The 117,633-nt window shown below is 35.0% G+C and overlaps 8 protein-coding genes, 1 long non-coding RNA gene, 3 other non-coding genes and 3 pseudogenes across 19 annotated transcripts; 11 read left to right on the top strand and 4 right to left on the bottom strand.

The window, feature by feature from the left end:
* Nucleotides 1–16,038: 16,038 nt before the first annotated feature.
* LOC127899460 (small nucleolar RNA R71) lies at nucleotides 16,039–16,145 on the bottom strand. Its single transcript, XR_008051337.1, has one exon. It is a non-coding gene; the product is annotated as a small nucleolar RNA R71 (small nucleolar RNA).
* Nucleotides 16,146–26,238: 10,093 nt separating this feature from the next.
* Nucleotides 26,239–48,951, bottom strand: LOC127899260 (uncharacterized; annotated as a pseudogene).
* LOC127899047 (uncharacterized) lies at nucleotides 42,319–43,753 on the bottom strand (annotated as a pseudogene).
* Nucleotides 48,273–48,379, top strand: LOC127899492 (small nucleolar RNA R71). Its single transcript, XR_008051369.1, has one exon. It is a non-coding gene; the product is annotated as a small nucleolar RNA R71 (small nucleolar RNA).
* A 10,370-nt stretch (nucleotides 48,952–59,321) lies between the features above and the next one.
* On the bottom strand, nucleotides 59,322–59,611 carry LOC102613791 (auxin-induced protein X15). Its single transcript, XR_008051230.1, has one exon. It is a non-coding gene; the product is annotated as an auxin-induced protein X15 (transcript).
* Nucleotides 59,612–62,166: 2,555 nt separating this feature from the next.
* LOC102631192 (uncharacterized) lies at nucleotides 62,167–72,503 on the top strand. 7 transcript variants are annotated; one of them, XR_008051277.1, is made up of 4 exons: nucleotides 62,217–62,526; nucleotides 70,351–71,286; nucleotides 71,463–71,565; nucleotides 71,656–72,503. It is a non-coding gene; the product is annotated as an uncharacterized LOC102631192 (long non-coding RNA). The 7 variants fall into 7 exon arrangements; XR_008051273.1 differs by having other exon boundaries at nucleotides 71,463–72,503; XR_008051274.1 differs by having other exon boundaries at nucleotides 70,351–71,565.
* A 2,252-nt stretch (nucleotides 72,504–74,755) lies between these two features.
* Nucleotides 74,756–76,224, top strand: LOC127899231 (uncharacterized). Its single transcript, XM_052432562.1, has 3 exons — nucleotides 74,756–74,984; nucleotides 75,083–75,244; nucleotides 75,940–76,224. Exons 1-3 carry the CDS (start codon nucleotides 74,891–74,893, stop codon nucleotides 76,059–76,061), a joined length of 378 nt encoding a protein of 125 aa, XP_052288522.1. The 5' UTR covers nucleotides 74,756–74,890; the 3' UTR covers nucleotides 76,062–76,224.
* Nucleotides 76,225–84,766: 8,542 nt separating this feature from the next.
* Nucleotides 84,767–85,663, top strand: LOC102630584 (auxin-responsive protein SAUR21-like). The gene has a single exon (XM_052431799.1). The coding sequence runs from the start codon at nucleotides 85,100–85,102 to the stop codon at nucleotides 85,394–85,396; it is 297 nt and encodes a 98-aa protein (XP_052287759.1). The 5' UTR covers nucleotides 84,767–85,099; the 3' UTR covers nucleotides 85,397–85,663.
* A 1,010-nt stretch (nucleotides 85,664–86,673) lies between these two features.
* LOC102630281 (auxin-responsive protein SAUR24-like) lies at nucleotides 86,674–87,249 on the top strand. Its single transcript, XM_006487231.4, has one exon. It carries the CDS (start codon nucleotides 86,785–86,787, stop codon nucleotides 87,085–87,087), a length of 303 nt encoding a protein of 100 aa, XP_006487294.2. The 5' UTR covers nucleotides 86,674–86,784; the 3' UTR covers nucleotides 87,088–87,249.
* A 2,040-nt stretch (nucleotides 87,250–89,289) lies between these two features.
* On the top strand, nucleotides 89,290–90,049 carry LOC127899068 (auxin-responsive protein SAUR23-like; annotated as a pseudogene).
* Nucleotides 90,050–100,502: 10,453 nt separating this feature from the next.
* Nucleotides 100,503–101,251, top strand: LOC112499275 (auxin-induced protein X10A-like). The gene has a single exon (XM_025102094.2). The coding sequence runs from the start codon at nucleotides 100,630–100,632 to the stop codon at nucleotides 100,930–100,932; it is 303 nt and encodes a 100-aa protein (XP_024957862.2). The 5' UTR covers nucleotides 100,503–100,629; the 3' UTR covers nucleotides 100,933–101,251.
* A 1,995-nt stretch (nucleotides 101,252–103,246) lies between these two features.
* LOC112499276 (auxin-responsive protein SAUR21-like) lies at nucleotides 103,247–103,874 on the top strand. The gene has a single exon (XM_025102095.2). It carries the CDS (start codon nucleotides 103,362–103,364, stop codon nucleotides 103,662–103,664), a length of 303 nt encoding a protein of 100 aa, XP_024957863.2. The 5' UTR covers nucleotides 103,247–103,361; the 3' UTR covers nucleotides 103,665–103,874.
* Nucleotides 103,875–104,108: 234 nt separating this feature from the next.
* Nucleotides 104,109–106,512, top strand: LOC102629420 (pentatricopeptide repeat-containing protein At3g12770-like). Its single transcript, XM_025102093.2, has one exon. It carries the CDS (start codon nucleotides 104,460–104,462, stop codon nucleotides 105,732–105,734), a length of 1,275 nt encoding a protein of 424 aa, XP_024957861.2. The 5' UTR covers nucleotides 104,109–104,459; the 3' UTR covers nucleotides 105,735–106,512.
* A 467-nt stretch (nucleotides 106,513–106,979) lies between these two features.
* On the top strand, nucleotides 106,980–111,518 carry LOC102629041 (transcription initiation factor TFIID subunit 14b-like). Of its 2 annotated transcripts, XM_052431798.1 has the most exons (7): nucleotides 106,980–107,230; nucleotides 107,732–107,820; nucleotides 107,926–108,147; nucleotides 109,118–109,305; nucleotides 109,387–109,508; nucleotides 110,934–111,026; nucleotides 111,179–111,518. In XM_052431798.1, exons 1-6 carry the CDS (start codon nucleotides 107,117–107,119, stop codon nucleotides 110,976–110,978), a joined length of 780 nt encoding a protein of 259 aa, XP_052287758.1. In that variant the 5' UTR covers nucleotides 106,980–107,116; the 3' UTR covers nucleotides 110,979–111,026; nucleotides 111,179–111,518. The 2 variants fall into 2 exon arrangements, with proteins under 2 accessions (XP_052287758.1, XP_006487290.2); XM_006487227.4 differs by lacking the exon at nucleotides 110,934–111,026 and having other exon boundaries at nucleotides 106,981–107,230.
* Nucleotides 111,519–115,764: 4,246 nt separating this feature from the next.
* Nucleotides 115,765–116,386, top strand: LOC102628768 (protein SMALL AUXIN UP-REGULATED RNA 12). The gene has a single exon (XM_006487226.4). The coding sequence runs from the start codon at nucleotides 115,961–115,963 to the stop codon at nucleotides 116,279–116,281; it is 321 nt and encodes a 106-aa protein (XP_006487289.1). The 5' UTR covers nucleotides 115,765–115,960; the 3' UTR covers nucleotides 116,282–116,386.
* Nucleotides 116,387–117,633: the final 1,247 nt, after the last annotated feature.

Below are 117,633 nucleotides of genomic sequence, written 5' to 3'. Positions count from 1 at the left end.
GTTTTGCACTTAATAATAATGATTTACTTGTGTTTTATTTTTGTAGGTGCAATTCTATTGATTGGTGCTAAAATTGAGCTACAAGATGATGGTTGAGGATGATTATTTTCCTAGAGAAATTATGAGCTTCAGAAGAACTTTGTTGATAAGGCGTGGGCACGTGCTGTCAACTAAGGACCTACATTTTTTATTTTAACGTGTTTTGTCTTTTTGGTTATTTTGTAATTTTGAATTTAATATTTAGATAATATTTTAGATATTTGTATTTTATTTTTGGAAAAACTCTATAAGAGAAAGGAGACGTGAAAAACAAAGGGGTATGAGATTTTTGAAGAAGAAGAAAAACTTTAAATCTAAATTTTTCTCTTCTCTCTATGAAAAACTAAACATATTATTCTGGTTTAAGGTTAATAAAGCTTTGACTCATCATTACTGTGAGATCTTTCTTATGCTTTAATTATTTTATTGTTTTTTGGGTATTTATTTCTTCTCTAAATTATTGTCATGATTATGTTTGTTAATTAGATAATTGGCCACTATTTTAATTATCAACTTAATCTATTGTCAATTAAAAGATTCATCGTATGAAGATTTTAATGTTTGTGACAAATAGCATAGCAGTGCGTTGTGTTATAAGAATAAACAATCTAATTTAAATGAACCATCGTATGCGTTTGTTGATTAGGATTTGGGTCTCTCTGGTTTTTCAGGTTGTCAATTGATTAAATCCTATGATCGTATCTAAGGTTGTCTATATATTAGGGAAATAACCAATGGTCGTACCTTGGTTATCGATTAGTTAAGGAGCGATTGGCTATTAGAGGGTCTCAGTAGTTATAACCGGTCTATTCATAAGTAGTAATGATTTATATTTGAATCAATAATCAGTAGTCGAATCAAGCTAAGTTCAATCCTTCAACCAGAGCTTCCCCCAATTTGAATTACAATTTTAATTTGCATTCTTGTTATTTTAGTTTGATTTTTATTATTGTCAACAATCCCCTCATTTTACATTTTACATTTTAAAAGGATTTAAATAATTACCATTCTCTGTGGACACGACCCTGCTCAATCACTATACACAATTTATTTAGAGTAGTTATTTATTTTTACTGGCTTCGATAACCATCACTACCTCTACCTACCCATTGGCTTTCGGGTGAGCTAGTGAGCAGAATTTCAACTTTACACCTAGGTTCTAACAAAACACAAAACTTTCTAAAGATTCGAATTGCCTACCATTTTATTGCTATCGAGGCATGGAGAATTTCATATTTGCACACTAGGTACTTCTAAAAAGAATCAATTGTCCTCTTTCTCTGATCTTGTCGAGAGTCTCAACTTCAACCCATTTTGTGAAATAATCAATGGCTACAATAGCTTGAGCAGCTGCTCCTCGTCCTTTAGGTAATCGTTTGATTAGGTTGATACCCCATTGTGCAAATGGCCATCGCAAGGACATAGTGGTCAGCTTCTCTGGTGGTTGTGTTAGATAGCAGGCAAAATCCTGAAAGTTTCTACAACGTCTGGTCTTATTTTGCTCGTCCTTGTGCATCATTGGCAAAAAATATTCCTGCCATAAAGCCTAGAACACTAAAGACCTTGCCTTTGAATGATTACCACAGATCGCTTCATGAATCTCTATCAGCACATATTTTGCTTCATCTTTGTCCAAGCATTACAGGAAAGCAATGTATACCCTCGCCTTTACAGTACCCTGCCCAACCATTAGAGGAAGGCAACAAATCCTTGTTCTCTTTTTTCTTCTTTAAATAGCTCCACTGACTGTAGGTTTTTGTTCTATCTTAACAAACAGCCCCAAAATATTGATGCAGAAATCTGATCGAGTTGCGTAGTGACTATACAACCACGTCAACATTTAAATTTATAGTTTTTAAAGAGATGATTCTGTGCTGCTTTTTCACTATGGAATAAGTTCCTGCGACTCGAGTACTTCCTCTAAGAACACTTATGTTCACAAAAACCAGTCAAGGGACGCTAAAGGTTATTTTGACATAAATTTTCCAATGCTCAAGCCAGCAATCTGGGTCTATTTGAAAAACTTGTGCCATAATTTTCATAGCTTAATTACAATTATTCCAAGTGAAAAGACTTAATTTTAGGGGAAAAAAGAAAGATAGCCACGAGAAATTGTAAAATAGATAAAAAGAGAGAGAGTATATGATAATTAAGTGTCAAAATTTCTAGCCCCTTCACCTCCGTTCTTTGTAGCTTTTACATCCAGTCGGAATTTCAGCCTCCTCTCCACCGCAACTGCTACTGGGTTGGTTACATAACTGTGGGTGAGTCGTGAGTGGGTAGCATAGCTGCTGGTGAGTGAGCTTCGTGTCTGAATTCTTTGGAGGAATCCCACGGGTGGAACTTTGACTAAGCCTTCGATTTAACTTGATCCTGGTCTCTCCTTGCATGTCCTCGAACCGACTCTATTCACGATTCCAACCACATGCCTTGTTAGTATAATTCTCTTTGGGGAGTCATTTTAGGCGAAGGGGAGCACTTCTACTTATACATGCCTGGTCATGATGATTTTCACCCCAAAACATATAATATAAAATAGTTTTTATTTTTATATATTTTGTATCGACATATTTTGTATTGACAGAGACAGATTATTTCCATCACTATATAGACCACTTTTTTTGTTGTAGTTACACAAACGGAAAACTATTTTTGTTAAGATATATGTGATGAAATTGTAAAATGCAAAAATCATGACTGTTATATATTATGCATGCCATTTAATATGATAGAAGGGTGGTTTCTCTCACAAAAGATATATCCTTATATGTTTCAATTTGAACGCATAACTTCCAAATGGTTAGTGGACGTTATCAAACTTGTACCTGGTTTTTGATTGTTTATATAAAGACATGGCTACATCATAAATAATTAATTTTTCTAAGACACCATAAAAGATTTAAGTGTTTAACTTATATGTGTACTTGGGCATTTGCATGTGACCATCAGCCTAATAGTGGCGTATATCGATCAATGAAATCCTATAGTGGTTTTAGAGCCATGTTTTAATGCATAACAAAGATTCAAGTGTAAGAAAGTTTTATCAAGAAGTTCATCTTGATTTAATTCAAATAAATACATTTTCCATTCTAGAAATATTCTAGACGTCCTAACAAGTTCATATAGTTTAAAAACACTAAGTTTCGGTGTCTGGAAGAGTAAAAATCGCAAAAATCAGTGATTTGTTGCAGGCATGCCCATCATACACGCTCTAGAAAGACACATGTAGCAACAATCGCGGATGTGTGTTATCCACGCTCCCCTATCTGCACTTGTTTTAGTCGATCCGACCTGAGGCATGCCCAACCCAACTCTTGCTTGACTCAAGTCTAGATCCACATATTGATTTTTTCATTCGGCATTTTTTTACCCAATTCAACCTGACTTTGACCCGGTTGTTGACTATATGAACTAGACCATTTGTGAACCGCGGCTTCGCCCATTTCTAGTTCATTCGATTGTCAGATATAATTCAGGCATCAAATCAGCCCCAAACTGTACCAAATTTCGCATTTCAAGTTTTTCCACCAATCTAAAGGGATTCGTGCCTTAGAATTTAGTTTTAAAGATGCAAGATTTAGAAAGTTGGGGAAGCGCAGCTAATTTTGCAATTCTGCTTAAGCATAAGAAGGGTCTTTGCATGCGAACGCTTATGCTTGCTTGAATACTTCCAGAAGCTGCCAAATTTAAAGAAATCAACTTTGCCATTCCAGATTTGAATATGAGGGAAATCAGTTCTGGTTGGCAGATTCAAGCTCTAAGTCCACTACTTCTCACAAGGGTTCTAGACCAAACTAAATCAATTTACTTGCATCAACAATATGATGATAAGGAAATTATCGAATTGGCATATCCAATATCTGTAATAGTGAGAGAATCATCAAGGCCATATCTACATTTGCACTTGAATGAGTATAGTTCTAGGTTGATAAATTCTAATGATTAATGAGTTTATTCCACCCTACTATTATTAAATAAGTTATAAATGAGTGTAACACATAATACTACAGTTGTAATCTCTCCACTAGTTAAGTAATAATAAATATTAATACTAGTGTTATTTATTTGCTTAGTTCTTAAAAAGGAGGAGTAAAACAAATTCAGATGCAGTTAATGTAGAGAGATTCAATAATGTTAATTTTACCATTTGAAAAAGAAGAATTTTTTATTTGTTAACACATGAAAGAACTTTGCATAAAATTATTAAAGATAAGCCAACATATGACACAGAATTGACAAGATGGGAGGAGGATAATGCCTTGGCAGGGCTATAATACTAAAAAATATGCAAGATAATTTGATCCAATTATATAACGGGCTTGCTACTGCAAAAAAAAAAAATCATGGATTTGTTGGAAAATAAATATGGTCTAAAATCTAAAACTTATGTACAACTTCAGTTGCCAAAATTTAATGGTTGTGGTATGCCTAAAAATGATAGTGTGGTGGATTATATTATGAAATTTGAAGTTCATCAAAAGATCTTTACAATGCAGGCCTTTCTATTCCCAAAAAACAAAAAAAAAGGCAAGTATCAATCCTTCTTAATGGTTTCCCAAGAACTTGGAATCGTGTTGCGACATCTTTGACACATAGGCAAAAGGAATTGTGTACGTTACTATCATTTTTGGCATTAGAAGAAGGTAGATTGAATTTTAGGAAAAGGGAGAATTGTTCTAATAATCTTCTCTTGTCAAAAAGCTCTTATAATAAGATAACCAAATCCGTAAGTAACAGGCTCAAGAAGGAGAAACACACAGCCCCATGGAAGTTTGGACGATTTCATCTGGAGAGATATTGTTCATTTGAAGGTAAAATATCTAAAGCAAAAGAAAGACAACAAAAACCACAAGGAAGTTTTTTTTAACAGTTTCTAAAGCATTCATTGCTGAATTTAATGGTCGACGATAGCCAGATTCTAGTCAATAATGACAAAGGCCAGTTTAGAAAAAATTAAAGATAAAGCACTAGGAGAGTATTGCTTATACGTGGGAAATAATACCTATGTTAATGTGGAAGGCATAGGGGATTATAAAATTTCCTCTAACAATTCCACCATCATCATGAAAGAGTTTTTGTTTTATCTAACAATGGAAGAAATCTAATCTCTATGTCTATGTAAGAGAAAAAAAGTTTTGAAAATTAGATTTAGGTCTAAGTTCGTGACCATAGGAACAGATGGTCTTGTAATGTTGAGGTAAAAAAGAATTCATGATGTGTGTTCCACTGGCTTTACTATCAATAAAATTGCTTCTTCTGATTGTGTTGATGTGTTTGATTCTCATGACAATACTTTTCTTTGGCATTTACAATTAGGTTATATAAAAAAAATTAAAAATTAAAGTTGATGCTTTTTTACATATATGAATCATGTGTTAAAGGAAAATTATAAAGAAAATCTTTTTCAAAACATTAGAAATCATTAAATTTACTTGAGATAATTTATTTATATTTATGTGGACCTATGAGAACAAAAACATGTGGAGGTATGTGTTAGCCTAAAGGGCTACACATACTATAATTTTGATGATAACAAACATGTGTCTTAAGTAGTGTGATAAATATTATCTTGTATTTCACATTTTCATTAGTTCTTGAAAGATAATATTTATGGGAGTGAATCACGTGAAATCAAGCACAAGACACTTAACGGACAACGACTTGATCAAGAACAAAGTTTAGCTCAATGGAGTTATTATTGTGACAATTTTTTTGTAAATCTAGTCTAATTCATTATATACATGGTTTAGCATTTAAGAAGTTCAAGATTTTATTTAGTAAATCATTATTTTTCATAAACCAAAAAATTTTATATTTACACGACAAGTATTTTGTAGATTTGATTGTTTTACAGATTTTGGATTAAATTGAAAAAGTTTTGAAATAAACAAGTATTATGAAAAACCTCTTTGAAAAGTATTTTAAAGTTTTGGGCTGTATCATAATTTTAAAAAATTTTGGGCATAACAAGCATTATTTAGAAATTCTAAATTTGGACCTGTTTGTAAACATGTAAAATATTTTAGACTATAGTGTAATTTTAAAAAGTTTTAGATTACATTTTAATTTTTAAAAGTATTAGGGCCAAAAAGTAAATATCAAAACTATGGTGGGAAGACAGAGAGTTAGAGGCTAGCCGCCAATGGTTAGCGGCCAGCCACCTGAGGCAAATTTTTAAATTTTCGAAGCCAAAATTTGCAACGGTCACTTGCACTGTACTAAGCGGTGATCCGGCTAATTAAGAGGCTAGCCGGTTATTTGTTGATTTTGTCTATAACAGCTACTTTTTGTGTTAAAACTATATAAACTCAAATCCATCATATTTTGAGCTTCTATTTCGCAAATCATCATATATTAAACCTCCATTGTGCTATCATTTGTATATTCACTCTAAAAGAGAGTTATTTACTGTAATCTTCATTTCTTTATAAAATTCGTGAGAATTTAAGTGTGAGAATGACTTGGCTTAAGAGATTGAGAATAATCTCTTGTTGTAAAGGTCCATTGACACCTTGGAAGGCAATTGTAAAAACTTGAACCCTTGGGAGGCTTGGATAATGAAATCCTCAAGCTTGGTTTGCTTGGAGGTGTGGACATAGGCGGGGATTGCCGAATCACGTAAAAGATCTTTGTGTTTGCTCTCTCTTCCATTACATTGTTAAATTGTTTTTTATTTCATTAAGGCATTATATTAAATTTTTGTGTGGTTTGCTTAGCTTAAGTTTTAAAAACGCAATTCACCCCCCTTGCGTTGCATAATTAGTATTTCAGTATAAAATACTTCATCACATTTATAGATGACTATTCACGATTCGGCATATATACTCGTTAAAACACAAGTCTAAGGCTTCAGAAATATACAAGAAGGAAGTAAAGACTCAATTAGGTCGATCTATTAAAGCCTTTAATAGTGATGGTGGTGAATATGAAGCTATTGATGATTTCTACAAAGAAAGTAGGATAAAGCATATCTACACAATGCCTTACACTTCACAACAAAATGGAATTGCAAAAAGAAGAAATTGAACTCTATTAGATATGACGAGATCAATGATGTCTTCTTTGGAAATGTCTATACAATTTTTGGGAGAGGCATTATCTAAAGCAACATATATATTAAATAAAGTTTTTACAAAAGCTAACCTTTAACACCTTATGAAATTTGGATAGGTACCTAACCTACCTTGTCAAAATTAAAGGTAAAGGGATGTAGGGTTCACATAATTTTTCCTAAACCTTTACATGATAAGATAAGCGCCAAGACATGGGAAAAGTAAATTCATTGGTCACAGTGACAATAGAAGTAGTTACCATTTTTATAGTTCAAAAAAGGGATTAATAGAAAGTAAAGATGTTGTATTTTTTGGAAACTACTAATGTAATTATTCATTCTAAACAAATAAAACTAGTTGAAGATAATAAGTCTTTACCACTTTACAAATCAAAACCAATGGTATGATTACTGATACGAAAGATGTAACTAATCCCAACAATTTTACACAATCAAATCAAAATGGTCAGATGAGCGGGAACAAAAGCAAAAGAAAACCATCACAATGGTTAAAAGATCATTATATTTACATGCGAGGACATAAATCAACTAGGTGATGATCCCAAAAAATATAAAGATGTTATGAATCAAATGGATTTTAAAGAGTTAGAAAAAGCCATGAAAGATGAATTAAAATCCATTAAAATAAATAAAGTTTGGGAATTAGTTTACTTACCTAAAGGAAGAAAGCCCATAGGTCGTAAATGGGTCCTTAATAAAAAATGAAAAGAAGATGGAAGTCTACATAAATACAAGTGATAATTCGATGGAATGAGAGTTATCATGGCACTTTTAGGCTTAAATCAAGATTATTTAGAGAGTAAATAACATGTTTTTATTGCATTTTAGTTGTATTTTGCATTAACATCCATTTTAGTTTAATTTTAATAAATTCTATTTGATTTAGAATAATTTGTGTGCTTAAACCATATGCATAATTGTAGGTGATCGGAAACTCAAATTTCAAGGAAGGAATATTGTTGCAATAGGCTTGCAAAAGTAAGGAAAAAACATGGCTATAGAAAAATAGAGACAAGTCTAGAACAGTTCAAATAATGTAGCTTTTGTTGTAGCAACCATTGCTGTAGCTATTGTTGTAGCAACCATTACTGTAGCTATTGTTGTAGCAACCATTACTGTAGCAATCTTAAAGCATTGATAGAGAAGATTTTGCGCGGGATACTTAGCAGATTGCGATCTAGAGTTTCCAAATCTGGAAGATACGCGCCTTAGACTTGTGGTTGCCCTAATTTTCAACTATAAAAGAAGCACACATGCAAATGAAGAGGGGCCGTCAACCTAAGAAAAAAAACTGAAACGAAGCAAGAGTGAAATAGAATTCAAGAGCAAGACTCACGGCTACATCAGAGGAGAAATTTACAAAAATCAATCGGGAAACCAATCTTTGTTATTCTTTCCTTGTTTTCTTGTTTACTCTTTAATCATGGGGATGTTAATGATGGTTGAAACTCTTTTATTTATTTTTCTTTCACAAAACATGAACTAATTTTATTTGTGGTTGAGTGATAAACAATCTTGATGGTTCATTAACTGAATATATGTGTTACTGCATGTTTGCTATAGCACTTTGTTTTGAAAATACTTATTTCAATTCATTATTTTAGCTGACCACCCATTTAATGATACTAGCTAAGAAAGAGCCAGAAAAAGGCCTATCTTAGTGGAACATATCAAAACAATACTTGGTTTTAGATTGAGTTTCCTGAGTTGAGTTTAACTTGATTCCAAAATGGTCATGCTTAATCTAAAATTAGTGATGAACTAGATATATAGATTCATCTTGTATAGTAATTAGAACCTAAGCGTGTAATGTTGTATCCTATGTTGTCATGACAATTGGTCACTGTTAGGTTGCATAAAGATATATGATATTCAACATGCGACAGCTGAGGATACATTAGGATTATGTCCAGTGTTGTAGCAGATGTTGTAGCAACTAAACCTAAGATTGGAGGAAATAGTCAAAACTATTAAGAGAGTTTAATCACTAAACTACTCTAATCTCATTGGTTTTATTCTTGTGTTTAACGTGAGAATTTTTATTTATTGCATTATTATTTATTGCTTTTTTATTTTAATTAGTTATTTAGTTTCATTAATTATCTTGTCTTAATTTAGAATACAAACTACACTGTTCAAGATTGTTGTAGCAAATCTGACAACATCAATCTCTGTGGAGACGATCTAGAATACTTATCATTATATTACTTGTTGTGTACACTTGCACATTAATAACAATAGCATTTGAATTCATTGCAACACGAGGCCAGACTAGTTGCTAAGGGTTATACACAATAGCCTAGAGTAGACTATTGATTCTTATTTACCAGTTGCAAAATTCACATGAATCTGAATTCTTATGGTAATTGTTGCAAGAATAGATTTTGAATTAAATCAATTAAATGTAAAAACATCATCTTTAAATAGTGAATTAAAGAAAAATATTTATATGTCTTAGCCAAACGGTTTTTTTGGTTAAAGAGCATGAATACAAAATTTATAAATGAAAGAAGTCTTTATATGGACTCAAGCAATGGTCTAGACAATGGTTTTTGAAATTCCATCAAACAATCCTAGATTTAGGATATCAAGTGAATCCACTAGATGATTGTGTTTATAGTTAGAAAAATTACTTATACTATCACCATGTGTTGATGATATACTATTGGCTAGTAATTGTATAGATTTATTAACGAAACAAAATCATATCTAGATATAAAGTTTGAAATAGAAGACATGGGTAAAGCATCCTATGCTTTAGGAATTAAAATTTCTAGAGATAGAGGTTTAAGGATGCTATATCTAGATCAAGAAAATTATCTACATATAATACTCAAGCGTTTTGATATGACAACTTGTATGTAAGGCAACAATTCTACATAAGAAATTATGCATGATAAATAAACTGAAATAAAATAAATGAAAATATACTTTATGCATAGGTTGTTGGGAAGTCTCATGTATGAACATTACTAGATTAGCTATATCACATGAAGTAGGAGTTGTTAATAGGTATTAATTATATCCAATTAAAATTTCTAGAGATAGAGGTTCAAGGATGTTATATCTGACTCAAGAAAATTATCTAGATATGATATTCAAGCTATTCAATATGACAAACTGTAAGCCAGCTAGTACACCTATGTGTAAGGCAACAATTGTCTATAAGAAATTATGCCCGACAAATAAAATTGAAATAAAAGAATTGGAAAATGTACTTTTTGCATAGGCTATTAGAAGTCTTATATATGCAGAACCAATACTAGATCAGATATATTACGTGTAGTCGAGACTCATACCAGTCAAAAGGTCAAAATGCTAGCCTATATGGTTATAAAATATTGATTTTGATGATAACAAACCACATATTTTAGATAAACAAATAATTATACATAGTGTTTTTATAACAAGAGAATGTTTTTGTTAAATTGGTTATTTTTCAAGATGTGAACTAAAATGAAAGAGTTTTGCTATCTTTGATTTTAATAAGTCTTGTTTTGAATTCTTGATTTGGGCTTATTTACAAATATTTAAAACTTTTTAGGCCATACTATAATTTCTATATATTTGGGTCGTATCATAATTTCATAAAGTTTTGGAAATAACAAGCATTATTTAGAAATCCTGAAATTGGACATATTTGAAATTATTCATAACATTTTGGGCCATAATACAGTTATAGAAAATTTTAGGGTAAAATTATAATTTTAGAAAATAGTTTACAACAGATGTATTGTAGCAAAGCGGCTAATCAGATTTTACAAAGCGGCAAGCCAGATTATTGGCAGTAGCTCACTGGAATGAAAGCGGCTAATTGGATTCCAAAAACTGCATGTCGGATGTTCTAAAATTCAAATTTTTGCTGTAATGGTAACATAAAAGCGGCTAACTGAATTCACAAAGTAGCAAGCTGATTATCACCAGAAAGCTTATAACAACTAGTTTTTGGGCTCAAACTATATAAACTCAAATCCAATTCATTTTCAACCTCTCAAGCAAGCAAAAACAAAAAGCACACAACATATATTGAGATTCCATTTCACAAATAATCATACATTGAATCATCATTGAGCAATAATTTGTATATCCACTATTAAAGAGAATTTTTTGTTGTAATCTTCATTTCCTCATCAAATTTGTAAGTGTATAAGTGTGAGAAACACTTGTGTGAAGAGATTGGGAGATAATCTCTTGATTATAAAGGTCCATTGACATCTTGGAAGTCAATTGTAAGCATTTGAAGCCTTGAAAGGCATGGATAGTGAAATCCTCAAGCTTGGTGTGCTTGGAGGCGTGGACATAGGTGGGGATTGCTGAACCATGTAAAAATCCTTGTGTTTGTTTTCTCTTCCCTTACTCATTTATTATTGTGCTTTATTGAATTTATTAAATCATTAGATTGAAGTGTTGTGTGGTTTGCTTAGCTTAAGTTTTTAACATCCCAAATCACCCCCCTCTTGGGTTGCAGAACTCGTATTTCACAAAAGACTTCACTTAGAAAATTGTGGTGAGTACAATAATGATATGTTTCTAAAGTATGTTGAGATGAGGGCATTATACGACACTTTACTATTTGAGATACTTTACAGCAAAATGAGGTAGCAAAATGCATAAACCAGACAATACTGACGAAAGTTCAATGTTGGATTGGGTAAAGAATTTTAGGTCGAGTCAATTGTATATGAGTGCCATCTTAATTAACCACTTGCCATAGTTGCAATTGAGGGAAAGACACCCATAGAGATGTGGATTGGTAAACCTATTACTAATTATGATTCTTTACATATTTTGATTCTACTGCTTATCATCATGTAAAAGAATTTATGTTGGACCGAAAAGTAAAAAAAATAAATTATTCTTGGGTATAGCTGGTGGAGTAAAAGGATACCGTCCCTGGTGTCCTATTACAAAGAAGATTATTTTTAGCATAGATGTGATTTTTAATGAATTAGTCATAGTGAAGCAAAAAGATTCACAAAATGATGACAATACCAATTGTACTTAGTAGTAGGTGGAGTTTAAAAATGTTAAAGATGATCTAGTCAATGTTGGGAAGAAAAATAATGACTCTTTATCGACCGAAGATGAAGAAGAGGTTTTGACTAGGGACTTTCACAACAACAAGATTCAATTGTATATAGAAGGCCACAAGAGAGATTTATAGGCCTACTTGCTTTGCTAATTTGGTAGCTCTATGCACTTCCAGTTATAGACGATGATATTTCTTTTACTTACAGAGAAGCAATAAGTAAGCCTAAAAGTGTATAGTAGAAGCTAGTAGGATGAAGGAATGCAATCTCTTTATAAAAATGGAACTTCAGAGCTAGTTACATTGCTAAATAAATAGAAGGCAATTAGCTGCAAATGGATATATGCAAAGAAGAAAGGATCCCCACATGAAAATGAAATTTAATACAAAGTTAAATTGATAGTGAAAAGTTATGCTTAAAAAGAAGGAATATACTATACTGACGTACTTTCCTCAGTTGTAAAACACTCATCTATTCAAATTTTGCTACACAATTTAATTTTGAACTAGTTTAGCTTGATTCGAAAAATGCATTTTTACATGGTGATTTGGAAGAAAAGATCTACATGACTCATCCAGATAGATTCATGGTTGTTGGAAAAGAAAATTAGGTTTGCAAATTGATAAAGTCACTTTATAGTTTGAAACAATCTCCAAGGCAGTGATACAAGCGATTTGATTAGTTTATGAAAGGGCAAATGTGCACAAGAAATAAATTTGATCATTCTATGTATTTTTGCAAGCTGCAAAAGGGATCCTTCATATATTTTCAATTTTATGTCGATGATATGCTAATAACATCTAAGAGCAAAAATGAGATTTTAAAATAAAAGATCTGGGTGACACTAAGAAGATTCTTCGCATGAAAATATGCAGAGATAGTGCTCGTAGTAAAGTCAGCTTGTCTTAGAACTAATATTTAAATAAGGTACTACAATAGTTTGGCATGACTGAGCAGGTAAAAACTGTGAATACTCCGTTGGCTTCTTATTTTAGGCTTTTTGCACAACTATCTCTTTTGACAAATGTAGAGCAATAATATATGTTATAAGTTTAATGTGCTAGTAATTTATATGTTCTTTTTATATTTTCTTAATTTAATTTATGTTAAATTATATTTTGTTATGTTAATTTTTATCTTAATTTTTATATTTTGTTATTTTTGGCAAAATCTGGGATTAAAAAGGAACTAAATCGGAACATTCAGGAAAAAATCTATTTGAAAGAATAAAAAAAGAAAAGCAATATAGAGAATTAATTGGAACAAATCAAGAAAGATTTAATTTAATTAATCATCATGCATGCAATCATGTGGAGGCAAGCTTCAAAGATTTAGTTGACAAATATGGCATGCACGTGGAGAGTACTTTAACAATTTAAATACAAGTTCACGTATATTTTTATTAAAGGAAGCAAATATTTTGCATGGCTTTAAATGGCAAGCACGTTATGGCATGGGCTTTGGCTTCAATAATTCTTATTGGCTTAGAACTTAATGGAGACGGCCAACATGCTTTCTTTATAAAAGGCCATCAATTGAAAAAGCTAAAAGAGAGGGACGAGTGGAAGCCAAGAGAAACACAACACAGGAAGGAAAAAGAGAAGCCAAAGCAGCCATAAGAGATTCAGTGAAAGGCCGGAATTAATTCTTAAGTTTTTCTTTCTCTTTTCTCTATTGTTGTGCTTAAATGTTCCCTACAATATTTATGGATTCTCTTTATATTTCCATGAACTAATTTATTTTATTAGGGTTACGATGTCGCCTAACTATGAAAGTTTAATCCCATAAATATGTGTTATTTTTAATTTATTATTTCATGGTTGAGTATTCATTATTGTGTGAAAACTCTATGAAATGAGAGTTATCATGGCACTTTTAAACTTAAATTTGTGATACTTAGAGAGTAAATGACATGTTTTTAGTTCATTTTAATTATATTTTGCATGAACACCTATTTTAGTTTATTTTTAATAGATTTTATTTGATTTAGAATAATTTGTGTGCTTAAATCATATGCATAATTGTAGGTGACTGAAAGCTCAAATTTGAAGTGCAAATGTTGAAACTGTTATTGTAGCAATCCTGGAGCATTGAAAGAGAAGATTTCATGCGAGATACTTAGAAAATTACGATCTAGAATTTCTAAAAATAGAAGATACACCCCATAGACTTCCGGTTGTCCTAATTTTCAACTATAAAAGAAGTACACACCCAAAGAAAAAGGAAGTCATCACCTAAGGAGGAAAACTAAAAAGAAACAATAAGAAAACAGAATTCAAGAGAGAGATTGAAGACTATCACAGAGGAAACATCGCAGAGATCAACTATAAAATCAGTTTTTCTTCTTATTTGCTTGTTTTCTCTTTGATTATGGAGATGTATTTGATGGTTGAAACTCTTTTAGTTATTTTTCTTTCACAAATCATGAACCAAATTTGATTATAGTTGAGTGATAAACGATCTTAATGGATGTTTGACTGATATACGCCCGTTGCTCTGTGTTTGCTATAGCATTTTGTCTTAATTAATTTATTTTGATACTCTATTTCGGCTGATCACCCATTTAAGGTTATTAGCTAAGAAAGAACCTCAAAAAGGTCTGACTTAGTGGATCTCATTAAGACAATACTTGGTTTTAAATTAAATTTCCCAAGTTGAGTTAATCTCGATTTGAATAGGGCTATACTTGATCTAAAATTAGTAATGAACTAAATATATGGATTCACCTTGTAGGGTAAATAGAACCTAGATCGTTTAATGCTATATTTAATGTTGGCGTAACAATTGGTCACTCTTAGATTGCAATAGATATAAGATATTCAACAAGCGACATCTGAGGATGCATGCGAGATTCCTGTCCAGTGTTATAGTAGATGTTGTAGCAACGGTACTGTAATTGAGATAATAGTCAATGCCATCAAATGATTTTATTCACTCAACCACTTCATTTCCATTAGTTTTATCCTCGTGTCTGACGTGCAAATTTTCTTTATTGTCTTTTATTTATTGCACTTTAATTAGTTTATTAGTTCCATGAATTGTCTTATTTTAATTTTAGAACAAAACTGTACTGCAAGTCCGATAACACCAATCCATTTGGAGACGATTTCAATACTCATTAGTATATTACTTGTTGTATACACTTATACATTGACACCCACAGCATTAGAGATTGCACATACCGGGTTTTTGGTGCCGTTGCCGGGGATTAATTGTTCATTATGATTTGTGAAATTAATCTTAAAGGGTGCTAAATTTTTTTAATTTGTTTATTTTTTTGATAGACAAACCTTGCATGTGCAAATATAAACCTATTGAATTTTAATTTGATTCAGAAATTGAAAGAACTGAAAGGAGATTGAGAAAATAGCAAAGAAATTTAAAAACTGCTGTAGTAATGGATGATTTTCAAAATATGGGGAATTTGACCCGTGAGGAGAAATACGACTAGTAAATGCACGAGGTCAAGGAGGTCAAAATGGGCAAATTATTTATGGGCCACTAAGGAGCAACATTATTCATATGGCAAATGATAGAGACAAAGCCATTAGAGATTATGTAGTATTAACTCCTCAAGCCATAAACCCTGTAAAACCAAAGTACAAGCTAATAATTTTAAGCTTAAACCCATGATGTTTAGATGCTTCAAATAGTGGGGTAATTCAATAGACTGCCATCCGAAGATCCTCATCTACACCTCAAATTGTTTTTAGAAGTATGTGATTCTTTCAAGATTGCTGGAGCATTACAAGAAGCATTGAGACGCAGACTTTTTCAGTTTTCTTTAAGGGATCGAGCAAATGAATAGTTGAATTCTCTACCAATCATTCCATTACAACATGGAATGATTTGGCTAACAATTTTTTGGTGAAATACTTTCCACCGACCAAGAATGTGAAATTGAGAAATGAGATCACATCTTTCCATCAACTTGAAGATGAGAGTTTATACGATGCATGATAAAGATTTAAGGAGTTATTAAGGAGATATCCTCATCATGGTATTCCTTGCTGCATACAGTTAGAAACATTCTATAATGGACTCAACCCAAGCACTAGATTAATAGTGGATGCTTCAACAAATGGGGTCTTGCTATCTAAGTCTTACAATGAGGCCTGTACAATTTTGAAGAGGATAACCAACAATAACTATCAGTGGCCATTAACTAGGCAAGTTGCAGCAAGAGGAATAACATGAGTCCATAATATAGATGCATTGACAACACTGTTAGCCCAAGTAACCTTATTAACAAATATGGTGAAGGTTATGACTACTGCTCCAGTAATTGTCAACTAGGGATGGCAATAGAGCAGATATGGATTGCATCTATAATGCTCCAGATCCAAATCCGTAATAAAAATTAAGATCTGCATTTGCTCCAGATCCGTTATGGATCTATATTTTTCGCTCCATATCTAGATCCGAAACAAAAAATAAAGATCTATATATGCTCTAAATCCAAAAAGAAAAATTAAAATCCAAATCTGCTCTAGATCCATCATGAATTCTAAATCTCAATAATAAGAGATCAATATTTTTTTAGAAAGAAAATTTAAGACTAAAATGCATTGGTAACAATTAAATTATATAATTTGTATAAAAAATCTAATAAGTATTGTAGCTTCTCCTTTTATACCAAAATAAACAAATAAGAAAATAAAATATCGATCAAAAGTAATTGCAGGATTAAGATCATTATAATATTCTAATGTCTCATTTACCAGCAAACCACCATCATTCTTATATCATTAAATAATAACATATAAGTTAAAAATAATTTATTATATTCAGTGCTTTATTATTTTTATTATGATCATATTTAGCTAAATATATGATTAACATAATTATTTTATAGTTGATAGCCACCATTGATTAGTGATTATACAAAATAAATAAGATTATGAGAAAATGATAGAAAAATAAACTTAAGTCTATGGATTTTCCTAACAATTAAAGAACTTATCCAAGCATTCAAATGAAGTGGAGAAGCAAGAGTAGACTAAAGAGGAAAAAAGAGACTAAATTGTAGAGTGAAAAACTTAAAAACATTAGGGCAGCCTATCCTAATTTTATTTTACACTTGATAAATTTTTGTCTTATTATCAATTAAGTACTTTTAAGTTTTAAGATTCTTAAATACATGCTAATAAATAAATTTTATCATTATTTATAATCACATAATTGTTAAGAATTTTTTAAAATAAAATTACATTAAATGGTGAGTGGATATGGATTTGGATCTAGATATTAAGATAAATCCGAATTTGCTCCAGATCCGCCTTAGATCCACGCATCGATATCCAAATCCATTTTAATCCGACCCAAATCCGATCCAATTGGATTTGGATCACATGGATCTTGGGTCAAATCCGATCCATTGGCATCCTTATTGTCAACCAAGTTGCTGAAGTATTCTGTGTTTATTATGGAGAGAGGCATTTATTTGACAATTGTCCTAGAAATCCAGCCTCGGTCAATTATGTGGGCAACTTCAATAGACAGAACTAGAAAATTCATATTCAAACACTTATAACCCTGGATGGAGACAGCACCCAAACTTCTCATGGAGCATTCAGAATCAGCACGCTGTAGCAATCAGTAGACAAAATAGACCTGCTTAACCATCTGAATTTCACCATCAAAATCAAGGGTAATGAAACACCAGCAATGATCAACTCAGTTCTCTTGAAGCTCTGCTTAAAGAATAAATTATGAAGAATGAAGTGGTTATCCAAAGTCAAGCTGTATCCTTAAGGAACTTAGAAAATCATATTCGACAGCTTGCTATAGCATTGAAGAACAAACCTCAGGTAGTTTACCTAGCAATACAGAGGATCCAAGGAGAGAAGGAAAAGAACATTTCAAGAAGATTAACTTAAGGCGTGGAAAGGATGTTCATATCCATGTTGGTGTACAAAAGAGAATAGTAGAACCCACTCCAATCCAAGAAGAAGCTCAGATTTAAAAAGAGCCACAATAAACTATTTTCCAGTGCACTGGTGAAAGTAGCCAAGCTACAGCATCAGCAGAAAATAATGATTCAGTGCCTATTGAGGAAGAAGTTGTAACACTAACAGCAACAGACCAGAATAGAGCAAAAAAAAAAAAAAACAGCTTGCAAAACTTGCTACAACACAGCAGTTTAGAAACTTACCATTGGGGATGTTAAAATTCGGGTCCGAGTCCGGGTGCAGTCTTTCTGCATCCAGACCCGGATGAATATTTTTCTGTACCGGACCCAGACATAACCCGCATTTTTCCACTCAGGGTCCAGTCCGGGTTCAACCCGGAAAAATTCGGGTTTCCAAACCGGATTAATGAATCTAATTAAAAAAAACTAAAAATTTAAGTAATATAAAAGAAAAAATATTAAATTTCACGAATCGAACCCAATCATATAATTCAGTTTGGTTCGTATTCGGTTTATGCCCGCCCCCCATGCACGACACTATAGTTGTATGTACTTTGTATGCATTGAGATAATTTTTGGAAACCTCTTTGGTCATCAAACCCCACACTGCAAGTTCCCCCACCTACCATCAGACGGTACTCAGCACCACGCCAAGCCACAGTCACAGCCGCGTCTACTGCACCAAGTGCTACCGCAGCAGAAGCCGAAAAATAAACAAGTCCATACAAATCAAATGACAAATCAACTAACAAATCAAATAAAAATACAAATCTAGGATTTTAGCAAATTAATACAAATACATGGCCTAAACAAACCAAATACAGATCAACTTGGTTTGAACCCTGTAGGAACAGCCGCGACGCGAAGGTGGGCAAGATGCCAAGACGAGTTGATGATGATGATGAACAGCCGCAAAGGTGGGCAAGTGAGTGTGACGACGACAATGTTTTCATTTGATTTGATTAAGACAAGCTGAAGAGGAAGAGGAAATGTGTTGCTGCGGCTGTGAAAGTGTAAATGAATTAAGCCCTAGGGCACCTTTGGGTTCTTTTTTTTCCTATTTATATTAAAAATATTTTTTAAAATTTAATATTAAAATTAATAAATTTTCGGGTCCGGATTCCGGACATACGGGTTCACCTAAAACTGGAACCGGACCCGAACATGTGCGGGTTTGTAAAATGGGTTCCGAATTTTGCATTTTTATACATCCGGACCGGGTTGAACCCGGACCGGATCATCTGGGTTTATCCGGGTCCGGAAAAATTTGCCATCCCTACTTACCATCTTTCCCCAAAACATTCTAGAAGTAAAAATAAGACAAGCAATTCAACAAGTTCCTGAAAGTTTTGAAGCACCTACATATCAATATTCATTTTGTAGAAGCTCTCGAGCAAATACCAAATTATGTGAAGTTCTTGAAAGGTATTTTGGCTATAAAAAAAGCCTTGGAGAGTTTGAAACAATTACTCTAACACAAGAATGTTGTTGTGCAAATTTTATTGAACTCGCAAGTGCACGAATCTATTGTAGTATAGATCAATGGTGACGAGTGTCGATCCCACGAGGAGGTGAATTTTAATTGTGTGTAGAATTAATTTTGTAAATGGGTGATTGGATTTGTGATGGAAATGATTTGAAATATGTAAAACTTAAATTAAAATGGCGAGAATAAATTCTAAAATTAGAATTGAAATGGCGAGAATAAATTGAAAAGAATTCTATTGAAATGACGTACTTGGGTATCTGGATCCGTATCAACATGCATCATGGGCTAAATATTCCTTATTAATGCCAATTAAATCATGAGGGGGGAATCCACACCTTATGAACCACACTCTAATTAGTATGGTGCTAAGGGCTTATCGTGCCAAATAATAATAACCTTGTACTAGGGGGCCGATGAAACCAAGGTGGTACTAGACAAGATTAGTATTATTTGTCGACGAGAAGTCAAAACATCCACAAAAATTAGAGGGGAAGAGAAAATAAATTTACCAAATAAAGCCCATGACACATGTTGAGACTTCACCTTCAACCCAAGCTTGAAAGAAAATTAGCTACTCATAATTGAACTAGGGGCAAAAAGAGAATTTATTAAAATACGTAGAAAAATACAAGATGGAGAAGAAATTACAGAAAATAGAGTCCAAAAATAGATTCAAAGCTATCAAATTAGGGGGGAAAGCCCCCTTTTTTATAGATACATGCATCATGGCCATCGGATTAAAAACAGTTTGGACGCTCAAGATTGCGCCACATCATCAGTCAACAGTACGCGGTTTGACCACGCGGATGAACAGTAACACGGTTTGACCGGGGTTGAACAGTGACGAGGTTTGGTTGAAAATAATCCTGTGTGATGCATATACCGTACACGAGATTTTTCATCCACTGATATGCTGCCACGTCACCATCAACAGTACATAAGAATTTTGACACCTCATCAGTCAATGCCACATCATCGGTCAATGACATGTCATCGATCCGTCTATGTGAACAGTGTCGTGAACAGTAACACTGACAGTATCGTACACGTGAATAGTATCTTACATGTGAACAGTGCCATTTTTTCTTTTATGGTCCTTTTAAGGTTTTCGACCGTCCTGAGTTCAAAAATGATGTCTGTTTTGCCGTCTAATCTCTCGTTTATTGTGAAATGACTATGATGCCCCTAAAATACGTAAAATACTTAATTAAAATAAAACACACGGAATTAAATTAAAAGAAGGTTAAATACATAAAAGTAAGGGTGTTAGTAAAACTTGTAGTGTAAAATAACGATTTTCTCCTTTATAAATATACATTTTCTAACACTCAACACACCCCCCAACTAGCTTATTGCTAGTCCCTAGCAAATAAAGCAAAAACAAAATTTAAATCCAAAATATTTTTTTTTTAACACTCATGTTTATTCAATTAGACTAATGATAGTAATCAAATAAAAAATAAGCATTATCTCCAGTCTAAAGCAACATTACGCCCACATCAACCATCCACATGAATCAGCCCAGTAGACTTTGTTATAGCTACTTTCAAGAATGACATGTCAAACCCCAAAATCTCACTGGAAGTAGTGACACTCTCACAAAGAAATTAAACCCAATAAAAATAGTCACTCCAATGAATGGTAATTGAGAGAGCAAATAATAAAGAAATGATATCACATGCTCTCACCAAGATTAAAGAAATATGCCCTCAGTTTAGAAATAATACGATCTCAAGTTAAATAAAAATGTTAGTCAACCCAATTTATTTATTTTTTTTTATGCATCACTACATCTTTTTAGCCCATATAACTAGCTTTTACTTCAGACTATAGTTCCCTAAAACCAAGAAGGACTTTTATTAGAACGTAACGTAGGCTAGGGACATGGCTAACACAGAAGGGAAATAAGGAAAACAAAGTGTATGTTTGAGAAAAATGCAGAGAATTTTTTTTTTTAAGTTGCAAAGTGGATTTCACTTATTGTTGTTATTTTTATTCTTTTGAAACAACTTTTGTTTTTTTTTGTTTTGTTTTTGCTTTTATTTGGCATAACTTGACTGAACAAAATAATTATTTACATTTTCTCAAACATAAATAGGTGACGGAACTTATAAGACATCGGGTAATACTCCAAATCGGAGTGGGTCAAGATGATAAGTTGATAAAGAAAAGGTTTTTTTTTTTAAAGGCTCAAAAGGGTTAACTATGGATATTTAATAAAAGGGATGGCTAGAAGGGCTCAAACAGATCAAAGATGGCATTTCTATCTTGTTTTAGGGCTCTAAATAATCATCCATATCTACTAGTTAGATGGACCTCCCAATGTAACAACACACTTTTTTTTTCTTTTTCTTCTTTTTTTTATTTTACAATTTTTTTTTAGGGTTAACTCAAAAGAAATCTAGAGATCGTGTATAAAATAATAAACTGCTAAGCTCTATAGAGAATGGGCAAAAGGGTTACTCTCCAAGAAAATGATAGGCTCAACAACTCACTTGGCACTTATTTATGACATGTTTATTCCTTCAAGCAACTCATATTTGTCTCCGACATCAATATGTAAAGTAGCAAATATAGCGTAACATCACTTAAGACCAAAGATAATACAAATACTAAAATTTGAAATTAATCACGTCATCCAATGTTAAAACAAATCACACAATTTTTTTTTTAAACAACATTCTACCCCCCAACATATTCTAAGCATGAAAGGAAAATATGCATCCAGAAATGTGAATATGATGCAGAAAAACTAATTAGAAAAGTTACACTTAAAATGATAGAAAAAGAAAATGGTTTTTTTTTTAAAGGCTCAAAAGTTTGAAAATGTATATTTATAGAGGAGAAAGAAGAAGAAAAATGAACATAAAAACTTAATAAAGAAAAAGAAAATATCTGAAATTTTTATTTATTTATTTTTTACTTTTTATTATTATTATTTTTTTTTCAAATGATGAAGATGCGTTTCTAGAGTCACTACACTCTATATTCAGCCATCTTCAACACAAAACGTTAGCAACAGTTAGTTTCTACAACAAAAATTCAGTAAAAACTTAACCAAGATTCCACAATTATCGACTATGCCCTCCCCCCAACCAGAACGAAACATTGTCCTCAATGTTTTAAAGGAAAGAAGTAGAGTTTAGAAGACATCACCTGGTTGGTGCAACACAGAAGAAAATATTTACAAGCGGTGAGTTAAATCTAATTTGTATTTTTTACTGCGGCTACTATTACCATCATTATTTGGATGCTCCAACACAAAGGTCCAGGGGTCTAGCTCCGGTCTATAAGCTTGTAACAGATCAAGTAGCTCATTAGCAATGTGAGCACAAATAAAGAGTTTTTTTGCATTAGAGGGAATGAAATAGTTTTTTATTGCATGGTTAAGAAATGCGATAAAGCCATTATAAAAGTTATTGACATTTAACAAACCAATGGGTATCTGGTGGATGTGCAGATGGGCCCAAGATGCTAGTGTGATAAGTGCCTCCAGTGTTACAAGATCTCCTGGAAGGAAAATAAAAGCATCAGCATGATTAAGCATTTCAGTTATTCTTTCTTGCATACCTGAGACGACTAACTCTTCTCCAGTTGATGAGTTAGACGAACTGCCCAATGGTTTTAGGACTGTTGGGATGATGCCTAACACTTGACTTCCTCTGACAAAAGCTGCTTCTGAGACCATTTTTTATAACCCTCGGTTACCTCCTCCATACAACAAGTGTAATTTTCTCTCTGCTCTACTTCGACCAAGATCGATGGCTGCCTCAACGAACTCTTTATGTTTGCCATAGTTAAATCCAAAAAGCACACAAATGTTCTTGAATTGTCTATTTGGAGTAGTTGCCATTGGGATACTTCTCAAAAAATAATTTGAGTTCTTGACAAAAAAAATCACATTTAATAGTCTTGGTGACAGTGGGTCACAGTTGTGTATGAGGTAACATGTCAGTGTCAAATAACGCGTAAAGCACATGGCTCATGAGTCAAAAAAGAAACAGTAAAAAGAAAAAAGTAAACAGTAATAAGGAAAAAGCAAACAGTAATAAAATTATTAAAGACAATAATGCACACAATAGAACAATAGTGAAGTAAAATAACAGTAAAGTAAAAGGATATTTACAGGTAGTTGCGACTGTGGCTCACATCTTCCTCTGGTTTTACGTTCAGAAACGGCTTGAACGCCCTCTATGGGTCGAGGATAGGCTTCATATCCAGTTTTCTTATAAACTGGCAAACAGGGTCGTTTATAGTCAGATTCCCAAGACTATATCGTGCATGCTCTTTCTGGAATAATGGCCATAACTGGAGAATCGCTCCTTGCACATATCCACTGGGATGCGTTTCAAGAGACAAAAGGATATCATCCAATGACTCCTTATTCAATTCATCCCTAATGAATTGAATCTTATCTTCCCTGTTATCAGACACCATTCCTAAAGAATATGGGTTTTTATTGCAACTCATTCTGGCACACTTATGACAAGCAACAGAAATTCTTTGAGCTCGTCGTTTTCTTGCATAATTTCCTTTAACACAACCAAGCATGTATGCAATAAATTTTGGAGGTAACTCACATGCCGATCGTACTCTAGCCTCGATTAACCAATGGATGTCAGCAGGTATGTTATTCCTCATGAGTAATCGCATGCGTTCAGACTGAGCTTTATAGATCGTAAGGAGGGCATTCTGAGGAAGTGAATGGAATCGCTTGTGAAGCTTCGCTAGAATATCGTTTCTGTCCATATTTTTGCCTCATAATATCAGTTATTATGGGAAACTAAAGTAACCGACTTGATTGTCACGGAGTATCGTTATCCGCCACTTCACCAGGGTAACAAACTAAAGCACACAAACAGAAAAATAAATTAAAACACACAAAGAAAATTAAAATCATCCTCTTATTGAATTTACCTCAAGCTCCAACTGGATGTCGTAAACACTTCTCTCAATATCTCTGAGTTGGCTTTCTAGATTCTCAACATAGGCTACTAACTCTGGTGATTGTAGAGCCCAAATGGGTTGTGTTTTACAAAATTGAATCTGCCTTATGAGATAAGTTTTAACACGTTGAAGTGGTTTAAGAATGTTCAAGAGGAACGGTCTAAGTATGGTACTCATGATTAATAATGATAAGAAAAAAAAACTTAATGGTAAAACAAACACACTTATGCAGAAATAATTTCAATTAGCAAAAGAATAATAAAAAGAAAGAAAGAAAAATCAAACCACCGAAAAGAAAAAAAATCAATTCAAATATGGTGGGTCACTCAAATTTATTTTGGTGTCTTCTCCATGTGGTTGGTACTCTAGATATGGCTTTAATCTTTGACCATTAACTTTAAATTTGGCCCCATGTCGAAAAACAGTATGAACAATAAAGGGACCAGACCATCGAGAGCGTAACTTACCTGGGAATAGGTGCAAGCGAGAATTGAACAAAAGCACTTTCTGACCTAGAGTGAAAGATTTTCTCATAATTTGCTTGTCATGGAAGACTTTCATTCGTTGCTTGTAAATCTTGGCATTTTCGTATGCATCATTGTGAATTTCTTCAAGTTCTGTCAGTTGTAATCTTCTTTCTGAACTGGCTTGCTGCATGTCAAAATTGAATTTCTTGATGGCCCAATATGCACGATGCTCGAGTTCCACAGGTAGGTGGCAAGCTTTTCCATACACTAGCCTGTAGGGTGACATCCTAATTGGGGTCTTGAAAGCCGTTCTATATGCCCATAATGCATCATCAAGTCTTTATGACCAATCTTTTCTGTCTGGCCTCACCGTCTTTTCTAATATGTGCTTTATTTCTCGATTGGAGATCTCAACTTGGCCACTGGTTTGCGGATGATATGGGGTCGCCACTTTGTGTGTGATTGAATACTTTGTCAAAAGAGCTTTGAATGCTTTGTTACAAAAGTGGGCACCACCATCACTAATTATTGCTCGAGGGAATCCAAAGTATGAGACAATGTTGCTTTTTAAAAATTCTATCACCATCTTGTGATCATTGGTTCTACATGGAATTGCTTCTACCCATTTTGATACGTAGTCAACAGCAACCAATATGTATTGATGGCCAAAAGAATGGGGAAAGGGTCCCATGAAGTCGATACCCCACACGTCAAAAATCTCAACCACTAAAATTGGATTTAGTGGCATCATGTTCCTTCACGTAATGCTCTCCATTCGTTGACACCTATCACATGAAGAACAGAAAGTGTAAGCATCTCAAAATATAGTTGGCCAATAGAAACCACATTATAAAACTTTAATCGTTGTTTTCTTAGCGCTGAAATGGCCTCCACAAGCTTGTTCATGGCAGAATAAAAGGATATTTTTAAATTTCACTTTCTGGGACACATCGCCTAACAATTTGATCAGCACAATACTTGAACAAATACGGGTCATCCCAAAAGAAATTCTTTATCTCTGCAAAGAATTTAGCCTTGTCTTCCTTGGTCCAATGCTCTGGAAGTTTACCTGTAACAAGATAATTAACTATATCAGCATACCAAGGTAATACTTCCACACTCATTAATTGTTCATCTGGAAATGACTCATTCAATATTAATGGCTCTATAATTGTGTCAAAATGGAGACGAGAGAGGTGATCCGCCACAACATTTTCTGTCCCTTTCTTATCTTTGAATTCCAAGTCAAATTCCTACAAAAGTAACACCCAACGAATTAGTCTAGCTTTTGCATCTTTCTTCGTGAGAAGATATTTAAGAGCAGCATGATCTGTGAATATAATTATTTTACAACCAATGAGATAAGATCGAAATTTCTCTAATGCAAACACAACTGCTAGCATTTCTTTTTCAGTAGTTGAATAGTTCAACTGTGCATCATTCAATGTCATACTAGCATAGTAAATAACGTGGGGAATTCGATCAACTATTTGTCCTAATACTGCTCCTACTGCATAATCAGATGCATCACACATGAGCTCAAATGGTAAGCTCCAAATTTGGGGGCTGAATGATGGGTGATGATGTCAACAACTGCTTTAGTTTTTCAAATGGCACAAGACATAAATTATCAAAGATAAAAGGTACATCCTTAGCAAGTAAATTGTATAAGGGTCTAGAAACTTTGCTAAAATCTTTAATGAAACGTCTATAGAAACCAGTATGCCCAAGGAAAGATCTTACTTCTCTTACTGTTTTGGGTGGAGGAAGATTAGAAATGAGATCCACCTTGACTTTGTCAACCTCAATACCTTTGCTCGAAATGATGTGACCGAGAACAATACCTTGTTTTACCATAAAATGACATTTCTCCCAATTTAAGACCAAGTTCTTCTCGATACATCGCTGTAGAACTAGTGTTAGATGATGTAAACATTGATCAAACGAATCACCAAAGACAAAAAAGTCATCCATAAAGACTTCAAGGAATCGTTCAACCATATCAGAAAAAATGCTTAACATGCATCGTTGAAATGTAGCAGGTGCATTACATAATCCAAATGGCATTCTTCTATATGCAAATGTGACAAAAGGGCAAGTGAAAGTTGTTTTCTCTTGATCTTTTGGTGCTATGGGGATCTGATTGTATCCTGAGTAGCCATCTAAAAAGCAATAAAATTCATGGCCTGCTAATCTATCAAGCATTTGATCGATAAATGGTAAAGGAAAATAGTCTTTACGTGTGACAGAATTCAACTTTCTATAATCAATGCATACACGCCATCATGTAGTTATTCTAGTTGGTATCAATTCATTATCAGCATTGGTAACTACTGTGACTCCTGACTTTTTAGGGACAACTTATACAGGGCTGACCCATGAACTATCAAAAATGGGATAAATGATACCTGCATCTAATAGCTTAAGGACTTCAGTTCTAACAACTTCTTTCATGTTAGGATTTAACCGACGTTGCATTTCCCTAGTAGGTTTAGCATTTTCATCAAGGTGAATGTAATGCATGCAGTCTACTGGGTTTATACCTTTTATGTCTACTATAGTACATCCTAATGCCCCTTTGTGCTCTTTCAAAACATCCAACAACTTACCTTTTTGTTCGTCGTTTAGGGATGATGAAATGATTACCGGCAGAGTACTTTCTTCTCCCAAAAATGCATATTCCAATGTGTTGGGTAATGGTTTGAGCTCGAGTTTCGGTGGTGATTCTGATGATGGGATGAGTTTCTTCTCTGATGGTGCTAGTTGTTCAACTCTTGACTTCCATTTATTAGTGTCCATGGATGGTGCTGAGTCAAGTAGGGCGTTGACCTCATCGACTGATCTGTCAATATCAAAATCAAAACCAAAGTGAGTTAAACATGTTTGTAAAGGATCATCACTAAGGTTTGAAACAAAAGTGTCATCAACTAATGCTTCAATTAAATCCACATCAACAATTTCATCATCTGTATTGTGAGGTTGTTTGGCAATGTTGAAGATGTTCAGCTCCATAGTCATGTTGCCGAAAGACAACTACATATTTCCAGTCCTGCATTGAATGTGAGCATTCGCAGTTGCCAAGAAAGTTCGGCCTAGAATAATGGGGATGTGCTTTCGTGAATCCTGTATTGGTTGAGTGTCAATTACAATGAAATCAACAGGAAAATAGAACTTATCTACCTGGATAAGCACGTCTTCCACAATACCACAAGGTATTTTCGTGGACCGATCTGCAAGTTGTAACACCACTGGAGTTAGGTGTAATTCTCCCAATCCAAATTTCACGAAAACAAAGTAAGGCAACAAATTTACACTAGCTCCTAAATCCAACAAAGCATTCTCAATTGTATGGTTCCCTATACTACATGAGATAGTGGGGGAACCTGGGTCTTTGCATTTTAGATAAATTTTGTGTTGGAGTATAGAACTAACGTTTTCTGTTAAAAATGCCTTCTTTTAAACATGAATGTTTCTCTTTTTAGTGCAAAGGTCTTTAAGAAACTTGGCATAAGATGGAACTTGTTTAATTGCATCAAGCAAATGGATGTTAACACTTACCTGTTTGAAGATTTCAAGAATCTCACCTGTGAATTTTCCCTTCTTTTCTTTCGCTAACCTCTAAGGAAATGGAGCTTTCGGAACGTGTTCTCGTGGTTTGGTTTCTTCTCTCTCCTCTGGTGATAAGTCCTCAGCACTTACAGGTACAATTTGATTTTCTTTTGTCACCAGCATCTCCACTTTGTTGTCGACTTCTTTTCCTTTTCGTAAGGTCATGACTGCTTTGACCTCTCCATGCTGTTGTGGTGAACTGGTACTTGCTTCATGTGCTAGATGTTAGGATTAGGTACTGGTTGACTTGGAAATTTACCTTTCTCAACAGTTATTGCCAAGGTCTGAACTGAAGAAGCAAGTTGTCCTACCATCTTCTCAAGGCTTGAAACTGATTGGGCTTGTGAATTAAAGCCTGCTCTCAACTCATTTCGTAGTCCATCAATGGTGCAATTCTGTTGCTCAATCGTGGAGTGAGTAACATTCTTGAAATTCTGGAATGCACCCTCCCATGGTCTGGATTGAGAGTAGTTCTGGTTCTGATTGTATGGTCTAAATGGGGGCTGACTTGAGGATTTTGTGGAATTGGTGGAGCTGGAGCTGCTGGTCCATTCTGTTGGAATCCTTGAGACCATGAAAAATTATGGTGGTCTCTCCATCCAGGGTTATATGTGTTAGAGTATGGGTTGTAATTAGATGGTTTTCTCATTACACCTATGGCATTGGCTTGATCTGAGTATGAGTCATGGTCATGTGGTTCTGTTGATTTAGCAATCGACAACGATGCTATTTGTCGAGCAAGACCTTCAACCATCTCCTTGACTTCTTTGATTCCCGAACTTGACTCGCCAATGTGAACTTCATTTACTCCCTTAATTCTTCTTGTATTCCTGAGTGACCGACTCCGTTGTTGGGAATTATCTGCTTGTCGTTGGAAGAATTCCCAAATCTCTAAAGCACTTTTTGACATTAGCTCTCCTCCACTTGTTGCCATTAGCCATTCTTGCACATTCGGCAATAATCCCTCTAAAAAGTATTGGCATTGGTGTCATTTCTCGTACCCATGATGCGGACACTTCAAGAGTAGCCCATTGAATCGCACCCATGTTTCGAAAAACTGCTCGTCCTCTCTCTGGGTAAACTCCAAGATTTCCCTGCGAATAGCATTGGTTTTATGCACTGGGAAATATTTATTCAAAAATTTTGTTACCATTTGTTCCCATGATGCAATGCTATTAGCAGGCAATGTATTAAGGCATGAACGAGCTCTATCTTTTAAAGAAAATAGGAATAATATGAGTTTAACATCATCGTCTGAAAAATTCTCGTATTTAAAAGTTTGACAAATAGCATGAAAATCATTCAGATGATTATATGGGTCCTCATTTTCTAAACCATAGAATGTGGGGAGACAATTTAGCACACTAGGTTTTAGTTCAAAGCTCCTAACAGCTACATTTGGGTATCTTATGCATGATGTGCTCAAATTAGCTAAAGGACTGAAGTAGTCCTTAAATGGCCTCTCCTGTGGTTGCAAATCCATTTTATTTTTAACTTGTTTGTGTGTGCAAAGTGTTTTTTCTAGTTCAAAGTCTATGTTCAAGATTAGGTAATAATGACCTACGACCATGCATGCAAAGCAAATAAAATAAAAATAAATATGAGAACAAAACAAATAAAAATAAAGAAGAGTGAGAAATTACGTTACTAACCTTCTCACGCTGTTAAAACATTTCTATAAAAATACACAAAAACAAATATGTGAAATAAATTAATAAGATAAACAAAAATAAATAAAAAATTTACAAAGAAAAATAAATTGAAAATTAAATTACAGAATTTTAATAAAAAAGAAAAAGAAAAGAAATACTAACCTTTAAATGTAGATTCACTTTTTTTCTTTTTTTTATAAAAAAAATTACAAGAAAACAATTTAAAGAAAATATTCACAAAAATTAATTCTCTGAATTAAAATTACTTACCTCCCCGGCAACGGCGCCAAAAACTTGTTGTGCAAATTTTATTGAACTCGCAAGTGCACGAATCTATTGTAGTATAGATCAATAGTGACGAGTGTCGATCTCACGAGGAGGTGAATTTTAATTGTGTGTAGAATGAATTTTGTAAATGAGTGATTGGATTTGTGGTGGAAATGATTTGAAATATGCTAAAACTTAAATTAAAATGGCGAGAATAAATTCTAAAATTGGAATTGAAATGGCAAGAATAAATTGAAGAGAATTCTATTGAAATGAGGTACTTGGGTATCTGGATCCGTATCAACATGCATCATGGGCTAAATATTCCTTATTAATGCCAATTAAATCATGAGGGGGGAATCCACACCTCATGAACCACACTCTAATCAATATGGTGCTAAGGGCTTATCGTGCCAAATAATAATAACCTTGTACTAGGGGGCCGGTGAAACCAAGGCGGTACTAGACAAGATTAGTATTATTTGTCGACGAGAAGTCAAAACATCCACAAAAATTAGGAGGGGAAGAGAAAATAAATTTACCAAATAAAGCCCATGACACATGTTGAGACTTCACCTTCAACCCAAGCTTGAAAGAAAATTAGCTACTCATAATTGAACTAGGGGCAAAAAGAAAATTTATTAAAATACATAAAAAATACAAGATGGAGAAGGAATTACAGAAAATAGAGTCCAAAAATGGATTCAGAGCTATCAAATTAGAGGGGAGAGACCCCATTTTTATAGATACATGGAGTAAATCATGGCCAGCGGATTAAAAACAGTTTGGACGCTCAGGATTGCGCCACGTCATCAGTCAACAGTACGCGGTTTGACCACGTGGATGAACAGTAATATGGTTTGACCGGGGTTGAACAGTGACGCGGTTTGGTTGAAAATAATCCTGTGTGATGCATGTACCGTACGCGAGATTTTTCATCCACTGATATGCTGTCACATCACCATCAATAGTACATAAGAATTTTAGTCCAACAGGATCATGACACCTCATCAGTCAATGCCACATCATCGGTCAATGCCACATCATCGATTCGTCTATGTGAACAGTGTCGTGAACAGTAACGTTGATAGTACCGTACACGTGAATAGTAACGTACATGTGAACAGTGCTATTTTTTCTTTTATGCTCCTCCTAAGGTTTTCGACCGTCCTCAGTTAAAAAATGATGTCTATTTTGCCGTCTGATTTCTCGTTTATTGTGAAATGACTATGATGCCCCTAAAATACATAAAATATTTAATTAAAATAAAACACACGAAATTAAATCAAAAGAAGGTTAAATACATAAAAGTAAGGGTGTTAGTAAAACTTGTAGTGTAAAATGACGATTTTCTCCTTTATAAATATACATTTTCTAACACTCAACAAATGTCGCCATATACTTCAAAATAAAATCCCTCAGAAGTTGAAAGATCTAGAGAGCTTTACAATTCCATGCTCTATTGGAACTAAATATAATTGTAGGGCACTTAGTGATTTGGGGACAAGCATCAATCTTATGCCTTTATCAGTGTTCAAGTTGGAAAAGTTAAGTCAACAAAAGTGACTTTATAACTTACTGACCGATCTCACACTTATCCAAAAAGGAAGATTGAAGATGTATTAGTAAAGGTGGATAAATTTATTTTTCTAGTGAATTTCATAGTGTTGGACTCTAAGGTAGACAAAGAAGTGCTAATCATTTTAGAAATTCCTTTCTTAGCCACGAGTAAGACTAATTGATGTGCAAAAAGGATAATTAACCATGCAGGTAAATGACCAACAAGTTACATTCAATGTGCTAGATGTTATGAAGCGTTGCAATGAAGTTGAAAATTGTAATTTTGTTAATGTTGTAGACTTTGCTGTGACAGAGATGTTAAACAGTTGTTATAGTAAGGAAGAAATCAATGTTGTAATATTTGAAGAACTTGAAGATGAAGATCCTAAAACGGTAAATATGGCATGGTTAGGAGAGTAGCAACCCGTGGGGACTGACAGACACTTTGAATCTTTAAACCTCTCAAATAGGGAAATAAAACCATCTATTCCATCTATTGAGTCAACTCCTGTTCTAGAATTAAAAACTTTACCTTCACATTTAAAATATGCGTATCTTTGTGACAATAATACTCTCCCATAATCATTTCATCTTCTTTAAATGCAAATCAAGAAAAAAAAAGCTTACTGAATGTATTGTGGAGATCTAATAAGGCTATTGGATGAATCATGGCATATATCAAAGGAATCAGCCCATCAATATGCATGCATAAGATTCTGTTGGAAGACTACTACAACAACTCTATAGAGCAACAGAGAAGATTAAATCCCATCATAAAAGAAGTTGTGAAAAAAGAGATCATTAAGTGGCTTGATATTGGAATTATTTACCCTATATCAGACAGCTCATAAGTAAGTCCAGTTCAATGTGTTCCAAAGAAAGGTAGAGTGATTGTTGTAGCAAATGAAAAGAATGAGCTTATTCCCACAAGAACAATGACTTGATGGAGAGTTTACATGGATTATAGGAATTTCAACAAAGCTACAAGGAAGGATCACTTCTCATTGCTTTTCATAAATCAGATGTTGGACATACTTACTTGAAAAGAATACTATTATTTCTTGGATGGATATTCAGGCTACAACCAGATTACTATAGCACCAGAGGATCAGGAGAAGACAACATTCACTTATCCTTATGGAACCTTTGCCTTGAGAATGATGCCATTTTGTTTGTGCAACGCTCCAACAACTTTCCAAATGTGTATAATGTCCATTTTTTTTCAAATATGGTACAACCAACACTTGAGATATTTGTTGGTGTTATTCCAATGATAATGGTGTCAATGTGTAAATGTACACAACAAGTAATATAATTATAAGTATTCAATATCGTCTCCACAAGGATTGATATTATCAGACTTGCTACAGCAATCTCAATAGTCTAGTTTTGCCTCAATTGAAAATAGAACAAATAAATAAGCTAATAAATTAATTAAAAATAAAATGTAATAAGGTAAATTCTCACGTCACACACACAAGGATAAAATCAATGGGAATTGAGTGGTTGAGTGATTAAACTCTCTTAATAGTTTTGACTATTTTATTCAATTTTAGGTTTAGTTGTTACATCATCTGATATAGCACTGGGCAAAATTCTTATGTATCCTCAGCTGTTTCATGTTGGATGTCTTATATCTTTATACAACCTAACAGTGACCAATTGTTATGCTAACATAAGATATAGCATGACACATTTAGATTCTAATTATCCTACAAGGTAAATCCCTAAGTCTAGTTCATCACTAATTTTAAATTAAGCATGACCCTTTGGAATCAAGTAAAACACAACTCAAGAAACTTAATCTAAAATCAAGTATTGTTTTGATATATTCAACTAAGATAGGCCCTTTTGTGGCTCTTTCTTAACTAATATTATTAAATGGGTGGTCAGCCGAAATAATGAATAAAAACAAGCATTGTCAAAACAAAATACTATAGTAAACATGCAGCAACACATAAATTTAGTCTATAAACCATTAAGATTGTTCATCACTCAACCACAAATAAATTTAGTTCATGATTTGCGAAAGAAAAATAAACAACAGAGTTTTAGCCAAAAAAATCCCCATGATTAAAGAATAAACAAGAAAACAAGAGAATAATAAAAAGGACCAAATTTCTTGATTAATTTATGCCAATTCCCCTCTGTTACAGCCATTAATTTCACTCTTTGATCTATTTTTCTATTGTTTTCTTTCGATTTTTGTTCTTGGTTGATGGCTCTCTCTCTTCTTTGCATGTGTGCTTTTTTTATAGTTGAAAATTATGGTGACTGGAAGTCTAGGGTGCGTATCTTCCAGATTTAAAAACTCCATATCACAATCTGCTAAATATTTCGTGCGAAATTCTCTGTCAATGCTCTAGGAATTGCTACAGTAATAGTTGCTACAGCAATGGCTATAAAATCTGCAGTGTTCCAGTCTTGCTTCAATCCTTTTGTAGGCATGTCCTTTCATTACTTTTGCGAGCCTATTGCAACAGTATTCCTCCCTTGAAATTTGAGCTTCTGATCACCTACAATTATATATATGACTCAAACACACAGTTATTCCAAATCAAACCAAATTTATTAAGATTAAACTAAAATAGATGTTAATGCAAAATACAACTAAAATGTGATAAAGACGTGTCATTTACTCTCTAAGTAATCTTGATTTAATTCTAAAAGTGCCATAATAACTCTCATTTCGTAGAGTTATCACACCCTTGAACTTAAATTATTACTTGTCCTCAAGTAATGACAACAATATTAACATCCATTCACACAATCACTCATTAGTAACATAACTCTACCATCAAATTTGCAAGAGTTTTCAACCCTCAGGTAGCACTCTTAACATACAAATTTGCCATAGTAGTTTAGTTCTAAACTTAAGCCTCAGTCTGTCCAAAGTGTGTGTGCCCCACTTTGATCAAGTTCTGGTGATGCTGCAACATTGCACAGGTGTTACTTAGACTTCAGAGGTAAAACACAAGTGTATTCACATATGGGGGAGTAGGAGTCACAAACAACGATCAATTGTGCTCTAGTAATATATTCTCTTAAAAAAATTTCAATCAAATCCTCTTCAATGTATCATTGATTTTTCATGTGAATATATATCACTTGTGGTGATGACACTCAATTACTCAACTAATGCACAGATTAAAGTTACTGCAGCAACACTTATAAAATAGTCTTATCTATAGACATCTTTTACTCAAGGCTAAACATGGGATTCATGAACAGACTTGGCTACTAAATATCCTAGAGAGAGGACCTTACCTATTTCTCTCTCTCTCTCTCTCTCTTTATATATATATATATATAACTACAAAGATGCCACGTGTTTTAAATGTGGAAAGAAAGGCCACACTGCAAAATTTTGTAGAATGAATAGAAAGCTCCATAAGCTTGGCCTTGATGAAGAAATACTTTATATATATATATATATATATATATATATATATATCATTTGTTGCTATAGCAATGCTCATAGCTCTTGTTACCTTTGGACTCAAGTCTGTATATGGAGTACATACTGAGCCCTGGTTACTCAGTAACTTAAGTCATTGAAGCCGACTTTATAACAAGCACAATAGTATAAAATTTCCCCAAAACTCAAAATTTTGTTACCCTTTTCTCATGTCCTGGTTTCTTCTACAGCATTCTTCTAAAACTCAACTAAAGTCTAAATGTTGAGACAAAATTTCAGCCCTCATCCATGAATTATCCCTACTTGGCAATCACATAAATTGAATAACATTCACTTTATTCTTCATTAGGTTTTTCACTCCATAAAAGTACTAAATAGCAGAGTTACACACAATACAAAACATACAATGCATAATACAAACACAATACAAAACATACAAATGCACTAACACAACCCCCACAAACTTGAGAGGTGATATGTCCTTCACAGGCACACAAAACAAAACAAACCACACATATCTAAATTACCACAAAAGAAATGCAAAATAGACAAGTAAAAATAAAAGAAAAGTTTCATAAATTGAAAGAAACTAAATTGGACTGGCGAGGGTACTCCGCTATTATTGCATATGTTGCTGCCGCATGAGGTGAAAGGGTTCACTTCTTTTTTGATGCACTTCGCAGGCGTTCCTTGGGTGAACCTTGTGGTGAGACAGCAGGCTACTTTTTCTTTTTTCTCGGAGTTGGACTAGTTGATGGTATTCCAGCAGGTGTAGTAATTTTGGGCTGAGTGGGTCTGTGTAAATTATCACTTTAGTGCCCACCTAATTGGCTCTAAATTTGTCAAAGGCAAATACAACTGCTAATAAGTCTTTTAAAATAGTGGTATAATTGGTCTGAACATCAGTAAGGGTTTTACTAGCATAGTAAATAGAGTGAAAAATCTTATTCTTCTTCTGCCCTAGCACTGCTCCAATAGAATAGTTATTGGCATCACACATCAACTCGAAAGGTAAACCCAAATCTGGTGCTATAACAATAGGTGTTGTAGTAAGAGCTTTCTTCAATTTACAAAAAGTCTTTAAGCAATCTTTATCAAAGTTGAAATGTCTGTCATGTTCTAGTAGCATGCATAAAGGTTTAGCTATTTTGGAAAAGTCCTTAATGAACCTTTTGTAGAACTCAACATGTCCTCAAAAACTCCTAACACCCTTGACTAAAGTTAGTGATGGAAGTTTATCTATCACCTCTATTTTTTCCATGTCCACCTCTATTCTCTTCTTAGAGACGCTACGACCTAAGACTATACCTTTTTGTACTATAAAGTGGCACTTTTCCTAATTGAGTACTATGTTGGTCTCCTCGCATCTCTTAAGCAGATTTTCTAAGTTATACAAGCAATCATCATTTGTTTCCTTAAAAATCGAGAAGTCATCCATGAATACCTCTAGTGTTTGCTCAACCATGTATAAAAAAATAGACATCATACATCTCTGGAAGGTTGCTAGAGCATTAAACTAACCGAATGGCATCCTTCTGAAAGCAAAGGTTCCATAAGGACAAATGAATGTTATCTTCTCCTGATCCTCTGGTGCTATAGCAATCTGGTTGTAGCCTGAATAACCATCCAAAAGACAGTAATACTCTTTTCTAGCCAATATGTCCAGCATTTGCTCTATAAAGGGCAATAGAAAGTGGTCCTTCCTTATGCCTTTATTCAGCTTCCTATAGCCCATGCAAACTTTCAATCCAGTCACTGTTCTTGTAGAAATATGTTCATTCTTCTCATTTGCTACAACAGTCACTCCACCTTTCTTTAGAACATATTGTACTGGACTCACGCAAGAGTTGTCTGATATTTGGGTAAATGATCCCAGCATCAAGCTATTTGATAATCTCTTTCTTCACAACTTCTTTCATGATGGGGATTCCTCTATTACTCTACTTAATTATTATAGCAGTCTTTCAGTAGAATCTTGTGCATACATATGGAAGGGTTGATTCCTTTAATATCTGCCATGGTCTATCCAATAGCCTTTTTGTATCTCCCCAACAAATCCACCAAGCTATTCTCTTGATCTCCATTTAAAGAAAATGAAATGATTACGGGGAGTGTAGTATTTTCGCTAAAATAAATATATTTTAAATGTGAAAGTAAAATATTCAATTCTTAAATAGGAAGTGATTCAATAAATGGAACATATGGTTTTACTTCCCTATTTCAACCGGTCTAAGTCTCGACCATCTTCTTCAATTTCATAAATGCACCTAAAACTTTATTCTTGTTCTTCATTAAATACAGTTACACTTTTCTTTAATAATTATCAATAAAAATAATGCATACCTCCCAAAGAAGCTACTTTGGTAGGTCCCTACACATCACTATGCATCTAATCCAGAATCCTTTTTATATTATGAATTACTGAACTAAAACTTTAATCTTGTCTACTTACCCAAAATACAATGTTTGCCAAATTCTAACTAATTCTAATTTATAAGAATTTGCACATTTGAATAAGCCTTGTTTCACTGAAGTCCGTACATGTTTTTCACCAGCATATTCCAAATGCATATGCCACAACTTGGTTGCTTCTGAATTTGCATTTTTTCTAGAAAATTGTTGTGCCTTTCCTCACTATTAATGCATCAGTTACCATCTTCAAGAATCGATCTCTTAGAGTAATTGTAAGCCCTTTGGATTCTAAGACTCCTAACGTGATAAGATTTTCCTTTAAGCTTGGTACATAGCAAACATATATCAAGAATTGGATTAATCCGTCATGATTCTTCAACTAGATTGAACTTATTCCGTAAAAATAACTCTACCATCCAACTCCTTGAAGCTAGAAAACCTGCTCCTATTAGGACACATATATGTGTCGAGTATTCTATAATTCTGAAATTTCAATGCACTAACATATGTGTTAATGTATGTGTTTAGTATTTTCTAGTTCTGAAATTTTAAACAAAGGTTGATATATGTGTCTAGTATATCTAGTTTCAATTTTATAATTTTCTTATAAATGTATAATTTCATAAAAAAAAAAAATCAAAATCCATACTATTCAATAAAGGCAGTGTGAGATGACACAGCTTAAAAGTAAATTTTAACTCCCAAGTATAAGAGTGTCTTGTTGTATTATAACTTGGTGAGTCCAAGGTCGATCCACAGAGAAAAGATTTAATTAGTTTATTTTATTTTATCTAAAAATTGAAATTAAAACTTGAATATAAACAACTTAATTTAAATGAAACTATGGAATTGAACTAGTTAGGGTTATGGATCCACTCTTAGAAATAAATAAAACTTAATAAATTATTTTTGCCAATTTGTTTTAGATTTATTACTCAAAAGATTAATTATACAAATTATTATTATTTTCCCTTTAATTTTATGATGGATTAAGTATTTATTGTGCCAAAATTTAATTTGTCTACAATAAGTCAAAATACCATTTCACCATGCCTTATATTAAGATCTTAAGAATTTATTGTGCCAAATTCATTTGTTTGTCTACAATAAATCAAATTTTCAAAATATAAAACATGTATAAAATTAAATAGAAAATAATTTAATTTATAAAATTAAACATAGAATTTGATTAAATCATATTTATTTCTTAAGAGTTTCACCTTCCCCTAACTAATATTATTTAGTTAAGCATAATTAAAATAAAAAGAAGTAGTAAAATTGAATTACTTATAATTAAAAGAAATAAAAACAACTAAAATTGGAAATAAAACTAATTTTATTAATGAAAATAATTATACAAAATATTAAAAACACACCTGGAAATCAAGATTACAAGGAGATGGAGAGAATTTGAGAAGAAGAGAGTTGTAGAGAGATGATTAAAACACAAAAATGAGGCCCTATTTATAGAAAAATAAATTCATAATCCAGTGCTTTGCGGTCCATCATAGGCTTCATGCATGTGCTCCTCACAACCCTTAGATCAAGATCCAATGGTTGGTCAAACTTCAAAAGTCAACATCACACATGGCATCATTTGACTCGTCCGATTTGCCCAAAGAACGGTTGAGATTTGGCGGGTTAATGGGTGGATCAGGTCGACCCGAATACAAAGATTCTGATCCTCCAACTTGCTTCACCAACCATTACCACGTGGCACAATCATGGCCATTGAATCATGAACGGTTGAGATTTAGTCAAGATTGTCAGTTATCCCATGCACTCATATCTATTATAAGCTCATTTCATCATCCAATCAGTGCTCGGTCAATAGGAAAAGTCAACTTTTTTTACACAAGCCCAATTTTAAGCCGATCTTGACTGATCTTAAGGTTTTCGGACCTCCGAAATCCAATTTTGACCTCTGTTTATCTGTTTGGAGCCTCGAAGTACGTGAAATTAATAATTTTCCTAATAAACACATAAAAATACACAAAATTAAATATATTTAAAACATAATTAATAATTCATAATATATTACATAAACACAAATATAAATTATAACATAAGCATAAAATAACATATTATCGCTTGATAAGTAAACAATTTTTAATACTAATCACACCCCCCAACCAGCTTATTGCTAGCCCTCTAGCAATTAAAGCGTTATATTAAGATTTATAAAATTCACATGCAAGTTAATAGTTGTTCATTTATCCTCTAAATTACCAAATAAATGAACTCTCCCAAATTCTTTTACCACATTGATGTTCACTCATTATCCAGAATATCATCAAACCTTCTTTTGTGCTCAAGTAATTAACACAATACTTATGGGGCTTCATTAAAAGAAAAACAACATTTTCGTTCTAAAATTCATTAGAAATTATATCTTTAGGCAATAGATTATTCACACATTTTTTTTATATATATTATATTTCTAACCCGTGTAGCGAGTTTTAGGTCAGTGACTCCCAGACCAGTTGGCCTTAGGGCACTAGGTGTTGAAACACCCCTACGGAATTAATTACTCGGGTTCTAGATATAGAAAAATTAAAAATAATTTTTTTTTCTACTTTTTTTTTTTGGAAATATACACTTTCTACTACCTTAGATACTTTTCCTAATAAATCAAAAGAACTAAATGCTGTAAAATTTTAACTTAAAACCCACTAGTATGTGTCATAATGTGTGTGTGAAGAATGATTCAATAATACCTGTTAAATGAGTAAACAATTAAATAACTTAATAACCAAGTGGAGAGTTCACAAATTTGAGTAATTCAAAGAAAAGGGAACAAAAACAACTTACTATGAATCTCAAAATCAAAATATAATACAACAAGACTATTAGGATGCATCTCAAAAGTCGTGACTCTTTACATGGCCATCCTAGACAAAAAGCAATTTTTTTTTTTTTGGCAAAGAAAAGAAAAGAGAAAAGAGAAAAAAACAACACATATATTTAAAACATACGTCAATTATCCCCACCCCACAACCTAATCTAAACATTATCCTAACATTTTATAATTTTACAGATATGCAAAAAAAAAATAATAATAATAATAAATATAAATAAAAGAGAATAATAAAAGAAGAAGAAGAAGAGATCTCACCTGAACTTGATGTAGAAGCTTAAAAGTAGATAACAAAGATGAAGAAAAAGTCAATTTTTTTTTGTTTTTTTTTTAACAACACCCTTAAGATTAAGAAGATGTGTTTCTAGAGAGACTATATTCTCTATATCCTGCCATCTTCGACTCAAATTTGTCCTAAGTTAGTCTTTACAGAAAAAAAAAATTTTGTTATTGTTTTTTTTTTTTTGTAAACACATAACCAGGACTAAGACATTCCACAATTATCAACTATTCCCTCCCCCCAACCTGAAAAAGATATTGTCCTCAATGTTTTAAAAGGAAAGAGAAAGAGTGTAGAAGACATCACATGAACACTACAACAGAAAATATTTACAAACGGAGAGTTAAATCTAAATCGCACTTCTTATTACTGCTATTGTTACCGTTACCATCATTAGTCAACCAATTTAGTGCAACAGTCTGTGGATCTGGCTCTGGTGTATAAGCTTGTAAAAGATCAAGTAACTCATTAGCAGTAGAAGCAGAGATAAAGAGTTTTTTTACAGAATGTGGAACAAAATGATTCTTTATTGCATGGTTAATAAAAGTTAGCAAGCCGTCATAAAAATTATTAACATTTAACAAACCGATGGGCTTTTGATGAATGTTCAAGTGGGCCCAAGATGCAAATGTAATTAGTGCCTCAAAAGTTGCAAGATCTCCTGTCAAGAAAATAAAAGCATCAGCATGATTCATCATTTCAGATATTCTCTCTTGCATACTTGATACCACTAATTCTTCTCCAATTGGTGGGCCAGACATGCACACTAGCGGTTTCATGGGTTTTGGGATAATGTCGAGTACTTGGCTTCCTCTGGTAAAAACAGCTTCTGAGATAAGTCTTGATAACCCTCGTTCACTCCTCCATATACAAGATGCAGTTTCCTCTCTGCTATGACACGACCAAGATCTACAGCTGCCTGAACGAACTCTTTGTACTTTCCATAGTGAAACCTAGAAAGCACACAAATAATTTTGAATTGTTTACTTGAAGATGCAGCCATTGGACTAATTTTTCAAAAACAAGTTGTGAGTGTTTGAAAAAACGAGCTCATATTTAAAGATCTTGGTGACATAAATAATGAGAAACAGCTGTAAATGGGTTGGCATATTTGTCAAATGACGAGGAAAGCACGTGGCTCAATAATTTAAAAACAAACAGTAAAAAAAAGTAATGATTAGAAAAAGCAAACAGTAAAAGAAACCAAATAAATAAAAATCACATCGCTAAATGCAATAATGCAAATGATAAAATAGCAATAAAGTAAAATAATAGTGAAGTGAAAGGATATTTACTGGTAGTTGTGATTGTGGCTCACATCTTCCTCTGGTTTTACGTCCAATAACGGCTTGAACGCCCTCTATGGGTCGAGGATCGGCTTCCCATCCAGTTTTCTTATAAACTGGCAAACAGGGTCTTTTTGAGTCAGATTCCCAAGACTTAACTGTACACTTTGTTTTTGGAATAGTATCCACAAATTGTAAATCTCACGTTGCACAATTCCGCTTCGATGCGTCTCAAGAGATCGTAAGATATCATCCAACAATTCTTTACTCATGCCATCTTTAACGAATTTAATTTTATCTTCACGAGTATCAGAAACCATTCCTAAAGATTTACAATCCGGTCGTTTGCAATCAAGTCTTACACAGTTATGACATTTTGAGCCAAGTCTTTTAGCTCTCCTTTTCTTAGCAAACGTACTTTTACCAAAACCAGGCATGTAAGAAACAAATTGACCAGAAAACTCACCTGCTAATCGGACCTTTGCTTCAATTAACCAACGAATGTCAGAAGGAATGCCATTGATCATTAACAAACGCAGTCATTCACAACGAGCTTTGTAAATTTTCCTGAGGGCATTCTGAGGGAGAGAGGGAAAATGCTTATGGAGTTTATGTTGTATTTCTTCCATGTTTGATTTTGGGGTTTTAGTTATTGTGGGAAACTGAAGATACCGACTTAAGAAGTCACGGAGTACCATTATCCGCCATTTATACGGGAAAATAAATCAAAACACACCAAAATCAAATCTGCAAAATCAAATCAAGCGTGAAAGCGAGCAAAAAAAAAGCACACAATATAAAAGGAAAATGAACTTACATTCGTCCTCTCATTGAGTTAACCTCAAGCTCCATTTGAAATTCATATATGCCACTCTCTACTGTTCTGAGTTGTCCCTCTAGATCCTTAACATAGGACACGAATTCTGGTGGTTGCAGATCCCAAAGTGGATGTGATTTACAGCTTTGTATCAGGCCTCTTAAGTGAATTTTATACGCCGAAATCTTTTAAGATGTGCGAACAGGTATTTTCTCATTGAGGTGCTCATGATATAAAATGAAAATTGATGAGAGAATGTACAACTATCAAACAAACACGCTTACACAAGAAAAACAATGTTAAAAAAAAACTATGTACAGTGCATCAATCTAAAGAAAAAAAAAATCAAACAATGAAACGGTAAAATAATAGTAAAACAAAAAAAAATCATTAAAGACTTAATCAAGAACTGGTGGGTCATCCAAATTAATTTCGGTGTCCTCGTCACGTGGGTGATGTTCCAGATATGGTTTTAATCTTTGACCATTAACTTTAAATGTGACACCGTTATTTGGATTCTCAATTTCTATGGCCCCATATGAATATACATTTTTTACAACAAATGGGCCACTCCATTTTGACTTTAACTTTCCTGGAAATAAATGAAGACGAGAATTATAAAGCAACACTTTTTGACCAATCTCAAATGTTTTTCGAAAAATTCTTTTATCATGAAATGCTTTTGTTCTTGCCTTAATAATTCTTGAATTTTCATATGCATCATTCCTTAATTCCTCAAGTTCATTCAATTGCAATTTTCGCACTTTACCAGCATCATCCAAATTTGAATTAAAAGCTTTAATAGCCCAAAGTGATTTATGTTCAAGTTCAACAGGTAAATGACAAGGTTTACCATAAATTAACCGATAGGGTGACATTCCTAATGATGTTTTAAATGCAGTGCGGTAAGCCCAAAGTGCATCATTAAGTCTAAGAGACCAATCTTTTCGGTTTGGGTTAACCGTTTTTTCCAAAATTTGTTTTATCTCCCTATTTGCTAATTCAACTTAACCATTTGTTTGAGGATGATAAGGGGTAGCAATTTTATGTGTAATTCCATATTTCTTCATTAAAGACTCAAATGACTTAATACAAAAATGCCTACCTCCATCACTGATAATGGCTCGAGGGATTCCAAATCGACTTAAAATGTTTTCTCTTAAAAATTTAATCACAGTTTTACTGTCATTATTTCGACAAGAAATTGCTTCAATCCATTTTGAGACATAATCAACTGCAACTAATATATACACAAATCCAAAAGATGATGGAAATGGACCCATGAAATCAATTCCTCAACAGTCAAATATTTCAATTTCAAGTATGGGATTTAAGGGCATCATGTTTCTTTTTGTAATTGATCCCAATTTTTGACATTTTTCACAACTTTTGCAGAATTCATATGTGTCTTTAAACATGGTAGGCCAATAAAATCCACACTGTAAAATTTTAGCAGTAGCTTTTCTTGAAGAAAAGTGACCACCACATGCTTCAGAATGACAAAAATTAATGACACTACTTACCTCATTATCAGGAATACATCGCTGAAAAATTTGATCTGGGCAATATTTGAACAAATAAGGATCATCCCAATAAAATTTCTTTACTTCAACAAAAAATTTCTTCTTCTCTTGAACATTCCATTGCAAAGGCATTTTACCTGTAACAAGAAAATTAACAATATTAGCATACCATGGCATTGAAGTAACAGAAAATAAAAATTCATCAGGGAAAGAATCATTTATGGGTGTTATATCATTGCAGAATTCGGATGTGAGTCTTGATAGATGATCAGCAACAACATTTTCAGCACCCTTTCTATCTTTGATGGTAAGGTCAAATTCTTGTAGTAACAAAATCCAACGAATTAGTCTCGGTTTGGCATCCTGTTTACTCATCAAATATCTCACAGCATCATGGTCAGTAAACACAACAGATTTAGAGCCAAGCAAATATGAACGGAATTTGTTTAATGCAAATACCACAGCAAGTAATTCTTTTTCAGTTGTAGAATAATTCATTTGAGCACTATCCAAAGTCTTACTCGCATAATAAATCACAAAAGGCTTACCATCCCTTCTTTGTCCTAAAACAGCACCAACAGCAAAATCACTTGCATCACACATTAATTCAAATGGCAAAGACCAATCAGGAGATTGCATAATAGGTGCAGATGTTAAAAGACAAATTATTTTTTCAAAAGATTTTTGGCAATCATCATTCCATTCAAACGGTGCATCTTTTAATAAGAGGTTACAAAGTGGTTTAGATATGGCACTAAAGTTTTTTATAAACCTCCAATAAAATCCTGCATGTCCTAAAAAGGATCGCACATCTCTAATTGTTTTTGGTTGTGGCAATTTAGATATGACTTCGATTTTTGCTTTGTCAACTTCAATTCCTTTAATAGAAACAACATGACCCAAAACAATTCTAGAAGTAACCATGTAGTGACATTTTTCCCAATTCAACACGAGTTCTTTTTCAGCACATCTTTTTAAAACTTTCTCCAAACTATCAAGGCAATCATCAAAAGAATTCCCAAACACAGTCAAATCACCCATAAAGACCTCTAAACAATGTTCAACCATATCACAAAAAATGCTTAACATACATCTTTGAAATGTTGCAGGAGCATTACAAAGCCCGAATGACATTCTTTTAAATGCAAATGTTCCAAAAGGACATGTGAATGTGGTCTTTTCTTGGTCCTCAAGTGCTATAGGAATTTGATAATAACCTGAATATCCATCTAAAAAACAGTAGTAAGGATGTCCTGCTACTCTTTCTAAGATTTGGTCAAGGAATGGTAATGGAAAATGATCTTTTCTAGTGGCTTCATTTAATTTTCTATAATCAATGCACATGCGCCAACTAGATGTAATTCGTGTTGGAATTAATTCACCTTTTTCATTTTTAACAACAGTGATTCTAGATTTTTTAGGCACTACTTGTGTAGGACTTACCCACTTACTATCAGAAATATGGTAGATAATTCCCACATCAAGTAATTTAAGGACTTCTGTTTTGACTACCTCTTTCATGTGTGGGTTTAATCTTCTTTGAGGTTGTTGACATATTTTAGCATTTTCTTCCAAATTAATTCTATGTGTGCAGATTAAGGGATTAATGCCTTTAATGTCATTTAAAGTCCATCCTATTGCATTTTTATGCTTTTTAAGAACAGTTAGTAACTTACCTTCTTGGTCGCTTGTTAAAGTAGAAGAAATCACAACAGGATAAGTTTGTTCTTCTCCAAGAAAAGCATATTTCAATCCTTCAGGCAAAGGTTTCAATTCCATTTTAGGTGCTTCTTGTTGTTCTGTCTTTTCAATACTTCCAAGCTCCTCAAATTTTGGCTCGTCATCATAATTTTGCGAAGTCTGCATAGAATCAAGCAACGAAATTATATTAGAAATATCAAGTTCAAGTTGCTTATTTGACTTAATTGAATTAACTAAACAAACATTAGAAAGTTCAGAAAAAGCCTATTTTTGAATATTTTCCTCGATACAAGATTCAAACAATTCCTTTTGTTCATCAGTATCATCTTCATTCTCATTTTCTTCATTAGGTTGCCTGCACATGTTGAAAACATTCAATTCCAAAGTCATATTCCCAAAGGATAAATTCATTAAACCATTCCTACAATTAATCAAAGCATTAGCAGTTGCTAAAAATGGTCGACCTAAAATTACAGGAATTGGTTTGTAATTATTCACAACAGGTTCAGTTTCCAAGACAATAAAATCCACAAGATAAATAAATTTATCAACTTGTACTAAAACATCTTCCACTATTCCTTTTGGTACTTTAACTGATCTATCGGCAAGCAAAAGTGTAGTTGAAGTTGATTTTAACTCACCAAGATTAAGTTGAAGATAAACTGAATATGGAAGCAAATTAACACTAGCACCAAGATCTAGTAAAGCATGCTCAATTCTGTGGTTACCAATAATACAAGAAATGGTAGGACAACCAGGATCTTTATATTTCAACTTATTATTAGTAGACAGAATTGTACTTACCTGTTCGGCCATGAAAGCACTCTTTCTTACCTTCAATTTCCTCTTAACAGTGCACAAGTCCTTTAAAAATTTGGCATATGAAGGAACCTGCTTGATTGCATCTAATAGAGGAATGTTAACTTTCACTTGCTTAAAGATTTCATAAATTTTAGAAGAGTGGTTTGATTTCTTTGGTTTATTCAATGCATGCGAAAATGGTGGTTCAGGTGGAACACTAGTTATTTCTTCACTAGGTGTAAGTTCATTTAGTCCTTCCTTACCCTTTGAATTTTCATCATTTTCATAAGGTTCAGGCATAGGTCTATCAACAACCTTACCACTACGAAGAGTTATAACTGACTTGACTTGGTCTGTGGGTGGATTTTATTGAATTTTAGGATTTGGTTGTGGTTGGGCTGGAAATTTTCCTTTTTCTTGAATGGTGAGTGCAGAAGCAATTTTAGCAAGAGTATCTTTCAAATCAGAAAAAGTTTGTGCATTTTGATTGTTAATAACATCTTGCTTTCTGATGAATGAATGCATTGTGTCTTCCAGATTTTCCAGGGTGGTAGAACATATGGTGCATAAGGCTGAGGATTTTGAAAATTTTGTGGAGGTGGTGCTTGTGAAGATTGTGCATTATTATTATTCCTCCAACTGAAATTCGGATGATTTCTCCAACCATGATTATAAGTCTGTGAATATGGGTTTGGTTTATTGAAAGTGTTAATGACATTAGCTTGATCATTTAGACATTCTTTAAGTGCAGGCAAAGTGGGACACTCTTGAGTGAAATGATCATTCGAATTACATATGTTACATGCAATTTCTTGAACAGATTTTACTTGATCACTCTTTTTATGCTCCAAAGCTTCAACTTTCCTAACTAGGGATGCAAATTTTGCTTGTAAATCATGATCTTCCCTAAGGTTATGGATTCCTCCACTAGATGGAGATGATTGTTGCTTATTTGTCAATTCAAAAGTTCCAACAGTATCCCAATGTTGTGCATTTTCAGCTAATTGGTCAAGGTAATCTAGTGCATCTTCAGGATTTTTATCCCTAAATTCACCATTACACATCATTTCAACAACCTGTCTATTTTGGGGTATTAAGCCCTCATAGAAATAAGTGACCAATCGCCAAGTTTCATAACCATGATGTGGGCATATGTTAAGCAACTCTTTAAACCTATCCCAACATTGGTATAATGTTTCTCCATTTTTTTGAGTGAAAGAAGTGATTTACCTTTTAAAAGAATTTGTTCTATGAGGTGGAAAGAATTTTTTCAAAAATTGTTCTTGCATGTTATTCCAAGTTCTTACTGATCCAGATCTAAGGTTTTGTAGCCAAGTTTTAGCTTTATCTTTTAATGAAAAAGGAAAAAGCTTTAATCTAATTATGTTCATGCTACAATTTTGGTCCGTGTATGTATTACAAACTTCCTCAAAATCTCTTAGATGCAAGTACGGATTCTCATATTCTAAACCATGAAATGTTGGTAAAAGTTGGATAATACCTGGTTTAAAGTTGAATCCAGATGCTTCTGGAGGAAATACTATACACGACGGTGCTCCGGTTCTGGTTGGATTCATGTAGTCTCTCAAAGTCCTTGGTTGATTCCGATCATGCCCATGTTGAGATTGGTTGTCTCCCTGATCAATTTGAGGATTAAGTTCGCCCAAAACGTTTTCGCCTTCATTCTCATCCATGATTGGTGGTGGAGATTGAGATCTACGAATTAACCTGCCACTTGAAGATCGAGACCAATGTCTCATGCAAGGGTTATGTTATAAAGATAATATTTACACAAATTGATAACAAAATAAAATAAAAATAAATAAATAAGCAAATAATATAAGTATACAAAAGAAAATTAAATAACAAAAATGGTGGTTGAACCCACCAACAAAGTAATAAATAAATAAATGCAAAATAAAAAAATGGTGGTTGAACCCACCAATTAAAAAAATAAAAAATGCAAAATTAAATAAATACTGAAAATAAAAGTTAAGAGTTAGTAGTTAGTTTGGTGGTTAAACCCACCAATAAAGCAAAAACAAATAAATAAATACGAAATAAAATAAATGCAGAAAATTAAATAACTGAAATTAAATAAAAGTTAGCAGTTAGCAGTTAGTAAGTTAAGAGTTAGTAATTAGAGTTAGTAGTTAAAGTTACTTTGGTCCAAAATATGTCCAAATATGTCCAAAGTATGTCCAAATATGTCCAAGTCTTGATTATGTTGAGGAATTTCGTCTAGGGATTCTATTGCAAATTATTTTTAATTTTATGGTCAAACTGTAATTTTTAGAAGCTTAGAATTAGCAATTTGGGATGAAAGTGAAACAGTTGAAAGATGTCGGGGTCCGAACGTAATTACCAGAAGATTGGGCTAGAAACGGAAATTGTTGGGGTGAAACGAGAATTATGAAAGATATGGGGACAAAAGAGAATTTAAGAAAAGGAAAAGGAGGCAAACGAAATTTTACATATAAGAGAAAAATAAAAAACGGAAAAACAAACCAAATCAAAAATTTTTCCCCGGCAACGGCGCCAAAAACCCAAGTATAAGAGTGTCTTGTTGTATTATAACTCGGTGAGTCCAAGGTCGATCCACAGAGAAAAGATTTAATTAGTTTATTTTATTTTATCTAAAAATTGAAATTAAAACTTGAATATAAACAACTTAATTTAAATGAAACTATGGAATTGAACTAGTTAGGGTTATGGATCCACTCTTAGAAATAAATAAAACTTAATAAATTATTTTTGCCAATTTGTTTTAGATTTATTACTCAAAAGATTATTTATACAAATTATTATTATTTTCCCTTTAATTTTATGATGGATTAAGTATTTATTGTGCCAAAATTTAATTTGTCTACAATAAGTCAAAATATCATTTCACCATGCCTTATATTAAGATCTTAAAAATTTATTGTGCCAAATTCATTTGTTTGTCTACAATAAATCAAATTTTCAAAATATAAAACATGTATAAAATTAAATAGAAAATAATTTAATTTATAAAATTAAACATAGAATTTGATTAAATCATATTTATTTCTTAAGAGTTTCACCTTCCCCTAACTAATATTATTTAGTTAAGCATAATTAAAATAAAAAGAAGTAGTAAAATTGAATTACTTATAATTAAAAGAAATAAAAACAACTAAAATTGGAAATAAAACTAATTTTATTAATGAAAATAATTATACAAAATATTAAAAACACACCTGGAAATCAAGATTACAAGGAGATGGAGAGAATTTGAGAAGAAGAGAGTTGTAGAGAGATGATTAAAACACAAAAATGAGGCCCTATTTATAGAAAAATAAATTCATAATCCAGTGCTTTGCGATCCATCATAGGCTTCATGCATGTGCTCCTCACAACCCTTAGATTAAGATCTAATGGCTGGTCAAACTTCAAAAGTCAACATCACACATGGCATCATTTGACTCGTCCGATTTGCCCAAAGAACGGTTGAGATTTGGCGGGTTAATAAGTGGATCGGGTCGACCCGAATACAAAGATTCAGATCCTCCAACTTGCTTCACCAACCATTGCCATGTGGCACAATCATGGCCATTGAATCATGAACGGTTGAGATTTAGTCAAGATTGCCAGTTATCCCATGCACTCATATCTATTGTAAGCTCATTTCATCATCCAATCAGTGCTCGGTCAACAGGAAAAATCAACTTTTTTTACACAAGCCCAATTTTAAGCCGATCTTGACTGATCTTAAGGTTTTCGGACCTCCGAAATCTAAATTTGACCTCCGTTTATCTGTTTGGAGCCTCGAAGTACGTGAAATTAATAATTTTCCTAATAAACACATAAAAATACATAAAATTAAATATATTTAAAACATAATTAATAATTCATAATATATTACATAAACACAAATATAAATTATAACATAAGCATAAAATAACATATTATCGCTTGATAATTAAACAATTTTTAATACTAATCATGAGACAGTTCTGAATTTACTAAGAAAGAAACAATTTTGAATTTATCAAGAAGCAAATTGTTTTGAAAATGTTTTTGGTGTCGGATCTTCTTGAAAATTTTATATGAGATACCTATGGATGTCCAAAAAGGTTCTGTAGAATGTTGTGTCATTCTGATTCTTAGATTAAGGGTTAAATTCTAAATTAGAAAATTAGGTTGTTAGAATAAATTGTTAATAGTTATATGTTGTATTTGTTTAAACTATTGGAGGGGTTTGAGGATATTAGAGGCTTAGAGTTGTGTTTAGATCATTACTTTTATCGAGGTAAGTAACTTCATTCCAATGTACTAGATATGTTTGATTATTTTGATACTTCTATAAGTACATGTATTTTTATAGTTCTTTGAAGATTAATTATTTTTCATAACAAAACTAGTTTATGTAAATGTTTTCAAATATGAAAATTATGTTATTTTTATGGTTTTAACATAATATTATTAATGCTTTAAATGTGTAATTTATTTTTTTTCATGATTGTCATTTATGAATTTGCCTATAAAACATTAGAATTAAATTTATTTTGCAAGCCTAAATCATTGTTGATTTTTATGAATCCAATATAAGTATTTTATTCACATATATGATTGAGATTATTTATGGTTGTTTGGGGATCACCTCTTGACGGCCAGAGTGCTGCGAAGTGCCACGTGCAAGTCATTACATTTGGAAAATGAATTTAAATATTTTGTCTCATTGTCCGTAGTTATTCTTATTATGATTCTAATTGTATTATACAATATATATGTTCTAGACCAGTACAGGGTTTTTGTTCTGAATGTGCACATAATATTCTGATTCTCATTCTATTTCTGACGAGGCCACCGGGAGTATAGGTGACACTATGTCACATTTGCTAACCTTTTTTTCTTTATAAACGTTATACAATTTGCTCCCATGATTATGCTTTTGATATTCTGAACCACTTTGAATTTATGTCATCTTGTTGTAATATGTTGTTTTATGAAATCTATGAATTATAACATATGTTTTGATTTAAAAAAAAAAAAGAGAGAGAGAGAAGACTTGCAATATTTTTTCACCCAATGGGAATGTTTTACTTACCGATTTGACAGCTCACTCATCATCATTACTTTTTACAGATTAAGTACTTTGTTGAGTGTTGTGCCTACCTCTAAAGCTAAAGATTCATTTACTTTTGCTAATTGAATAAGAGAAGGATAAAATGATGTTTCCTTTAAGTTTTTTTATTTTATGAATTTGTATTTAGAGAGTTTTAAGACTTTTGTCATATTTGTCTTCGGGAGAAAATATTTAGTGTTAGACATATGGATTTGTAGATTTATTTGAAAACAATTTGAGGTATTTCAATTTCGATTTTTTGTGTAAGGATTTTGATTTATAAGTAACCTTCTTCATCACGTGCTACACATGTGTTAGATTTGGAGTGTTACAACATATTTGATATTATCATTGTTTTGTGGCCTGGTCGTCACAACTTCAAATCCATTTGCTAAAATCTTTTGGAGCAACCATATAAGGAAACTTTGAGCAGGGCTTCCAGTATTTAGTCTTTTGATGCTGCCAAGGACTAGAAAAACCAAGCAATTAATCAGCTCATATTGTAACACCAAATTCCATAATTTTAATTATGGAAATTCAACTTTTATTGGAAATCATATACGGCTATAACCCTTATTAATAGGGATATTAAAACTATAAATAGGGTTATTCATGGGATAATATTGGAAAAGGCTTACTTTTCCAAATTTAATAAGATTTCCTAAGACTCCCTATAAATTTATACTTTTCTCTCTTCCATAACCCTAAGTACACAAGGTTTTTCTTCTTTTTCTCTACCTCTCATTACGCTCTCACTCATACCCTAGGGTTCAAACCCTTGTTTAACAGAGAATCATATGGGTAGGTAAGTTTACTATTCTTATTCTGTACAAGTTTTCCTATCACTTTATTTAGTGTTGGCATGATTTTAGATTGTTACATATCATAATGCATGATCTAGGATGTGTTTAAATTTTGTTTAGGGCTTAATTTATTGTTGAGTCATGTTAATCGATTCTTGATGCATTAAGCACAATAGACAATTCTGAATAGCTTGAGCATCTAGGAATTAAACATATATTTTCTAAATGAATCTTCTTAAGAACCTTATCTTTATGAAAATAGACATGTAGTGCTTATGAAATAAATTTTGTTTCATGAGATTTGACGTCGTTTTCAATTTTATATGTATTTTTGAAACAGACATTGCTGCACTGTAAAACTGCAACTTTAGAAAAATGACACAAAATTATTTGCACTACGAATTCGAAATATTTTGAAATTTTAAATAGAGATTGATATATGTGTCTAGTATTCAAAGTTTTAATTTTATAATTTTCTGATTAATTTCTGATTTTATAATAATCTCGGAATCAATTAAGGCACTGTGAAACAGTTTCAAATTTGTCAAGAAATAAATAGTTTTGAAAATGTTATTGGTATCAGATCTTCTTGAAACTTTTATATGAGATACCCATGGATGTCCGGAATAATTTTGTAGAATGTTGTGTCATTCTAATGTTTAGATTAAGAGTTTAAATTTTGAGAATCAGACTTGTAGGGGGTATGAAATAGAAAATTAGGTTCTTAGAATAAGATATTAATAGTTATATCTTGTATTTTGTTTAAGGTGTTTGAGATGTTTGAGGCTCTTAGAGACTTAGAAGAGTGTTAGATCAATTCTTTTATCGAAGTAAGTAACTTCATTGCTGATGTACTGGACAAGTATGATTATTTTGATATTATTATAAGTGTTTTCTATACTACTTAAAGGATTAACTGATTTTCATAACAAAATTAGTTTATGTAAATATTTTCAAATTTTTTTAACAAAATATTATAAATGCTTTTCAATATGTAATTTATTTTGTTACATGATTACCTTTTATGATTTTGTCTATAAAATATTTTGCATGCCTAAATCATTATTATAGACATTTATGAATCTGATACGAAAGTTTTATGTCCATGTACTATTTAAATTATTTATGATTGTATGAGGGCCACCTCTTGAGACTATATGAGAGCTATCTCTCGAGGCCCAGAGCGCCATGAAGTGCCAAATACAGTATTGGATTTCTGTTCTGAGTGTGCGCACGATATTCTGATTCTGATTCTAATTCTGATTCTGTTTTTGGCTAGGTCACCAAAGGTATAGGTAACACTATGTGACATAAGCTAATCTTTTGTTCTCTGGGTATGTTTTATTTGTTTTGGTTTTATAATTAACTATGCTTTTGATATTCTGAAAACTATGAATTTCTATCATCTTATCATGATATGTCATTTTATGAAATTTATGAATAATAATATATGTTTTGATAAAAGGCTTGCAATATTTTTTGCATCGATAAGCCTAGTGTATTGGGAATGATTTTACTTACCGAGTTAATAGCTCACCTCTTGTCATTACTTTTTGCAGGTTAAGTAACTTATTGAGAGGTCTGCTTTTCATTGGAGTTGAAGATTCATTTTCTTTTTGCTAATTGAATAAGAGAAGGAATAAACTTCTGTTTCTTTTAAGTTTATTTATTTTATGAATTTGTAATTGGGGAGTTATGAGACTTTGTTATATTTATGTCTTCAAAAGAGATTATTTGGTATTAGACATATAGATTTGTGGTTTTAGTTGAATAAATATTTGAGGTATTTCAGTTTGAAATTTATGGGTAAGAATTATGATTTGTAAGTAACCTCCTCCATCACATGCACCGCATGTGTTAGATTTGGGGTGTTACACATATGGTAACTTTTCCCGAGCTTGGACTGAAGTTGATGAAATGATACGTTGATTGGAAGCATCAAAGAAACCTATCATCGCAAGCCAAGGCTTGGACAAATTAAAAGAAATTCATTTCTTGACCAATTGCAGTACTCTAGCTAATTATTTCACAATATATGGATAATCACATGCTTATTACTCAAATTTTTAGGAATTCTTTAGTCAACTATGTTATTAGAAGCAAAATCCTGATAGCTTAATAGAATGTGTTTGATCCACAGCATTCCCAGTGCATGCCAACAACTATTTTGATATTATACTGTGGTTCCTAAGGAAAAAAGAAATAGTACATATCTCCTTATCTAGATAAGTTAGATTAGTATATGTATAGTTCAAATTGATTACACTTGTTTCAGTTCATCTGAGCTTTAATGACTTGTATTTTCTTTTTCAGCAATGAGCAAACACTCGATTATTCAAATTGATTACACTTGTTTCAGTTGCATTACAGCTTATAATTTAAATGAATACCCCACAGTTTTTAAAAATGAACGTGAAGACAGAGACATGTCATTCCTTGGAAAGAAACTTTCTGCCTCATTCCTGACTAATGCAACAATAAGGCAAACTGGGAGAGCCTCTGAAGTACATATGAAGGATTCCCTAATGAGCCATACTGCTGCTAAACCTGCATGGAACTAGCGAAGTTCTACAGCTATGATACTACTAATTGAATAAAAACAAATGTATCTATGCAGTGGAAAATTTGAGATTATGTTCAACAATTTTCAGTGACCTTCGTGTAAAGTTACTGCAGATGCTGCAAACTGACTGCATTCACTTGGTCCAACAGATGAGTTTTTTAAACACTTTTGCAGATTCTGATATAATTTCTTTGTGACAGAAATCATGTACTTGTGCACTGACACTATAAATTAAAGCAGAAGGCAAAATGAATAAAAACGGAAAATATATTTCATCATCATTGGTAAAAAGTTGAAGGATATTTTGTGTATGAGAATATGGAGTTGAATTGTGCTTCTTCTGGATCCAATCATACAGAAAGGGCTTGCTGGAAACTAGATCATTTGATAAGTGATGTAAATGGTGTATAATTAAAATAAACACTAACATAGGCAAAGAAAATAAGAACTCAATTGATGCTTTAATATTAGATTTCCAAGAATACGATACAAAATGAAACAAGATGCATTTTCCACCGGACCGGAGTAACTTTCCAAATTTCAAGGAAGAAAAAGTGAGAATAATAATAAAAGCAATGTTCAGGATACAGGTATATGGCCTACTCGAGAAAATTATACTCAATGATCAGTGTTGGTTTCCTTTCTCATTGCTTATTTAACCTAGAAATAAGCTCTGTGAAGACGTCTTCGCCGCAGGGAATTCTGAGAAGCCCCCCCGCGGGATGATCATCAAATCCAAATTCTTTTTCAGCTTGACTCAACAAGTCTTGAAATAAAGACTGATTCAACTATGATACTGAAATCATGAATCTCTTCATCTCGTTTTCTCCTACATAATCTGCAACATAGCCTTCTGGGGTCATTTTAGCCGATTGGGGTCCATTAAAAGGATACTTTTGAAGAATTTTCTTGGCATGAACAATACCAGGCAAACGGAAACCCATGACTTTGATTAGATAAAACTAGAAATGAATTTCAAAGAACTTGAAAACAATGGTGAGTTTTAGTACTTGAGAATGTTAAGTTGTGACTTGGGTTGCTTCTGAACCAATCATCTGTATATATAGATGAATGCATTGAATGGTCTAAAGGAAATCTTCTGGTACGTTGTCGGTCTGTGAAGAGGCATTTTGGACCAGAGACATTAGCTCATGAGGGATCACATGGTTCTGTCTTCCAACTCTTTATCAGATTTTCAAGCAAAATTTACCAAATGACATAATTAGGATCACTTGCGAATCGTAAATCTTTTAAGAGTTGAGTACCTTTTCTATTTTGGCATAGTGCCAGCTAGCTAGGTAATGGCTTCTATTAGTACATGCTTGTGACATTACATGCACATTACTAGTCACTCAGGCTAACTTTAAAGCAATTCAGACCTATCTGATTCCATATGGCATCAATTGGCTAGACAAGCCACCTGGAAACTCACTTAAACGGTGCCCTGCTATAAGTCCTCATCACCATCGACCAGTACCCTAATGTACGAGCACAGACGAGCTATATATAACCAATTTATATACATCTGTAAACCCATTGGAATCTGGAGGCCTCACATACTATAATGGATTTACTTGCTAGACGAGGCAGCGAAAAGTTCAGCTGAAGCATGCCCTACTTTGTCGGTTCAATCACCAGACGCCTGATTACACAAGATGCCACTATTACGTTGATTGTTCTCTCTGCAATATCTATTTCGAGTGATGAATAATGGTCTGGACTACTCAAAATAAATATTTTCACATGGTTTAATTTTCTTGTCTTCCTCTAGTACTTGTAATGAATTTTCACATGGTTTAAAAGAGCCCTCCGTTGAGTAGTTAATTTATATGAACAGTTAGGATTAACAAGTGAGTTTAGTGAGTTACTCAAGCTGATAAATTTCCAAGTTAATGAAATTGTAGCTATGCAACTCAAGAGGGGGGTTGAATTGAGTAATTAAAATAAGTAAAAATAGCAAAACAATTTAAATTATTGCTTTAAGACATGAATAACAATAAATTTAACAAAGCATAAATTTAAAAGAAGTAAGGGAGAAGAAAACAAACACGCAGATTTTTATGTGGTTCGGCAAAACTACATATGTCTACACCTCCAAGCAAACCACACTTGAGGATTTTATTATCCAATCCTCCCAAATCTTCAAGTTTTTACAATTGACTTCCAAGGTGTCAATAAACCTTTACAAGTGGTGTTTCACTCATGCACACCTTTCTCTAAGTGTTTCACACACTTAGACTCACAAAATTTGATAATGAATTTGAAGATTACGCCAAACACTCTCTTTTAGAGTGAATATACAAATGATAACTCAATGTATGTAGATTCGCAAAATAAAAGCTCAAGATAGGTTTTATGAATTGACTTTAACTTGATAGAACTTGAAAAACTTGTTAGATTTGAGTATGATTTGAGTTTTTATAGTTTAAATAACCAAACTAACCGTTATTGGCTTTTTGGGGACTTGTCGAATTGCCGCTAAATACTGTTGTGGCAAGTTACCATTACAAAATCAAATTTAAAATTTTGCCCAAGCGATTAGCCGCTAGATTTAGTTGGCTAGCAGCTGTGTTTCTGGACTTTAAGCGGTTAGCCGCTACTGTTCTAAAATTTGTAGTTTTGTCTCAAAACTTTAAAAATTATACTATGGCCTGAAATATTTTAAACATTTAAAATAGGTCCACATCCAGAATTTTAAACAACGCTTTGTTGATATCAAAGTTTCCAAAATCTTTCATTTTAGTCTATTATTTTGAAAAACAATCAATTTCATAAAATTACTTGTCTTTGTCTTACAATTATAAAGCCTTTAGTTTATGAAAAATGATGATTTATAAAACAAAATCTTGAGCTTTTAAAATGCTAAACCATGCATACATTAAATTAAGAGTAATGATACAACCACAAACTCTTGTACAAACTTATTTTGTACAAATTGATGTGGCATGATAAGATTGGTTGAATTAAATATCACTTGGCCCACATGATTTGTTTTTATTAATTTATATTTTCATTCAACCAATGAATTAATGTCACGTCAGTTTGTACAAAATAAGTTTGTACAAGAGTTTGTAGTTGTATCATTACTCTTAAATTAAACCGGCTTTATAAGAATTATAGCAATGGAGTTCACTTTGAGCAAGTATTGTTAATGTTCGTTCTTGGCCGTGCGATTGTCCATTACGTGTCTTAAGCTTGATATTGTTTGAATGAATTTTGCCCTTCAAAAACTAGTGAGATTGTGGAATATATATTTACCAATTTACTCTTAACATATGGTTTGTTATCATCAAAATAACGATTCATATATCCCTTTAGGCTAACAGTTAAAAGTTTGTACAACCTTTTCTGAATTATATATTTAATATTGCTAGCTGAAATGGTACAGTGAGCCGTAAATGATCGGAAGATGCGGCTCATGGAGATATTGAATAATAAATAACATGTAAAGTTGAACTATGACAAAAATATTATGATTTGACTTTGAGTAGACTCATATTTGATTCGTTGAATTGACAACAAATTGAAAGAGATTAAAGTATCGTTATTAAGATAAATTCAACATCAAATCATGCATACGAAAATGATTTAAGTTAACATGGATTGTATTAAACAACCACTATGTGTACTTCATCCGATCAATCTTTGTAATCGAGTAAGTGTGCTATTGTCATCGATCGAGCTGAGGTTAGACACTTCCAGATTTTACAAATCACGCTCCCTAAGGTCTACAGTCTGCAAGTTAGATCCATGAATATTTCTTCACTGCATGGGATTGTGAGACCACCCAGAGGATGATGAAACCCGAACTCCTCTTCAGCCTGACTCAGCAATTTCTGAAACGAAGGGTGCTTCAGGTATGAAACAGGCACCACAAATCTGCTCCTTTCAGTTTCTCCAACATAGACAGCGAAGTGTCCTTTGGGCACAGTTTGGGCACAGTTGAGGCCTCTGGAACCATAAGAGCACGTCTTAGAGCCTGCTTGGCGTTAACAATCCTGAGGAAGCGGATAGCCATAGCTAAGAATTGTAAAATACTTTGCAAGTTTTTATGTAAAATTTTGAAAATAGGAACGAAACGTAGGAAAGCAGATGAAACTTTGCTATGGATGGCTATCCTTAGACCCCATATATATAGAGTTAAACTTCCCTCGCCAGTGATGTAAGACATGTTTGAATGATGTAAAGACAATGAAAATGGGGTCAATTTAAGGACATATGCAGCAAAGAATCACATGGTTCTGCTTCCTAAGTAACGATAAGGTTTCAGCAAGACTTGGTACTTGGAAATAATTGATTGCAACCCATTGCGGCCTACCATTCAAGGGAAAAACAGATTTCGCATTAGATATAGATCATTGTTAATGGCCTGTCGGTCATGAAACAAGACCAAGTGACCCACTTGATGAAACTCTAAGTATAACAAGAGAACAAATAAACAACATTATTGCTAAAATTTTTGCAGAAAACCATATGCTGCCGTGAACCGATTTTGCTTCACTGATCATCAGCTCACGTGAAAGAATGACAGGTTGAATGGAAGCATCAGAGCAACCTAACATATGTTATTTTTATCAAATTCTGCTATTTGAACCAGTTGATCAGAATCACACATGTTAGTAAAGGAAAAAGAAATATAAATTATTTCAACTTCAATGTCTCAGTTGGTAAAAAGTACTGGGATAATCACACCGCTCAACTACTCCGAGGATAGAGAATCTAGTCTAATAATGAGAACTATCGTAAATGCATTAAGTCTAGGCTTGTGTTTGACTCGCAGACCTTTGAGCTCGTGCAAGAACCCATCTGATATTATAATATGTTCAACACATGAATTAAAAATAAGTATGTCAACAAATGAATTAAGATGGTCACAAAATTGCTAGGTGTGTGTGTTGTATTAGTTCAGCCAAAAGACATTAATCTAACATGAGTATTTAATTAGTTCCTAAAATAAATTGAAAATTAGCTCTAGTTTGGTTATTTACATTTTTCTGATGCAAGTTTTCTTTATGCCTCATACTTTGATAACATATGTACAAATCAGCTAATGTTTTTGATCACTAATAATCTCATTCATCAGAATCTGTAGTGAATGAGAAGCTATGCATACTAAGCTTCAACAAACACTGCCCAAGACCTCAGATTCAGACACTACAAGATGCTTTAAAGATGATCTTAATAGCTAATCCAGAATCTGAATATGAATTGAATGATGATTAAACCAGAAGCTATCAGAACAAATACAAAACAACAAAGAATCAAAGGACACAGGCAATTACGTGGTTCAACCAACTTGCATTGACCTACATTCACTAAAGGAACAAATCGATCAGCATTATCGATTGAATTAAGTTTCTTTCTGCAGAGATTTACAGAGCTATCTACGAGGAACAAGAACGCTCTCTCTACTCAAGCTTGCTTTCCCTCTCGAATCCTCTAGATCTCTCTAAATGTTGCACCCGAAACAGCTGTGATAACAGTCCTATTAACAAAGCCAGAAGCTTGCCTTGAAACGCACGTGAGGTGCACATGCAATAACGGCTTCACAACAAACTTCACACGTCATTGATAGTCACGTGTAAGGCTCGTGATTCATAAAACCAAAAACGGTGGGCTTCCCGTCTTTTAAAGCAGGAATGAACTCTATATCATAAACGCAGTCGTTTTGCTTAACTCATTTAAACTTCAAAACGCGCAAAACCTCTGTCGTTTCGTCGTTATTTGATTTGTTTCATTGGTTACTTAAACAGATTCTAAATCCATGCGTCAGTCAAATCAAGAATTTTTCATCTTGCGAAACAGAGAATTCTGAAGCTATCTTTCTAGTGGAATATTTTAGTTGAGATATCCGGAGGAGTTTTTCTGCACTTGAAGCATTCTTCATGTAAAATTTGCCAAGTCTGGGTGGAAAAGATTTCAGGTTTCATCAGTGAATGGTGGTTAATACACTAACAATTAACACTTTGGCCTAAAATATCAATCCCTTCAATTTTACGTAGACCAATAATTGGCATGCGGTTTTCACATTGTGAAGTTCTTAACATTTCTCTAAATAAAATAAGAAATCAGAGCATCCAGAGGCGCAAGTCATTTTTAAACAATTTTATTTCGTCAGCCACCAAGTTAGCGGTAGGATTAAAAAATGATTAATTATTCTTTGGTAACGCATATTTTGATAAATTTAAAAAAAGTGACACTTTCTCTAAAAGTATTTGAGTAGGTGAGAATCTATTATCGTTACTGTTAACTTTAATGGGAATAGTAAATTAATTATAAAATAATATTTTTACCTCTAGAAATAATTAAAAATGGTGTTTCTACTCTTATAATAGCTGCAAAATGACATTTTTATCCTTAAAATTAATTATAAAATAAATTTTTTGCCCCCACTCTATTATTTTTATTTTTTAAAAAAATTATAAAAAAATATATCTAAGTGTAATCACTACAACAAATAATAGTATTACCGACAAAATATTTTCGAGGGTTTTATTTACCTTTGGTACTAAGTACTTTTTACAAAGGTGAAAAGGAAATGTCAGAAAAACATTAAAAAAAACTATTAGTTTTTTCAAGAGCAAATTGTTGTCGCTAATAAATAATACACTGGTCAGAAATACAATTATACAAGGCATAATTAATGATAAATCTTCTCAAGTTAGACCTGATGTTAGTGATATGTTTAAAAATAAATTAGTGGCTAATTAAATTATGCACTGGCTCTGCCTAATTAAAAGCCCGAACTTGAACTCGGTGGTTAATTAAATTATTATTAGTCCACTAAAATTGATTTCATTTGAAAAAAAATGGAGAAGAAGGCGATTAGAAGATCACAGCTCTCCCTCTCAATAACTTTTTAATTAAACAAGGATCTGACAATTACCTATCATTTTCACATCTCCATTGTTCTCACTTCTCCATTCCCCGAAGGTGATTATCTCACTTCTTCATTGTTCATGTTGATGCTGAAATCTGCTCGCCCTTGGACCGACCAGATTCTTTCACCAACGTTTATGTTATCCACTGCTGCTCGAACCACTGGGGTTGGAATCACTCTCCTCTTCCTTACTAGCCCTGCATTCACCAAAAACAGATCAGAGACGCAGGTGGTTTTGCCGGCGTAAACCCTCCGATGTCTCAATTAGCACAAGGTGTTTACGGGAAAACAGTTAAATTTTGATTTAAGAGTGGTTCTAATTTGCTCGAAGTTTGTAATAAAATTGCCTGGTTTCAATTTGGCAGCGTTTTCCCTCTCTCAGTTTTTTCTCTCCCCTTTCTCATCGATTTCTTCTTCTTTTATAGCCGCCGTCCCCACGTTTCCGTTTGCCATTCATCCCACCTTTTTCGGGTAGTGAAAGCCCCTCATGGGATTTTAACTGCTACATTGTGGGCAAACGTGGGATCTCGCATCTCCCACAGCGGTTCTGGGGAAAGCGCAACTACCGCGATTCTGTGGGATCGTGTTTCTGCTTTTTTGGGGGACGGGTACCGGCTCGGTATATGACTCTGGTCGGTATTCGTCTCTGATCAGCTCAAGTTACCCCTGTTCTGCTCGTACCATTGGGCTGAGGTGATTCATGCCGGGGTGGAAATAGTAGCATGGCCGACCTAGTGCTTTTATTTGTTTAACACCAGTCCCCCAGTTTCTGGTCTTGTGAGTGAAATGAGTCAAGAGTAGAAACTGATAGTCAAATCTTACCAATCCGGGGGCTTCTCCTCTGGTCTTCCGTCTACCGGGATGGACCTGAGGTATCCTTTTTCTTCAGGGGAGATTTTGACCTGAGCATGGGCCTAAATGAGTATGTCCATTGCGTATCTGGGCTTGCGTCTAGCCTGGCCTCTTATAACGACTGGTGACGTGGCATCTCCCGACTCTTCGTATTTGAAATTTGAAACGATGGGCTATCTGTCCTTGATGTACGGTGAGTGAGCTGGCATCTCTATCACTTAAATGCTTTCATTTCCCCCTTTTCGTTTCAAATCCCTAGACTTATATCTTCATCGCTTTGTTATTCATCCCTTCGTCGTTAACTAACTCCCTCTCTGAACTTTGCTTACACTTCTCGTGTCTGGAGTATCCACTCGCTGGATTTTTTCTCTATCACGGTCGCGCTATCAGTGCCAGTTCAATCCAGGTATTGCCTTTAACTTCTCCTCTGGTTGTTGTTGATTGGGTTCTGTGTTGCCCTTTTTGTGTCCATATACTCGAGTTTTCTTTGTTTTCTTCTGAGGTTCCGATATGTCAAACCGAAAAAGAAAATTAATTGTTGATGAGGATGATGAAGAATCAGGGGATTCAGGCCTTAACGTGTCAATACCCACCGATTTCTTAGGTCCCTCCAGTAATGTAGGTCTTTCCCATGGCAGGGATACCTTTGAGTACCCACGCCCCTTGGTTGTCTCTTCCTCTCCCGAACTAGAGCTTGTAGGGAATAGAGATGGACCCGCATCGGGATCTGGTGAGAACCACAGCTCTGGTGGGGTTGGGATCCCTGAAGGAGTTGGCGATGGTGAGGGGAGCAGTTCCGGACCGAGCGGTCCTGCTAAGAAAAGGAATCTTGGCCATAGGGTAGAGGCTGATTCCTACCCTATTGATTACATAGCCTGTGCCACCACCCAAACTGACTTATTCAAGCTTAGGAACCTCTACGACATTCCTGAGGAGGTTCTCCTTGTAGTTCCTGGGAAGGGTGACGTTCCTAGTCGGCCTCCACGGGGGTATGTGACAATGCACCTAGAGAGTTTCAAACTAGGAGCTCGGCTGCCCCTTCAGCGTTATTTTGCCAAAATATTGGGGGGTATGCACCTGGCCCCAGGTCAGCTACATCCGAACGGGTAGAGAGTTCTCTCGGCAATGTTTGTGTTGTGGGAGAGGTGCGGGTCGGAGGAGCCTTCCCTTGTTGAAGTGAAACGTCTGTATCAGCTGCGAAGCAGCCCAAGGGAGGCGGGCTGGTATTACTTCATGTCCAGTTCCGCAAAGAGAAAGCCAATCACTGGTTTCCCCTCCTCGTGCAAAAATTGGAAGAACAAATTCTTCTTTGCTGGGGGAAAATGGTGTTCAGCACTCCGTTCGTTGGGTGGTGATATTTACCTTCCAACGCAGTTTGTCACCCCAGGTCATTCATTTTTTGCCTATACTCTTTCTCGACGTGTTACTTATTGGGTTCTTTAACCTTGTCTGTTCTTTCAGAGTCGTGGGGTTTGATAAAGGGGCTTGAAGACCGTCCTTTGCTTCAGGTGGAAACTGCTCTGTTGAACGCGTCTACCTGCCAAGACCTCCTGTCGCCAACAAACCTGGTCGGTTCGGGCCTAGTAGACATAGCCGCTGGAATGGATAACAAGATCCTCAGCGCGATGAGCAGGAAACGTGGTCGGGCTCCAAGTAGCTCCAGCAACCTTCCCCCTCCTCCAAAGAAAAGCAGCGTCGGTCCCTCCAAGGCTCCTGTCCCTGCTCTGCCCCCTCCCCCACCCCGTAAGAGTGGTGGGGAGAAAACCTCCGACAAGAGTCCTGAGGTCAGCTTGCAGTCTGGGGACCGATCTTCTCCTCTTCCATCTCGAGATCAAGGTGACTACCTGAGCTCATATCAGAAAGATTACAAAAGATCGGTTGGGCCAAAGATGGTGAAGGACATCGAGAGCATGGACCTCTCCGAGTTAGCTGCTTCTGTTCAAAGAGTCTCCTTCAGACTGGCCACAATGGTTTCGTGTTACAAGACCGGGTCCGCGCGTCATGAGAGGAAGCTTCAAGCTGATAACCAGGAGTTGAAAAAGAAAGCCGAATCTGCTGATCGGTCCAAGGAGAAGCTGGCCGAGCTGAACAAGCAGCTTACGGAGCTTGAGGAGAAAGTTGCGATTGCTGAGTCTACTTCCTCCAAGCTTGAGGGTGAGCTGGGTGATCTGAAATCCGATCTTCAGGCTACTCAAAGTGAAAGAGATACTCTGAGGACCGCCCTTGAGGGAGAGATCAAATCCCTGAGTGACCAGCTAGCTGAAGAGAAAGGTAAATCCGCTGATGTGGATGATCGGTTGGATGCTGAGTATAACTCCGGGGTTGCTTTCAGCTATAAGTGCATCATGTCTGTACTCAAGGAAGAATACCCCGAGCTCGACATGAGTAAGCTGGAATCTGGGGTGGAGAGGTATATGACTGGGGCCGGCCAGTGAGATAAGGAGCAGGATGAGCAGGAGCAAGCGGAGGTTCCTTTGAATGGGGAGCAGGAGGGTGAAGTTGGGCAGCGTGCTTTTGAAGTGGGGCAGGGGTCCATGCCTCCTCCTCCCGACATTGCTGATCTCCCACCTCCTGACGTTGCTGATCCCTTGCTTTCCGAGCTCGCTGATCCTTCAGCTGCTGGAGCCGTTGACTCTGCTAAGCTTTGAGCCTATTTTTTGTATAAACTCTAGATTTGCATTTGTTTTGTAAACAATTGAACATTTATAAATTTTTAGATGCTCTTTATTTGCTTTCTTGTCCGGTGTTTACTCATAGATTGTTTCTGAAAAATAATTGGACAACTTATCTGATTTTGCCTGCTGGTTCCTTAGCGGACTGAGCAGGAGTAGGCATTTACTTGCCTTAGTAAAATTTCCATAAAACTGGTTGCTTGTCTTCATTGACCGAGCCGAGCTAGGCATTTACTTGCCTTAATAGGATTTTTTTGTAGAATTAGCTGCTGGTTTTTCGTTGACCGAGCAGAAGTAGGCACTTACTTGCCTTGGTAGAATCTTCGTAAATTTAGCTGCTGATTTTTCGTTGACCGAGCAGAAGTAGGCACTTACTTGCCGTAGTAAGATTTTTTGTAGAATTAGCTGCTGGTCATTCGTTTGACCGAGCAGAAGCGGGCACTTTCTTGCCTTACTAGATTAGCTGCTGGTCTTTCGTTTGACCGAGCAGAAGCAGGCACTTACTCGTTTTAGTGGATTAGCTGCTGGTCATTAGTTTGACCGAGCAGAAGCGGGCACTTTCTTGCCTTACTAGATTAGCTGCTGGTCTTTCGTTGACCGAGCAGAAGTAGGCACTTACTTGCCTTAGTAGAATCTTCGTAAATTTAGCTGCTAGTCGTTCGTTGACCGAGCAGAAGTAGGCACTTACTTGCCTTAGTAGAATCTTCGTAAATTTAGCTGCTAGTCTTTCGTAGACCGAGCAGAAGTAAGCACTTACTTGCTTTAGTAGAATCTTCGTAAATTTAGCTGCTGGTCTTTCGTAGACCGAGCAGAAGTAGGCACTTACTTGCCTTAGTAAGATTTTTGTGGGCTTATTAGCCGGGGGATTCCATATTGAATTCATCTTTATTGAAATTTGAATGTGTTACAAAAATACAAAATATATGCATGTGCCCCAAGCCGCCATGCATTTGACAAATATAACTTATCAAATTAAAGATTTAGTAGAGTATTTTGCTTACCGTAACTTCCTCCAGTTTCTCAACAGGCTCTTGGCGACCCTTTTTAGAGTCTCATCGATTATCTAGAGAGGTAACCTGCAGCGTCTCCTTGGCCGCTGTAGCATAACAACTCCTTGCCATCCTCTGGTCGCCTTTTACTACGCCAACCACCCCATTTACTCTGTATTTCAGTGCCAAGTAATGCGTGGATACAACGCATTGGCTTATCCTCATGAATGGTCTCCCCAGTATCATCTGGTAAGGGCTTCTTTCCTCTACCACGACAAAATCCAGCATCATTGTTCTTTCAAATGGCTTTGTCCCCATAGTAATTGGGAGTTCGATGATCCCCATGGGAGTTAACCGTCCCCCTCCAAATCCCTTTAAGGATGTATTTGTCCGCTCCAATTTCAAGTCTGCGATCCCCATATCATCTAGAGCCGACTTAAACAGGATGTCAACCGAGCTGCCTGTGTCTACTAGTATTCGTCGCAATTCTGTACTGGCCACCATTGCCTTGATCACCAATGCATCCTCATGCGGATATAAGATACCCTCTTCATCGTCATCTGTCCACATAATGGGAACTTGCCGCACTCTTGCCTTCTTGGTTGCCGGCAAATTGAAAAGCATTTCTTTGCTAGTCAGGGTATATCTCCCATAGTTCTTCCGTGCCCTGTTCGAATCCCCGGCCAATGTTGGGCCTTCTGCTATTACATGGATGGTCGGCTGTTCACGTTCCAGACCCCTCTCAACTCCTTCATCCCGTGTGTACTCTGACTCAATAACAGGGGACACCCCGTCTACATACTCATCCAAGTATCGGTTCCTTACTAAATCTTCCACCTGAATCTTCAGGTCACGACATTGGCTGATAGTATGACCGTAAGTGTCATGGAATTTGCAGAATCTGCCCTTATCTCGTCGGTGAGCCGGTTTTGTTATTGGGGCTGGAGGATATAGCAGGCCTCGTCCCTCGATCCTCTCATATAATTCCTCCATAGAGATCTTTAATGGAGTGTACTGTCTATAGGCTGAGCTCTGGTCTACCAGCTGAACTGCTCGGCTATCATGAATGTCACCTCGGGCTGTCCCAGCTGCTAATTGATCTGGTCGACTAGCTCTGAAATTGGTTGCATGTAATGCTCTGGGAGTGTTGTGGTAGGGGTGGGCAGCCATCTGCCAGAATTCTCGCTGCCGCTCTGGGATTGGGGGGCGCGGAGGTTGAGCCCGGCTGTGTTGGAACTGTTGTGCTCTCGGAGCTATGGGGTAAGGTCGGGACCGAGCTGATATTCTGCCCATCCCTGAAGATTCTCCAGTTCGCTTTCCCAACCCGCTCCCTTTCGGGGCTCTCCGCTCCTTTAGCCTCAGCTCTTCCAGCTGTTCACTTTTAATTCTTGCTGATTTCTCCTCTTCGATTTCTATATCTCGTCTCGCCTGCTCATACCCCAACGAGTAATTCTGTACGATGGGGCTTCTTAAGTTATACCACAATCGGCCAATTCTTACACCTTCTTTTAATCCCCTTAACGCCTGCGGGTGATTAAAAGCTCCCAAATCCAGCACGGCTCGGTGGTATCGTTTTACAAAATCCCCAAGGGATTCATGCTCCTCCTGCTTCATCCCCATCAATTCCATCATGTCGTCCTCTGGGGCCACTGCCCCTCAGAACTGCTCGGCCAACTCCTGGCACATCTGCTCATACCCCTTTATACTTCCTCAGGGCAGCTTGCGGTACCATTCTCGGGCTCGTCCCTCTAGTGTCAATGGGAACATCCTACACCTCTGAGCTGGTGTCAGCCCCTGCACACCCGTCATGTCGTTGAAACGCTCAATGTGCACCAACGGGTCACTTCGCCCGGAGTATTTGAGGTCGGAGAAGCGGAAATCTCTTGGGATTATGGTACTCATGATCTCAGTTGATAACGGAGATTCTTCATCTAGCATTATCCTCCAGCTCGGGGGCTTTCTTTTGCCATGTATCTCCTCTATCACCTGCGCCAATCTGCGCACCTCCCCCTCCAATTCTACGGCACGGTCTGGATCACGTGCGGCTATATGGTCTCGTTCCAGCTCGGCATTGTGTAACCGCTGTCTGAGCTCTCCTTCGTCAACACTGGCACCTCGGCCATTGACTTCCAGGACCCGTCCGGGGCGAGGTTGGTCCCTCCCTTCATCCACGCGTTCTTCCGGGACCCGACCAGTACTTCTGTGGGGATGCACCCCATTAGGTTGGTCTGCGGGCGGAGGGATTTCCTCGACCCTACGCCTCCGGAGGCTGGGTTCTGCTCCAACTTCATCTCTTCCCACGGGGGTTTCACAATCCTTTCTCCGCTCATCCCTCAGCTCGAACAATATGGTTGCGAGAGTTTCCATTTGTTTCTCCATCCGCTCCAGTCTATCTTGCATCATCTTCTCTCGGGCTTCATTTGTAATTTCCTGGAGAGTGACTGTCTCGCCAGCTTCGTTATCCTCCCTCAAAGCGTCCTTCCTTGTCACATCCATGCCTAACCGTTCGCTGTTTTTTCGGAAACTACTAATTTGGTGGTAGCTTTTTATCCAGCTCCCCACAGACGGCGCCAAAATGTTGATGCTGAAATCTGCTCGCCCTTGGACCGACCAGATTCTTTCACCAACGTTTATGTTATCCACTGCTGCTCGAACCACTGGGGTTGGAATCACTCTCCTCTTCCTTACTAGCCCTGCGTTCACCAAAAACATATCAGAGACGCCGGTGGTTTTGCCGGCGTAAACCCTCCGATGCCTCAGTTAGCACAAGGTGTTTACGGAAAAACAGTTAAATTTTGATTTAAGAGTGGTTCTAATTTGCTCGAAGTTTGTAATAAAATTGCCTGGTTTCAATTTGGCAGCGTTTTCCCTCTCTCAGTTTTTTCTCTCCCCTTTCTCATCGATTTCTTCTTCTTTTATAGCCACCGTCCCCACGTTTCCGTTTGCCATTCATCCCACCTTTTTCGGGTAGTGGAAGCCCCTCATGGGATTTTAACTGCTACATTGTGGGCAAACGTGGGATCTTGCATCTCCCACAGCGGTTCTGGGGAAAGCGCAACTACCGCGATTCTGTGGGATCGTGTTTCCGCTTTTTTGGGGGACGGGTACCGGCTCGGTATATGACTCTGGTCGGTATTCGTCTCTGATCAGCTCATGTTACCCCTGTTCTGCTCGTACCATTGGGCTGAGGTGATTCATGCCGGGGTGGAAATAGTAGCATGGCCGACCTGGTGCTTTTATTTGCTTAACAGTTCGATCTCTCAATTTTGCAGTTGATTTCTTTATTTTTTTTTCAAACTAATTAAGATTAGATTCAAGTTAGTTTTGGATTAGTTTATGATTTCCATCAGCTGATGCATTTTAGGGTTCTAATCAGAGATCTCTTCACGTTGCCCAACAGACACATCGAACGATCCAAATTCAAACAGGTCATTAAAATAGCCGATCAAGGTCCAATTTTCATCTAATTTCAAAAGCATCAATTTACTTATTTTGAGTCTCTTTCTAATTTCAATGCAGTCTTCAAGCTGTTTGTTGAAATGCCTGATAGAAAAAGGAATGTTATTTAAATACAGTTGGGGCTTAGTCAGTAGATATTAAACTATCAGGTTCATGGAGACTATAATCCTAGTGTATAATTACAACTTGGCAGCATCATTTTTGTATTTATTTAATTTTCTTTTTTCAGAAACAATATTGATTATTCCATTTCGTTGATCATGAATCATGTGAATTAATTATCAATCCATGCATGTTTATCATCTCGTGTTATTAATTAATAGTATGGCATAATTAAAGCAAAAAGGATATGACATGGCATAAGCTGATTAAGATGACTCGAGAATCAAGAGCGGCAGCTCATTCTTGATTTTCAGAAACTAATTAAGAATCAAATCCAGTAGGGAAGAATAAGAGAATAACAACCAAAAGAAAAAAATATTGAATCAGAGAGCAGGCCTAGCTACTACTCCCTTTTTAGTTTGTATTTTGCTCGTTATTGAATTTAATTTTACATAGCATGTGCTGCCACTGTTTATTTGCTTTCATGGTAACACATATATGTAATATAAAACCTCTGAAAAACTTTCCTTTCAAGTATACAGAGACTGTGGAGGTACACAGGGACTGTGGACTTTCAAGCTTTGTCCAATTTTTGTTTTCCTTGTTGAATTTCTTAGTTGATATATGGGGACTATGGACTCTGCTATCAAATTGAAGAGTAAAGTAGCACACGCTGCGGCTGCTGGAGAATTTAATAACAATGTTCCTTATCTGAGTGTACAATGTGGCTGAAATTAAGGTAACTAACATATTATTTTCTGTTTGGATTCTAATTACTGAATATTATTTGAGTCTACATTCAAAACCATGCATGCTGAGTATTGGATTATCAGGAAAATACTACTACTATGCTTAAATTATATTTTCTTTTTCTTTTTTTTTTGGGTTAATTTATATGCATATATAATTTGACAGCTGATGAGTTTTCAGTTGAGCTAGCTGAAGGGCTTGCTTTTAATTTGTTGCTGTTCATGATGATGAATCCAAGCTCTTTATGGTCGTTTTACTCTCTTTCAAGGTTTGTGAACAATTTATAGTTGGCGATGGTTGATTCCTCAAGTAGCAATTATTTCATGCTCATTGTGTGGCATTCTTCATTGTATTATAGTTTCTGGAGAAAGAAGTGAAGAGGTTGAAAAAAATAGTGAAGCTTGTACTTGGAAACTCAAGTGCACAAGAATCATCTCTTATGTTACAGATTGTTAATTTTCATTTACTTTAAAGCCTTTTTTTTTAATTTTTTTTTTCACTTTCTAATTATAGAAACTAACCATAACAGGGTTTTGTAACTGATAGACCAGATTATCACAAGCACATAAATCTTCTAATGGCAGTGTTGCATTTTTCGGCCTCTCTAAACTTGTATAAGGACTAATGTCTAAATTTATAGGTTAGCAAATACTTGCTAAATTTAGAATCCAACTCCTGCTGTTGACTTCAAAATTAGCATATTTGCTTATTGATACAAAATTTTGGTCTAATGATTATTATCCATTCCAGTCTCATATTTTGTCAGGCTTCTTAAGCATATCTTGGATATAATACTTATGCTCAGCTCTATACAAAGTGATTGTCGAATATAACCTACTATTATACTAGTTACTGATTTGATAATTTACTGATTAATATTTCTTCGTTGATCTAGGATATTATTTGGTCTACTAATGATGATGTGGGGATGGAGATGATTCATATTTCTTGATTAATATAGGATATTATTTGGTCGAATGAAGATGATGATGGGAATGGAGAAGATGAGGTAGAGGCAAACGTACGTCTCAGAGGCTAAAGAACACGTGTTGGAGGATGCTTGAAATAATTCAAGCTATGAAATCATATTGCGTATACATTTGAGAATTTTTTTTAATATACTATTAAAATTGATTATGTTGTACTTTTGATTGGTGAATGTGATATCTATAAATTTTTGAAATTAAAAAAACTACATTTAATGTATTTTGCGTGTTATTGCCATTTTGTTGATTATGTTGCATTGGTAATACAGATACTTAAAAAGAATAAAAATAAAAAGCGTAAGAAATAATAATATTAATAAATTAAACGGGTCACTTAATAAAAAAGAAGAAGCATGTTTCCAAAGTGTTTCTTGCATTTTTTAGGGTAAATTACGGTTGGAATAGTAATCATTTGTGTTATCCGGCCTCATTTCCAAGGGTAGTTAATGTTATTTCCAAGGGCAAATGCAATTGGAAATATGTAATTTTTGGTTTTACAGGGATCATTTCCGAGGCCATTTGATGTCATTTCTGACGGCACTACCGTTCAAAATAATTTTTTTCTTGGACGACCCATCAGAAATTGTGCTTTTCTGATGCGACTTAATACGACGATGGTCGACGGCATGACTTTCTTGGAAATGAGTTTTTCCGAGAGCGTTTATGTATTTCCGAGGGTATTTGCCCTTGGAAATAACCATTTTTCTTGTAGTGAATTAACAGGCTTTTTTTTTAATTAAATCAAAAAAAATCTGTTTAAAAAAATTTCTTGTTGATTCAAACTTTGCCATTAAAATTAATAAGAAAATTTTGGTTGATTCAACAAGAATTTAAAAAAAATAGTATGATTTAACCAAAAAAAACCCATTAATTACACTTAAATGTAATTTTTTAAAATTAATAAGAACCGGACAATCATAAGTTTACTAATATTTATATTAGACATCTACTAAGACTACTTGATTTGAGTTTATATCACACAGTCCAAACTTTCACTTTGGAAGAATATTTGCCCCACTCACACACAGTACGGAGATGTATATAATGTATTTGGGAGAAAACTATGGTGCAACAGTGGTACCGTGCCACCATTGCACCTGACCGTTGGATCCCAATGAATCCATCCATCCAAGTGGATCCAACGGCTGGATTCAACGGTGGCACGGTACCACTGTTGCACCGTAGTCGGACCCATGTATTTGGGCCATAATTCTTAAATTTATATAATAAAGATCCCAAAATAAATATTAAAAAAAGTAAAAAAAGAGTGAAACAGAAAGATCATCGACTTAAAGTATGCTCTGACTTTAACGACACGGATGGAAGCAATAATATTTAAAGTAATTAGGGATGGGCAAAAAAATCGTGCACTAGAGAAAACCGAACCGAACCGAACCAATCCGAACCGTTCCGTTCGGACCGGTTTTAATTTTAAAAAATAACCGAAATATATGATTTGTAAAAAAAAAAACTGAAATGCAGGTTAGGTATTCGATTCACTCAGCTGAACCGAAAAGCCGAACCAAAAAACCGGGTTATTTTTTAAATTTTATTTAAATAGACACGTGTTAAATTTTAATTGGTTGCGTAAGATAACTAAAATAGGCATGCACACACACGATTACGGGTATATATAAATTTAAAAATTATTGTTGGTGTTTGTTTCCAAATTTTCTTTTTATTTTGTGCTGTAAGTTTTAATTGTTGTTATTTTTATTTGTCTTTACAATATTATGTTTATGTAGATGGAGTATTGGAGTTTGATTATGTATTTTGAAATCTTAATATTTTATATTTTGTAAGTACCTTATTAGTAGTTAGTAAGATATTAGTGATAAAATGTGTTTTGAATACTTTGTATTTATTGTTAATATTTGTAATGAAATTTGGATAAATTAATTATTGAAAAAAATTATTACATTCATGAGGTCTAATGGGCTAAAAATTTAGAAATTCAAAATAGGTTCAAAAGGCCAAAAACCGAAAAAATCGAACCGAACCGAACTGATCCGAAAAGATCCATTTATGTTCGGTTTTTATTGAGTTCGGTTCTTATTTAGTTCTTTTTATAAAATAACCAATTTAAATCGGTTCTGCTTAATTTCGACCTGAACCGAACTATGCCCACCCCTAAAAGTAATGATAGACATCACAAATTTTTTTTTCCCGAATTTGATCCGAAATGATTTTGTCATTAATGCAGTGGTTAGTAGTTTTTCACATGATCAAAGTGAATTAATTATATTGTCTGACTGAGTAATTAATGAATATTATATGATTTTAGATAATTTTTTGAGATAAAAAATGTGGAATGTGGAGCACCACTTCTATTTTTTATTTATAGGAATGAGAAAAGATAGTGCAGAAGCATTCAATTCGAACGCATGCATAAGAACCGGACAAAAGGTGGCGATCTCGTTTTATCAGGTGCCAAAAATAGTTACCATACAAATTGATAATGGCCATCCACTGCCCGTTATTCGGAACAATGCAACATATATAAGAGCAACAGAGGCGTAGGAATTAACAAGGGATATATTGAATCAATATATCTAACTTAATAATTAATTAATTTCGATTGGATTGACATTGATTGACATTGAGATCATGGGGAAGAACGTCCTGGTTTCTGTGTTGATCATGTCAATGTTGTTGAATGTGGCCGTTGGAGTCTTCGAACCAATCAAAACTGTTGCAGACCGTAAGAATTAATTAACTATCCTTAATTAGAGTACTTATTGTGTTTTGACTCCGTATATTCAATTTCGTTTATATATGTTCGTGCAAATATTATTTCAGAGGCACAAAAGGGATTATACCTTGCCAAGCAGGTGTTTGGCAGAAAGGCAATGGAGGAGAATAATGGAGTAGAAAAATTGCAGGCAGCTGGTGATTGTGATCAAGGCGAAAATAATGCAGAGAATGTGAAAGGGGCTAAATTCGTTTTTTACCCTTTGAACCGTAAGTAATTTGATCTTTGAATGAATCAAGATAAAGTTAACTATTGCAGGAGTATTGCCAACGGGGCTAAAAGAAGAAAATGATTCGAGGTTAATGTGTCCGAACTGGATTATCTAATACATTGAATTTTATTATTTTGATTTGGGAAATTATTCACTAACCACCTTAAGAATATTGAGTACAGGTAGTCATCACGAATTTCTGATAACATCTCAAGATCGCCTAAAGTTCTAATTTTATATTCACCAACTAATTTTATGTCAACCAGCTACTTTTCCATTAATTTCGATAGCCACCCTCAAATAATTCAAGATAAAGACTATTTGCCCTTGAATTCATTCAAAAAGGCAAAGTGATGTTTTGCAAGGCTCCAAGAGCAAAATAATCTATAATCCTAGTTTTTTTTATTCATTTAAGAAGGTAGAGGGATGTTTTCTTTTACTGGTTGGTAATAGAAATAGTGGAAAAATAGTTGGTTAATATCAAACTAAAATTTTGAAGATAATTCGGAGATATTATCAGGAACTCGCGGTAGCTACTTGTAGGTTTTTGTACCCTTGAATGTTTTGGGGATAAATTAGATTTTATTTTTTTAAATCTTTCATATTTTAATGCAGTGCAGTTAGTGGGTCCTCACTGGGGACTAACGGACACTTACTATTTTCTGAAAAACATATGTTCTTGCTTCTTTTCAGGATCCCCCAACAACGATGCCATTTTCAGAAAGACATTGGAGAAGGTGGCCGATAAGAATGATAAAAGTTTTAAAGATACGATAATGCAAGCCGCTAAAAGTGTTATTAATAAACACGACTGAAGAAGAAGATGATTCGAGATTATTAGCCTGTAATCTATCTTTCAATAACGTACGTCCTCCGTCTTTTTTCTTATTCCTTGTAATTTGGGTGCCCGAGTGGCCACTGCGGAAGACTCCATATGTCACATTCGAAATCGAAATTAATAAATTGATTCTTTTATTATTATTTTTTATGCTGTTCCTAAGGTCCTGAACGAGGAACTGATTAGAAATGATAAGGATAAAAGCATTCATGGTTTGAGTGTCATATCATACGATTGAGTTGTAAAAGGAAGTGCTTTAGATCATTGCTATTTGACCCGGACCTGTTCTAAAAAAGTCGAGGCATTTCGAATTGTTTGTTGACACGGACAAAGTCAGGGAAAACCTCTAAAATTATTTCAATATTGGACCTTGGACATATAATAGTTCCGAATCAAATCTCTTTAGAAAGAATATTATGGACTCCATATGTCACATTCGTGGTAACCTGCTTTAGTCCTCTTATGAGATTATTAGTCTGCTCCACATTTAAACTCAAGTGGCCAACTAAATAAAGAAGCTTGACGGGATATCTTAAGGTGTTAAGTTGTTTTTATAATATTAATTCATAAGTAAAAAATCAATAAATTGAATACATTTCAGTTTCTAATATTCAAGAAATTCAAGCAATAAACAGATTAAATAAAAATAAGCACTCAACAAAAACACTCGTGAAGTACCTTGCACAAGTTTATCCATCAGAAGTTATAGGCAAACACATGGATCGAATTATATATATTTTGGTAAAGGTGATTAAAATGTGATAATCTTCAAATATTTTCTATTACGTACTAATTAACTCTTTCTTGAAAATGTATAAATTTTCCGGATACATCTCTTCCTCCACCAAAAAGATAAATATTTATATAGTAAACAAAATTGTTCCTTCTGATACATTTTTGTATTGCCGTATATCAAGCACTACTCAACTGAGAAGTGAGATTCTACAAAAATTTCTTCAGCACTGGGAATTTTGAGGCCTCCCATGGGATGATTGAACCCAAAATTTTCCTCTGCCTTGCATAGCAATTCTTGAGATGAAGGTTCATTCAAGAACGATATGGGATTACGAATTTTTTCTTTTCGCTCTCTCCAACATAAACTGCAACGAAGCCTTTAGGAACATTTATGACTATTGATTGATTATTTGAAACCAAACTTATCTGAGGAGAACTTGTTTAGAATGCACAGTTGTATGCAAACGAATATCCATGGCTATGGAAGTTATTGCTAAAAAATGATGAAGATAACAAGTGATTTGGTGGCAGAAAGGAAAGTTTAGTAGGAGAGAAATGTGATGAGTATTTGGTTTTGTTTCGGGCACAGTGTGCTTATATTTTGTATAAATAGATTGAGGAAGAGCAGCAAAAACTTAAAAGAGGTGGAGCTTGTGGTGGAGAGGAATTTGGGCTGATTTAATTTAGTGAGACATAGCATATGAAAGATCACATGGCCTTGTCTTCAAGATAAAAAATTTGGCAACAAATTGATGCTTAATTTTCGTTAGAAAGCATTTTGGCCAACCATTTAAGGTCAGCAACCAGCAACAGGCCCTACTATGAATTAAATAGATTTTGCCAGGGACCAGTACTATTAATATCATCTGAACAATCAAAGAATATATATTATTTGCAAAGTGAAATCTGAAAGTGCTAAAAATATTAGAGCTTGCAGATGTCTACAAATGTAATTAATTAAAGCAGAAGGCAGGAATATGGCTCTATTTATGCATGAAGTGTGTCCTACACAAGTCAACTATCAGAACTCTCACTTGTCAATGCTGGCCAACTAAAATTTGAGAGGTAGGAATCATTTCACCTCAGTCTGCTGCATATTACTTCAGGAAAAGCAATAATGCCAAATCTCATGAAGACTTGAGTAATTTTTAAAAGCCTTTTCAAAGAAGAATACTTTTGGTGCGCTCAGATTGATTAACACATATTCATGGTTAATTTTTTGAGATTACATTCATAAGGATGAAATAAAAAACTTCTGTTTGCTATCTTTGACAGAGGGATCTGATTTCTTATTTTGTTTACAGAAATTTAAAGCACGTTATAATGTGATATATGTTAAAATGGTTGAGCATAATATGTTGCACAGTCTCAATCAGCTCCGAAATGTCATGTATCCCTTTTTTCGGTTTCATTTTCTGTGTCTATTGGTTTTATCAGACTTTCTAGTTCTATCATACTCATGTTTATTGTTCATATCTCATTTGAGGAGCATTCGCTGACTCGGTTGTCTCAATCTTGTCCGCAAAGCAAAGTTCCGTCAGTCTCGTATTTATAGTGAAGCTGATCATATTAATAATAATTAGTAGGCATATGCAATCTCTAGCTTGAATTTCAGTGGTGTATTACCAAAATTGTAGGCCATATTTGTGTAAACAAATAGACAACACAATTTGTAGACAAATATGTGGTTTTGCAACACAATTTCCCCAATGAATGGAGTCTAGGTGAAAGCAATTACATACCTAAAGTGCAAGCAAAATGAATCCTCTCCTTCCTTTAAATATTTATGCAGGATTGTCTATGCCAAAGTACTTCTCCATACAAATCTATAGAAAATATCCAATCAAGACTGGCTCCTCGTTAACCACGTTGATATAATTAGTCATCCAGTTTTTCAAACTTATCTGAAGGCAATTTGGCATTTTTGCCTTTCTACGAAATAAATGATTGTGCAGTAGACTAAGATGAGTTAATTCCTACCTCTCAAATTTTACATGGCCAGCATTGACTATGTTATCATCTATCTGTGGCAATCCTATCCATTTCAACAGTAATATGGCTTGGGGAAAAAAATAGTGTATGGGTTCAGATAGCGACTAGTCGTAGGACATGCTTCATATGCAATTCACAAGGGCCTGTCTGCCAACTTAAGGAGCTAAGACAACAAATACAGTCATATTCCTGCCTTTTGCTTTAACTATATAGACACCTCCAAGCTCTAATGTTCTTAACACTTTCAGATTTTTCACTTTGCAAATAATGAATATATATTCTTTGATATTGTTCAAAGAGCACTAAGGGTACTTGTCCCTGCCAAATCTGTTTAATTCTTAGTAGGGTCTCTTGTAGGTTGGTCACTCACCTTACATGGCTGGCCAAAATGCTATCCAACAAATATGCAGTACTTGTTTAAGCCAAGTATTTGATCTTCAAGACAAGATCATGTGATCTTTCTTCTTTCAGATGGCTATGTCTCAATAAATCAGCACAAATTCCTCTTCACCACTAGTTCCACCTCCAGGAGGTTTTAGCTACTCTCCCTTGATCTATATATATATATAGAGCACATTGTGTCTCCAACAAAACCAGGTACTCACATTTCAAGTCTTGTAAATGTTGAAAACTTGACAAAACGTGGTGACAAATTGGCCAAAGTTGGCACCGACCTTGGAAATTTGACACATGCATGTGGCTAAGCATGCAAAGCTTGAAAAGTTGGCAGAGACCCTTAGAAATTTAGATGAAGCATGTGGTTGGAATCGTGGAAATTAAAGCCAACGGAGTTGGTGAAGCATGTGACAGTTTGACAAATTCACAACAATATTGACAATTTGGCAAATTGTTGGTGAACGCCGAATTTGTAATAGTGCAAAATACTTCCTATAAATAGAGGGAGTTTTTCATTTGTTAAGCATCCCAAAATTGTGAAGCTTATAAGTTTCTAAGCTTTTGAGAGAAGTGAGAGAAGTGTGTTTGAGGAATTTATCTTTCCTGCAAAGTGTGAGAGTACTGGGTATATTTAGGTTTCTGGGAAGTGAGATTCGTTACAAAAATATTTGTACTCTATTAATTGTTAAATAAACAATTATTCTTTCTTGCCTCGGTGGATGTAGGTTTAATTACCGAACCACGTAATTCTTGTGTCCTTTATTTTTCTATAATTATTTGGTGCGCTTGATTCCTCATTCCGCGCACAACAAGTGGTATCAGAGCCGACGGTTCGTACTTGGGGGATACGATACTGTTCACATATACGGTACTGTTCACATACGGTACTGTTCACGAATACGGTAGAGACGGCCATTTGTACTTGGGAGACAGTCTACTGTAAGTAGTGTGTATTTTTACATGTCTAGGAAAGTTCTGTCAACAAAGGCGATAAAAGTCTAAGGATTCTGGTTTTTAATTGGGACCGAGTTCCCGTCCAGTCTCCTGAGAACTTTTCTGGTGCATTTATTCATGCGAAATTAACATCATAGAGGTTGTTTTTCAAGTAGAAATACTTCGTTGAGAAAATGGTAGAAGGTGAAACTTCTAGAATTGGGGAGAGATCTACCGAGACTATTTCAGGAGACACTTCAAGTGGGAGGCGAGATTTGTCAAATCGCTATTCAGTACTTGTTATAGGAGGCCAAAAGATCGATGTTGAAAAGTTTGATGGGAAAATCAACTTCGGCATGTGGAGGCGCGAAGTTATGGATGCCCTTATTCAAATCGATCTCGATATTGTTCTGAAAAATAAAAGATACTTGTATGATGAAGAAATTTGGAATCGTATGAACGAGAAAGTTTGTGGTCAGATCAGATCAGATCTTATTTGACTAAGGAGGTGAAATACTTAGTGAAAGATGAGGAGTGTGCGGTGACTTTGTGGCGTACATTGGAGGGGAAGTACCTGGTGAAAAGTCCTGAAAATCGCCTTCATGCAATGAGCCAAGTATATGGCTTTCGAATGAAGCCTGGGGTGTCAATGCACGATCATGTCTCAATATTTGAAAAGTTACTTGCTTATTTGAAGAATCTTGATCAAGATATTAAGGATGAAGTCAAGGCTATGATTCTGTTACACTCACTACCAAAGGAATATAGCCATTTTGTGACTACTTTGATATATGAGAAGAGTGTGATCGCCTTTAAAGATGTTTGTACAGTATTGACTAGCTTAGAAATTCAGAATAATGATAAAAATTCTGAACGAGCATCGTCTGAAGCTTTGGTGAGCAGAGATTGGGCCATGGAGAAACAGAAGAAGCGTGGTGGAAAGAATTCTCAATCCAAATCGAGAAGTAGAAATATACCTCGAGACAAGTGTGCCTTTTGTCATGAAAAATGTCATTGGAGGAAAGATTATCCAAATGCTCAAAAGAGAGATGGGAAGAAATCAGAAGCAGCAAACATGGCCCGAAAAGATGAAGACTCTAATTATTCACTAAGTATTACTCTTGCAGCATATGCGGCTAGTTCGAGCGAGTGGATACTTGATACTAGAGCAACCTATCATTTGTGTCCTATTAAGGAATGGTTTACAGATTTTCGTAATCTGGAATCTGGTGCAATTGTGATGGGGAATGATCAACCTTGTCGCACAATGGGGATAGGAACAATTCGGCTAAAAATGTTTGATGGAATGGTCAGAGAACTCAGAGAGGTTAGATATGTTCCAGCTTTAAAGAAAAATCTAATTTCTGTGGGTGCTTTGGAAGTTAAAGGTTACAAGGTTACCATTGAAGATGGTATAATGAAGTTTACACATGGGGCTATGGTGATTTTGCAAGGGGTTCGGCGTCACAATCTGTACTATTTGAAGGGAGGTACAACTGATGAAGCAAATATTGTTGAGGCGCACAGTGACACCACCAAGCTATGGCATGTACGACTGGGACATGCTGGAGAGAAGTCTTTGCAAACTCTAATGAGGCACGAACTCTTAAAAGGTACCAAAACCTATAAATTAAATTTCTGTGAGCATTGTGTAATAGACAAGAAAACAAGGGTCAAGTTTGGTACAGCTAATCACGATACTCGTGAGATCCTTGAATATGTTCACAGTGATGTATGGGGGACCAACCAAGACTGCATCAATTAGTGGAAGCCATTATTTTGTTACATTTGTTGATGATTTCTCTAGACGTGTGTGGGTGTACACCATGCGAGCAAATGATGAGGTTCTAGAGATTTTCGTGAAATGGAAGAAATTGGTGGAGACTCAAACTAGCAGAAAGATCAAAGTATTACGATCTGATAATGGGGGTGAATATACTTCTGATCCATTCTTGCAAGTATACTAGAACGAGGGTATTAAAAGACATTTTACGATGAGACATACTCCGCAACATAATGGTGTGGCTGAGCGTATGAATCGTACTTTACTAGAAAATGTACGATGTATGTTATCTAATGCTGGTTTAGATAAAAAGTTTTGGGCTGAAACTGTGAGCTACGCAAGTCACTTGCTAAACTGGTTGCCTTCTGCTGTAATTGGAGGTAAAACTCCTATGGAAATGTAGTCTGGAAAGCATGCACAAGACTATGATTCCCTTCGTATATTCGGGTGTCCAGCTTATTATCATGTCAAAGATGGTAAATTGGATCCTCGTGCTAGAAGAGCTATCTTTGTGGGATTCAAAGGTGGAGGAAAGTGCTTCAAGCTTTGGGATCTCGAAGACAAAAAGTTTTTGTGTAGCAGAGATGTCACATTTGATGAAGCTTTAATGATGAAAACTTCAAGTTCTCAGCAGGTAGAGAACAAGAACAAAGAGGTATTGCAGCAGGTGGAGTTTGATGCAACTCCATATGTACCAGTTAGTTCTACATCAAAGAAGAGTTCAACTATGGAGGTGACACCTAAAGTTGAAAAAGAGGTTGTTTCTTCTGATGTCCCACAAAATGAAGAAACAATTGATGATGTAGATAATGATGATTTTATAGCAACAAGGAGGCCAAGAAGAGAGATAAAGAAACCCGGATGGCTTACTAAAGATATGGTGGTAGCCTATGCACTTCCAGTTATTGATGATAACATCCCTAACACTTTCGGTGAAGCATTACGCAGGAGTGAAAGTGATCAGTGGAAGTTAGCCATGGAGGAAGAGATAAAATCTCTCCATCAAAACCAGACTTGGGAACTTGTAAAGTTACCAAAAGGGAAAAGGGCTATTGACAATAAATGGGTCCACACCAAAAAGCAAGGATCTCCAAATCAAACAACTCCTCGATACAAGGCAAGGCTTATAGCAAAAGGTTTTGCTCAAAATGAAGATATTGGCTACAATGAAGTTTTCTCTCCAGTTGTAAAATATACTTCTATTCATATCCTACTTGCCTTAGTTGCAGAATATGAGTTAGAGTTGCCTCAATTGGATGTTAAAAGGGCGTTCTTACATGGAGATTTGGAGGAAGAAATCTATATGATTCAGCCTTGCGTTTTCTGAGTTGCTGAAAAGTAGAATCATGTGTGTAGGTTGATTAAATCTTTGTACGGGCTGAAGCAATCGCCAAGGCAGTAGTACAAAAGATTTGATCAATTTATACAATAGCATAAATTCACTAGAAGTGAACACGATCATTGTGTTTACTTTAGAAGACTACTAGATGGAGTTTTCATATATTTGTTACTCTATGTGGATGATATGCTTATAGCTTCGAAGAATAGAGACGAGATCGAAAGATTAAAGAAGCAACTGGCTTCTGAGTTCGAGATGAAAGACTTGGGTAATGCACAGAGAAGACTTGGGATGGAGATTCGTAGAGACAAGAAGAATGGGAGCGTATGGTTGACTCAAGAGTCTTATTTGAAGAAAGTGCTAGAAAGATTTGGCATGGATGACAAAACTAAACCGGTATGTACACCTTTAGCTCTTCATTTCAAATTAATCTCTTCTTCATGTCCTAGATCTCAAGAAGAGCGCAATTACATGGCTCGCGTTCCATATGCTAGTGTTGTGGGTAGTCTTATGTATGCTATAGTATATATAAGGCCCGATATATCTCAAGCAATAAGCATGATTAGTAGATACATGCACAATCCGGGTAAAAATCAATGGCTTACGGTAAAGTGGGTTCTTCGATATCTGTATGGGACAGTTGATGTTGGGTTATTGTTCAATAAGGATTGTGGTCAACAATGTGTTGGGTATTGTGATTCTGATTTCGTTGGAGACCTTGACAAGCGAAGATCAACAATGGGCTACGTATTCACATTGGGTGGAGGTCCGGTTAGCTGGAGGTCAATTTTGCAAACGACAATTACTCTGTCCACTACGAAAGCAGAGTATATGGCAGCAACTGAAGCTGTAAAAGAAGCTATCTGGTTCAAAGGCTTGTTAGGTGATTTGGGAATAATCCAGGAGAATATTGCGGTCTTCTGTGATAATCAAAATGAGATATTCATTGCGAAGAATCAAACATATCACGCTCGGACGAAGCACATAGATGTGAAATATCATTATGTGAGAGAGATTATCGAGAGCAGTATTGTGTGGTTGAGAAAGATCGATACCAAAGATAATCCATCAGATATGTTGACAAAGGTACGTAGGCAGTCACAGAGATGCAGCCACTTTGGGGATGATAATCCGTTGGTAAGTCGGCTCAGATTTGGACAAATCTTCGCCGAGGTGGAGAATTATTGAAAAGTTAACAAAACTTGGTGACAAATTGGCCAAAGTTGGCACCAACTGTAGAAATTTGACCTATGTATGTGGCTAAGCATGCAAAGCTTGAAAAGTTGGCAGAGACCCTTGGAAATTTAGATGAAGCATGTGGTTGGAATCGTGGAAATTGAAGCCAAAGGAGTTGGTGAAGCATGTGATAGTTTGACAAATTAACAACAACATTGACAATTTGGCAAATTGTTGGTGAACGCCGAATTTGTAATAGTGCAAAATACTTCCTATAAATAGAGGGAGTTTTTCATTTGTTAAGCATCCCAAAATTGTTAAGCTTATAAGTTTCTAAGCTTTTGAGAGAAGTGAGAGAAGTGTGTCTGGGGAATTTATCTTTCCTACAGAATGTGAGAGTACTGGGTATATTTGGGTTTCTGGAAAGTGAGATTCGTTACAAAAATATTTGTACTCTATTAATTGTTAAATAAACAATTATTCTTTCTTGTTTCCATGGATGTAGGTTTAATTACTGAACCACGTAATTCTTTTGTCCTTTATTTTTCTATAATTATTTGATACGCTTGATTCCGCATTCCACGTACAACAGTAAAGCTCTCCTTTCTGCTCCCAAATCACTTGTAACATTCATCATTTTCTAGCAATAACTTCAATAATAATGGCTATCCGTTTGCCTCGAATTTTGCATGCTAAACAAGTTTTTCGCAGATCAAATTTTTTCCCCAATCAATCTATATTCATAGATGTTCCAAAAGGCAACCTAGCAGTTTATGTTGGACAGTGTGAAAAGAAAAGATTTGTAATCCCAATATCATTCTTGAATGAACCTTTATTTCAGGAATTGCTATACAAGGCAGAGGAAGAATTTGGGTTCAATCATCCAATGGGAGGCCTTACTATTCCCTGTGCTGAAGAGATGTTTCTTGACCTCACTTCCCGCTTGAGTAATTTGTGATATGGAAATCAGAAGAGACGATTTTATAACTCTTTTTTTGTGGGTAGAGAAAGAGATTTGAATGGAAAATGTACACTCCTTCTAAGAGAGTGACTACTAGAAATTCTTGCAGATTTGTTCACGTTCTTTTATCAGCTAATTGAAAACAAAATTCAATCAATGTTATTTCACTTGAAACTCAAAAGTGTTAGTTCTCTTTTCCAGTAGTAGATGACAGTATTGAATAAAAAACTAATGTACATATACTTCCAGATTAACATTTTATAAAAGTTCTTGCCTTCATGAAAAATGTTCAGGACTCACTTATCTCGTAGACCTTCTATACAAATACATAATCAAAAGCGGACAGCCGAGTATTATGGTAATTTTAAATAGTAACTATTGGTGTCACCTGACCACAATAGCATTTTTAAATGGATCCGTGACAGAAAAATGTAGCAGGTGCAGCACCTTGAAGTACTTTTAACTAAAGTTATACTGCAAAAACATTAATGGTAGAACTCTCCACGAATCTTGCAACCCACATCTACTGAGAATAGTTCCTAGACTAAGAATATATGCTTAAGGCAACCACTTTTGAGATTCAGGTCTTCATGAAAAGGTTCCATGTTCCACTACGACATTTTGCTAATAAGTTTTTACTTCTAATAAGAGTACATAAATTAGCATAATTCAATTTAGCATAATTTGGGCTAGTTACTGAGGTTTTACTTATTACAGTTGTCTTGCTGCCTCGTGTTTTACAAAACTCTCATACACATCAGCTGCTAATTATTCATGATCTTTAATATCTTTTAATCATACTTTAAAAAAACCAAATATATCTCAGTCAATATTTCAGTCAACTCAACGATTATTAATATTGTAAGAGAGAATTCTAATGACATTGGGCAAAAAGCCCTTTGTCCAATGATTATAATGGCAATCAAGTAGGGTCCAAAAACCTAACAATAAGGTACATACTTATCTTAATGGACTTCAAATACATAATATTCTTTTCAAAAGAATAGGTTACCTGTTATCATCAAAAATTTATAAATCATAAATGTTTCAAGCATACCCTTTATCCAGAGGAATCAGCAATTTAGAATCGGGGGCCCTTGTAGGTTGTTATCCAAGAAATGGTTGGGCATAAGATGTTATACAGTCTATGTCAGCTCCAAATTGTTAGTGATGACTTGCAAGACAAGCCATGTGAAACTTTGCTGGTGTCTCCATCAAATGCCTCTATACCACTCACTTCAAATTTCAATGTATTCTATAAATACAGAGGTATTGTATCCAAAGCGGCAAAACCAAATAGAAACACTTTCCTTTCATCTCATAAGTCATTTGTGCTCTTCACTCTTCATCATCTTAATTCAGAAGTAAATTATTGATAGATAGATATGGCTATTCATGTACCTGGAATCATGTACGCTAAGCAGATTCTCCGCCAGGCTAAATTAATTGTAAGTCAAGGAGTTTCAACATCCAAAGTCGTGCCAAAAGGCCATTTCGCAGTTTATGTAGGAGAGAACCAAAAGAAAAGATTTGTAATTCCAGTATCTTTCTTGAATCAACCTTCATTTCAAGAACTGTTGAGTAAGGCTGAGGAAGAATTCGGGTTTGATCATCCGATGGGTGGCCTCACAATTCCTTGCAGAGAAGATATCTTCATTAATGTCACTTCCAGCTTGAATGAATCATGAAATGCAACACTAGAACTTCCTAGTATAGACAATTTTGTAAATCCATTTGGAATTTTTTTTTTTTGTTGGGTTCTCTTTAGGCAGAAAAGGAGAGGGTAAAGAAAATTTCTACATTTGTAAGAAATTCATGAATTAATGTTACTGCAGTTTTTCTTCTGGATATCAATCTTGAGTACTCCTTTTAATGAAATTGACTATACATAAAAGTTATCAAAAGGGTATGGAATTGCATAATGAACTAGTTGTCCATCGGCACGGAAAAGGGAACTGAGCAATTAATAAATTACACATCTCTGATGTAGAAGATGGTGTCTTTGAGCAGAGTTTTTCTAATGGACGTCAATGGGAAGCTTAACCTATGATGAGCAAATGTAATTGATTTTGATATAAATGAGCAACCAGAGAACATGAACTGTATAGGACTACAATGATAGATAATAAACATTTTAAATTTAGAATCCGAGACTAGAACTGTTAGAGTGCAAATTATGCACTAGTTTTGCATTGTTTACTTCCCTTAATACCGATGTTTTGCACTTAATAATAGTGATTTACTTATGTTTTACTTTTGTAGGTGCAATTCTATTGATTGGTGATAAAATTGAGCTACAAGATAATGTTTAAGGATGATTGTTCTCTTAGAGAAATTATGAGCGTCAGAAGAACTTTGTTGATAAGACGTGGACGCCTGCTGTCAACTACGGACCTGCAATTTTTAGTTTAACGTGTTTTGTATTTTTAATTATTTTTGTAATTAAGAATTTAATATTTCAAATATTAGTATTTTATTTTAAAAAGAACTCTAGAGGAGAGGAGAGAGAGAGTATTTAAGGGAGGAATCTATTGTGAAAAAGTAAACTTTTGGAGAAAAGAAAAAAACCCTAGATCTAAATTTTTCTCTTCTCTCTATGAAGAACTAAACCTATTATTCTGGTTGAAGGTTAATGAAGCTTTGATTCATCACTACTGTGAGATCTTTCTTATGCTTTAATTGTTTTATTACTTTTTGGGTATTTGTTTGTTCTCTGAATTATTTTCATGATTATGTTTGTTAATTAGATAACTGGCCACTATTTAATTATCAACTTAATCTATTGTCCATTAAAGGATTCATCGTATGAAGATTTTAATGTTTGTGACAAATAATATAGCAGTGAGTTGTGTTATGAGAATAAACAATCTAATTTAAATGAACCATCGTATGCATTTGTTGATTAGGATTTGGGTCTCTCTGGTTTTTCAGGTTGTCAATTGATTAAATCCTATGATCGTATCTAGGGTTGTCTATTGATTAGGGAAATAACCAACGGTCATACCTTGGTTATCGACTAGTTAAGGAGAGATTGACTATTAGAGGGTCTCAGTAGTTATAATCGGTCTATTCATAAGTAGTAATAATTTATATTTGAATCAATGATCAGTAGTCGAATCAAACTGAGTTAATTCCTTCAACCAGAGCTTTCTCCAATTTGAATTACAATTTTAATTTGCATTCTTGTTATTTTAATTTGATTTTTATTATTGTCAACAATTCCCCCATTTTGCATTTTATATTTTAAAAGGATTTAAATAATTACCGATCTCTGTGGACACGACTCTGCTCAATCACTATACACAATTTATTTAGAGTAGGTATTTATTTTTGCTGGCTTCGACAACCATCAAGAACCTAGAGTTGAACAATCGATTTTCATTGTATAGCCATGATTAGAGAAGCTAACTAATGGAGAGTGACGATTGGCCTGCCTAATATTTGAAGATTGATGGCAATGGTTCTTTGACTGCATGGTAAGGAAAAAGCAGAAATTGGAACTAATCACATGATTGGCCTGCCTACATTTTTTTATTGCACTCAAGATGTTTTAATCTTCCTCTTTTCTTTTTCGACAAGTTATGAACTTAACACGCATTGCCATTGCATCAATTATCATGCTATCTTATCCTTATTCATGAAAATCCACTTGACAGTGGTATGACGCATGTCTCTAATCAAAGGATCACTCAACTTAGCGCCAATATCAGCAGTACCTAATTTTTTTTGTTTTGCATCCATATGAGAACTAATGATCTGACAGTTTTGTTTTATATTGGTGTAATTATCTAACTTTTTTTGTTTTTATCAGCAAATGTTCTTCTATCATATATTTAGATGGTCCTTCATTGTCTTGCTTTAGAAATTGTAGGCCAATCTTGATTGTCAACAAACTAGCACGATTATCTTTCGGCCCTCTAATCTTGGCTGATTCTTTGCAAGACAAAACCATGTGATAGTATGATACCCTCTTTAGCAATGCCTTAAGCAGACCCCAGAAATGTCTTTTGACCATTTTAGATGATTATGTCTATTGACCATTGTAGATGATTATCATACGAAAATTCATCTATATATGCCCACATACATTGATGACCATACAAAACTAACCCAAGTTTCAGCACTACAATCAATAGCATTTCTCCAAATTCTCTTGTTTGATTCTCATTTGAAGCCACATACATACAAAGTAAAACCAATGGGAATCCGTGTCCTTGGTTTCATTCCTGCTAAACAAATTCTTCCTCACTCAGTTCTAACAACAAAGAATAAAGAAGCTTCAACATGTGCAGATGTACCAAAAGGCTTCTTATCAGTATATGTCGGAGAGAATCAAAAGAAGCGGTTTCTGGTTCCTGTATCCTATCTGAACCAGCCTTTGTTTCAAGATTTGCTATAGCTGAAGAGGAATTCGGCTTTAACTATCCAATGGGTGCGTCGACAATTCCCAGTGGACAGGACACTTTCATTGAGGTCATTTCACGATTAGATAGATCATAAGAGTAGGCATGCACTAGCTTCAACTGCCAACTTTAATGTAAATATTTTTCTCCTCCTTTAAAAGGAGTTTTGGGATTTGAATCTTCCCATCTGATCATTGTTAGTAAAGAAATACAAATTGTTTGACTTCCATTTGTCAGATTTTTAGTATTTAATCATTCTTTATTATTATCCTTGATATACTATACAGCATGAAGTTTCATTTAGATATATTTCATCTATTGATAAATATGACATATATTTCAATATTTACATGGCTAAGAATGAAAAGCTTTCCTATTGAAAAAAGAAAAAAATATATTCAAACACAATTGACATGGCAATTGAATACCAACTGTTCAACAAAAACATGTTCTCTATCTCAAGAGGTCAGCACTTAAATTTGGGTGCCCTGTTTAGGAAACTTGACCAGAAATGGTTCGGAAAAATGTCTTATGCAATCTCAACCATTTCAAAATTCTGGTAATGACTTGGAAGACAAACCATGTGAACTGCTGCTCATGTCTTTCCCCAAATGTCGTCTACTCCATTCACTTGAAATTTCAAAATTTTCGATAAAGCCAGCCATTTATTTGTATGTATACCTTCACATTCTCTACCAGCAAGTCATTTATGCTTTTCGCTCCTGGCGTAATGCATGCCAAGCAGATTCTCTGCAAATCTAAATTATTTGCCCGTCAAGTAGCTTCAACATTTGTAGATGTTCCCAAATGTTATTTGGCTGTTTCTGTTGGAGAGAGCCAAAAGACAAGATTCATCATTCCAGTATCATTCTTGAATCAGCCTTCCTTTCAAGAACTATTAAGTAAAGCCTAAGAAGAATTTGGATTTAATCATCTAATGGGTAGTCTCACAATTCCTTGTAGAGAAGATATCTTCATTAATCTTACTTGTAGTTTGAATGGATCATGATAAGCAACACTGTAACCAATGAGTGAAGACTACAATGTTGTAAGTTCTATGTTTGTATGCTAGAAAAGTTACAGTTCTAGTTCTCAAATAGAAAACATCATTTAATTTAAACCGACTATTATTTTATTTCTACTATTACTTTTCCATTTATATTAGTTAAAATCTTTGTACAACGTGTCATTAAAAAATGATTTTGTTGTGTCACATTAGTATATGATATTACTTTGAGAAAGACATCCTCAACAGTATTCATGTGCTCTAATGGCAGAGCCATGATAAGCTATCGGATGGAAGTGTGATGATTGGCCTGCCTAACAGAACAAATAACACTGATATTTCTATGGCCATTAAGCATCAGATATTTCATTTCGTTGCACACTATATTGGAAGTCAAAAATGCATTAATCATTTTGCAAAGGCTTTAAAATCACATCATTTCAGAATTTTCAATTGTACTTGCTTCCATTACTTTTACACCAAATTTCTACGGTGAGTTGAAAATGGACACTTGAGTACTGAGGATGATCAGAAACAAGAGCAAAGAAAAAGATTTAAAGTGTTGAATTATAAAAGATATTTACATCTCAGACAGGAATGTCATATTTCTGTCACTAAATTCTCTTATGCTCTTATATGCATTGGAGAATGTGTTAGATTTATTTCTCACATTATGTGAACTGACATAAATCATTCTAATTATTTTCTATATTTTACCGAATTAATACGTGACTAAAGTTAAATATTGTTGAGTAATTTTGACAGACTCATTTATTAAGTGATCAAATATGGTGTTAATGAGTCTAATTTTGACATATCCTGTACAGTAGTATATTATGGACAAGTATATCCTTAATTGTGTTATTTTAGCCCATAATGGGATGGGTAATTTTGTACTAACACATGAGGGGTCCCTGCGCTCAACCGCTGTATTTAAGTAACTTCAGCCCATTGAAAGTTAACTGTTGAAAAATCAGTGGCATGTGCGCAGTGCACCTCTCTCTCTCTCCCTCTCCCTCTCGTCTCCCGTGTGTGTATGTACAGTAAATTTTGAAGCAAGCCGATCCTTGAGCTGAAGCAAGGGAAACAGGAATTCAAAAGCTAGATCAAGCTTGTAACAACTCAGTAAAGCTCCATAACAAGCTTCCAAGGTCGGATTCATGGGAGATCATGGTAAATTTCGAAATTACCTAAAATATGTGTTTGCTTGGAAATGCACGATTAAGGGCATAAAGTTTGTTATTGTTTCAACAATTGGTATCAGAGCTCATGGTTATGCATTTCCTTATAAATCATAGTTGATTTGTTGGTGAAATCTCACTCATGGAATTTTTCCTTTAATTTTGGATTTTTCGAAGTTTTGGATTTGGGCATATTTGATCAAATCGTTGTTAAATAATGCATGAGTGATGAGTTTGGAGTAAAAATATGATTTTTCCGTGATTTTTGGTGGCCAAAATCGGGATGGTATGAATGTGGTTGCTGTAATTTTACTGTAGCAACACTGTTGAGACATTTGAGGTTGAAGATGATATGACGGGATAATTTTGTTGGATCCCTAAACTTTGCAAAATGTCATTATGGCCCAACATATTTGCAAAATTTTCGAAATGGTCCTTGACCGAGGGTCAACTTTGTAAAAAATCAGTTTGGTCCTTAAATTTTAGTAAATTATATTATGGCCCAACATTTGATTTTATTTTATTTATAGTTTGGGCCAAAAGTTTTAATATTTAAAACAGTAAACATAATTCTAAAAATTCGGCAGTTTAGTCCAAAATCCTTTAAATTTTGGCGATTTTTCAGAATTTAAATTTAAGAATAATCCATCATTGTTGAATTTTATGGGCATAATATTCATATATTTTATTGAGGCATGTAGATATTTTATTTGATTGAATATCTTGGTGGAAACTTTAATTACGTTTTGACAAAGTTTATTTAGCCTCAATTTTGTTAATGTATGAAATATATATATGATGCAAAACTACAATTTAGAGTGATTGCGTATCTGCTTATCGTACGACCAATCATGATAAATTATTTGGTGGTTTGCAATTGATTGTCCATTTACAATTATGAATTATGGATTATGTGATGGATTGTTATTGTTCTGACCAAGATCCATACGGGTGATGATACTGCCCTATCGGCAAATCACTACTTGGTAGGATGCTTGGGAAGATAAAGAGGTTTGTTGAGTATTTTCTACTGAGTGGCTTAATTACCCTGTCGGTAATAGGTCAATGTTGGTGTTATATTCAACTTGTCTGCTTTATCTTTAGGTTAGTGCAATCCTATATTGTTAAAGGATGCCTAACATATTGTGTTGCTATTAGAAAAACTAAAAATGAGGAGTAATTGATTATAGCATAATTTTCATTTGGCATGCTTGATAATCCTTTTGTTATTGCTTCCTCGGCTCTTGATATTCTCTCATTTCTCCAAGTAGCCTCCCTCAAGAATTTAACTGGGACAAATTTTGAGGACTGGCATGAGTCCATTTTGTTTTAGTTGTCTACACTGAATAGAGACTTGGCATTAAGAGTTGATGAACCAGTCAAGCCCACAGATAAGAGCACTGCTGCTGAAAAAGCAGAGTGGGCAGCTTGGGATGAATCCAATAGACACTGTCTGGATACAATGAAATACACCATTGATAGAACAACTCGAGATAGCATCCCTGCATGTGATAAGGCCAAAGATTACTTGGCAGCTGTTGGAAGAACTTTTAAGAAGGTAGATAAGGCAGAAAAGGGTAACTATCTGAGGTTGCTTGCTAACACTCAGTATGATGGTGTTTCTGGGGTGAGAGAGCACATCCTTAAGATGACTAGTTACCATAAAAAGCTAAAGGACATGAATGTCAATCTGCCTGATGACTACCTGGTCTTCCAAATCCTTGAATCTCTTCCACCACAATTTGGCAATTCGAGAAGCCAATACAATACTCAGAGAGACACTTGGAATATCACTGAGTTGACTGCTTATGTGGTTTAAGAAGAGGAATCATTGAAGAAGGGGAAATCTCACACTGTCATGGTGGCAACTACTCAAGAGAGTGGAAGTGTGAAGAAAGGCTCTTCAAAGGGCAGCAATAAGTTTTTCAAGAAGAAAAAGTTTGGCAAGAAAACTTCGCGTGGTAATTCTTCTACCACTTCTGGTTCCACCTCTGAGAGCTTTAAGGGAAAGTGCCACTTTTGTAAGAAACCTGGGCACAAGAGAGCTGAATGCAGAGGATTCAAAGCATGGTTGGAAAAGAAAGGAATTCAGAAGCAGGAGGGAGCCCAATGAAGGGGAGTTGATAGTTCACATGGGCAATGGAGTGATAGCCAAAGTTGAAAGCATAGGAGTTGTCAGACTACATCTAGCCACAGGCTATGTTTTGGATCTGTTAGATACGGTTTATATTCCTTCTATTAGGAGAAATTTGATATCTGTATCTATTTTGGATAGATGTGGCTATACTTTTCATTTTGGTGACAGAAAAGTTTACTTATTCTGCAATTCAGAGTTAGTTGGTTCTGGCACTTTATATGATGGCTTATATATGATTGATTTATTTCCTCGTGCTGTTGAATCATCATCCAATGCTCATGTTATGCATGTTGTTAGCTCTAATCGTGTCAGGGTTGATGAAAATTCCTCTATGTTGTGGCATAAACGGTTAGGTCACATTTCTAACAGAGGATGGAGAGGCTTATTAAAGATGGGATTTTACATAAGTTGGATTTCTCTGATTTTGGCACGTGTGTTGATTGTATCAAAGGCAAACTTACTGCCAAAACCAGAAAAGAGAGAACTCAGAGGAGTCAACAGGTGCTGGAGTTGGTACATACAGACATCTGTGGGCCATTTACTCATATTGCTATTGGAGGTTATAAGTACTTCATCACGTTCATCGATGACTTTTCTCGTTATGGTCATGTTGAACTTCTTGTTGAAAAGTCTGAATCTTTATCTGTGTTTCAAGCCTTTAAGGCTAATGTTGAGCTCCAAAAGGGCAAGGAAATTAAAGCAGTAAGATCAGACATAGGTGGAGAGTACTATGGGCAATATGATGAAACTGGGCGTAATCCTGGACCTTTTGCTAAATTTCTTCAGGAATGTGGAATAAAAGCCCAGTATACAATGCCCGGGACTCCTGAACAGAATGGAATTGTAGAAAGGAGAAATCGTACCCTTCTTGACATGGTGCGGTGTATGCTAAGTAACTCCACCTTACTAGATTTTCTGTGGGTGAAGCCTTAAGAACTGCAGCTTACATTTTGAATCAGGTACCTAGTAAATCGGTGCCCAAAACTCCTTATGAGTTGTGGTCAGGAAAGAGACCGAGTCTTCGTCATTTTCATGTCTGGGGATGCAGAGTAGAAGTGAGGCCCTATAATCCACAATCAAGGAAACTTGATCCGAAAACAATTAGTGGTCATTTTATTGGCTATTGTATCGGCTCAAGGGGTTCTAGATTTTATTGTCCTTCCCACACTACTAGAATCATTGAGTCTGATCGTGCCATTTATTTTGAGGATGATCACAATGGTGGGATTTCTGAGCCTCGCAGTCTGACATTGAGAGAAGAATGTGTGGTTTTGCCTATTCCATCTTTTCCGACTTCTGCGATGGGATTACCACATATTGATGATTCTTCTGTTGATCCTGAACTTCATCATGATATAGAGCCTATGATTGTAGAGGATAATGGTACTGATGTGCCATTGAGGAGATCAGAGAGGATCAGGAGACCTACAATTTCTGATGATTATGTTGTTTACTTACAGGAGCATGATTTTGATGCTAACTCTTCATCTGATCCTATTACCTTTCAAGAGGCCATCAGTTGTTTAGAATCCTCATCTTGGCTACATGCGATGCATGATGAGATGGCATCTATGTATCATAATGGGGTTTGGGATTTAGTTGAGTTGCCAGATGGATGCAGGCCAATTGGTTGCAAATGGGTTTTCAAAACCAAGAGAGATGTCAGAGGTCAGGTAGAGAGGTATAAGGCCAGGCTTGTGGCTAAGGGTTTCAGTCAAAGAGAAGGCATTGATTACACTAAAACCTACTCTCCTGTTTCTACCAAAGACTCTTTTCGTATTATCATGGCATTGGTAGCTCATTTTAATTTAGAATTGCATCATATGGATGTGAAGACAGCTTTTCTCAATGGGAGCTTGTCTGAAGATGTGTACATGGTGCAACCTGATGGTTTTGTTGAGACTGGTAGAGAAAACATGGTGTGTAAGCTTAAAAGGTCCATTTATGGACTTAAACAGGCATCCAGACAGTGGTATTTGAAATTTCACGATATTGTCACCTCTTATGGGTTCCAGGAGAATGTCGTTAATCAGTGTATATACTTGAGAGTCAGTGGGAGCAAGTATATCATTTTGGTGCTTTATGTGGATGATATCTTGCTCGCTGCTAATGACACTAATTTGTTACTTGAGACTAAGCAAATGTTGTCAGTGTCCCGATAATGATGTAGACAAAGCTAGAATGCAAACAGTCCCGTATGCATCCGTTGTGGGTAGCCTGATGTATGCTCAAGTCTGTACTCGCCCTGATATTGCTTTTCCAGTGGGAGTACTTGGAAGATACCTGAGCAATCCTGGATTTGAACACTGGAAGGCTGCAAAGAAAGTACTTAGATATTTGCAAGCCACTAAAGATTTTGTATTGACATATCAGCAATCTAACCATTTGAATATAGTTGGATATTCTGATGCTGATTTCGCAGGGTGCTTGGAAGACAAGAAATCCACATCAGGTTACATCTTTATGATGGCAGGAGGAGCTATATCAAGCAGACACTCATAGCTTCTTCAACAATGGAAGCAGAATATGTAGCCTGTTTTGAGGCTACACGTCATGCTTTATGGATGCAGAATTTTATCACAGGGCTAGATTGTATATTGGCCGTACCGAGGCCATTAAAAATATATTGTGATAATTCTGCGGCTGTTTCTTTTTCTCACAATACAGTGAGTTCCTCACGTTCCAAGCACATTGATATTAAATATTTGTTTGTGAGAGAGAAAATTGCTCTATCTTGTGTATCAGTAGAGTATATCCCTACAGAACTCATGTTAGCCGATCCACTTACTAAAGCTTTAGCTCCAAAAGTATTTAGGGAGCATGTCACGCATATGGGATTATTTGAATCCACTTATATATGCTGAGTCAATGGGAGTTCTGGTTTGTATTATGAGTTGCAACTTAAATGAGCTTATGTATTACTCATTTTGTTATCATGCATGCATATTGTTATGTGATATGGATATGCCATATATTGTGTACACATTTGGTTGTGTATGGCATTATGTATAGAATAAGGATACGATGGTCCGAGACATTTTGCTTAGTCTTAATATGGACATTAAAGACTGAAGCATTTTGACTTAGCTTCAGTGTGCTTTCTGGAGACATTTTGATTCAATCTCATTATGATCATAAGAAAGCATGACTTCCATGAGACATCTTGGTATTAGTCTCATTATGATGAAAATGGAAGCTCGCTTCTCGAGACATTTTGCTAGAGTCTCATTATGGTTATAACGAAGCAATGGTCTAGGAGACATATTGTTTTCGTCTCATTTTGCTAGACATGTGGACTTTATGGAAATGAGCATGTTGATCACATTGTTATGTTATTTCCATAATTATACTTATATACTACTACATGGTCACGTGTTTATAGGTGTCTTATTATATGGAGCATTCTGTCGGTGCACATATGATTTGATATTTATGGCACATTTTGGACTTATTTATGTTTTGGGTGATTGCTTGTATTTGACCTTTTGTTATAGTCACATATTGATTAATTCGGTTGTTTTCAAAATATTATTTTATTTTAAATTTATCATTAGAGTGATTTTTGTCGTCCAAGTGGGAGATTGTTAGATTTATTTCTCACATTATGTGGACTGACATAAATCATTCTAATTATTTTCTATATTTTACCGAATTAATACGTGACTAAAGTCAAATATTATTGAGCAATTTTGACAAACTCATTTATTAAGTGATCAAATATGGTGTTAATGAGTCTAATTTTGACATACCTTGTACAGTAGTATATTATGGACAAGTATATCCTTAATTGTGTTATTTTAGCCCATAATGGGATGGGCAATTTTGTATTAACACATGAGGGGTCCCTGCGCTCAACCGCTGTATTTAAGTAACTTCAGCCCATTGGAAGTTAACTGTTGAAAAATCAGTGGCATGTGCGCAGTGCACCTCTCTCTCTCTCCCTCTCCCTCTCGTCTCCCGTGTGTGTATGTACAGTAAATTTTGAAGCAAGCCAATCCTTGAGCTGAAGCAAGGGAAACAGGAATTCAGAAGCTAGATCAAGCTTGTAACAACTCGGTAAAGCTCCATAACAAGCTTCCAAGGTCGGATTCATGGGAGATCATGGTAAATTTCGAAATTACCTAAAATATGTGTTTGCTTGGAAATGCATGATTAAGGGTATAAAGTTTGTTATTGTTTCAACAGAATGTTCATCTCTTGCTGTCACCAATTATTGTTTTGGATGTGAATTCAATTAAAGTAGACTTTTTTTTTTAATCTTATTTGGTCCCTTTTGTTTTCCTTGCGCTATTAGCCAGTGTACACCATCTATCTTGCCTGCTTATCCTTTCATTAATTAACCCGCTCTTAAAAGCTGTCTCAAACTTGTCTCTAGTCAAAGTCTCACTTAGTTATGCATTTATAGCAACTCTGGCTTTCCCAAATGTTTATTTGGTTCTCCATTGGTTTGCTTTTGAAATTTGTACGCCACAGTTGATTCTCAACAAACTAGCATGATGATTTTTCAGCCCCTAATCTTTGTGCAGTAGTTGGAAGACAGAGCCATGTGATGGTGTGATGCCCTCTTGAGCTAATGTCGTAAGCAGACCCCAAAAAATGCTCTTGACCAATCACTCGCTGAAGATAATTCATGATTTCATATGTAAGTTCATCTATATAAACCCATATGTTTTGGTCACTAAACCAACTCAAGTTTGAGCATTAACAATTATTCAACAAATAGCCTTTCCTTCAAACACCTCTCACAAATATTCTAATTTGAAGTAGCTTAAATTCAAGTAAAAGCAAATGGTTATTCGTCTGCCTGGTTTCTTTCTTGCTAAGCAAATTCTTCGGCAGTCTGTTCTAAATGCGAAGAAAGGAGCTTCAACATCATTAGATGTACCAAAAGGTTTCTTAGCAGTATATGTTGGAGAGACTCAAATGAAGCGCTTTCTGATTCCTGTATCCTATCTGAACCAGCCTTTGTTTCAAGATTTGCTAAGTAGAGTTGAAGAGGAATTCGGATTCAACCATTCAATGGGCGGTTTGACAATCCCCTGTGGAGAAGACACTTTCACTGATATCACTTCTCAATTGATTAGATCATAAGAGAAGCCACTTAATCAACATAATTTTGCATGGTAGCCGAAAAAAAAAACACTAATCTGCAAGCTATCTAGGAACTGTTAAATCTGATGTAAATACTTTTTCCTCCTATTTTGAAAGGAGTTTAGAATTAAAATGTCCCATCTGAGAAAAATCAATAATGGAATGCATCATACAAATTGTTTATCTCTAATTCCAGATGCTTTATATAGCTCTTTTATGTTATTCTTGATTACAGTTCAAGTTCGGGACAAGCTAAATTGCAAGTGTCAACTGTCATCCAATCTAGCAATTTATTAAGATTTCTAACCTATGAGAAAAATGCCATCAATATTTGCTTATTTTTCCGTTCAGTTTTCCTAAACTGCCAGAAAATTTCAACCACAAGTTATATGCAGGCGACTTTCCATCCTTGTAGATCAATCAGTTTGTTGTATATATGGAATTTGTATGTTTAAATACAGGTGAGGGAGCTAACAAATAAAGTAACCGTGATGATGGGAGCACTGTCCTTTTTAGCCTAGGAGCAAAGCAAATGTGAAGTAAATGAAGGCCATGGGCTATAGTACCTCATACCAAATACTGCCGAAAGCCGAAATGTGATAAATGCCAACCAGCTCTGAATATTGCATTGTCAACAGTGATAATTTTTACTTTTAGCAACAATCAGTTTCTTCATCAACTGGGTTGTTTTCAGTCTCTTGGTTTTTCAAAGGACACATTTCATCACATGCTTTACCCTGTAGCGTCTTGCCTAATGGTGTACTAAAGAACATCTTAGTAACATTTGTTCATGACATGTCACTAATAGACATCTGCCAAACTCGGGATTAACATCTATCATTCAGTTACATTTTATTCAATGCATTAGGCCATCCGTCAAAGAATTCAATGTATTATTATAGATCACATTTTATTCAATGTATTAGGCCATTAGCACCGAGGAAGAATTAATGCTGTAACAAAGAATTCCAGTTATATTAGCAAATATTTTTTGGTCGGCAGAATGGGTGATAGAAAAGATAGGCCAGTTAAAACGTAGCAGAAAGAATGTGCCTAATTATCTTAATGGAAGGTACCCTATTTGGGTCCCTAGTAGTAGGGTATCCTAGAAATAGGTGGGCATAATCTGTTAAAACAGTCAATCAGTTCCAAATTCTAAGTGATGACTAGCTAGACAAGCCATGTGAATTATGCTTGAGTCTCAATGCATCAGCGCCACTCCCCTAAAATACCAAAGATTTTCCACATAGAATGCCTTCTATAAATACATATGTTGTATACACAACTGAGTTAAGTCCTTCACATTCTGCATTAGCGAATCTTCTTCATTTCGTCTCACAACTCACAAGTCGTTTGTGCCCTTCATTCTTCATCATCTTCATTCAGAAGATATAATATAGATAGATATAGCAATGGCTATTCGAGTACCTGGCATCATGCACGCTAAGCAGATTCTACGCCAATCTAAATTATGTGCAAGTCAAGCAACTTCGAAGTCTGTAGATGTTCCGAAAGGCTATTTGGCAGTTTATGTTGGAGAGAGGCAAAAGAAAAGATTCATCATTCCTGTATCATTCTTGAATCAACCTTCATTTCAGGAATTATTAAGTAAAGCCGAGGAAGAATTCGGGTTTAACCATCCAATGGGTGGTCTCACAATCCCTTGCAAAGAAGAAATCTTCATTGATATCACTTCTAGCCTGAATGGATCATAGAATGCAATACTAGAACTAACTGGTATGGAAAATGTTGTAAATACTTTTAAGATTCTTTTCTCATTTCTTTACCTGAAAAAGAGATGGGACACTGAGTAAAAATTCCCACACCAGACTGCAGAAGGGTGTTTTGCAGAATTTTTTCTCAATTGCAAAATGAGAACTTCATTTATTTTAAATGGGCAATCTTCATATTCTGAGATTGTTTCTCCACTTTTACTTTCCATCAAGATTGGGCATCTTATATGTTAGTCAAAATTTGTTGTAACATTTCTTTTTCTTTTATTAAAGTTATGTATACTTATTAGCTAGTCATCTATGTGACAGTACTTTCCAAATATCAGCAAGAAAATGGTTCTCAAACATATCATGAATATTGATTAACTTGTATCTTGAAAATCATCAAAAAGAGTAGCACAAAAGGTTTTCAACTGTATAAAAAACACACCAAAAAAAGGTAAGAGTGATAACATGAATGTTGAATTTCACAATGACAACTTTTCCATCAAAATAGAAAGGGAAGCAACTGCCTTTCAGTCTGATCCGTAAAATAGCGTCTTTCAAATTGGTTATTTCATTTGACATGAATGAAAACGATAACCAATTAATGAGTGTAGATTGATGACACCGGACACAATAGATGGGAAAACACAACGTCACACACTCAAAAAATCACAAGCTCACCACCACAGCAAACAACAAAAGGATACAGAAAAAAATTCACCACCTAAAGTTGTTAAGTTAAGGATACAAGGCTTAAAATACTCACCACTCAATGGAATCCACCAAAGAGATACAGAGTTTGATAATAACTCAAAGTTCATCCAATCCCCAAAATTAATCTCTCTCCTTTGGTTACAACTACATAAGCTTAAATAACTTTCTTGGAACATTCCTCCAAGCATAGATATACTAGAAAGAAACCCTTCAAATGACTTGACTTTAAAGACCAACATTAAAGCTAGACATTAATAAAACATTGGTATGCTTAAAACACAGCAAAGAGCATTAAAAAAAATACAAGTCCAGAAATATTCTTCTCGACTCAAAACTGAACAGCCTGCACATAACTGATCATAACTTACTGTAAAAAGCTCCAAATTTAGATTAGTAAAATTCATTGGAAAGCTAACAGAAATATCTTTTCAATGATGTATGGCTCGAAAATTAATTCGATCTCATGCAGTACAGATTAATTCCCAAAGATGCCCTTTTCTGCACAGAAATTCCGCTCACTTGATTAAAGTAAGAACTTGAACTGCACTTGGTATAACTTGAATACCAAATATTTCAAACACCCCTGTGTTAATTTAGAATTAGGATCTTCTCCTGATCTAATCTTTATTTAAGCAAATTCTATTAATATGATTGGTGGTTAATAAATTAAAAAGAAAAAGTAGTTAAATCATAATCATCCACTAACACTAAAACACAAGTGGCATAAGATCTGTAAAAGATCAGGCGTGCTCAGATCATGAGAGGATCTTGATCCGTAGATTTAACATGTTGTCGGCATCATTGGCAAAGAGAAATGCTTATGGATGATTTGCTGCTTGTTTAGATAGCTGAAGCAGGTAATTTAAAGTAGTAAGAGGGATTAACTGTGGTGAATATTATTTTAGATCAATTATTGAACTTACATGTTATTGCTCCCCTCTTTTGCATGCCAGATAGGTATGCAAATTGAGAATGAAAACTTAAGCGGGTACAAATAAAAATAGAGTAAATATCTTAAAGTAATACTTTTTTAAGTCAAGGTCTAGCTCTAGTGGTAAGAAGCAGCCTTCTTAGGAATTTAGATTTGGTCAAACTTCAATGGGTGTGTGAGTTATTAAATTAAAAAAAAAAAAAAGAAACGATGTTACAGGTTGATTGGAGCCAAATGTATCTCAGTCTATGCAACTTTATCTTCCACTCTTCTGTATGTTGGTGCCAGTTGCTTAGTATTAAATCTTGCTTGCTTTTCCATTTTACCTTTAATCCCTAATCTGTGAGCACGCTCTTAAAAGCTGTCTAAAGCATGTCTCAAACCAATGATCACTTAGCTTTGCATCCATATCAGCACTGAGTATCCAACTGTCATTTACCAATCTTTAGATGGTCCTCCATTGGCTTGGTTTCAAAATTGTAGGCCATATTTGATTGTCAACCACAAGCATGATATGATTTAGCCCCCTAATCTTTGTTGATTAGTTGGTGGACAAAACCATGTGATGCCATCTTGAGCTATGTTCCATTCACTCAAGGTTTTATATGTATTGCATACGCAATAGCCAATAAGTGTATCTATATATACCCACATACATTGATCACAAAACCAACTCAAAGTTTCAGCAATACCAATCAATCTCCTTTTGCTTCAAACACCTCTCCAAATCCTCTCATTCTATTTTGATATTTGAAGCTGCTTGCATATCAAGTAAAAGCAAATGGGCATTCGTCTTCCCGGTTTCATTCTTGCTAAGCAAATTCTACGCCAGTCTGCTCTAACCGCAAAGAAAGGAGCTTCAACATCATTAGATGTACCAAAAGGCTTCTTAGCAGTATATGTTGGAGAGACTCAAAGGAAACGCTTTCTGGTTCCAGTATCATATCTGAACCAGCCTTTGTTTCAAGATTTGCTGAGCAGAGCAGAAGAGGAATTTGGCTTTAACCATCCAATGGGTGGCTTGACAATTCCTTGTGAAGAGAACACTTTCATTGACATCACTTCTCGCTTGGAAAGATCTTAAGACAAGGCTCATAGTTCTTAACTAATAACTACCACAGTTTTTTAGGCCTGAACTGACATGTAGAATGTAGATATGTATTATTTTTCCTCCTTTGATAGGAGTTTTGGGATTATAATCTTCCCATTTGAGCAAAGTTAGTTAGCAATGACACACAGAATGTTTGTATTATCTTGATGTTTGATTGAATCATATTTCTGAACTCTCACCTCTCCTGTGCATGTGAAAATTTTAACAACAAAAATAGTCTAAAATCAAATTTAACCTCGATTTATTAAATTTTGATTTTAAACCGTTAGCATCTTCAGATAACAGTATATTCTACTGAAAATCTGAATTGATAGGCTTATAGTACAGTACCAAAGTCTACTAAAGAACATAGCTCGGAAATATTATTAGGCATCAGCCACCGCTAGGCCCAAGCCTTAGTAGATCAATTTATTTTATGAAGTCAAAGCTTTCATCAAATTGGATTGAAACTGTAATGTGCGTGTGAAACTGAAACCTCACTCAAAAACAAAAAATAAAAAATAAATAAATAACAGCTTCTTACTATTATAACAGATTGAAAATCTATTTGTTTCCCAAACCACTGTTTCTCTGAATAAAGTTGCATTACATCAAACAATTGCAATGCGTCTTATTTGCTCCATCATTGTGTCAAACGAGTCTCACTAAGCTTTACACAACTAGAATCAACTAACTAAAAGTCTAATAATATCCACTGAGAACGTCCATGCCCATCAATTTGAAACAGGCTTACTCCTTATTTGTCTTATTATTTTTCAAAGTAGACTCATGTTACCGTACACCACATGCCGTCACAAAAAGAACCTTGGAACTTTAACCAACTGCTTGAAATTCCTAAACCCCAGAAACCCATTACCATTTAACGTTGTCATATCCGATTTTTGTCGAAATGGGTCCCCTTTGTATGCTCTAAAAACCTTTTCTTTCATGCATGTTCATGGCATTTTCTTAGATACTTATGCACTGTGTAGTTCTTTAACAGCTTCGACTTCTGTAAAAGATGCTAGATTTGGTAAACAAGTACAGGCCCATGTAACTAAATCGGGTTGGCTGTCCAGTGTTTTTGTGGGCAGTGCTTTGATTGATTTGTATGCAAAATTATTGCTTATTCACGACGCGGAGCTGATGTTTGATGAAATTCCTGTGAAGAATAGTGTGTGTGCAAATGCGCTGTTATCGGGTTATTGTGAGGCTAAGTTGTGGGCTGGGGGACTCGAATTGGTTAGATTGATGCCTGCACTGGGATTGGATTACGATCACTTCACATTATCTGCATTGTTACGTGCATGTGCAGGGCTATCTGCCGCTGAATTTGGGAGACAGGTGCATGCCTATATGATCCGTAAGTGTTGCAATTTAGGAAATGATGTGTTTATGCAGAGTTCATTGATTGAAATGTACGGGAAATGTGGTTTGGTGACAAAGGCATTGCAAGTATTTAATTTAGCAGGGCATAGACTAGAAGGGGAAATAAATAAAGATGTTGTTCTATGGACTTCAATGCTTGGTGTATATGGTAGAAATGGATACTTCAAAGAAGTGATTAAATTATATGAAGCGATGTTGATGAATGGGACAAAACCAGATGAGGTTGCATTTGTGACTGTAATTTCAGCTTGTAGTCACACAGGTCAAGTGAAACTTGGAATTGAGTATTTTGAATGGATGGTTCATGACTATAAGCTGGAACCTGGCCCCGAGCACTATAGTTGTTTGGTTGATTTGCTTTGTAGAGCTGGTGAATTGGATAAGGCATGGAAGCTGATAAATGAGATGCTCGATAGAGGGCATGGTAGCAGTAGTGTTTCTATGTGGGGGGCTTTACTTAGTGCTTGCCACGATTGTGGAAAGTTTGAATTGGGAAAATTGGCTGCTCAAAAGGCACTAGAGTTGGATCCACATAATGTTGGAATTTATGTTATGTTATCCAACTTATATTCTAAATTCTGCATGTGGGATGAGATCGGCCAGTTGAGAGAGCTAATGAAAGAAAAGGGATTAAAGAAAGATGTTGGTTGCAGTTGGATTGAAGTCACAGGTTGAATGCACGGGAAATCGGTATTGATTTCTAATGGAAAACTGACAACATCAGAGAGGTGGGATTCCATACCAAATATGGAGCTGTCTCAACTGGCATTTTTTAGTCTAGAGCCTCAGGTCACAAGTGCTCATTGATAACATCTAGTCGGTAGCTGTGTTGGGAAGTGGAAGACAATGAGGCGATGCACAGTTTGCTGTTGACTGATGATAATCTTAGAATTCAACTGATTATTGAACTTCAGAATGAGATGCCTTGTCAAGGACTTGGCAGTTAAAGCTGTTCTTATTGGGAGCTTTCCTGAGTGCTTGGCAAAGATTATGCCAGCATTAAAGTTGGTGAATTGGCTGGAGATTCCTTAAATGCAGGATCAATGCCATGTTATCAGTTTTTGATTCTCGGTTTGGTTTGTGCAACAAGATTCGAGTTTGTAAAACAGTTTGTAGAACTGTTCAGAATTTTCATGTTTGAAAGCAGAATGACAACAAAGCAGAAACAGAACAGAAATATGAGATTGAAAGAGAACACAAATTTATAAGGCTAGAAACTTAAAAGAGTCTACCTTGTACTCTTCAGTTCTTTTGTGAATAATGATAATTTGTTAAAAACGTCCCAATATTCATTTAGCTTCAGGGTCGTAGTCATGATGATTTCACTATGTTTAGCTATTGCTCTGTGCGAATTCAGATTGTTGTCCTGAAAGAATGTTTCACCATGTTTGCCTTGCTAATTATACAATTTGTCGCAAAGCATCCAAACGACATGTCATCTACGATCAAGAAATTTACTTTCCCAGGATCAGCTATCTTGGAAGCGATAACAAAGTAGCAAAGGTCCCTGAAGAGTTAGCTCATTTTTGCAAGTGCAAGTTTGCAGCTACTTTTCACAAGCAGAAATTCCGGCAGGCTGCATCTATTTTCAATTCATAAAAATTGCTACAGCCTGCAGGCGTCAGACAGGAGCATAGAAGAAGAAAAACTATTGTTTCACCAAAAAAAAGAAAAAAAAAATCAACAATAAACATGTGATTAAAAAGTTGAAACAATTACTTCCAAAAATTGAAGTGTAGAATTGCACATGCTGTTAAAGGCATACCTGTAAATTCTTAACTGTCAAACAAATCAATATGGTCCAGTGTTCTATTGCTCACAGTAAAGAACAAGCCACATCGTGACACGACACCTAATCAAGGGCTTTATAGTCATTGTAATAGCAGACCCTCTTTATTATTGGCTTCGCCGAAAATGCTTCCCAAGTTCTGGTCGTACGGAATCATAATTCAAACCCTCATTTCTGTGAATCAGAGAACAGTAATCAGTGGACAAAAACCCTAGTTTCTTGAAAAAAAATAACATTGTTTTTTCAGAAGAGTTTGTGGTGTTAGGACATGACAAATAGTTCATCATCGAAAAAGCATGGTCCTGGTCAACCTGAAGAAAGTGGGCCCACACTTAAACTTCAACGTATCAAAATGAGCAAACCTGAAGAAGCTGAAAAGAAGGTGAGTAATTAATTTAGCGGTTTCGATTATGAAACCAACTTTTGATGGTTACCCATTATGGAAATTGCTAAAATAGTGTTGCCCAGAAAGGCAAAATGTGTTTTTTCAAAGCAGTTTCTACTTTCTTGTACTGTCACTCATCACTGAGAACTCAGTTTTTTCGATCGCTTCATTTCCTTCTAATAGTTTGAAGCTGAGATTTTTTGTTGCAAGTTTAAATTTTGGCAATTACCCATTACTTTTATCACCAGAGAACATTGTTACTCAGGAAGCAAATTTTAATTTTTGGCAGCAGATTTGAAAAATTTTAATACCCAAAATATTGTGATGAAGTTATTTTATTAGGGTAATATTGTAGTATTTAACTTGTGCAAGAGTATAATTGGCCAAAATAATGTTGCTTAGTGATGTTAATAATAAAGAATCATGAAAACTTAGTTTGAAATCATATATAGCTAATAGAGTGTGATTTTTGTTGAATGTGTTATGGCTTTTGTGCAGAATTTGAATAAGAAACTTAAAGATGTTGAAATTAGTATTCCTATAGTGTACGGTAACGTTGCATTTTGGCTTGGCAAGAAAGCAAGCGAGTAAGTATCATTATTGTTGAATATTGCTAGTTTTATAGCTTCGTACTTTTTGTTTTTACATGTTTTGAATAGATGGTTATTTGCATTTTCTTAATGACTAATTAGGTATCAATCTCATAAGTGGACTGTGTATGTTCGAGGAGCAACAAATGAGGATCTAGGAGTGGTGATAAAGCGTGCTGTTTTCCAGTTGCATTCCAGCTTCAATAATCCCACAAGGGCTGTGGAGTCACCACCGTTTGAATTATCAGAGTCAGGATGGGGTGAATTTGAAATAGCTATAACGCTTTACTTCCATGCTGATGTTTGTGATAAACCATTGAACTTGTGAGTTGCTTAACCTATAATTACTTCCTATTTACTTGAGCATTGCTTTGGAAACACTGAATTTTTTTGCCCCCTGCTAAAAAGGTAGGGAATGGGCAATGCCGAAATCAAATTTTTTTAATCCTTTATTTCCCTTGGGACTCAAACTTGGGTGCCAGCCAAATGAAGCTGTTTGAAAACCACTCGGTCAAGCACCCTTGGGACAAAACCTAAACAGCCATTTTGTTCCAAGACACTGTTAGTATTGTTGGACCTTAGAGCAAAGGTTTATTATGTTCACAAGAAAAGAGTGAGAATGACAAATTTGAAACAAATACTCAGATTCAGTTATGCACATGAACTTAGTCATGAACACTAGTGTAGTGAGTCAGTGCCAAATTTGCTTGAGCTTCTTCTTGTCAACCTTTGATTCAACTCACTGTAGCCATCATTTGATATTCTAAGGATGATCCGTGAAGCATTTTCACTTGATCTTTTTTGTGCCAAAATGGTAGGAATTAGTAATTAATGGAGCATACTCTCAGTAGTTCAGTTGAAAGTATCAAAAGGGACTACAGCGCCCCTTTATCTCCATCTCTCCAGAACTTTCTCCTTATTATCCTCCTCTGTTGCAAACCATTTTCTCTGCCAAGAATTCTTGCAGCTCCTCAGCTCTTCATTTGATTGCTAGCCTCCATCCAAGCCACATAATTTAATAATGAAGCTAGATAGATAACCACCACTTGCTGGTGTTAGTCAATCACATGATCTCTGCTGTGTGTTAGAAGCACCTGTTGTGTGAGCAGTGCTGGTGTGAGTTTTCCGGTGGCTAACCTCATTATGGTTTTTTTGTAATATCTCAATTATCTTCTGTTTCAACAGGATGATTCCAAATGTCTTGATCAAATAATCTCAAACCTGATATGTAAAAATCCAAAAATTTGAAAATGATCCTCAGGATTAATTTTAAATAAATTTTAATTATGCACAGATATCATCATTTGAAGTTGTACCCAGAAGATGAATCCGGTTCCATGTCCACTAAGAAGCCTGTCGTTGTGGAATCCTATGACGAGATTGTGTTCCCTGAGCCTTCAGATAGCTTTTTGGCTCGTGTGCAGAATCATCCAGCGGTAACCTTACCTAGATTGCCTGTCGGTTTTACTTTGCCTCCTCCTGGTAGGTTTGAGAGCTTTGTTGTCTGCAGATACTCCTCTTTACTATGCTTCAGGTGAATAAGTATGCCTTAAATTACTGTAGTGCCAATTGAGGATACAAGTAAAAGGAAGAGAGGAGATACTAAAGATCACCCCTTGGCCCAGTGGTTCATGAATTTCTCAGAAGCAGATGAACTATTGCAACTTGCAGCAGCTCGTCAGCAGGTCAGCAAGAATGGAATGCATGCCATTTCCTCACCTCTTGTTCAGTTTGTATAAAAATTTTGTGATATTGATGATGATTTATGACACTCATTTACAATCACTTCTCATGTTTAGCGGACTGTGTTCGAGAGAAATAGGAAATTTCTATTCATAATCTTTACACGCTTTTAATAAATCCTCAAAATATGTTTAATGCTTTTGGAGTTCCATCTTCTTATTTCACCTAGATGCAAACTTCAGTTTCTTTATGATACTGGTTGGGAATCATCCACTAGATACAATTTTAAAAAGCCATTTGTGGCATTTGAGTTTAGTAGTTGCATGCAATATAGCTGACATGTTCTTCATCTCATTCTTATCATTGCCTTTTATCCCTACATGCTGTACACAACTAAGCTGGATTTATTACCAACTCCCTAGCTGGTTCAAACATTTAACCTGTGCCTACTACTTGCTCCCTTCCAACTTTATCAGCACAAATAGGGCTCTTAAAAATCAATGAATCTGGAATCTACCATGGAAGATATGGATATTCCATCGAATCCAATTTTGTAGTGATACCAGTTTACAACGGATGTCGAACTCCAAGGTCATTTCAAAGCTTCTTCTCTTTTTTTTTTGTTGGTAGCTTCCAAGAAAAGGGACACTTGGTACGAACTGTGTTATCAATTAAGGTAGTTCATCCATATTATGTACATTTGTACACAGCTTTATGAGCATCATTCAGTAGTTGAAGACAATAAATAGATCATAAAAATTTTTCATGCTGAAGGGGTTGCATGGTTTTGAAGATTACATTCTTTCATCTATCTGATTAAACTAGTGAAAATTATTTGTAAAACTGAGATGTATCATCTTTATTATCCTTACCTAAGATGCTGCAAAATGTGTTGATTCAATTTAATGATCCAAACTACAAGTCTATCTACTTGAAGACTGACTCAGCACTGCAAAGGATGATTAAAGTGGCAGAGAATGAGATTGTATGAAATGTGTCTACCATATGATTATCTGATTTTATACCTTGGCTTTGATCTATATCAGAAAGTATAAAATTGCTGATTAGACTAGAATATGGTTCTTTTTTTCATCTTCTTTGGTCTCTAAGTCATCTTATCAATTTGATCTATGAAGGCAAGCTGCCATAGACCATTATCTGAAACAGCTTATTTTTGTCTTAATCAACTATTTATTGATTTATATATTTTGGAAATTTTCTCACATATGAAGGCAAGCTGTTCACATATCATTTTCTCAAATGAAGCCTTTTGTTGAATCCTATCAGTATCAGACTGTAGTACCAACTTTCTTAATTATTCTTTTAGCTTATCTATAAGTGATGTATTAGCTCAAAATCTCTGAAAACTAGTAGTATATCCATGTATTGCTTTCTTACTCAAGGTTCCTCCTTTGATTTTTTTGTAGGAACATTCCAATTCCCCTTTTTTTTTTTTTGGTGGATCAATTTGAAAATCCAAAAATGTTTCGGAATTGATTGAGCCAGAATTCCAAATTTTGGTACTTAAATAGGAAGCTTTTTAACTTTATGTTTTATTTGCATTGACAATGCATTTTACTCAATGTTGACATATCTTAATTGAGATGAGCTGTTTCAGTATTTTACGAGTGTGCAAGTTAAATATTTTGATGCTGTAGTTCCAATGTATTAGGTCCAAGCTCATATTGCAAAACTCAAAAGACAGATAAGTTTGATAGATGGGCAGCAGCAACAGTTGAGATCTACCTCTGACCCGTAACTGTACATGTAGTCCGGCAAATTTTTGAGATTTCAAGTTCAAATTGGTTTTGCAGCAGAGCACATCATAGTATAGAATTGTATAAGTGATATGTATTTTCTTGGATATGGAGGGTTTTGTCCTCTTGTACTTTTTTATTTCAATTTCTAGTGTTGTTTTTGCCCCAATGTTACAGTTTATCTTTGTATCAGTAAACAAAGTGCAAAAGAATAAGCATCATTTGAATAATTTTGAGTTAAATGTTTTGAAGTTACTGCATTTTGTACAGTATTCTGAGATTGCTCACTGAAGTGCATCAAATTTGATCAGGAGACTCAAGTATTTTGTTTATTTTCTTTAGAATTTAATTGTGTCTCTTCACACAAATCAAGTGAAATCAGAAGACTCAAGTAGAATGCACATTCCAAAAAAAAAAAAAAAAGTAGAATGCAGCATTTCAGCTGTTTTTTTCCTGTTAGTTTTGGGCGAGTTGGAAGTAAAATTGCAGGAAATCCAAATATTTGCAAAATTCATGTGTATGTTACCCTCTTACTATCCTTCAGAGGTTAAATATTTGACTCCTATGAGAGGGAATTTGAAGTTCTTGATTTAGCGAGCCAGTAAGGCTGAAGTGACAAGCTAACTAGTTCAAAAGCCTGGGGGTTGAGACATCTCCTGTACTAGCAGATTCAACCTCTCTTGTAATTAAGCTGCAACTGGATGGATTGACCTGGGCTGGAGCCAGGGTTGCGGGCTATGAATTGTCGGTCTTCTACTTGTTTCTCTACTGTCATTGCTGAAAATATTTTCAGGGTCAAAGCATTTGTGCTACTCATCCCCACCCCCCACCACAAAACCAAATCTGAGAGATTGCACAGTTTCAAGCTTTGCATGATGAGCGGATTTGTGCAGAGTACATGTCCTTAAAGCTGGGGTGCCATTCTTAGGTACTTGTATCAGTCCTTTTGATGCTTTGAGTATATAGGTAAAATTGGAATGGGGTCATCTCATCAGCTCTGGCTTTTGGATTGGGTCCTCCCATGTGCCGTCAAGGTCATTTCAACATAATTCCAGTGTCAATCTCATCCTTTTTGGTTAGACACACTCCAGGTACAACCTTCTTTCCTTAACTCCCATAAATGCTCTTTAGTTTTGTCATAATGGGTCCACATTAATAATTTCAACAATTTGATAACACCCATCTCTATCTAAATTGTTATGATCAAGGTACTAATCCAATTATTAGTGTTTGCTTTCTTGTCTTTCTAGTTAATTTGTTTATGTATTTCTTTTGACTCCGTATGCAACAAGTCTCACCCTGATTGATTTTCTACCATCACCCTATGTGCCATTCTGTTTTCTTGAGGCCATTTTTCTCCATCATGTCCCTTACACCCCATGTGAACTGACTAGTTTTGCCTGCTACTGGCATCACAATCGGTTATCTGATCAAAGACACTGTAAATTGTTAGAATGACATCATAGAAAATTTCTTAGGGAGCAAAGTTACTTTTAACCATTGAAAGTTTCCCTCAAAACTCAAAAACAACCCAGCAGCTCGACATCATCTCGAAGTTCCTTTATGCAGTTTCAAGGACTGAGATTTGATTATTCAGAAAATTTCCTTTACAACCACATGGGTTTGAATAATTTTGCTCTCATTTAATATGCGGTTTCAACAAGTTCCATGCAATATGATTAAGAGCTGCTAGAAAAGATAAACCAGAGTAATGAAAGGAATTTACATGATAGATTTCAGGTGGTTAGTGATCAACAGATTCATTTTCATTTGATTTAATGATAATTTGGCCGTTTGAAGTAGTTGGAGTGAATGATCTCACAAAGGCCTTACTATGTTGTCTTTACAGGAGAGTCTGGGGGCAAAAGTAACATGGCCTTCATGTGCTAAACAAAAGCCAATGTCATTATCAACTATATAGAAAATTGCTGCATGCGTGTTAAGGCTCTTATGCTCAGCAGAGCATCGCATTTTGGTGTGAAAAAGGTGGGCCTTTCTCTTGCTGTTTTTATCATTTCTTGTCCCAAGCATTCTCATTCACAGAACATGGGAGCACTTATTTGATAGATGGTGACCTCTGGTAACTTTTTTTAAAAGTTTACCGTATAGATATTTAATCATGGTGTTAAAGAAAGGAAAGCAATGATAATTAAAGCATAAGAGAAAGAAAAAGGCTGATTATATATTAGCCGATGAATAATGTTACGCATACGAAGTTGGGATACGAATATTCTTGTGGTCGAGAATGTATAGGTTAATGCTTTGGTGGGGATGGACATACATAAATTTGGTGGATGAGGAAAACAAAAAGAGAAGACAGAAAGATGCAGTACATTGCCGTATCAAATTTATAACCTTTTTGAGATAACTTTCTGAGCCTTAGAACATGGAGATGTACAATTTATGAGAGATATGGAGATAGAGCCAACAAGACTAGCAAAGAAGATACCAGTGATGCACATTTCTAGGTAGTAGAATCATGTCTCATTACAACTCTTATTTTAGGTGGTGGTGGTGGTGGTGGTGGTTTCTCCAGGACCACAAGAGAGGAAAGCTCTCTCTTGCTTTCTGGGCGCACTTAATTTCTTGTAACAGCTACTGCAGAAGTATATGTGTACTCTTATCAGGTTTATAGGCCGGATTAAGCATTAATGTTGATGTCCCTTATTTTTAGCCTAAACAATTTTCACATTCTCAGTCTCCTGAGGAGAAAGAATTGATTTTTAGAAGGTGGTGAGGTCTTGAAATTCAGAGATAAACGGTTCAACAAGAAATCATGATAAAATTGTGTCCATCACATGGTGGGCACATTGAGAGTACTTCAATTTGGACATTGAATTTGTGGGCACGATTTTATGAAAATGACATGAAGCGATCTATACAGAAATAGCATATTGAACAAAACTATCTTATTCATATTTAGGTCAAATTTCATCACTTAAATCCACATTTTAGTTATTTTTTAAGCCAAAGTTGGGAAAATTTTAAAAATTATTTTAATATTAAACCTTAGACATATAATAGTTCTGAATCAAATCTTTTTAGAGAGAAAAGTTTTTAAAATTTCGCTCACATTAATAAAGAGAAAAGAATTTGTTTACGAGTCATATTAATATATTATACAAGAGGGTGGAGGATGAGAAGAAATTTAATTACCTGCAATGTTATACGTAAGAGGGTCCAGGATCAAGTTTTAAATTTCCCCTTATTCAAGTAGGCATAGGGTTTCTTTATTTTGTTTTTTTTTTTTTTTTTTTTTTTGGGTTAGGTATGAGTAGGACCAGATAGAAAAAAATATTTAGTGTGGTCGAAAACCTGATACCAAGCAGTAAAATACACATGGGTTTCTGAAAAGAATTTGTTGTACTCGGACTCTCGGAGAAACTGATGCTTTATATGTCAGTGAGTCTAAAGAATCACAAGCCCAAACAATCAGATAAAACCAAACTCTCAACAGCGTTGTACTCTCTGGTACACTTGCAATTGGCCCGTGATTTCAGGTAAATCATTTAACATAATTTAGTTAATAAATAATCACAATAAAGAAAGTTTCCTATAATCAATTTTCAGATTGAAAATACTTCTCCTCTTTTTAGCATGGCAGTGAGTAGGCTTTGACTCTTGAGTTGCCTTTCTTGATTTAGAAAATAACTAGTCTTTGAAATCACATCAAATTAAAAGAGATCAGGACATTGATTGATTCTGTCTTCCAGCATAATGATTCAAAGAGGTTAGAGACTTTTGTCACTGCTTCAAATGACTTAACAATAAACAACTAGTGAATACTTTAGAGAAAGTTAAACTATCAAGAAATTAAAATAAGCTTGTACCATAAGGTCAGAGTTGCTAAAATAACATGGGGTAGTAACGAAAGGTTAGAAAAGCTCTCTTGATTTCTATAATACCTCTTGTATCATGTCATCTTTTTTATAAAAAATAATAATAATAGAGATTGTACACAATATAATGTATCTGAATCTATTGATATTACAAATATAAATCTGTAAGGATCAATCTTAATATAACACAATGTAAGTTAACCTTGTTTATAATATAATATATCTCAATTTATTGATATTACAAATATAAATATGTGAGGATCAATCTTGATTAACACAATACAGATTAACCAATATATGTGCTACGAAAATCTACTGTAATGATGGAGAACAACTCTACTATAGTTTATTATAGAAAAATCTAACTACATTGGACCTAATGTGATATGACCATCCAAACCAAGAGAAACGGGGTTATCCCCAATATAATTGTATCTCTTGATTATTGTAAAGTACTCTAAATTTTGTTAAAGAGATTAATTGATTACGAACACAACAATATTCCGATAGAGAAAGGTCAAGAAATAGATAAATTTTGAGAAATTAGAGATTGTCCTTGGGAGAGAGGAGAGAGGGAGAGGGTCCATGTTGCCATTAGGAGGGCCAACAAGGAATTGTAAACCCAATGGCTTTGGCACCCACCATGTCCTTTATTTCTCTGTAACACATACCCCAAAAAACCCGTGGTATGTCGTTTGCCCCCACACTCACTCTCTCTTCCCTGAACATCTTCATAAATACCCCTATCACCTCTTCTCTACTCTCCCATCACCACCAACACAAACACCTTTGGCTCTTGCTTCTTGCTTCTTGTTTCTTGCCTAGCTCAACCTTCACTCTCTCAAAAACCAGATCAAAATGGCCATTAGAAAGTCAAGCAAGCTCCCACAAGCAGCAGTCTTGAAGCAGATTCTCAAGAGATGTTCAAGCCTGGGCAAGAAACAACATAGCTCCTATGATGAAGATGGCCTCCCTCTTGATGTCCCGAAAGGCCATTTTGCTGTCTACGTTGGCGAGCACAGAAGCAGATACATTGTTCCAATCTCTTTCTTGTCTCATCCTGAGTTTCAATGCCTGCTTCGACAAGCTGAGGAAGAGTTTGGTTTCGATCATGATATGGGGCTCACTATCCCTTGTGAAGAAGTCGTTTTTCGCTCTCTAACATCCATGCTTAGATGAAAAGGAAAAAGAGCTTGGTTTGCTTGCTTGGAGGAGAAGATGATCCATTACAAGATGAAGCTCTTTTGCTTCTCTTTTTTTTTTTACATCTTCTCCAGATCTTGTTTTTCTTTATTTTTTTTTTCTTTTGAACCCATACAGGGTTTTTATTCTAAGTGACTCTAACTTGACCCAAGAATCAAGAATTATTAAATGTGTTCTGGGTTAGAATTGTATAAAAATGTAAGGGGGGTTTTTCCTCACAGATAACATCCTGTGAGAGAAGTTTTTAATAATTAATGCCAAGAATTAATGAAGCAAAGGGGTTCATTTCCTCTCCATGACTTCTCTTTTCTCTCATATCTTTCTTTCTTGATTAAGTTCTCTGATTTGTGAGTGATTAAGATGCGTGCATGCCTGACAGCTTGAAATGAAAGTATGAAAAAAACAAGGGAGCTTGCTATGTTACAGATTCTGTATGTAACATAGCAAATGAGAAGCTTATACGCTGTTGCAGGAGAGAGGAAAAGCAGTTGGGACTTGGCTGATGCAAGGCCATAAAGGCCTCAGCTGTTACTTGCAGAAGCTGCAACTTAGCTGAGTCCAAAAACAAGATCTTAATTCCTTAAGTCAAACCTAAATCAAAGGAACCGGCCACATGCATTTATCTACAGCTTTTTCAAAAAGTTATTATAAGTGTACAGCATAATAATCCCATACCATAATATAAGTTTGTCAGGGAACGTGGGGTACGTAAATTATGTACGGATCATCCCCTTCTTATTTATCAGTCACCCTTTGTTTTTAAAATACCCCAATGATATTGGGCGCTCCCATACTATATTTATCGGGAGCTATTGCCTATACAAGATTCAAATTTAACTTCAAAGTTTTCAGCTAATTAATTACTTTTTTATTATTCCCAAGGGCTTGATCAGTTCATCCAGTAGTATCTAATTAATTTTTAGTTAATCATTTGAATTTAAGAGATTATAATCTGATCTTTTTTTAAGTAAATTTTATTAATATAATTAGTGGTTAATAAATTTTAAAAAAATAATTAAATCTTAATCACATATTAATATTAAAATACGAATGACAGAAGGTCTGTAAAAAATTAAGAATGTTCAGATAAATTTGAATTTAAGAGCTAAGGAGGAGGGAATAATTCTCTTGCAAATATTTGACATCGAGCAGATATAATTGTTTTGAACTCTGAACTGTTCAAACAGTGCCATAACAACATTATTTAAGCAGGATTAGCACAAATTTCGGATTAGAATAATCTTGCCCTCGGGGAGCATGCAAAATTGAAGGGTGAAAAAAAAAACGGTTGAAAGAAGTCAAAAGTGTAGCATGTGATGTCGCTGACA

Source organism: Citrus sinensis, chromosome 8, assembly GCF_022201045.2.
Source record: "Citrus sinensis cultivar Valencia sweet orange chromosome 8, DVS_A1.0, whole genome shotgun sequence".
Lineage (NCBI taxonomy): Eukaryota > Viridiplantae > Streptophyta > Magnoliopsida > Sapindales > Rutaceae > Citrus > Citrus sinensis.
The sequence above is the reverse complement of the archived record's forward strand: the minus strand, read 5'-3'. Positions and strand labels throughout refer to the sequence as shown.

Excerpts from the sequence above, each read along its gene's own strand:
- LOC127899231 (XM_052432562.1), top strand. The coding sequence starts at position 74,891 with ATGGGGAAGAACGTCCTGGTTTCTGTGTTGATCATGTCAATGTTGTTG. Across the intron at positions 74,985-75,082 it reads AATCAAAACTGTTGCAGACC|AGGCACAAAAGGGATTATAC; the intron begins GTAAGAATTAAT and ends ATATTATTTCAG. Across the intron at positions 75,245-75,939 it reads CGTTTTTTACCCTTTGAACC|GATCCCCCAACAACGATGCC; the intron begins GTAAGTAATTTG and ends GCTTCTTTTCAG.
- LOC102630584 (XM_052431799.1), top strand. The coding sequence starts at position 85,100 with ATGGCTATCCGTTTGCCTCGAATTTTGCATGCTAAACAAGTTTTTCGC.
- LOC102630281 (XM_006487231.4), top strand. The coding sequence starts at position 86,785 with ATGGCTATTCATGTACCTGGAATCATGTACGCTAAGCAGATTCTCCGC.
- LOC112499275 (XM_025102094.2), top strand. The coding sequence starts at position 100,630 with ATGGCTATTCGAGTACCTGGCATCATGCACGCTAAGCAGATTCTACGC.
- LOC112499276 (XM_025102095.2), top strand. The coding sequence starts at position 103,362 with ATGGGCATTCGTCTTCCCGGTTTCATTCTTGCTAAGCAAATTCTACGC.
- LOC102629420 (XM_025102093.2), top strand. The coding sequence starts at position 104,460 with ATGTTACCGTACACCACATGCCGTCACAAAAAGAACCTTGGAACTTTA.
- LOC102629041 (XM_006487227.4), top strand. The coding sequence starts at position 107,117 with ATGACAAATAGTTCATCATCGAAAAAGCATGGTCCTGGTCAACCTGAA. Across the intron at positions 107,231-107,731 it reads CTGAAGAAGCTGAAAAGAAG|AATTTGAATAAGAAACTTAA; the intron begins GTGAGTAATTAA and ends GCTTTTGTGCAG. Across the intron at positions 109,509-111,178 it reads TTGCAGCAGCTCGTCAGCAG|GTCCAAGCTCATATTGCAAA; the intron begins GTCAGCAAGAAT and ends CCAATGTATTAG.
- LOC102628768 (XM_006487226.4), top strand. The coding sequence starts at position 115,961 with ATGGCCATTAGAAAGTCAAGCAAGCTCCCACAAGCAGCAGTCTTGAAG.